The sequence below is a fragment of the Orcinus orca genome, chromosome 17 (assembly GCF_937001465.1).
Source record: "Orcinus orca chromosome 17, mOrcOrc1.1, whole genome shotgun sequence".
NCBI lineage: Eukaryota > Metazoa > Chordata > Mammalia > Artiodactyla > Delphinidae > Orcinus > Orcinus orca.
Window position 1 is genome coordinate 22762238 of NC_064575.1, and position 144179 is coordinate 22906416.

The 144179-nt window shown below is 40.5% G+C and overlaps 1 protein-coding gene across 1 annotated transcript; it reads left to right on the plus strand.

The window, feature by feature from the left end:
* Window positions 1-22864: 22864 nt before the first annotated feature.
* Window positions 22865-76480, plus strand: STMN2 (stathmin 2). Its single transcript, XM_004276185.4, has 5 exons — window positions 22865-23252; window positions 52029-52124; window positions 55881-56053; window positions 66670-66861; window positions 75121-76480. The coding sequence occupies exons 1-5, from the start codon at window positions 23234-23236 to the stop codon at window positions 75178-75180; spliced, it is 540 nt and encodes a 179-aa protein (XP_004276233.1). The 5' UTR covers window positions 22865-23233; the 3' UTR covers window positions 75181-76480.
* Window positions 76481-144179: the final 67699 nt, after the last annotated feature.

A 144179-nucleotide genomic window follows, 5' to 3' on the forward strand; every position in this document is an offset into this window, starting at 1 on the left:
GAATAACATCAATGCCACAGGAAATTGTGTGCTAAGTTCCTGATAACCAATTTACAGCATGCAACAATCCCATCAGTCAGTTAAGGAATCTCTATATATGTCAGTAACCGTGCATATATAAATATTAATTTCTCAGTCAAACACTTAATACCCCATTTATTCATTCATACACACATAGCTAAATAAGTATAGATGGTTAGAATTCACATACTATGCCATAGAAACTGGTGTTCAGACTCAAATCCTTGGTCATGATCTCGTCTCATTGTTCCGCAAGATAGTACATCAGATTTCTGACATATATTTTAAATCTAAAGTTCTAAACCCAAAATACTTTTTTAGGTTTCCATACAGATAAAGCATAGTTACTAAGGACATGTGCTCTGGAATCAGATAGATCTGAGTCTAAATCTTAGTAGTTTTGTTACTTTGCACAAATTATTAAACTCTCTTAGCCCTTAGATTCCACATCTCTAAAATGAGGATAATAGTATCTATCGTATAGGGTTGACATGAGGATTAAATCAAATTAAGTAATGTATAGATTAAGCCCATCATATCTAGTACAAGGTGAGTACTCAGAAACTTATTACTATGAAATGGTTATATTTTATCTATTTAACGAGCGAAACATCAAAAAGAATTAGTTGACCTGGAAGCCATTGAGAAACAATAGGTTTCTGTGTCCTCTTCTGTGGAGAGTATATTGGAAGGTGAAAGTACACAAGTCCTATTTTGTAGCTAGGTGGTCAATTTCATTTTTCTTTTCATCTCTAATTTTCATGATTTTATTATGTCCCATGGTATGTGTTCAAATATTCTCCTCTACCATGCTTTAAGGAAGCAAATGCAGTAATTCCATGAATACAAATACAACCTCAGCCTGGGAGGTCAACCAAACTGCAAAGGAGCAGTTGAAGGTGATATTTTAAAAATTAAATCTCTAAATCCATCTGAACAAACCTAGGGGACAGATATGGATCCACATGATATAAGAATTGCCAGATAACCACTCCCCATAAATAATCTCCTTGCAGGACTTGGAAATGACTTTGATTGAGAAATGGCATGCTATTTCTCACATAAGGCTATTAGCTAAGACACCTCTTTAACTCCTTTCATTCTCCTCTCTCCCCAGGGCAGCATTTCAATATACAATACTAGTCTGGAATTGACATTTGTTCTGAAAGGGAAATTCACTTATGTGCAGCTCTTCCTGAACAGGGTCTCGAGTGAGGAAGCAGGTACATATGCCTTTTACCCAGGAATCCATGCTTCAGTTAGCTTCCTCAGCATCTGAAAGATAAGGGAAAGTTTTTCCAATCACTCAAATGCCAAGCATGAAGGAATAAAATTGATCTTTAATTGACTTTCTTAGTGGAAAAGTAGAACTTCCTTTCCCGATAATGAAAGTCCTTCTTAAACTTTCAAAAAGGGAGGGGGGAGTCAATTAAAACTTTAAAAACCTCAGGCAGAAAGCAAGTCCAGGTGACCACATGGTTGCAAAGTATTCCATCTAATCCAGTGTTGCCGGCCCTGGGGATGGCAATTCACCAAACGGAAGAAACCTTTGCTTAAGTGGGGAAAACATTCAGATACGAAGAGAATTCAAAGTTTCCCTGTTTTCATAAAGTTCCCTGGCTTTAAATATAAAATGCAGAGTTTCTTCTTCACCAGAACCCAAAAAATGTATCAGCCCTGTGTTCTGCCTTTCACACCACTAATTTTTTCTCCTTATTTGCATATTATTCTTAATCTGCTCAGCTTGATTTGCTAGTCTTCTAGGGCTACTTTGAAAATAGGAATTAGAACAAACAAGGCCAATAATAATCAGGAAGTAGACATAAAATAAATACAACTGTTTTGCCTTCATCGTTTCTTTATATCTTGTTTTTGAACAATCAAAGTCCACATATATATCTTTGCAAATGCTTTATATTGAAAAATATACTGAAATAGTCTTTTTGCATATCCATCTCTCATTTAACTATAAGCTCCTACTTACAAAGTCTATGCCTTATACATCTTTGTATGGCATAGGATATTGTCTTGGAAATTTTGCTTCTGTTTTAAATCAATTTGCATTTAAATAAGACCTGGCATAAAATATCTATAGCCAAATTCAAGGATGAGTTTGAGTTGACATTATTTGAGATGATACCAGAAATATTTGCATAAACTTTTGACCCTTAAAATTATATTATTTGAGGGGCTTCCCTGGTGGCGCAGTGGTTAAGAATCCGCCTGCCAATGCAGGGGACACATGTTCGAGCCCTGATCTGGGAAGATCCTACATGCCGAGGAGCAACTAAGCCTGTGCACCACAGCTAATGAGCCTGCACTCTAGAGCCCGTGTGCCACAACTACTGAGCCCGCATGCCTAGAGCATTTAGTTGTTTTTCTGGGTTTTTATCTTGTTCCTTCATCTGGTACATATCCCTCTGCCTTTTCATCTTGTATATCTTTCTGTTAATGTGGTTTTTGTTCCACAGGCTGTGGGACTGTAGTTCTTCTTGCTTCTGCTGTCTGTCCTCTGGTGAATGAGGCTATCTAAGAGGCTTGTGCATGTTCCCTGATGGGAGGGACTGGTGGTTGGTAGAGCTGACTGTTGCTCTGGTGGGCAGAGCTCAGTAAAACTTAATCTGCTTGACTGCTGATGGGTGGGGCTGGGTTCCCTCCCTGTTGGTTGTTTGGCCTGAGGCGACCCAACACTGAAGCCTGCCTGGGCTCTTTGGTGGGGCTAATGGCAGACTCTGGGAGGGCTCCTGCCAAGGAGTACTTCCCAGAACCTCTGCTGCCAGTGTCCTTGTTCCCAGAGTGAGCCAGAGCCACCACCTGCCTCTGCAGGAGATCCTCCAACACTAGCAGGTAGGTCTGGTTCAGTCTCCCCTGAGGTCACTGCTCCTTCCCCTGGGTCCCGATGCGTACAATACTTTGTGTGTGCCCTCCAAGAGTGGAGTCTCTGTTTCCCCCAGTCCTGTCAAAGTCCTGCAATCAAATCCCACTAGCCTTCAAAGTTTGATTCTCTAGGAATTCCTCCACCCATTGCCGGACCCCCAGGTTGGGAACCTGATGTGTGGCTCAGAACCTTCACTCCAGTGGGTGGACTTCTGTGGTATAAGTGTTCTCCAGTCTGTGAGTCACCCACCCAGCAGTTATGGGATTTGATTTTACTGTGATTGCACCCCTCCTACCATCTCATTGTGGCTTCTCCTTTGTCTTTGGATGTGGGATATCATTTTTGGTGAGTTCCAGTGTCTTCCTGTCAATGACTGTCCAGCAGCTAGTTGTGAATCTGGTGTTCTTTCAAGATGGAGTGAGAGCACGTCCTTCTGCTCCGCCATCTTGGTTCCTAATCTGTATTGGCATTTTTCTTGATCATCGTGTTTAGATGTGGGCATGGCAGTGGCTTTATGAGTTAAAGTCACAACAAAGAGTGTTCTGGCCTGGCCTGTCCCACTATAAACTTTTAATAGATTGCAAGCCTCATTACTCCAAATTAATACCCAGCACTTCTCAACCAGCTTTATTACCACCTACAAAATTCTACCTTGTCTGATTCCCATAGAATAGTCAAATGCTGTTCCAGTCCAAATCCAGCTACCTTACTTTCCCTTCCTGGTAAAGATGAATTCCATGACTATTTAACCATTGTCCAATACTTTATTATATATTTGAAAGTTGCTAAGAGAGTAGATGTTAAATGTCCTCACCACTGTAGAACAAAACGAAAATGACAAACACTTGTGTCAAGGATGAAATGGAGACAGTCAACACAGGAACATAAAGGAATATTAACCGAACTTTACAGAAATTTATAGTTCTTCTCAGAAATCATCAGAGGACACCAACCAATCCCCAAACACCAAATCTGTTCACACCAATCTCAGAACTTCTTTGTTCCCATGACTCAGCAACGCTGATCCAAATAGGGAAGAAAATCAGCTGAAAAAGCCAAATAACTTTTACATTTACCTCACAAAAAACCCTGCGTCTGTGAGCAACTTGAAACTCATTGGTACCACAGCCTTGAGTTTCCTGGCTTGCAGGTCAAAAACCTTGCAATAAACTCATCTTTCTGAAACCAAAAGTGGGGTTCTGCTGCTCACCACTCAAAAGATAATGAAGAGGCAAGGTTGGTGGAAAGTTTCCTTTGTTTTGGATGCCAACAACAGTGGGGGAGGGGCAGGCTTCTGTCCAAATGCCAACTCCCCACACTGTCAATCAGTGGACAAGAGCTTTTATAGAAGGAGGTAGGGGGCTACATGCAGAAACGGCACAGTCAGCTCTGACAGTCATCTTGAAGTTGGTCATCGGGGGTCTAATCTGCAACATCTTGATTGTTTTAAGTACAGTTAATCTTCAGTTCCAGGGTCAGTTTGTTTCCATTTCCTTGAGGCCAATTCTTGGAATTGTGGCAGCTAACATCATGGCTATAATCTGGGCATCATGTGGTTAACTTCTTCCATGTGGTGGGGATTTCATTACCTATAAGACAGCTCACAGGATATGGCCCAGAATATTAGTCAAGGAGCTAAAGGTCCTTGACTTTGCTTAATGACTAAACTATTATTATTTAGTCTTGTTGGACTGCTTTCCTATGTTTCTGCATTTTCTAACTTATCTGATTAAACTTACTTTTGGCTAAAGTTTTTCCACAGACAAAAGGCAGGTGGAGGACATGGGGGGCAAGGACCATAGGGTCCTGCTCCATTTCATTTCCACTTTATTTTAGTCAGTATGCAGAGTTTGGTTTTTGACACCACAAAAAAGAAATGGTTATTAAATTTTGTGTTGTGATGGAAGTGTTCCCTAACACTATGGTGGTAATCATTTTGTAATATATAAGTGTATCAAATCAGCACATTGTACACTTTAAAATTACAGTTTTATACGTCAATTATATCTCAACAAAGCTGGGGAAAAATAAGAAATCAAAATTAGCAGTTGTCTATAATGCCCCATCCTGACTCAATTAATGTTCTCCTAGAAGCCCCAACATATTATTTTTTGATGACATATATCTTAAAAATAATCAATATATATTTTGTGCTGGACATTCTCTTTACAGAACCTATTTATTTAAAGTTTTAAGTGAACATCTTTGCTGATAATAGATATGACTTAGAAATTGGTTATGACTGCAGCTTTGTTGAGTTCCAAGAAACAACATCTAAGACTGAAATTTGTTTGTGTAGAGCATTTATTAGGGTGTATACTTGGGCTCAACACCTTTGAAGCAGAATTGGACAGAGAATAAGGTTGAGCTGTGGTACAATCTCAACCAAGGGCTCTGGTGACTCTATACAGACTCTAAAGCTGGAATGGCCCATCAGAATTGTCTTCCATTACATCAAGAAGGTAGGGCATTTTACTCTGAATCAATCAGTCATTGGATGTAGACCTCCCCTGAGGAGAGAGCATAAACTTGGGTGAAACAGTTGGAGAGAAAAATTTTCAAGAAGAACTGACAGCTGGGGGACCAAGTCCATCAGTCCTGAAGGGGATGCAGGCATCATGTCAATTTCCACTACAGGCATGGTATGAAAACAGAGAAGTTTTTTAACTTCCTGAGATGCCCCAACATGAGGAAGAAACAAATAATGTTTTAGAGGCAGTCCAACATACAAAGGGCATCCTAGTTATGCACTTCTGAAGTTAAAGGGGGTTACTCCATCCAGAAACCACTATGCACAAAAGTACCCTTTATTGATTTTGTTACTCTTGGTGTCAAAAGAAAGTTTCCCCTATGGTTTCATGAATCCATACTTAAATAAGAATTACTTATTCAATTATAATAATCTGTCCCTATAGGAAAGAAAAGGTATCTCAGCACTGTCTCAACACAGCAAGGGATCTGTACATTCCCAGGACGTTTACTCAGTGGCACCCAAGTGAATGTCCAGCACTTTAGTGCACATGCTACATAAATCACCCGTAGTAACAAAGGCAAACTGGTCCAAACTGTTCAAAAATATTAGCAGGGAAATTTCCCCTGAGAGACTTAATAGGTGACCAAATATTGCCTTTTCTATAATTATCATAACCCAGAAAAAAACTATAAAGGTAGGGCATGACTTACAACTACACCTCAAGGATAATTTGAGCATTTACGAATGGATTTCATTTAGTTGCCCAAATCACAAAGCTTTAAGTAAGTTTTAGTAATAATTTTAAGTTTTCTGGTTAGATTGAAGTTTTCCTTGATGAAAGTCTAACAATTTTAACTTTTGGCAGGGAGGAAGTTGTGTATTTTTTTATTCTCCTCTTCACAGGTGAACTGCTCAAGAAGCTATATAAGAGTCTTCCTTTAAAACAAAACTGTCACTTACCTATAAGCCTCAAAGCCCTGGAGATGTAAAATGAATTAATGATATTTTTAATTTTTTACATTTTTATTTTTTAAAAATCCTAATTTATAGCAAAGAACAGTTAAATTAACTCCTGTATACACTTTACCTACATTCACTAATTCTTAACATTTTACACATTTGCTTTATATCTCTCTCCTTCTTTCTTTCCCTCTCTTTATATATATTATATATTCATATAAATAATGAAATAATTATTATTACTAATGCTAAACTATTTGAAATTTAGCTGCAGATATCATGACCCTTTATTCCTAAATATTTCTGTTTATCCCCTAGGAATAGAAATATTCTCTTACGAAACCACAGTATAGTCACTGAATTCAGAAAACCCAATATTCTTATAATATCATAGTATAGTATATTAATTACCTCCTAATGTCCTTTATATACTTTTTTTCTTGATCCAGAATTCAATCCAGGATCACCCATTGCAATTAGTTGTAATGTCTCTTTAGTTTATCTAGAGCAGTTTCTCACCTGTCTTTGCCTTTGTGACATTGATATTTTTTTAAGAACACAGGCTAGTTGTTTTATGAACTCTCCATCAACACGGGCTTTTTTTTTTTTTTAACACGGGCTTTTTGATGTTCTGTCACAGTTAGTTTTTGCATGTTTGTCAGGAATACCAAGTAACCGATGTTGTATCCTTAGTGCAACACATCAAGAAGCACATGACATTAGTTTATCACAGTACTAGTGATGTTAGCTTCAATCACTTGGTTTAAATGGCTTCCACAAGTTTTCTCCATGTAAAATTATCAATATACCCTTTGTAATTAATAAGTAATCTCGGGGGGGGGAATAAGTAATGTGTGGGGAAATACTCTGAGACAGTTTAATTATCTGTCCCTCATCAAACTTTCACCTAATGGTGTTAGCATTTATTAATGATTCTTGCCTAAGTCACTTATCACTATGGTGGTTGCAGAATGGTGAATTTTTTTTTCCCAATTTTCTTTCCTTCTACATTTATTATATAACATTCTATGATAAAGAGGAGCTTTTTATTTAATGTGTTCTCATCCATTACTGCTATATTTGTGTTGATGATAACATTGTCCGATTGAGAGCCCTTCAAACTGGCTCCTGTGTCACTTTTACAACGTCATTTTTTTTTAGAACTTCCTTACTTTTTGACACAATGAAGTGCTTCAGACTCATCTTGAATTTTTTTCTGTCCCAGCTGTAGAATCAACCATATCTCCAAGCTCTTCAGAAACCACTACATGGTTTAAGTCTACCTAGAGTGTTTGTTCTCTACAATTATATCTATAAATTTATGTACCCTCAACATGTATGTTTAGGGGATCTTTCTTCCTATGTATCTATATTGTACTCCCATGCTGACTACATGAAAAGGGTACAACATGTACCCTTAGGGGATCTTTCTTCCTATGTATCTAGATCGTACTCCCATACTGACTACATCATCCTGCCCTAGTTCTTTTTAGTTCCTTTTATCTTTATGTCCTCTTGATATACACACAAGGGATTACTTTTCCTGTATAATTAGATGGGCATACTATGCTAATGACATCAAAAATGACCTACACTTTGAGAAAATCATACTGCCTTTCTTAGGATTCATAACAAATCCCTCTTCTCATAATTTTGATGGGGAGCTTTTCATGGTAACTTATCCGAAATGATTCAAGACACCAGAAATCATGAGGATTTCTTCCTCAGACTGAAATATGTGATCCATGGAAGTGGAATCATTAATTTTTTAAAGGGGGTGGAAATAGGCACATAGTTTTTAAGGTTGAGCAAACTGATCCATTGGACTTATACTCCTGGTTGATTCTAGGCCAATTAAGAACTAGGTACAAGAGATTAGTTCAATGGTGGACTAGAAGGACATGCTCTCACACCCTCTTTGAAAACACTGGAATGACAACTAACTGCTGAACAATCATTGACAGGAATATACTGGAACTCACCAAATAAGATATCCCACATCCAAAGACAAAGGAGAAGCCACAATGAGTGGTAGGAGGGGCACATTTGCAATAAGATCAAATCCCATAACTGCTGAGGGGGTGACTCACAAACTGGAGAACACTTATACCACAGAAGTCCACCCACTGGAGTGAAGGTTCTGAGTCCCACGTCAGGCTTCCCAATATGGGGGTCCAGCAACGGGAGGAGGAATTCCTAGAGAACCAGACTTTGAAGGCTAGCAGGATTTGATTGCAGGACTTCAACAGGACTAGGAGAAACAGAGACCCCATTCTTGGAGGGCACACACAAAGTAGTGTGTGCTTTGGGCTCAGGGGAAGGAGCAGTGACCACATAGGACTGAACCAGACCTACCTGCTGGTGTTGGAGGATCTCCTGCAGAGGCAGGGGGTGACTCTGTCTCACCAGGAGGACAAGGACACTGGCAGCAGAAGTTTTGGGAACTACTCCTTGGTGTCAGCCCTCCCGGAGTCCGCCATTAGCACCACCAAGGAGCCCGGGTATGTTCCAGTGTTGGGTCGCCTCAGGCCAAACAACCAAGAGGGAGGGAACCCAGCACCACCCATCAGCAGACAAGCAGAATAAACTTTAAGTGAGCTCTGCCCACTAGAGCAACAGCCAGCTCTACCCACCACCAGTCCCTTCCATTAAGAAACTTGCACAAGCCTCTTAGAGACCTCATCCACAAAAGGGCAGAGAGCAGAAGCAAGAAGAACTACAATCCTGCAGCCTGTAGAACAAAATCCACATTCACAGAAAGATATACAAGATGAAAAGGCAGAGAGCTATGTACCAGATGAAGGAACAAGATAAAACCCCAGAAAAACAACTAAATGAAGTGGAGATAGGCAACCATCTAGAAAAAAGAATTCAGAATAATGATAGTGAAGATGATCCAGGACCTTGGAAAAAGAATGGAGGCAAAAATCAAGAAGATGCAAGAAACGTTTAACAAAGACCTAGAAAAATTAAAGAACAAACAAACAGATATGAACAATACAATAACTGAAATGAAAAATACACTAGAAGGAATCAATAGCAGAATAACTGAGGCAGAAGAACGGATAAGTGACCTGGAAGACAGAATGATGGAATTCACTGCGATGGAACAGAATAAAGAAAAAACAATGAAAAGAAATGAAGACAGCCTAAGAAACCTCTGAGACAACATTAAAAGCAACAACATTCACACTATAGGGGTCCCAGAAGGAGAAGAGAGAGAGAAAGGACCCGAGAAAATATTTAAAGAGATTATAGTCAAAAAATTCCCTAACATGGGAAAGGAAATAGCCACCCAAGTCCAGGAAGTGCAGAGAGTCCCATACAGGATAAACCCAAGGAGAAACATGCCGAGATACATAGTAATCAAATTGGCAAAAGTTAAAGACAAAGAAAAATTTTTGAAAGCAGCAAGGTAAAACTGACAAATAACATACAAGGGAACTCCCATAAGGTTAACAGCTGATTTCTCAGCAGAAATTCTACAAGCCAAAAGGGAGTAGCATGATATACTTACAGTGATGAAAGAGAAGAACCTACAACCAAACTTACTCTATCCAGCAAGGATCTCATTCAGATTAGATGGAGAAATCAAAAGCTTTACAGACAAGCAAAAGCTAAGAGAATTCAGCACCACCAAACCATCTCTACAACAAATGCTAAAGGAACTTCTCTAAGTGGGAAACACAAGAGAAGAAAAGGACCTACAGAAACAAACACAAAACAATTAAGAAAATGATAATAGGAACATACATATCAATAATTACCTTAAACATGAATGGATTAAATGCTCCAACCAAAAGACATGGGCTCGCTGAATGGATACAAAAACAAGACACATCTATATGCTGTCTAAAAGAGACCCACTTCAGATACAGGGACACATACAGACTGAAAGTGAGGGGATGGAAAAAGATACTCCATGCAAATGGAAATCAAAAGAAAGCTGGAGTAGCAATACTCATATCAGAAAAAATAGACTTTAAAATAAAGGATGTTACAAGAGACAAGGAAGGACACTACATAACGATCAAGGGATCAATCCAAGAAGAAGATATAACAATTATAAATATATATGCACCCAACATAGGAGCACCTCAATACATAAGGCAACTCCTAACAGCTATAAAAGAGGAAATCAACAGTAACACAATAATAGTTGGGGACTTTAACACCTCATTTACACCAACGGACAGATCATCCAAACAGAAAATTAATAAGGAAACACAAGCTTTAAATGACACAATAGACCAGAGAGATTTAATAGATATTTATAGGACATTCCATCCAAAAACAGCAGATTACACTTTCTTCTCAAGTGCGCACAGAACATTCTCCCAGATAGATCACATCTTGGGTCACAAATCAAGCCTCAGTAAATTTAAGAAAATTGAAATTATAACAAGCATCTTTTCTGACCACAATGCTATCAGATTAGAAATGAATTACAGGGAACAAAATGTAAAAAACACAAACACATGGAGGCTAAACAATACGTTACTAAATAACGAAGAGATCACTGAAGAAATCAAAGATGAAATAGAAAAATACCTAGAGACAAATGACAATGAAAACATGATGAACCAAGACTTATGGGATGCAGCAAAAGCAGTTCTAAGAGGGAAGTTTATAGCTATACAAGCCTACCTCAAGAAAGAAGGAAAAATCTCAGATAAACAATTTAACCTTACACCTAAAGGAGCTAGAGAGAGAAGAACAAACAAAACCCAAAGTTAGCAGAAGGAAAGAAATCATAAAGATCAGAGCAGAAATAAATGAAATAGAAACAAAGAAACAATGGCAAATATCAATAAAATTAAAAGCTGGTTCTTTGAGAAGATAAACAAAATTGATAACCCATTAGCCATACTCATCAAGAAAAAGAGGGAGAGGACTCAAATCAATAAAATTAGAAATGAAAAAGGAGAAGTTACAACAGACACCACAGAAATACAAAGCATCCTAAGATACCACTACAAGCAACTCTATGCCAATAAAATGGACAACCTGGAAGAAATGGACAAATTCTTAGAAAGGTATAACCTTCCAAGACTGAACCAGGAAGAAATAGAAAATATGAACAGACCAATCACAAGTAATGAGATTGAAACTGTGGTTAAAAATCTTCCAACAAACAAAAGTCCAGGACCAGATGGCTTCACAGGTGAATTCTATCAAACATTTAGAGAACAGCTAACACCCATCTTTCTCAAACTTTTCCAAAAATGCAGAGGAAGGAACACTCCCAAATTCATTCTATCAGGCCACCATCACCCTGATACCAAAACCAGAAAAAGATACCACAAAAAAAGAAAATTACAGACCAATATCACTGATGAATATAGATGCAAAAATCCTCAACAACATACTAGCAAACAGAATCCGACAACACATTAAAAGGATCATACCCCATGATCAAGTGAGATTTATCCCAGGGATGCAAGGATTCTCCAATATACACAAATCAATCAACGTGATAAACCATATTAAAAAAATTGAAGAAGAAAAACATATGAACTTCACAATAGATGCAGAAAAAGCCTTTGAGAAAGCTCAACACCCATTTATGAAAAAAAACTCTTCAGAAAGTGGGCATAGAGGGAACCTACCTCAATATAATAAAGGCCATATCCAACAAACCCACAGCAAACATCACTCTCAATGGTGAAAAACTGAAACCATTTCCTCTAAGATCAGGAACAAGACAAGGATGTCCACTCTCACCATTATTATTCAACATAGTTTTGGAAGTTCTAGCCATGGCAATCAGAGAAGAAAAAGAAATAAAAGGAATACAAATCGGGAAAGAAGAAGGAAAATTGTCACTGTTTGCAGATGATATGATACCATACATAGAGAATCCTAAAGATGCCACCAGAAAACTACTAGAGCTATTTAATGAATTTGGTAAAGTTGCAGGATACAAAATTCATGCACAGAAATCTCTTGCATTCCTATAAACTAATGATGAAAAATCTGAAAGAGAAATTAAGGAAACACTCCCAATTACCATTGCAACAAAAAGAATAAAATACCTAGGAATAAATCTACCTAGGGAGACAAAAGACCTGTATGCAGAAAACTATAAGACACTGATGAAAGAAATTAAAGATGATACCAAGATGGAAAGATATACCATGTCCTTGAATTGGAAGAATCAATATTGTGAAAATGACTATACTACCCAAAGCAATCTACAGATTCAATGCAATCCCTATCAAATTACCAATGACATTTTTTACGAAACTAGAACAAAAATCTTAGAATTTGTATGGAGACACAAAAGACCCCAAATAGTCAAAGCAGTCTTCAGGGAAAACAACAGAGTGGAGGAATCAGCCTCCCTGATTTCAGACTATACTACAAAGCTACAGTAATCAAGACAATATGCTGGCACAAAAACAGAAATATAGATCAATGGAACAAGATAGAAAGCCCAGAGATAAACCCACACACCTATGGTCAACTGATCTATAACAAAGGAGGCAAGGATGTACAATGGAGAAAAGACAGTCTCTTCAAAAAATTGTGTTGGGAAAACTGGACAGCTACATGTAAAAGAATAAAATTAGAACACTCCCTAACACCATACACAAAAATAAACTCAAAATGGATTGAAGATCTAAATGTAAGACTGGATGCTTTAAAACTCTTAGAGGAAAACATAGGAAGAACACTCTTTGACATAAATCACAGCAAGATCTTTTTTGATCCAACTCCTAGAGTAATGGAAATAAAAACAAAAATAAACAAACGGGACCTAATGAAACTTCAAAGCTTTTGTACAGCAAAGGAAACCATAAACAAGATGAAAAGACAACCCACAGAATGGGAGAAAATATTTGCAAACAAATCAACAGACAAAGGATTAATCTCCAAAATATATAAACAGCTCATGCAGCTCAATATTAAAAAAACAAACAACCCTATCCAAAAACGGGCAGAAGACTTAAATAGACATTTCTCCAAAGAAGACGTACAGATGCCCAAGAGGCACATGAAAAGATGTTCAACATCACTAACTGTTAGAGAAATGCAAATCAAAACTACAACGAGGTATCACCTCACACCAGTCAGAATGGCCATCATCAAAAAATCTACAAACAATAAATGCTGGAGAGGGTGTGGAGAAAAGGGAACCCTCTTGCACTGCTGGTGGAAATGTAAATTGATACAGCCACTATGGAGAACAGTATGGAGGGTCCTTAATAAACTAAAAATAGAATTACCATATGACTCAGCAATCCCACTACTGGGCATATACCCAGAGAAAACCATAATTCTAAAAGACCCATGCACCCCAATGTTCACTGAAGCACTATTTACAATAGCCAGGTCATGGAAGCAACCTAAATGCCCATCAACAGACAAATGGATAAAGAAGATGTGGTACATATATACAATGGAATATTACTCAGCCATAAAAAGGAGTGAAATTGGGTCATTTGTAGAGACGTGGATGGATCTAGAGACTGTCATACAGAGTGAAGCAAGTCAGAAAGAGAAAACAAATATCATATATTAATGCATATATGTGGAACCTAGAAAATTGGTACAGATGAACCAGTTTGCAGGGCAGAAATTGAGACATAGATATAGAGAACAAATGTATGGACACTAAGCGGGGAAAGCGGCAGGGAGTGGGGTGGGGTGATGAATTGGGAGATTGGGATTGACATGTATACACTAATATGTATAAAATGGTTGACTAATAAGAACCTGCTGTATAAATAAATAAATAAATTTATATTAAGAAAAAACCTAGGTACAAATAGTGGGATTCCAAATATTTCTTTTGATATTTATGATTCATCTTGCCTTTTCTACTGAAAGATATGCAGGTGCTTAAAAATTACCACAGTGCCAATATGCCAGGCTGAAGCTCAGCTGATGTTACTACATCAAAAAGAATGGGCTTCCCTGGTGGCGCAGTGGTTGAGAGTCCGCCTGCCGATGCAAGGGACACGGGTTCGTGCCCCGGTCTGGGAGATCCCACATGCCGCGGAGCGGCTGGGCCCGTGAGCCATGGCCGCTGAGCCTGCGCGTCCGGAGCCTGTGCTCCGCACTGGGAGAGGCCACAACAGTGAGAGGCCCGCATACCACCAAAAAAAAAAAAGAAGACTGAAGCCATTATGGCTCACTCAGCTGACTTTGACCAAAATGAGAACAAAGTTATTCTAATAGAGAAATGTTACAGTCTTACCTTAATGAAGGAGCGGAGTTCAGCAGAAGTCCAGCCAAGAGTTCAGCAAAAGCCATACCCAGAAATAAGACAATCACTTTCAGTCACAGGATTTCTCAGAAAACTCATAAATAACTAAAGTTGCCTTCCCTGATAACTGTCAGTCCCTGATGAATGCCACCTTGCTTCAAGGAAAATGTTCCCCCTGATAAATTTTAACTAATAAATTTTAACTAACCACCTTGCCCATGGACTGAAAATAATATTTCACTGTTCCTCTGATGCTGTGGTTTTTGCTTTTATAAACCATTCCTTGCCTCAGTTCCATGACTGATCTTCATCACATGTGAATAAATATCAGCTATGCTTTTAATTAAACTGAATACATCTGAGTTATTCTTTGACAAGATGATCCTGTATCTAATCAAGACTTGAAATTTGACTTCCATTTACAGGAAACTCAGTAAAAAGTTAAGTGACCAACTTACCTGCAGAATGTGAAATAGTTCATAGGAAAATTGACCCAGTTTCTGCAATAACTCAATGGCAGGAATTTTTTAAATGAAGGGATGTCTGCTCCAGATTAAAAGAGATTTGAGAAACATAAAACTGAATAGAATGTGTGCACCATATTTAGGTACCATTTCAAAAAAATAAACTGTAAAAAGGCATTTTCAAAACCATCGTGAAAATGTGATTATGAGCCAGGTATTAGATGTTACCAATGAATTATTAAAATTGTTAAGTGTGACAATAGAATTGTATTTATGTAAGAAAAGGTGCATATGTTTTAGATATACCTACGTAAGTATGTAAGAGCAAATTTAAATAATGTCTATTTCCTCTTAAAGATTTCAACAAAGGTGGAAAAAATAAAAAATTTAAAAATAGAAGCAAGGAAATCTTGATAGTTTTTTAACTTGATTGATATGAGTTCATTAACTGTTCTCTCTTCCTTTGTGTCCATTTCAAATTGTTCATCACAAAAATATTCTTAGTAAATATTCTTAATTTTGATAATATAAGATGTGTGCACAAGTTTTTGAAACCGTTTTTCCAAAAGAGGACATTTCCTGCATATTCTAAATAAACCCAAAGAGGAAAACTGTAGGCACCATTTGCTACCTAAGCTGTACATTTCTCCCTTGTCGCTGACCTGAATTCCTGAAAAGTTAGCTGTAATTAGTCACCCTATGATTAAGGAAACAACTGAAGAAAAAAAGAGGAAGAAGGAAGAGTCCATGAAGGTGTGAAAAGATGGGCTTCCCTGGTGGCGCAGTGGTTGAGAGTCCGCCTGCCGATGCAGGGGATGCAGGTTCGTGCCCCGGTCCGGGAAGATCCCACATGCTGCGGAGCGGCTGGGCCCGTGAGCCATGGTTCTACTGTCTATAGCAGAGCTCAAGGCTAATGTTACTGTCAAACTGAATTTTTTATGAAATCACTTTTTAAAAATTCTACCTACTCTATTAATTCAATTCCATCTCATAATAAAGCAGGATGGGGTGGGGGAAGTTCAGAGGATTAGAGAATGTGTTAATAAATGATTAGTGGAAAAGTATCTTTGGAAGGCTGTACAATAAATTGCTTTTGCTTTTCTCTTTCCTAATTCCCCCTCCTCGTCCTTCCAGATGGGACTTAAATAAAACGAAGTTCTTAGGCAACTAATGTTAACTGTGTGTATAGTGCAATGCTTATGGTGGGGCTTCTGTTTAAAAAATAAAATAGAATAAGCCCTGTGGGATAAATGGAGTGAGTCATACTTCTAGGTTTCTCTTCCAAGCACTTCAATATTGTCTCTGTTGTGTTCTCACTCGAGTGTTGAAAGCTAAAATGATGAGTGGAATCCCAAGGGGAATCAACTTCCCAGCTTCAGTGGTGTCCACCTAATGTTCTCCTTGGACTGAAGTTGTAAGTCAACACACAGAAAGAAGGAAAACATTACAGTAGTTGCTGTCAAGATAGCAAATCATTTTTCAACATTACCAATTTAATGTAGGGATTCAACTTATTAAATGTACATTGTCTTTCTTATGATTAGGGCAAGTTCATTTCTAGAAAAGTTCAATTATAAAATCATCAATAACACTTATGAATTTCAATAAGTCATTTTGCTTCTGGGTAAATTATTCTTATTACTAATATGTGCAAGTCCCATTTGGACATAAAGAAAACCCCAGGGATAAGAAAGGAGATAATAATTAACTAAGCATTCTTCATTTTTAATAACTAACCTAAGAGGAAAATAATGATATGTTCATTCACCACTGCAGAATCAACCAGAACTTACTGAACAATGTAGATTTCATTGTTAATAGCGAACACTAACTCCCTCCTTGGAATGATTTTCCTTTTAAATAAACCATATTGGATGGTTCTATTAAAGAACATCACTACAAACAATAAATGCTGGAGAGGATGTGGAGAAAAGGGAGCCCTCCTACACTGTTGGTGGGAATGTAAATTGGTACAGCCACTATGGAGAACAATATGGAGATTCCTTAAAAAACTAAAAATAGAACTACCATATGACCCAGCAATCCCACTACTGGGCATACATCCTGAGAAAAACATGGTTCAAAAGGATACATGCACCCCAGAGTTCATTGCAGCACTATTTACAATAGCCAAAATATGGAAGCAACCTAAATGCCTATCGACAAATGAATGGATAAAGATGAGGTACATATATCCAATGGAATATTATTCAGCCATAAAAAAGAACAAAATAATGCCATTTGCAGCAACATGGATGTACCTGGAGATTATCATACTAAGTGAAGTAAGTCAGACAGAGAAAGACAAATATCATATGATATCGCTTATATGTGGAATCTAAGATAATCGATACAAATAAACTTATTTACAAAATAGAAACAAACTCACAGATGTAGAGAATGAATTTATGGTTACCAGGGGGGAAAGCTGGGGGGAGGGATAGATTGGGAGTTTGAGATTGACATATACACACTGCTATATTTTAAATAGATAACCAACAATGACCTACTGTATAGCACAGGGGAACTCTGCTCAATATTTTGTAATAACCTAAATGGGAAAAGAAATTCAAAAGAATAGATACATGTATATGTATAACTGAATCATTTTGCTGTACGCCTCAAACTAACACAACATTGTAAGTCAACTATACTCCAATATAAAATAAAAATTTTAAATAAAACAAAAACAAAAAATAAATACATGATAAAGAACATCAGGTCCTTTTATTTTTCATTAACCTATAAGGGTTTAAATGTGGCAAAATGATTAAAATGTTAATCAGTTAACTTTTTTCATGTGTTACTATTTTAGGTGCATCTCTAGATATTTTCAGCTTTTACTGCATTTCCAATCACCTAAAAAAATTCTATGGCTTTTTTTTCTTTTTCATAAACTTCTTTTGTAATCAACTGAGGTCAGATCAAAACAATTAATTGAATTCTAACAATATTTTTCATATCTCACTAACTTTTAATAATTACTTTAAGATTCCTTCCCAGACCCTTGATTAGTATTAGCAGAAAATCATATGACTGTATTAGATGACATCAGCTAATCCTCCAAAGCAACTGCTCCTCTACAGTTTGGAAAGAAACCAACACCTCATGCCTCCTTGCAGAGATAATACACAATACACCACCAAAAGCCACAGTAATTAAAATCTCTGTTAGCACGCCTTTGATTTCCACAACTTGCTCTTACTGCTGTTAAAGATTTTTAAAACTACCAAGGATCTTCTACTGACATGAGCTTTATCCCCTTAAGTCCTTTTGGGAATGGGGCAGGATATAAATAAAGAAACAATAGTAAACAGCTTAGTACCTGCTCCCAAGATGAGCTAAGCAAAGAAGGCTGTTAGAAGCATCGCTATGGTTTCACTGGGTTCAGTCATCTTGATTTATTTTCAACAGTGTTGAAAATTGTTGTTGTTGTTATTATTTCACACGCATTTATTGACTATCTACCATGTGAATCATGAAGCCAAGCACTAAAAGGGGTATAAAGATATACACTACCCAGTCCCTACCTGTAAAAATGTTAATTGTATTAAAAACCATAAACATCGTAGCCATAATTTATTAAACATTCATGGTGATTTAGGCAGTTTACACATGGTAACCCTTCAGCCTATCCCAAATTCTGTAATATAGGAATTGTTGTCCTTATTTACATTGTACAGATCTAGTACCTATTCTTTAATTTTGGCATCCACCCACCCTCATCAAAACCATTTGCTTCACGAGCAGCCGCATGGCACAGGGAGATCAGCTCGGTGCTTTGTAACCACCTAGAGGGGTGGGATAGGGAGGGTGGGAGGGAGGGAGACGCAAGAGGGAGGAGATATGGGAACATATGTATATGTATAACTGATTCACTTTGTTATAAAGCAGAAACTAACACACCATTGTAAAGCAATTATACTCCAATAAAGATGTTTAAAAAAAAACAAAAAAAACAAAAAAAAACATTTGATTCATGGAAAGCTGATTCTCATCTTCAGACCTCTGGGACCTGCTCAATCTCTATAGTTAGATGAGCTGACAAATCCCCTTCTATTATCAAAGCTAGTTTGCATTGTTTTTTCTATTCTTTGCAACCAAAAGCACTCTAACTGATACACAGGATAATATTCATCCTTCAAAATTAATAACATTTTTTTAAGAAGGTGGGGGTTATAGCTTCCTTTATTTTATAATTTTTTAGACACTAAGGAGAAGCTTAGCTGATTTCATAACATAAAAACCTGAAATGTCATTAAATAAATATTTGCTGGATGAATGAACTGAACAAATGAATGAATAATGATTAAACTATTGAATATGAGATAATTTCTCTGTCCTTATTTTGCCCCTACCCCATCAGGCTAAGATGCATGATTGACATTGTTATGTTAAAAGAACATAAATATATAACAATAATTGATGTAACTCAGCTCTTTGAATTTATTTAGTTTTTCTTAGGCAGTTGATGATAGCCCCAGCTTGACATTATTTGAAAATCATACATAACGGGGGTTTAGTAGCTAGCACCTAGAAAGTCAGAAATAGATAAGAGTCACCCATCTAACACTTGCCCCTGTGAATACTGACCTCCATCTCACATTCCTATACATCAGTAAGTAATGTTCCCAGAGAGTGAGAGATTAGACCGTAAAATGTGTGTTTTGTTTTGTTTTACTCACAGTGATCAAAAGTGCAATAGATCTTGTTCAACTGTTAGTGGTGGTTGTTAAAGACATTAATGCCATGACTTAGGGACCTTTTTCTCCAAGGAAGCTAAAGAACGGGTAGTAATGACACATAGCCTGGGGGGAAAGGGGGTGGTGGGGAGAAGAGGAATACTTTAAAGATATTAATCACACAGACATACTGAAGATCCCTCATCTCACGATTGGAAGCTACTCCACTGAGAGGGAATTAGCTCTCACATTTAAAGTGGGAAGTGACTATAGAGAGGGAGAAAAGGGCTGTTTATTTCCAGACGCTGCCAACTTCCATATTGCTCTCTTGCTGTGTCATAGTCACAGACCTGTACAATGACAGGAAAGATAATTTCTAATCTTCCTGTTCAAGAAATGATTTTATTGATCTCCACTTTACCTTTTATTTTTCCTATGATTCAGCAGGTTAGAACTGCTCCAGCTCCTGTAGCTTTCTATCATTCAGCAAGATGTCCATGGAGTTAAATGTCTTACAAGTTAATAGGAGGTGAAGAAATTTATTTCAGCACCAAGGAGAGTACCCTGTTATTTTTCAAATGGTTTTATACATTCAAAACTACATATTACTCATGAGGCTAGAAAGAAATTTTGAAAGGTGGTTTGACAGAAAGCTGCTAAGAACTTATTTCATTCATGAGAAAAATTCTAATCATTTCTATAAAATTAAAAACTTGCCAGTTTGGTACCTGTACATGATTTCAACAATGCACTATTCTTTTAGCTCAAAATGCAATGGAATTAGAGATTATTTGTCTATTTTTCAAATGTCAAAACCACAGATTCTGGATGGACTTAGATTGCAGGAAGTTTCAGCGAAGTCACAGAAGAGTTAAATTAACAGTGATGTTCCATGATGCAACTAGAGATTATCATACTAGATGAAGTAAGTCCAAAAGACAAATACAATATGACATCACATATATGGAATCTAAAATATGATACAAATGAACCTATCTATGAAACAGAAACAAAATCAGGGACAAAAAGAATAGACTCGTGGTTGCCAAGGCGGAGGGTCATGGGAGAGGGTAGGAGTGGGAATTTGGGATTAGAAGATGAAAACTGGTATATATAGAACAGATAAACAACAAGGTCCTATCGTATAGCACAGGGAACTATATTCGATATCCTGTGATACACCGGTCAGAATGGCCATCATCAAACAATCTACAAGCAATAAATGCTGGAGAGGGTGTGGAGAAAAGAGAACCTTCTTGCACTGTTGGTGGGAATGTAAATTGATACAGCCACTATGGAGAACAGTATGGAGGTTCCTTAAAAAACTAAAAATAGAACTACCATACAACCCAGCAATCCCACTACTGGGCATATACCCTGAGAAAACCATAATTCAAAAAGAGTCATATACCACAATGTTCATTGCAGCTCTATTTACAATAGCCAGGACATGGAAGCAACCTAAGTGTCCATCAACAGATGAATGGATAAAGAAGATGTGGCACATATATACAATGGAATATTACTCAGCCATAAAAAAAAAGAAATTGAGTTATTTGTAGTAAGGTGGATGGACCTAGAGTCTGTCATACAGAGTGAAGTAAGTCAGAAAGAGAAAAACAAATACTGTATGCTAACACATATATATGGAATCTTAAAAAAAAAAAAAAGTCATGAAGAACCTAAGGGCAAGACGGGAATAAAGATGCAAAACTACTAGAGAATGGACTTGAGGTTACAGGGAGGGGGAAGGGTAAGCTGGGACAAAGTGAGAGAGTGTCATGGACATATATACACTCCCAAACGTAAAACAGATAGCTAGTGAGAAGCAGCCGCATAGCACAGGGAGATCAGCTTGGTGCTCTGTGACCACCAGAGGGGTGGGATAGGGAGGGTGGGAGGGAGGGAGACGCAAGACGGAAGACATATCGGGATAGATGTATATGTATAACTGATTCACTTAATTATAAAGCAGAAACTAACACACCATTGTAAAGCAATTATACTTCAATAAAAATGTTTAAATATATATATATATATATATATATATCCTGTGATAAACCATAAAGGAAAAGAATATGAAAAAGAATGTGTGTGTGTGTGTGTATATATATATATATATATATATATATATATAAAACTGAGTCACTTTGAGGTGCAGCAGTGATTAACACATCGTAATTCAACTATACTTCAATAAAAAATAAATTAAAAAATAAAAAGCTCCATGAGAACAAGTCCTAAAATCTTTCTCACTGCTCTATCCTCAGAGCTTGGCACATGGTAAATGCTCAATGAATATTCATGTGAGTCAAGTGAGAAAGAATGAATTAATGAATGGCTTTCATTAAGTGAGTAGGAAGGAATTAAGGAATACCTTGTTTGTAATGAATCCCTTTCTGCAACTGGTCTCAGAGATCCTCACATTGCTCAGCCTGAAACACGGACACATCTTGCTTTGCCCTGTATCAATGGTGCTCTGGATCTCAGAAAAAATCATGCCCCAGGTCACGCCTCTCAGCTCCATTAAGCTTTCAGTGTAAAGGGTTCTCCTTAGAGCTCTGGAAGGGTCACTGAGGTTTCTATCCATGTAATCCTACATCTCCAGGGTAGCATGGCATCCACCCACCTGTGGCTCCTCCAATGCTCAAGCCAACCAGTCAAGCTGGTTCTGCCCTGTTACCAGTCGGACAGGACCCAGTCACAGGAGGCTAACTCTCATCCTCTTCCACAAGGTCCCCAGGTAGACCATAACTACTTGTCCTTATTCCCAAGCAACCCAGGCAGCCCCTTCCTTCTGTGCCAAAAGTAGAAAATATCAGGCCTTGCTCTACTGAGAGAGCCTCAAGAGTCCAGCGACATCTTAGTTCAGACGTGCTAGGAGACAAAGGACAATAGTGCACTTCTCCTCTGAGTTACCACCATAGCCAGACATGAGGTCACCCTGAGAGACTAGAATCTACCAGAGACATGGCCAAAGGTGAAAGAGGAAACATGAACGAGTAAAAACAGTGTTGAAACAAATGTTTCTGACAGTCAGCATGGCATGAAGACTTCTCAGGCCTCTGAATCCCTTTCCTTGTTTTATGTCTATTTGTTCAATGAAACACGTGCAAATCAAGTCAAGCCTCCTGGCTCCCAGGTGGGTACAGCCCAGTTCTTAGCTCCTAGAAGGATTCTGGGCTAAGGCTCCACTCTACTTGGACTGTACTATCAGGCCCCCAAAACGGGGGGAGCTGGCAGGGAAGGACTGATTTCCATTTCAAACTGCATTCTGGTACTTTGTACTCCAGCACCATTGGCCGATCAATATTTAATGCTTGGAGATTCTGACTCTGCGGGAGTCATGTCAGGGGACCTTGGGAGCCAATCTGCTTGAGCTTCTGAGTGATAATTATTCATGGGCTCCTGCCTCTTGCTCTTTCTCTCGCACGGTCCCACTCTGCAGACTCAGTGCCTTATTCAGTCTTCTCTCTCGCTCTCTCCGCTGCTGTAGCTGGACCCTCCGCCTTCGCCAACGCTCAGCATCTGCACATCCCTACAATGGCTAAAACAGCAATGGGTAAGGCATCGCGCCTCGTTCTTCCTCGGCTCGACCTGGAGCCCACCTCTCACCCTCTCTCTTACAGCTTGGAAGACATTCGGAGATATTTTATAGAGAAAAAGACATTACTGTTAACATAGCAATCGGGAAGGATGGAGGCCGCTCTGGGGTTTGAGGGAGGGCAAAAAGGGGATCCTTGAAATTCTAAAGCTAAGGATTTTTTTTTAAAGGTGGAAGAAGGTAAGTTGCCGTCCCATGGGTAGCGAATTTATTCTGTTTCCATATTTAGGGCTCAGTCGTGGGGGGGGGAGGGGTCTACTCGAACTGTATGCCTTAAATGGGGTTAAGGGACATTTTGGAAAGTGCTTTGTAACATCCTTTATTTCTTCTCTAGTTAAAAAAAGAAAAGAAAAGAAAGAAAAAAGAAAGAAAATAGGGGAGAGAAAAGGGGGCGGGAGAAAGGAAAAAGAAAAATGCAAAGTCAAAGCGGTCCCATCTAGGCTGTTTGAAAGATGGGTGGAGACGAGGGAGGCGGGAGAAGAACCGGGCAAATGTATCGCATTGTCTGGTCGGAAAAACTGATAGTCCTGGGGCGCGGTGCGGAGAGGTGAGGGCGCGGGGCGGGGTTGGCAGTGGGGGGCGGGGGGAGACCTACACTCTTTTGTTTTAGGGAAAGGGAGGGGAAGGAGACAGGAAGTCGGGAGGGCACGGAGGGCGCGGGTGGGCAGCTGCAGGGGCGGGGAAGCGCGCGGTTGGGGAGGGGTGGAGGGACAGCGGTTTCGCAGGCTCTGGGGTGGGGTTTCTTTGTGTGAGGACGAGCCGTCCCGGGGGGGAGGCACCTGCAGAGCTGGGCACACAATGCGGATGGCCCCACCCTTTGCGGAGCCGCGCGGGTGCCCTCCCCCTCCCCCCAACCTGGTGCCGCGGAAAGGGGGCCGGGTGCGGAGCGCAGCGCGACGCCCAGGAGCCCAGCCCTGGGGAGACAGCAGCGCCACGCCCGGAGCCTCGCGCTCCCGACTCCCAGCCTCGGCTTCCGAGTGAGACCTGACCATTGCCCCCGCCTTCCCCACCCTGGCCATATTGTTCCGTTTTACAGAGGGAAGGGGGGAAAAGTGGGTTAACATTTTTCTTTTCAAAACCGCATTGCATAGGGTTATTAGACATAAACGCGATAAAGCCTTCTTTGAACTCATTTGATCGTTTGGGGGAAAAGCTTCTGGAACCTAGATACGAGTATACATAATAATACAGACACAAAAGAGGTCAAGGTCTTAAACTGAGCCAAGTGAAACATGTTTTGTACGTCAGACAGGGCCAAATATCGGCAATTTTCATAGGCTCAGCCTGTATCGGAGAGACGGTCTAGACACAGAGACCAAACGAGGTTCCGGATCCAGGGCCGCCATCCCCAACGGGTCTTGCGCCTCCAGTACCCCTCGGTTCGGCGCTCGGTGGCCCCGGGAGAAACAGGCAGGGAGGGGCCGGAGGTCGGGTGGCGGCTGGAAGCACCCCTTCCGCGGGACCCGGTGCGGGATGCGGAGAAGGGGGAAAGAGGCCAAAAGGGCTTGCTCTGGTCAGCTCCGCCCTGCCCTACCCTCCCAGGCGGAGCCGGAAAGACCTCAGGCTCAGATACTGGGCAAGGAAAGGGGGCTGGGGAGGGGCCCTTGAGCGGTCTGCCGTCCTAGAGTCCTTTTTTCCAGCCCCGCAGTCCAGAACAGTCCGGGGGCCCCTCGATGTGCGCAGACAGCGGGCGTTGCTCGGAGTCGCAGCGCCGAGCCCCTCCCAGCCAAGTGCGTGGCTCTGCGGAAAGGCCGGATCGAGCCCCGCCCGGCCACACAAAGGCGGCGCCCCACCCCAGCCGGCCGCGGGACCGCAGAGGTGACCCTTTCCTAGGAGCGCGGGGAGGGTCTCTTCTCGCCCTCCCACAGCCCGTGGAGCATGGGGTTGTTTCCCGTAGCCGAAGCCCACGGCCCACGCCCTGTTCTCCATGCTTTCCTGGGTGGAGACCCCTTGGATGGTCTCGGCAGGAGAGACCCTCGCTCCTTGAGCGAGGGCCTCGGCCCCACCCTTCCCAGCTGGGGCCCAGGCCCGACAGCCGCTGGCCGGATGGGGGCGCACGTGGCGAGCCGGCGAGTGGAGCGCAGCCAGCCCTGCAGAGCCCCGCGCCGCGCCCTGCGCTCCCCCTCCCCAGGGCTGGGCGCTCGCCCGCGTGGGTGCAGCCGGGAGACGGGTTTCTGCGCAGTGTCCTGAACTACCCCGGCCTCCCGCGGTTCGCGGTTCGCCTGGCAGTCCGGCAAGGTTCTGAGAATGGGAGGTGGGGGCCCTCTCGCTCTGCACTCTGCACCCCCACCGAGAGGTTTCTGCTGCAGGAGGGCGTCTGCAAACTCAGCAGCAGCAGCATTATTGCTATTATTTTAAATTATTATTATTGTTTCCTGACTCACTGGCTATATTTGTTCAAAAGGTTTGAATGACTGCATTTGAATAAGGATTAACCCTTGTTGTGCTCACTTTTCTTTTCTTCCTCCTGTTCCCAACCCCCCCCAAAAAAGAATGCATTCCCCCTTTCATTTTACGTTATAAAACAAATACATGTTCGGTTCCTGTAGGGACTTTGTACGTTCATGTGGGTCAGATACAAGTGCAGGTGCTTGCTTAGGGCAGGGCTTGTGTGCCAAAGATTGCTGGAAAATTCTCCGCGGAGAATTGTTTGTGGCCACAATGGATGAAAATATCCGTATATAATTGAAATATTTTGATCTTCACCTTGTAGTCCATAGACCCTATCTATAAATATATAAATATAGGTTATGCACAAAATTTTAACTTTTTGTTTTTATTCCTAAACTCTTCTTCCAATTGCTGATTCTTGATACCGACTCGATTCTGCACAGAAGCATGGATGGTGAAATAGCCACCATCCCATTAATAAAAATCCCACCCCAAATATGACAAACGTAAAGGCCCTTTCTGCCATGAGTAAGCAAATCATGAAAAGAAGAACAACCTCTGCATTATTAAAATAATGGATTTTGAAGTCATTCCAGTTGCAAAGCATAATCAGTTAATCACCAGGGCGGGAGTTTTTTCCTGATTCATTAAACAATTATTGTATTCAGCAAGATTGTACTAGGTGCATATAATATTCCCTGTTATCTTCTCTAATGAAGTGGGCACCTTATAAATGGATATATAAATAACTAGAAGTGTCAAGAGGAGGATTTTGTCAAATTTTCAGGATAAAATTGAAAGAGAAATAGCAGTAGTTTATCACTTAATCTTATATGCATAGTTCGTACCAGGAGAGTAAGCTGAGCCTGCAGTAAGCATTACTGACCCAGTGTAGCTCAAGGCAGGTAACTGGTTTAATGATATAAATTAAGGTGGTGGTTGTCTACCTACACATGGTAAAATTCTCTGAAAGAAAATAAATTTTTCAATGATAATTATCAATGATTATTGGATTGGATGGTTTGTCATATTAAAATACACAACTTTAAAGTTAATTAAAATTAACCATGGTTTTGTGATGTGACTTACCGAATAATTGTACTAAATTATTCTAAGGGGGAAGGGAGTGTTTTTCTTGTCAGAGCAATTGTCTCTGCCCTTAATCATTAACAGTTTTAGTAGAATTGTATCTGTTGCATTAAAAATACTTCTACTTACTTTCATATTCTTTTAATTGTTAATGGATAGATCGTGGAATAAGCATTTAATCATTTGGCACAATATATTTACCTTCAAATAACTTGTTCTCACTGGTGAAATGCTGCAGGAGGCTACATTTTCCTCAGATTCAAGAAATGTCCTCTCAGAGTGTCATAAAGCCGGTTCACGCAATAAAATAGCTTTCCTCCCTGTAATTTAGAATCAAAATAGTTACTCAATTCTGTGAATATTTGGTAGTAGCCATTAAGCAGAGTTTTAAAGTTAAATCTGTACAATTAAAAATGAAATGGAGGATAAGTCAATTACATAATTAATTGAGGATTTTTGTCATTGATAAATCCAGACCATCTTTAGGAAAATTCCTGACTTATCTGTCACTCGTGCTTTTTATTCCAACCGACTATACACCCACCCCAATAGCTCACTGCTCACACAGGCTGGATGAAGCTGGCCTCAGAGCTAGTGGCTACTTGCTTTGGGTGTGGCCACCCCAAGCTGTTATATCTAACTCCAGCGCACACCAGTTTTCCTCCGCGGTCTTAGAAAAACACACATTATTCTGTTGTCACAGAACCTGTGACCTTATGTGAAGAATGCAAGAAATTTTCCGGACAAGAAAAAAAAAAAAGAAAAAAACGGAATTAGCCAGTGACCCAGATGTTTCCAGAACCAAGGCTTGGAGTCTGCATTAACTTTTCACCCCACTAGAGGGCACTCAGGTTCTCCAAAGAAGTAGATTGATTTAAACCCTGTTCCAAATACTTGCTATTTAAGAATGTCTTTTATCTGGAGCATTCAATTGCTTATTGGATAAGTTAATGCCACGCTTAGCCTAGTGAATGAAAAGAGTTTGTACACTTTTTCAAGGAGACGAGATTAAATGAGCCATGTTCATAATCTGGAAGTAGGTGTAGTCCTGGTTAAGTATTCTCTGATGATTTTACTTTCTAGTATCATTACATTGTTACTGTAACATCATTTATGTTATTAGGGGGTTTGTAGTGGATAAATAGTATACGGTGGTCAGTAGTAATATCAAGATTATATAGGAACAGAATGTTTCAATGTTTAAATAAAGGAATAATTAAACAAAAACATTGTTTAGTTATTCATTTATTTAAAATGTGCTCAGTGTTGAGGACACACCTGAATGTCACTCACCACTTCCAGAGAGATGTCAAGTTAGTAGATAAAGCAGGTAGATACAATGTGATACTGAGAGGGGGCCCCCCAAACTGTCTGTTACTCTTTTTCCCACTTCCTGTGTTTTTTTTTTCCATTTAAAGGATACCTTTTAAACCAAATCCAGTGTGATTTCAGCTTGAATATTTAAATCTAATGTTATGTCAGCTTTCAATAATTATTGAGTACCTCCTTGTAGTTTTATTATTTAGTAGAAAATTGATGTTAATTTTCATGAAATAAGAAATAGATAAGCATAAACTAATTTTTAGGATTATCAAAAGTGGATTTTTTAATGTTTGCAATGGTAGGAAATTCTTTTTCTCTTACATGTCATGTACTATAATCCAACCGTAAAATATTTAATAGGTTCATATTACTATGCTCCCCAGACTTTAATGTGCATGCGAATTACCCTGGATTTTCATTAAAATGCAAATTCTAATACAGTAGGTCTGGTTGAAGCCAGATATTCTGCATTCCTAACAAGCTTCCAGAAGATGCCAATTCTAGCCACCAAACACATCAGTTTAAGCAATATAAAATTGTGATATACACGTTCCTCCCACAGTAAGCTCTGGCATTATGTCTTAACATTCAAATCTATGGCAATCTTTACAAAATACTTCACCTCCAAACTCATATACTTAAGGATTTTATTCCTCTGGGAGTTATGTGTTCTGTGCCATCATTCTCTTTTAATTGGATTTTTAAAATATATTCATATTGCAGGATTCAGCAAAAGACCTTCAAGAGAAATGTGGAAATAAGAATTTGACTCTGTTTGGGTGGGGGGGGGGTGTGTGTGTGTAAGAAAAAAATGAATGTGGCTTGCAGCACAGTTGAGAAGGATGATAAATCAATACTGCTAGTTTACTGTCGTTTACAAAACAATGCGCAGAACAAAAAGTTCAATTCGGAAACTTTTAGTTATGGAATATAGTGCAAAAGTCTGTAACCCCATTTACCATATAGTTAATTCATTGCAAATACTCTACATACTAAGGAAATTAACACAGAGGATTGAGCAGCTCTAAAGTTGTCTCTCAGCATATCCCATACTTATTACTTACCAAGTTATCTAACAGAACATTTCTTCCTGGATACCACATGAGCAAATTATTAATAATTTATTGAGTATGGCTGTATATTTGAAAACATTACGTGTGTGTTTTCTGCTTGCTTAAGCCAATAAAGGAACTCCATTATTCTATACTAACTTTCTAAGAAAGTCAACCTAGAGGTAAAAAATGGGTCTTGAGGGAATATCATCAAAGATGTACTATGTCAGTCCTGGCATGCAGTGGGTGGCTGACCCTGCAAACATCACCACATCTCGGGAAATGCTCTCCTGCAAAAATGATCTATGCATGAAATATCTCAAATTAGAAATTTACCGTTTCCCAAATAGGGCACTAAAAACATGGTCCCAAATAAAACTGGCCATAGAGATAATAAGATGTTCTTTTTCCCCATGAAGTTGGATTAAGCCTAAAGCTTATCCATCCCTTTGTTCCTGTTGTTCTTAACTGTTCATTTCAGGGTCTCTCAAAAGCTAGGGAACTTTCAATTTTGCAACTCCTGGTACATTTAAAAAGGAAGAAGACATGCTAAGACAGCATTATAAAAGTAATGTGTGTTTTAAATGTTTAATCCTAGCAGTCTGCTGTAGCTGTATGTATACTTCATTGGGAGATAACAGAAATTTAAACTAGTGGACCCTGAAGAATGAGGCAAAAAATTTCCTGACTGGTCCTTCAATCAACAATTTTCCTGTGACATTGCTTGTTTTCAAGGATCATTTCTCTGGCATAGAAGTAAATTTCAGAGTGTCTATAAGAAGTTACTTTAATTTATTGCTTTCATCCTTATATAGTGTATATAACATGCTAGGCACTAAGCACTTTACACATATTAGCTATGTTCATTTATAACATGTTATAACATGTTCGTCATCCAATAACCCTAAAAAGTATGTACTATTACAGATGAGGAAACTGAGGTGCAGAAAAGAGGAATGACTTGCCCAAGGTCACACAGTTATTCAGATCCAAAATTTGAACCCAGGCCTTCTGGCTCCAGAATGTTTACCTTTAACCAGTATCCTTAGACTTCAGAGGTGTTCCCATCATGGGGTTTGAACCAGTGATACTGCTATTTTGTTTAACAAGCCAGATGGTCTTATCCTTTCTGAGCACAGATCCACCTTGAAGATGAAATACCTTCAAATTAATGACTTTTAATAGCTAACCTGGGGCTTATTAAAATAATTGCTATGATTTAGGCTTTTGGTGAAAGAGAGCTATAAGACCTTGGGGGCTCTAATGTATGGGATCACTTTGCTCTCTGAAGGCTCAACTAAGAACACAGCAGGGACTTCTCTTGTGGACACAGTGATTTTTTTTCTGGAAAAAAAGAATTCTGACTTAATCTAATCAGTATCTTCCGGTTGACACATTTCAAAATGGGCTCTTAGCTGGTTCCGTAGACCCTAGATGTTTAACCTTAATATTTTGTTTTATGAACTAAATCTAGAGCTAAAAGAGAGATACGGCCATGGCATCCACATTTAACATAATCATTAGATATTGCTTCAAGACTTTCTCCATCTTGTTACCTCAAGAGCAGACACTCAGGCAAGAGAGATCTGTGGGAAGGCTCTGACTCCCTTGCAAAACATTTCTAATTATCTTTTAATAAAGGAATCAGGTCCTGTCATTTGTCAAGGAGACATTTGCAGTAGTAAAACCTGTGTTTATGTAACCCATTTTTATTAGTCATGATTAAGATAACATTTTGTGTACATTTGTTCTCACAAAACACTTTTATGTGAATGTAAAGGTTAATTAATGCATTTCAGCAGTCATTTTGCTACTCATCTAGAAATATAGCTTCTCTAGGAATTGTACTTAAGAAAAGAAGCCACACGTTGTACTGTAAAACCATAATAAAATTTTAAGGCTTTTCCTCATTTGCAATTTTGTTGACCTCCAGATTAAAATATTTAATACTTTGAACAATTATAAGATTTAAAAAATTTGTTTTTGTGATCAAAAATAATTACAGTTCTTGTATACTCCATTAAATATAGTATTATCTGGAATTGTTTTTTTTTAATTGTAAAGCAATGACCATAAGTGTGCTTATTTAGCAGTTATTCTTCTGGAATAATTGTACTTTGGATGTCAGAATTTGTACATCATCCATTAGCACAAGTACTTAGTATCACAATAGATGATCAGTAATATGAATCTGTCAACCTTTTAGTTGTATGCCTTTATATCCGGAAAAGAAATGGATGAAATTCATCTAAACTTAGTTCCACAAATACTTGTACAAGAAAGTATTTTCAAGTTTAAAATTTCATTCTACTCCCTGTTTCGGAAGATTTTTTTTTCTATTAAGGACAGCCATAAAATTTAATTTCCATTCAACAAAACTGCTTACAGTAAACCTAGTAACAGTCTTTCAGTTTGGGCTTCCTAGTAAACAGAAACCTAACTCACATGATAAAGCTCAACGGTATAAAACATTTGACTGTTGCAAAACTGAGACCAGAAAATCACATCAAGATGTCACTTGTTACCACTTCCAGACTCTAATGGGGAGGGGCACCAACCATCTCAGGCAATTGAACAGCAGCTAGAGTTACTGCAGCCTGCCTTGGAACCCTGCTTCAGTACATAATTGTCTTTACTACTGCGTGGTTCTTTTTTGTTCCTGACACACTAATATCTACTGCTGTTTTTTAAGTCTTACAGCTTTATCTGAGCAGTGCCAGTTAGCATCTGTCTCATTGTTCAAACACGTGACAAATTACCAGAGTTGATTCTAGCCTTTTCTTGCACAGATTACATGATCCAAGACTCCTGTCACTTTTAAAATCATCTTTTCATTCTATTTCTGACCTAATATTTACTTTTAGAATAAAAAAAAAAAGGAGCAGGTAAACACAGAAGACTGAAAACATTCAAAAGAAAAATTGGATAGCGTGATCTATCAATGTGGGACCTTGTAGTTCTCGGAAAATACTCACCTGTGCCATACTTTGTAACCTTCCTATAATTCTTATGAGATGGGCATAGTATACACGTCACTCTGTTTAAAAATGAGCAAATTTAAGCTCAAAGAATTTAGTAACGTTCACATGTGGTAAGTTTTAGAGCTAGGGCCAGAACACAGGTCTAACAAAGATATATGTATCTATGTATACATACAATATATGTGTGTGTGTGTGTGTGTGTATATGTAATTTCACTGATATGTGGAATCTACAGAACAAATGAACAAACAAAGCAAAATAGAAACAGAGTCATAGATACAGAGGACAAACTGGTGGTTGCCAGGGGGCAGAAAGGGGGGGTTGGGCAAAATAGGTGAGGGAGACTAAAAGGTACAAACTTTCAGTTATAAAATAAATAAGTCACAGGGATGTAATGTATAGCATAGGGAATATAATAAATAATATTGTAATAACTTTGTATGATGACAGATGGTAATTAGACTTATTGTGGGAATCATTTTATAATGTATGAAAATATTGAATCAGGGCTTCCCTGGTGGCGCAGTGGTTGAGAGTCCGCCTGCCGATGCAGGGAACACGGGTTGGTGCCCTGGTCCGGGAAGATCCCACATGCCGCGGAGCGGCTGGGCCCGTGAGCCATGGCCGCTGAGCCTGCGCCTCCGGAGCCTGTGCTCCACAGCGGGAGAGGCCACAACAGAGAGAGGCCCGCGTACCTAAAAAATATATATATATATATATTGAATCAATATGCTGTGCACCTGACACTAATACAATATTGAAGTCAATTATACTTCAATAAAAAGATATAGATATCTAATATATATTAATATATATGTATTAGATAGGATTAGATTAGATATATATATGAATATATCTAATATATATTACATCTATATTAGATATGATAATATATAATAAAAACAAAACTAATAAAATGTAGCACTTTCTCCTGTCCAGTAACAATATGCACAAGTGAGGAAAGGCACACACTAAGTGGGTTTACCTTCAGTCTAAATTTATTAATAGTTAATGGCATTCGCATAGCACAGGGAGATCAGCTCGGTGCTCTGTGACCACCTAGAGGGGTGGGAGGGAGGGTGGGAGGGAGGGAGACGCAAGAGGGAAGAGATATGGGGACATATGTATATGTATAGCTGATTCACTTTGTTATAAAGCAGAAACTCACACACCATTGTAAAGCAATTATACTCCAATAAAGATGCTAAAAAAAATAGTTAATGGCATTAACTGCAGTAAAATAGATTCAAATACCAGCTTTGCTCTGAAGCCTATGCTAGGTATTGTAAAACTATAAATAATCATGGTCCTTACCCTTGGAGAATTTAGTCTTTTGAAGAAAACAGGACCTTGTACATACAAAAAAAATAATAATAACCAGTAATTGCAGCTTGTAACTATAAATAGAAGTCTCCACCATTTTAACAATCTTATTACACTACCCTACAATATTATGAGGCAGCATATAATGATATACTAAGACCATCAATTAGGAAGTACAGAGAGCCACTCAAGTGCTCTAAGAGACCTCTTGCAGATAAGAGGTGGGTATGGGAATTAGATGGATGTAATTTTTTTTATTTATTTATTTTTTTTTGCGGTACACGGGCCTCTCACTGCTGTGGCCTCTCCCGTTGTGGAGCACAGGCTCCAGACACGCAGGCTCAGCGGCCATGGCTCACGGGCCCGGCCGCTCCGCGGCATGTGGGATCTTCCCGGAGCGGGGCACGAACCCGCGTCCCCTGCATCGGCAGTCAGACTGTCAACCACTGCGCCACCAGGGAAGCCGGATGGATGTAATTTTAAATCTTGCTCCACCTGTTCACTAGTTGATAATCCTTGAGTGAATTATTATTTCTATACTACTGTTTTCTTGGTTATATCTCACAGTATATCTCAGGTATAGCTCAGTTATATCTCGGGGAAATAAGACCACCTAAATTACATGGTTGTTGTCAGAGAAAGAAATACTGTATAATATTACTTATATGTGGAATCTAAAAAGAATACAAATGAACGTATATGTGAAACAGAAACAGACTCACAGACATAGAAGATAAATCTGTGGTTACCAAAGGGAAAAGGGAAGGAGCAAATTAGGTGTATGGGATTAACAAATACAAACTACTATGTATAAAATAGATAAGCAATAAGGATATACTGTATAGCACAAGGAATTATAGCTTTTCTCCTAGTAACCTATGATGGAGTATAATCTGCAAAAATACTAAATCACTATGCTGCACACCTGAAACTATTATAATATTGTAAATCAACTATACTTCAGTTTTTTAAAACATCACATGGTTGTGGAGGGGATTAAGTAAGTAATTCAGTGTTAAGCACTTTGTAATCCAAAAGAGTAATCCCCTTCCCTGACACCCTAGATGGATGACGAAAACACTAAATAAAAATATTAATTTAAAGTAAATAACTAAATTCTTATACTTTGTAAATTTCTACATATAATAACAAATCTACTGGAATTACTTGGAATTCAGGAAATGAGCATCACTCAGTAATTCTTCGTGGTAGAGGGAGAACTGATGTGATACTTATGACACAGCGGCCAATATAGAACACCTCCAAGATAAATCCATTCCAGGTAATGCCAGAATTAAAAATACATTTCTTTTGCATTTATTTCTCACCTCATGTTTCCCCGTTATACTTCATATCTCATCCTCCTTCAAATACGTATATATCTTCAACAAAACCAACCCTTCTTGCCTACCCAGTAAGGCTCATCAACATAAAATGTCACATTCAGTAGAAATAAAAACTGATTCCAGAAACATTAAAATGTAAAAGTCTTCCCTGACGTTTCTTGGAGAGCAGGAAAGGGGAAATTATATCACATACCACACACACACGCACGCACGCACGCACGCACACAGAGTCTCTTGTTCCTAAAATCCTCTTAACCCATCAATTTCACCCAAATCTCACATCACTTGACCGTTTCATAATCTCTCATTTCTGTTTCTCCAGCCTCCTCCCTGCCTGGAACTCTCCTGCTCTCCTACTTCCATTTTCAACACCTATACTTCAGCTAGATCTTTTCTTTCAGGGATAACTTCAGGTATTTCTTACCTGGGTCCATTTAGCCTTGCTACTCTCCACCCATTAGTAGATAAGTACAACAAAAATACTAGAGCCAAACAGTACAAACAGAATATTCCTTAGATGACTGTAGTAAGAAAAAGGATATAGATACTTAGAGTTTAGTATTATTCTCCCAGTACTCATGAAAATAATATGTTTTCAATCAGTAGAGTTCCAGGTACCGATCAGTAAAACACTAAAATGTTACTGGAATGTCATTATTAAAATAATAAAGATATCCTGAGAAATCCAATTAGCATTCATCTGACATCTGACTTGACAAAGGCTTAAGGGAGCATAATTCTGCTATAAAAGAGCATTACAACTATTTTGTTTTGCCTTCAAAATATCATTTCATATAAACACATGGTACATAAAGTTGGAATTATATTTATGACATAATTACAGGCATATTAATAGAAATATGTTTACATTTACAAGTATAGTCCTTTTTCAAATTAGATACTGTTGATAATAACAATCTACAAATAAAAATACTCAATATTGTTCATATTTATAGGCCATAAAATGTAGAGGATAAGATATACTCCTACTTTCTCATAAACGTGAAATAATGACAAAGGAGGAGCTTTATATGAAAGCATCAATACAGTTTAAATCCTCACGAGATCATGAGATATTGCAGTGGGTAAAAGAGTTCAGCTTTAAAGAAAATGTAGACATTCTTTCATTTTAAAAAAACTGAACAAGCTTCCGAAATGCCTAACCAGAACGCAACGGTAGAAAGAAAAGAACTGTGTCTCTTCTATCAACCAAAAAGTTGGTTTAAAAAAAAAGCTTAGTAGTAGAACAAATAAAAGAAAATGAAATTCAGTATCTAGGATGAGAATGTTTTCTAAGTTCAGCATTAACGTTGAAGAAATATTGAATTATGCTGCTTTGAAAGAACTGGATTCCACGTGCTGAAATTTTTCTTAAAATGAATTTTTTTTGAGTGTGTACAGTAGCAGTCTGTATTTGTTATGAGTTGCAGGAACCTGTATTCCAACTTAGGCAAGAGAAGAATTGCAGAAAAATATAACTTGGGAGAGAATGATGAACTTTATGACCTGCTTGCATAGCTGAAGAGAATAAACGCCTACCCACTTTTGCAAAGGGACCATGCTGCTGGCAACAAATAGCCAACATTTTATCACTTTTGATAAATTTTAGACGTGAATGGTGAATACATAGGGTGAGGACGGTCAGCTAAAAAGTCAATTGCTTCTGAAAAAGCTTTGTTCTGCTTGAGAAAAAGAGTAGCAGGCTTTGCAAGGCAGCCTCAAATCTAGCTTTGCGTGATCTTTCTTCCTGTGAACGCTACAGGTTTACTGTTTAACAATGAGCTTGGGGATTAGCCACATACCTACTTGCAGCACCTTTTTGTGGTCATCATATTTCCCATCATTTATTGTCCCCTACTATGCATGAACCAGTCATATGTCACGTGTCCCTATGCCCTTTTTCCCATTTCTTTTTTTTTTTTTTTTTTTTTTTTTTGCGGTACGCGGGCCTCTCACTGTTGTGGCCTCTCCCGTTGCGGAGCACAGGCTCGGGATGCGCAGGCTCAGCGGCCATGGCTCACGGGCCCAGCCGCTCCGCGGCATGTGGGATCTTCCCGGACCGGGGCACGAACCCGTGTACTCTGCATTGGCAGGCGGACTCTCAACCACTGCACCACCAGGGAAGCCTTTCCCATTTCATTTTTATGGCAACTCTTAGGTTTCATTATTCCCACTGGACAAGGAAGGATAGGAGAAGCCAAGGGAAGTTAAGTGACTGTCGAAGTCACACACCTTGTTCACGGCAAAGGTGGGTTTCAGATCTCAAGCCCTCTCTCTTCATTCCAGCTGCCTCACTGGGAACAGTTGTTAACTGTGTTTTGCTACAGATATTTCTTTATCTTACATGCAACTATACTGAGGGCTTCTTTTAGGCCAGAACCACGTTTCATGTACTTTGTCGCCCTCACAGCATCGTGTGGCCGGCAGTAATGATACTGTTGGGTAACGTGTATTGAGTGTAGTGTGCCGAGTGCAGTGACAGCTGTCCCAAGCACCTTGAGAAGATTATCACCCCCATTTCCACAGCTGGGAAAGGAAGGCAGGGAAGGAAAGCCACATGCAGCCAGTAGGTGCTAAGGCCAGGATTTGAAACAAATCAGTCCCTGGAGCCCTCTTAGGCAACCACTATACCTACAGTCTCCCTTGGACATAAGTAGGGGCTCTGATTGTGTTCGGTAATTTGATGAGCTAAGGAGGAAGAGAAGCCACAGCATTACAAGAAGCAAGATGCCACAGCATTTCACTGTAGCCACGGCCTGTAGACTTCAAAAGTCACTCAAAGAATAAAGAGCAAATCAAGAAGATTAATCTTTGCTAACAAGATCTTACATGAGTTAGCACTTAAGTTTCGCAATACATGATTTAATTCAATCTTCACAATAATATACCCATTTTGTGGATAAATAAACTCATGTTTAGAAGGTTTAATAAATTGTTAAGTTTGGATAGATCCTGAGCTAGAGCCTAAGTAAGTCTTCAGCTCTTACTCATAGTTTTTTCCATTATCCCAAGGTAATATCTACTCATCTTAAGTCAGTATTGTGGCCAAAAAAGCAACAGAACATACAAATGAATGCAGAGGAAACATTCACCTGCCTCCTTTTTCTCCTTGCATAGAGAGAGGTGATTACCTGTTTTCATGAAGTTGACTTTATGAAGCATAGAGGTAGGTGGGGCTGGGAGCCAAGCAATTACAGTTGTGCCACTAACTAGTGCCATTTTGAAACTATCGCCGTAGCTACAGCTACGGGATAAGGGCTAAGTGAGATAAGTAGGCCACTTCAAAGCACCTGGAAATACCAGTCTGTAGCATAAAAGGAAGTTAGCAAATTTAGTGAAGATAATCGGTGAGCTCAATCTGGCTCCAACGTCTGGACTCTTAATCCCCACTCTTAAGCTAGTCTCAATGGGAAGCCAGCTGAGTCACTGACAGATCCAGGGGATATCATCTGGAGCTGGTGACAGCTCCTCCCTGCTCAGCCACCAGAAGATAAGCTTTTATAGAACACTAACTGCTACATATAACTACATGCATGCATTAAATGAGACACCTTCTCTCGCCCTCAAAAACCTTAAATATAGTTGGGAAGGAATGATTAGCAGCGAACCCAACAGTAGAGGAATAAGGGCTAAGCTTTGTGAAACAAGCCAGGAACATGACTGTGTCTTTGAAAGGAGAAGAGACTCAAAGCCCTTTGTGATGGAAACCATTAAGTTTGAGTTACTTCTATTTTTAGGGAGATGCGAACTCAGCCTTATGGAATTGCATGAGTCAACCATTGGAGACATTTCTGAATTGTCACCACATCCTCGTACACAGATCCTCTGTCCTGCTCTACACATTATTACTTGGCCAACTTTTTGAAATTGTGAGCAATATCCCAAACCACAAGTACACTTTTTTATGAATGTATTTAGGCTGAATGAATCTAGAGAAAACAGAATGTGAAGGAAAGCCCATATTGTGCCTTTAAGTATTATGTATTACCAAGTTATGATTTTTAAAATAATATCAGCAATTTATTATGCCAAATTCTGATTCATATTTATCTATGCAGATCCAACACTTGATACCATTTTACCTTCAGTTTTTTACTGGGAGTGTTTATGACCAAGTCTTGTAGTACTTGCTGCCACAAAGAAAATAAGCATAGGTTATTCTGATCTCACTCAACCAGGTATACCAACATGTAATCTTTCTCATATCTTAGGAATGAGTATCATGAATTCAAAAGGGGCTCCAGATGGCATCCAGAAAGCTCATATTTTATGAATCACCTATTCTGCCTAATCATAAAATATATTTTTTATATATATTTAAAATAGATCTTCCTTGTAGTATGGGAAAAAGCTAAGTTTGCTCAAATAGTTTGACAATTTGAAATTCAAATGATGAGTTGCTTTATGAATCACATTATATATAACATTTTGTGTCTATCATGTAAATATTTATTGTGAAATACCAAGATTTGGAAAGAGGAAACAATTTACAAAGCAGAAATATGAAGAGTAAGTTTTCCTTTTCTTTAAAAATGTAATGCCTTAAAATAATTTGTTTAAAAGAAGGTAGGTAAAGAAAGCCCTTAGTGCAGAAAACACAAAAAACTGAATCTGCATGTAATGAGGAAGTTAATTCATTTATTGACAATATTTGCTAAATTTGTAGAATCATAGAATTCCAGAGCTTGGAAATACCAACTCTCAATGAAAAAATGGTCCAGAAAAATTAAATGACTTGCTCAAGTTCTTAACAGAAAAATCTTAAGTTTTGAGAAGACCTCAAAGGTCATATAATCTAGTCACCATCTAATACTTATTTTCCCACCTGAAACATGGGGTTAATTAAGGCTTGAGCTACTATCCAAGAGCGTAGTTTAATCGCAACACATTACATAATTTTGTAAATTAAAAGAGAAATGCCATTCTTCATGAAAACTTTGTAAATGGAGGAATTCTACAAGTAATACATGGTACGTATATATTGCCTTGGTCAGCAGAAGCAGCAAGTACCACCATTCTGGGTGCATTCCAAGAATTTGGTATGTATACGTGAGGCACTGGTCTTCACATGCAGATGAATTTGCTTCCCAAGAAGGATGAAAGTGTGTGAAGCCCTCCGAAAGGCTGTTCCAAGTGCTCTGGAAGAGGAGATCAATGATCCTTAGGTTTTAGGAAAGGAAAAAAAAACCTGCCACAATGCAAATAAATTGCTTTGTATCACCCAACATCAAAAATGCACAACCAGATTTGGAAGCAGGAGAAAGAGTCAAATATCGAAGAAAGATGATTTTTTTAAAAGCCTTTCATCGCTTCCACTCGTTATACCTTTCTCCCATTGCTGTTTCCCCTCTGTCCCTGTCATCACCACCACCACACCATCTACCATCCCCAAAGTGGGGGAAGACCTTTAAAAAACTAAGGTTATTAAGTTTGATTTCTTCATGTATAAAATGAGACTATCATTAGATTATTTAGATTATTTCTGCTGTTCCTTCCAGTTCTACAGTGCTAAGGCTAGTGATTCCAATTACATTAGACAAAATGCAGACTTATTAATAATCTAAACATATTTATATTGATGACCTTAAAGTAACTCTTTGAGAAACTGCTCACCAATCCAGGTCAACCAGATTTCACTAAAGTACAGAAACAAAATGCATAACCAAAACAAACTAAAAACCTCATAATATATTTCCTCAAAGTATGAACAAACCCTCCTGATCACTCAGGTATTTTTATAGGTTAAGCGTATTATGAAATCCACCTGTAAGAGAACATACAGTTACTTTTTTAATCTTTCTGGGTTTTTTTGTGATGTGTATTGCTTATTTCAAATAAATCAAAACCCAAATTTCAATCTCTTTATCCTTTCTGTAGCCATTTACTTTATTACAAAAAAGGCAAAGTGATACTTTGGCATGCAAAGAACAATAAATTAACAAAACTACATTTATCATAGCATGAGCATACAAAACTTTTGCATCACTGAAAATTACCGTTTCTTAGAAGAGCTTTTATTTCCAGAAGAAACAAAATGCATGTGAAAGAAAGAAAATTTAGAAATACTTTTCTTGGACCAAGTTGTCTTTTATATTTTAATCTTGTTTGTAACAGTGATGACACAAAAGGGACTGTGGAATTCAGAAGCTCCCGACGTTTTTCTTACTTTCTTTTTACACTGCTTTTCATTCCTGGCAGAAAATTATACGAATTCAAGTTCTAGTATATGATGGGATGAATCCTATTTCAGAAAATGAGTCTTTACATGGCAAAGCTTGAAGAAGTAGCATTTGATTTCCAAAACAAAAGCAGTTTTCATGGCATATCTACATTAACCTGAGGATTTCTTCCACACTATTTACCTGCCTCAAGAATGGACGCTGAAGATAATTACACAGTGGAAGCCGTAATATTAAGAGGTTTCACATTCATCTCAAAGGCTCCAGTACTCTCACATACTTGCAGAGATACTCAATCAATGGTATCGCTCAATTTTTTAAATATCAGTGGCAATTCTAAACCTTGACAATATTTACATTTCCTATATTTTTAAATATATATTTGTTCATTCTATTCCCTTTGACACAAAGTGACTGTAGGACACATTACTTAAGTGTGACTAACAAGGTCACAAGACTTGTTTTCATTCAGGGGAAAAAAATTTACCTGACTGCTCAGTTTTTGTTCGCTAAGCCAGTTACCTAAGCTTTTAATACACAGGTTTTGAATGGATGACTAAAACCAAACTCTAATAAATATGATTTAAAAATCCAACTTTTAGAGCACTATTGAGTAAATGTTACATTCTGTTGCATTTTACAAAGTTTCATTTAAGACTCTAGAATTCTTAGGTTTTGGGAAGCAAGCAAAATGCTGGCTCCTACATGAGGCTTTTGTGGCCTTTTCCTGAAATATTGTCTATTAATCATTTATATGCCATTCATTTCCTAAGAAAGAATTTAGAAAAAGTGCTCTAAGGACAATTTGTATACTACCCAGATAAGGATTCTATTCAATGGAAACTTAATAAGTATTATTTGGCAATAACAGCAAGTTAAATACTTCTTTTATTTGCAGTTGATGCTAGTAACTATTACAAGTAGTAAGGGTTTTGTAAGACGCACTTAGAACTAAAACAACAGCATGGGACTCTTTAAATGTGTAGAAACTTTACACCGTTCCAAGGGAGTTGAGGTTTATGGGCAAACTTCAAGAACTATGCTTTCGACTTTTGGCAAATTTTCAGATTGGTAGAGGAATTAAATCAGGATATAACTGATAAGGCTTAATCACACAAATTACTGCAGAGTCCCCGCTTAATCGGACTGTGTTTCTTCTCAGTGTTCTGTATTAATTAGCATATTCCATTATCTGAATACAGGCAACCCCATCTTGTAATCATAGAGAGGCTTCTCTTTGAAATCATTGTTTGTATTCTCAGCATCTAAACCACTGGTTAATTCATGGGGAAATTCAACTGACCTATTAAGTGAGATAAAGTCATGTGAATCTTATATTACAGGTTTTTTGTTTTGCGCTTGTAATAAAAGTCTTGCATTTTTCATTTCTGGAAGTTCCTGCTTTCACTGAGAACATAATAAGGAATTCACCATATATGTAGTTTTATACTTCCTTATGCAACACAAAAACATGAATCATAGTCAGACTTAATTCTAAAATCCATGTGAAGGAGAAGCCAGGGCTTATTTTCTAGAGAAAGGCTACATGTTACAACAAAGTGAAAAAGGAAGCCAACATCCTCATCATCGATGACCAAAACATTTTTGATTCTAGAATTTATACCACAAATGCAATAGTCAGTCTGCATAAGAAGTATGTTTTGCTGAATTAAGAATGGATGCAAAATATTTTTTTACTCTTCAACCAAAAAATTAAAAAATAATGGGAAGAGATTTAAATCACTTGGGTGTCACATTCAGCCATTGTGGAGACACAATTCAGAGAACATCATGGCAGCCCTCAAATGGAGGTTGCCTCCCCATCAGGAGACTGAAGGGAAGGGGAGAAAAGAGTCATTCCTCTACGAGAACTCCACTCAGCCAGATGCATGGTCTCTCTGTTCTTTCACTCTGGCTTTGTCTCATTTAAGTCCCAACCAATTTAGCTATCATCCTAGGCTTGTGACTACTGGTGACTTAAGAAAAAGACATCCCTCGGTACCCAGAATTAGGCTTGCTGATAAAATCTTGAATTGCAGACAGAATAAAGTGCTCCCATTACCCCTGTAAACCACAGCGTAAACCAAACCACAGTTTGGTCTCCATGTAGAACTACAAGAATTTCTTTACCAGGGGAAAGATAAAAGAACAAGACCCTGCATGACACAGCGGAATTCTCATTAAACTCAACAGGTGCTTGGCCTGGAATCAAGAGTAAGGTGAGGTCCCAAATTGATACAATTTACTGCTTTTATTACAATTTTGATCACAAGGACTGATTCATGTCACCCAATTTCTTTTCCTTGTCACCATTGTTTTTCCAAGAATCAATGGAATTGAAATTTAAGAGCCTCATATGTTTCTGTAAAATCCAATGATGGGTTGTACAGCTTTGACCTTCTTAAATGTTCCTTTATTTGATTTGATATCTATTCCTACAGAAAAAGTATGCTGCTCTGGCTGATGAAAATATTAATCTTTCAGAACCTCCCTGGTTATTATAGCTTAGGAGATCATAATCCTTGTGGGGAGATGTGAGTGGAATAAATACAAACCGAATCCATATTTATTTGGATTAGCATTACATCATCATGTCAGAAATATCTAGAACATTACTTCATATCAGTGATCTTCTGGGATGTTAAAATAGATCTTGAAAAATTAGAGATTTCTTTTTCATGTAAATGTTGAATTCTCAATTACATATTCATCAAGCTAAGGTTTTTTTAGGGTCCAAATTGAAGCCAGTATAGTATGCAAATGTTTTAAATAGAATCATTTTAGTCTATTTCATCTTTCAAGAAGAAAATCACAGTGACGGAACTCCTGAAGTATTTCTAAACGGGATGATAGATTTGACTTTTAGAAGATAATCTGACCTCAGGCTCTAGGACCTCAAAGCAATCAGACTACCAAACACAATACACATACACACACACACACAATAACACAATACGGCCAAAAGCAAGTTAAGATGAGCTGCGGGAGCTTAATTTATGACATGGATAAAGAAGGCATCAAAAAAAGAGCTTATAGGTAACGGATTCCCATCTATTTAAAGACACATAATAGGAGGCACAGAGAGAAGTCAGATCTAGGAGATCAGTGGTAGAGTGTGAGTTCAGTGTTTAATGACTGTGGGTGTAAGTCTTGAGTCTTTTTAGAATCAATTAGCAGAGTACCCTGTTTCTCCCATTACCTATCATTTAAACCCTGGCAACAGCAACGAAGACTGCCAGGAATGTCCACAACTATCGCCCCCAGCTTGCCAGATCCTAAAGATGCCCCTACCTGGAAATGACAGCGTTTTTTCCCAAAGAAAGAGGTGCTGCTTTTTTTTTTTTTCTTTCTTTTTTCTTTTTGCGGTACGCGGGCCTCTCACTGTTGTGGCCCCTCCCGTTGCGGAGCACAGGCTCCGGACGCGCAGGCTCAGCGGCCATGGCTCACGGGGCCCAGCCGCTCTGCGGCATGTGGGATCTTCCCGGACCGGGGCACGAGCCCGTGTCCCCTGCATCGGCAGGCGGACTCTCAACCACTGCGCCACCAGGGAAGCCCAAAAGAGGTGCTTTTAATTCACTGCTTATATAAATTGGAAAGCTTCAAATAAAAAAATGTTGTCAATGAAATCTCTTAGAAACCAATGCAAATCTACTTGCTGTAAAATCATTGCAAGGAACTTATATCCTGCATTCTGTATATCATCTAACTTTGTCCTTTACTTTCTTGCCAGAGACCTTTCAAAAGAAGAAATTTAGGTTGACTCCAAACTGAGTAACTTAGGACTTGCCAAGAAACCCCACCCCCACCCGCTACTGGACTAAAATGATCAATGATTGCAGGTAAAACATGAGAAAGGAAAGGAGGAAAATCAATGTGCTAACAGACCCTGAGCATCCCTCATCAGAGCCCCCAAAACACAAATCCACGGTCAGGCAACGAGTGCCTTGGATGACTCTGTTCTTATGGTTAGCACTGCTATATGGGAACACAGACCAGTAGCGCATCCAGAGATTATGAGATATTTTCTTCCAAAGTAGTATATTAATGACATTTTCAGAGCATTCCTTAACTGTCTTTCACATGTTAACAGGAAGTCTAATGCATATTATTTCTTTTTTATACTCTGCATTAGCCAAAACTGAGTCAAATAAAATTTTGCCCAGAATGAATAAATGGAAGATATTTTTGTGATACTACTGATTATAAATCAAAAAACAACAAAGTAAGTATGAGAGCTCATATTGATGGTCGTTCCCACACAAGCCAGGTAAAAAAAAAAATTGAACATTTTTAAAACACTTAATTTTAATTATTCAAGCCTTTCAAAAGTAACGGAGTATATTGTCATAAATAATATAGATTATTGTCTTGTTGAAACACAAAGTGTATAAAATTAAGATGTATTTGAAATTTTGAGCAAAGGGCTTAGAGCTTGTGATATATATTTAGAAGAATGGGAGAAATAATTTTATATGTATATACATATATATGTGTGTGTGTCTATTTCATATTTTACTAAGTAAACAAAATCTCTGCTATTTTAATCTATGCCAAGATCTAATCTGATAATTAAGTCTCTAGTACGGATTGTATTGTTCTCCTCAACCACTCTTTGTTCCTCGAGGGAGAAGCACAATCTCCAGATTCACACACACACACACACACACACACACACACACACACACACACAAAAGCCAAAAAAAAAATTGAGAAAATTTAGGTGATTGCCTGCCAAAATATATCATCCTTAAAATAATAATCCAAATAACTGATGCAAAAGTATTTTTTTCCTAAAATACCTAGATAATTACCACTTTCTCTTTTTACCTCATTAGCTGGAATATGAGTGTGTAAGGATATATTTACTCATATAATAAAATATACATATACTTAAAGTTCCCTTTGAGAAACTGTTCCTGTGTTTTCTAGCCATCTCTGTACCAAGTAAAATCCACACGTAAAAGAAAAGTTACATTTTCTTTCTATAATCCCCTACACTTACCTATAGCCATGCAGTCAATAAAGTTAAACAACAAATGCCAAAGAAAAAATGGGAAAGAAAAATGTCTTGAACTTGTCATTTTAAAAATCAGTAATAATATGCATTATTTTCTAGTTAGAGACAATATGTAGATGGTGAAGTTAAGTGTAATACACCTGAGCAAATTCTTAGGGAAGTGAATAACATTAGCAGCAAAGCGTTTAGAGTCAGGCAGACCTACATTCAAACTAAACTCCACACTTTATCATCTACTGCACATCGGGCAAGCTACACCACCTCTCTGAGTCTTTTAATTTCATCTGTAAATCTGGACTAATTATAGTACCTCTCATCATATTGTTGAGATGATTAAATGAGAAAATACATGCAACCAGCTAGCACCATGCCTGGTACATTGTTTGTTCTCAACAAATCGCAGCTGTTGCCATTATTCATAGTTCATTGTAGCCATTTAGAAGAATGGAAAAAATATCAGCGTTCATACACCATTAGGTTAAGTGGATATTGCTATAAAATCATTACGCATCATGTGGGTTGAATTTTAAATGAATTTACTAGAGAAATACACTTACCTGTAAACATTAATAGTAAATAGCAAATGCAAGCAACAATGAAAAACATTATATGGAATTACCTATCTCTTCTCACATCCTTACAAACATGCACGCTCTGCTTGGTGTTGGGTGTAGTGAAAAGATTAATATATGCTGATTTCCAAAAACCAATGAAGAAAATGATTGTCAAAGTATGAAATTACAATACTGAAATCTTAATAACATGTTTCTAATAGCATTCACATTTGCTTGGGATTTGTTTTATTGTCAATAAAAAAGTTTATTCAAATTATATATATTTCTGTACCTCAACCCATGGTCTATTTTCTGCAAGGCCAGCTCATCCTAGATGTGCTGGACTGAGTTTTAGCAACCCTTTTTCTGGAAAGCTTCCCTTGGCTACCCAACCATTAGGATCTCTCACTCTCTTCCATCTACCCTTGACTCCAAATTTAGGTATTCTTTTCTAACAATTCATCTTTCATAAAGTCCCCTGCATCTTCCCTTTCCTTTTCCTCTGCACTACCCTTTCCCCAAACCACACTGCATTACCTGCTGAACTTTATTCAACTGTTTCTTAAGTGTGTCTCCTAGCGATGGACCTTTCCTGCATAAAACGGCCAAATAGGTCTAAGAAGAGCTTTTATCAGGTAATTCCACTTTCAAAACGTTCAATGGCTTCCTGTTGCTAGGATGACTCGTAATAGCCAAACGTTTCGAACGTGAATGGGGATGTTATTAATGTTACTAATGGGCTTAAACCAGAACGATGCAGGCAAGCCAGGACTTACAGTGAACCAACCCATTGCCAACTCTGTGCTTTTCAAACTTTCTCACCTAAATATTCCTCAGGGTGGACTCAAAACTAAACTCTCAAATTCAAATTTCTTTTAAGTTTACACATTTAAAATTCTTGAAATTCTAACATTCTTGTATATATCCATGTTTTAATGTACACATAATGTTTTTAAGTCCCAGCAACCCTTTTACATGAGCAAAATTTCAGAACATCTTACCCAAAATCTTGGAGCCAAATTGACCTCAAAGAAGACTTACACAACTTCTAAAAACCCTTTGTAGTGTAGTCTATGAAAAAGCTGTCTCCTGAAACACAGAGAAGGCCATTCGCAAAGACCTGGAATTGAATTATGCTCCCTGAAGTTGAGTTGAGTCATCCATCCTTATGTAAACTCACTGTTCCACTCACAAAAGTTTTCCATATGGTCTCTTTGTAAACCCATTTCCATGTCAGCAATAACAAATATACCTCCTCTCTTCTTTGCTTTCCTCAACCCTACTCAGTCTTATGACCCTGGTCCATTTGCTCTGGTTACCATATAAAATACAAGGTACCCAGTTAAATTTGAATTTCGCAAAAGCAAGGAATGGTTTTCAGTATGTCCCGTGCAATATTTGGATTAAAACTGAACTAGGTATTGGTATTTTTGTTTGCTAAATCTGGCAACTCTAACTGTAAAGCCATTGCTGACTACCCTCCCTACAGCCCCAGGGCTTTGAGGTTCTTCTGAATTTCTAGTACAAATCATCTACCTCTATTTGACACTTACCCTATTTTGCATGTGTTTCTATTGCTTTTTATATCCATATACTTCATTTCCCTGACTTGAAAGCTCCTTAAGAATGAGGACACATATATTGTATCTCTTTTTAATTTCATAATGCTTCACAGAAACTCTTGACCATAGGTGGTGATCATAAATATTGATACTTGTCAATTGAGAGATTGATTTAAAATCAGGGCTTCCCTGGTGGCGCAGTGGTTGAGAGTCCGCCTGCCGATGCAGGGGACACGGGTTCATGCCCCGGTCTGGGAAGATCCCACATGCCGCGGAGCGGCTGGGCCGGTGAGCCATGGTCACTGAGCCTGTGCGTGCGGATCCTGTGCTCCACAACGGGAGATCAGTGAGCAAAATAGCCAACAACTATTTATTAAGGAACTGCTTTCTGTTCCATTCAGAACTATGCTGTAAATTATTTAATAAATGAGTAAGATGCAACACTTGCCTTCAAAGAGTTTAGTTTAGTAAACAAAACTTACGCATCAGAAACCAGTAGTGAATGACCTGAAACAGTATATAATCAAGTATAACAGTGTATAATCATGATTATGTAGTATAGCCTACTAAGGACAACAGGGGATGAATGTGGGAGTACCCCCGAAGAGAGGGAAACGCTGAAGAGGGGTGATCTGAATTGGGATTCAGATCTTGGGAAGGATGGAGATGAGTGGAGACGATTAGGAAGGGTAATGCCGTCTGGGGAAAGTCTTGGGCAACTGCAGCAAGTGGAAAGGAGACCCATCTTCACAGTATGCCTTTGCTGCATGGAAACAATCAGAATTTGCTTGCGCTGTGGTTGCAACTGGTTTTACGGGGTTCCATAGGATTCAGAGCAACTATATCAGCGAAAATCTATGCAATGACTACTACTGGATAGAGTCGTGCCATGTAGAGTCACAGGCCCTGATGTTTTAAAAAAATAATCAAAGTAAGGATGCTGTTAAAGAAATCACCCATGGAGATGAGCTGGGGTTTGTCCCCAGACCACCTAAGAGAGGAAAGAACAAACATTTTTATCAGTCACAGTTATATATTACACATGGGCTCTAAATGTGTTGGTTCCTGACAACGTTTACACCTTTATCAATCTTAATTAGATCAGTGACCTTACTGAAAATTGGTGAACTTCATTTACAGGAAACTGAGGACAGATGTTGAGGAATGTTTTCTTCAGTAGGAATTCATTTGCTTTTACAGCTTTAATCTGCTACCTCTCTATAAAATGGAAAATCTTTTTTTATTGAAGTATAGTTGATTTACAATATTGTGTTAGTTTTAGTTTCAGGTGTACAGAAAAGTGATTCTGTTTTATATTTTTTTCGGATTATTTTCCATTATAGGTTATTACAAGATATTGAATATTGTTCCCTGTGCTATACAGTAAATCCTTGTTGCTTATCTATTTTATGCATAGTAGTTTTTAATCTGTTAATCCCATACTCCTAATTTATCCCTGCCCCCTCCCTTTCCCCTTTGGTAACCATAAGTTTGTTTTCTATGTCTGTGAGTCTGTTTCTGTTTTAGATTAGATAGTCTGTTTCTGTTTTAGATTAGATAGTCTGTTTCTGTTTTAGATTAGATTAGATTTCTGATATAGATTCTTTTGTATTATTCTTTAGATTCCACACATAAGAGACATCGTATAATATTTATCTTTGTCTGACTTACTTCATTTAGTATGATATTCTCTATGTCCATCCAGGTTGCTGCAAATGGCAGTATTTCTTTTTTATGGCTGAGTAATTTTCTATTATATATATATATACACTCCCTACATCTTCTTAAACCAGTCACTGGTTGATGGGAACTTGGGTTGTTTCCATGTCTTGGCTATTGTAAATAGTGCTGCTATGAACATTGGGGTGCATATATCTTTCCAAATTAGAGTTTTCATCTTTTCTGGATATCCAGGAATGGGATTCCTGAATCATACGGTATTTCTATTTCAGTTTTTTTAAGGCAACTCCATACTGTTTTCCATAGTGGCTGCACCAATTTACATCCCTACCAGCAGTATAGAAAGGTTCCCTTTTCTATGAGACAGAATATCTTTTATTTTGCTTTTGGATTGCCTTTCCCTAATAAAGTTGATGTCTTTAACATGTGCTTCTAATATGTGCTTAATTTTGCAAAATATTTTGGGTACCATTTGGTGTCCTCTTACCAGAAAAAGGTACAAGCCTACAAAGTCTTGCTGTTTTGGTTTTAATCAGTTCGTGGAATTAAATGCATTGAACCACAAAATGCTTTTATGTGACAGATATTGTGATTCACGCTGAACATCCATGTGAAGATAGGCTTGGACCTTTATAAGTGACATAATTTTATTTATAGACACATAGGACAAAGAAATATGGTTTCAGCCTTCTAGAATTCCAAAGGCATCCAGTAAAAATCTCTCAGAATGGGTGTTGGCAGGACTATTCTGGCACAAGGCAAATTGTGTTGCTTATTTTAAGGAAATAAGCTAAATAGGATGGAGATTCCTTTAGAGAGATGCTCTGGATGTATTAGGTTGAACCATATGCAGTATGACACTATTGGTCTTTGTGTATGGTTCAACGGTGTGCGAGCATGTCTAGCCCTCTTGGCACATTGAATCTCATTCTGAAAGTAGAGCTAGAAGAAAGCCTCTTGGCAATCTTAAGACAGATTGATTTACTACATTTTATCCAGAGATCCCAACTTTGTCACTGGCCATATATGACTTCAGCCTCTGTGAGCCATTTCATTTGCAAAATTGATGGTAAAATGGGTGGACAGTTGACTAAATGATCGCTTAGAATCTTCCCAACCTAAATTTCTGTAGCTCTAAAACATCCAGATACTGAATCTGTTTCCTACTGGCTAACCAAAGATGCACCTGGCAATAATGCCCAAACAATCTTCTGCAGATTCTCGCCTTGCCAAGGTACTCCTCTTCCATGGGTTACATAATGATCAGAAGATCCTGCCAAGAGGTACATGCTCCCTGTGAGGTTCAATATGTTAGGACATCACCATTTGTTTATACTTTCTCACAAGTCAGTGCACATTGTCTCTATTATTTTTCTTCCATTTTCCTTAATTTATTAATTTTGCTAATTATATAACCAACAAAGGTGAGAGGATCCCACCTCTTTATCCCCATCTGGTCGTCACTTGTCCCGGTGATGACCAACGTGATAAGAGGCCCTCTAAGGTTGCCTAGACAGGAGACCTCTTGAAGGACAAAGGGGAAAATGAAATGGGGGCGGTGGGGGGAGTGAAGGGGGAGGAAGGTCTGAACTCCAGCAGCTGCTTGGCATCCACACTGAGTGTGCAGAGAGGAGGAGACATCCTTATCAGATCTCAGGTCCGGGTTTTTGGTGTTTGTGGAAAGAGGGAGATAAAAAAAAAGTGCACTTGGGATGAAGAGAAATAAGCAATATTGGCCCCTGCAAGATATATCAATATTTGCTTAATAACTATCCTGGTGAGTTCTCTGACTCTCCAAATGGGTATGTGGCCATTCAGGGTCAACCAGCAAAGGACACCTCCTGAAGCTGATTTATATACAACAGACCTGCGTGCAAATGTACTGGAATGGACCTTTCTCTTTGCCCATTTTGTCTGTTTCTGCTTCCTCTGTATCTTCCTGTCTCTCCCTCCTACCCTGCTGGATCTCATTTCCTTCTACCTTCCTTTCTTTCTCTAGCTCCCTTTCTCTCACTTCTTATCTAACCTGCAACAATTTGTGTTTTATGTCCTCTGTAATAAGGAATATGTACCCCAGAGTCCGTTTCCATCTTTCGTTCATTTATATTTTGTGAAAGAGAGCAGTGTCCCTGGCAACATTCATTCTTCAGGAGGCTACAATTATTACTCAGGTTAAAAGAAACGTTCAGAGGAAATTCAGAAAATGATAGATACTAATCTTGAGCCTTTTGTTTCAGCCTACAAGGAAAAAATGAAGGAGCTGTCCATGCTGTCACTGATCTGCTCTTGCTTCTACCCGGAACCTCGCAACATCAACATCTATACTTACGATGGTAAGATGCCTACAATAGAAATGCCCCTGCTGGCTGGATCAGTTGGCAAAGCTTGGATATATTTGTTTCTGTCTCAAAGTTCCTGATATAATTAAATCAATATTTTGTGGATATTACTATTGACCTGCCGGGTCTAGCTAATGGGTCTTATTGATTGCCGTTTGCTCAAAACAGTATGAGTTTGATGCTAATAACAGCACGTTAATGTCTCTTAAGAAACATGGCTGAGTGCTTATTAGCCATCGCATCCAGCATGTCAACAACCACAATATGTCCGAGGCTTTTCTTTGCAAATAACATGGTATGCTAAGCTGTAATTAGAGATCACAATTTGCAAGAAAATGCTTTGTAGTTAGAAAACTCAGGAGAGAAAATCAACCACCATCACAGTTTTTTAGTGTAGTCTTTATAAAATCCCCGTATTTTGTGTGTGCTGTCAACAACCTAATAAGTTCCAGTAGTAAAACCGACCTATGAAGCCCCAGATAAAGAGGATTTTAAAAGAAAATCCTAAAGAACTGGCATAGCTATGAACCTTATTTTGCAGTAAAACCCTTTTGGTTTGATTTATCCTGATTCATACGACTTAATTTGATTACCTTCCTGGTTCTGCCAGTACCTGCATGACCTCGGGCAAGTAACTTAGATTCTTTGAGCCCGATTTAACTCTAATATCCTCCTCCCAGTGGTGTTGTGGGTTTAAATGGTTTCATGTTTAGCATAGAGCCTGGCCTCTTGTAAGCATTCAGAATGGTAGCTGACGTTATCAACAATACCATTTTTACGTAATTCAGTCCATTTAATCAAAATGTTTGGTGCAGTTATATATGTAGTCAATAAAGCTGAGGCATATCTGGCTACCTGTTTGGCTCACAATGATTTTCTTTTCCACATGTATAAGGAAATACATTAAAGGTAAGGTGAAAGGATCTATGGCAGTTAACCCCTTCTATACCTTTAAAATATTCCAGGACTCAAAGACGTTTTTCTTTCAAACTGATTCTGCCATGGCACAAGCATCATAAATATGAATTAACTGTTTCACAAGGAAATGTCTTCCATGCAAAAAGATTTTGGTTTCCAACCAAAACTGTCTTTAGAATGCAGGTCCCACGCCTACTTCGTATATGTTCATTCAGTCAACAAATACACTGGTCCTATCCTTAATCTGCTAAATGTGGCTGTGACTAGTAATCCAGCTATGTTTCTTCTGAGACTGTATCTCACCATGTGTTGTCACTGAGGCTCCAGTGATGAATACAGCTCAGGCCTCTTCTTCAAGGCACTCATGGCCTAGTAGAAGAGAATTACAGCATACGAATAACAAGTAAGTGGAACTCAGTGTGATTATTTGCTAAGGCAGCATTTACTGGTAGGACACAGAAGACAGGGATGGTTTCTGCCCTCTTAGGGACTGGAGAGAGGGAAACGAAAATCAAAGGTTATATATAAGCTGAGTCTTAGAAGTCAAATAGACAATTCAACATAGCTCATGAACTGCTTCCTAAAAGAACTGGTAGAGAATTTCAAATTCCCAATGTCTTTAACCTTGTCTTCTCTTTCTATATTAGGTAATAATGTGAAGTGTTTATTGTAGACAAATATTATCACAAGAATTAATAATTATTCTTATTTACGTTTATAAACACTAGGTGCTATGGCCCGTGCTTTACATTTAGTATCCTTTATATCTTTTTTTGGAACACCTTTACAATTTAGTTTTTTTAACAGCTGTATTGAGGTAACTTACAAATCACTGCACATATTTAATGTATATAATTTGATTAATTTGGACAAGTATCCTTCATCTTTTAATCTTCACAACAGTCTTATGAGAAAGGTGCCTTTTATCTCCATCTTTCAGATGAGGAAATGAAAGCTTAAAGAAGTGAATTAACCTTCCCAGTATCACACCCTAGTAAGCAGGGCTTACTATTTGGATGCAAATACAGGCAGTTCTGATTTCAGTGTCTCTAACTCTATCCATTTAAAATCCCATCACCTCATCAAATAAGTGATTTTTATTTGCCTCTGTTCTCTTGAAATCCTTTTCCATAAATTTACACACTTTTTATAGAATTGTACTTAAGATATAAGTACAAATTTGGATGCCTTCAGGAAGATTTAAAATATTTTTACCTTTGTGAAAAAAGCCACATCATTTTTAACATACTTACTGAATTGACTTTGTCTATATGATCTGTTAGCATTCACAGATCTAAGTAAGTAAGGTCAGTTCCTGTTCGCCTGGGGTCTTACCTGACCACAAACTGAAAGTGCACTAACCAGGCTGCTAAAAGAACGTTAATGGAAGCTAATTTATAATTCTTCTCTGCTCTGCTCTAGTCAGAACTAGCCTGGAGACCTGGCCAGCTTGGTTGCCACAATTTTCAAGGGACATTAATAAATTAGTGAGTCCTGTGAGGTTAGGGAGTGATGCAGTAGTAAAGATCTAGAAACCGTGTCACTTTAGGACACTGAGGATGCTTTAGACTGGGGAAAAAATTTGAAATGGAAAATCATAACTCTTTTCAAATACTATTGTGATGCACAACAGAGACTGGCCTGACTTTGGGTGGGTCTAGAGGACAAAACAAGGACTGGGGGGCCGAAATGAGAGGGGTGTAGTCTGGGGTTCAAAATAAAAAACAGTCATCTAAAAGTTAGAGCTGTCCAATGAGCTTTTAAAAATCAGTATATTTTACTAAGCTGTAGGTTGTGTAATTACACTAATATCCTAGCAGGTGCTAGCTATCACTCTATTTTATATTATAAATGATATTATTTTACATTATAAATTATTATTTTACATTATAATTTATTACATTATAAATTATATTATGCATTTTCAGGTTTCTGCCCATTTAATTACTATGCATGTTATGCAGCTATTGAGTTTAAATAGTTTTAAAATGTACAGAGTGTATAAATTAGATAAGCAGAAGTTGCCCCCTCCCTCCCCTACTACAGTGCCTCTTCCCCTGGTTCCTGTCTACAGCTGAGGGATGATGAAGAAGGACATTCTAAGTAGCAACAAAGTAGAAACAAAGAGATTACCATGGTACCCTGTCTTATTGTCTTCATTAGACTATAAGCACCTTGAAGACAGGGACCCCCATCACAGTGTCCTCCCCAGAGTGGACATTACACTGCTTGATGACTCAGATCAACAGACACACTGAAGGGCAAACCAGGAACCAGCAGGATGCCTTTGCACATGAGCCTTGACTGCTGCAGGTATTTCCAACCATTCAGAGAGCTACATCGGTTCCAACACAGCTCCTGTGATTTCTAACCACAGGATTAGGTGTGAGAACTGGAGGACTTGGTTATTTTCCTCATTATGTAATCTGAAAATGTTTCCAGCTATGCTAATTTCCAAAACAATAAATAAATCTAAATCTGTGCTCCTTGGTTTTCATATGAGGCTCATATTTATTCAAAAGGAAAATAAAGTTAGTTCAAAATCGATTCAGGCTCTTTTTTTCTGGGCACGTCTACCATGATTCAACTCCCTATGGACATTATTGAATTTCCCCACACTGTAAATATTTATCCAGTTAAAATATATCTATAATTATACGAAAGAAAGAGGTCTTATGTGTTCAAACAATGTAGAATAAATGATCCTATGCAGCATTTTACTCATCTTTGCCAGAATAACAAGGCTACTTTTAATTGCCAGAATTCAAAGTGTTTTAGTAAACCCATGCCTGTGTTCTGTGTGCCTAACCTTCTCAAATATTCATCTCTCAGATATGGAAGTGAAGCAAATCAACAAACGTGCCTCCGGCCAGGCTTTTGAGCTGATCTTAAAGCCACCATCTCCTATCTCAGAAGCCCCACGAACTTTAGCTTCTCCCAAGAAGAAAGATCTGTCCCTGGAGGAGATCCAGAAGAAACTGGAGGCTGCAGAGGAAAGAAGAAAGGTAACTTTTTCCATAGGTTTTTAAATTCTGCTCTCTCTTTTCCTTGCCTTCTCTCTCTCCTCTTCTCTCTCCCTTCTCCTCCCCAACCCCTCCACTTTCACACACACACACACACACACACACACACACACACACTTCCATCAGAAGTTCCAGGAGACAATGATGCCTGAACCTGCACATGTAGGTCTTCTAGACATAGATCCAGGCTACTTCAAGTAAAAACTGTTGCTTTGAGGCTAGTTAAAACCAAACATCTCAGACACTGAAAGAACTTCAGTGCCCTAGTGCCCTCCCCCCATCTTGGACCCATTTTGATAAAAGCCTCCCTGCCTTAGCCTATCCTTGCTGTCAAGAAAGCACAGCCTTAGGTACTGTAACTCCAGGGGTTGTGGTGGAGAGAGGTGCCCAAGTGGTGAGTCCTCCCTCTCAGACTCTGTGTCCTGCCCCAAAGCATAGTACATGGTTTTCCTCGGAACTAGAAAGCACCAGATACTCCCTCTGAGATATTTCCTGCCCAGAAACACTGTTCACCCCAGGGTAAGGGCCAGAAGCTTGCCCCTGTCCCCAAGGCCTCCCTCCCTGTCCTTGAAGTTGGTTCATCCAAGATCAGAACCCTCTCGGGAATATATGAGTATCTTCCTCTACCCATTTTTAAGCCTTGATAGCATTTTTTTCTTTTTTCCATTGGTCCTTGTTTGTAAAGAGCTTTTTCTTAAAGCTAAATCTTTAATTTTCCACAATCAGCTGAATAAGAAAAGCCAAGGGTATTAAAAATGGAGGGCATACAGAAATCCCTAAGACCGTATACATAGAGACAGAAGTTATGTCTGAATATGTGCGTATCAGCTGTGTGATTACGGGGGTTCATCCCATCGAGACGCTCTTGATTAACCCAAATGAATTACTGCAGGTAATTCATTCCTATGTTGTATTTTCCACTGACTTTATCATGATATATTTTTAGAATCATGTAGTCACTAAGAATATGCTCCATGCAAGGTCTCATGATTTAAATGGAAACTCTGCATTTATAATAATTTTTAAATTTTATTTAGATGTTTATAAAAAGTTAGCCAATACATTAAACACTTCTATGTTGGATACTTACAAAGAAAAGGAAAATAGTCCTTCTCCTAAAGACTGAATTCTCTAACAGGGAGTGCAGAACAAACCCAAATGTGTGTGTATGTATATGTGTTTATATATACCTACATGCACACACACACACAAACACACTCACACATATGTACATACATAACTATAGCATCAAATAACAAGGCTCAGAGATTATAAATCCTAGATTAAGTTTTCTGAACCAAAAATACTTTTTGTTTTCATCTTTGTGGTTGGAAAATCTTCTTATATTGTGTAACTTTCTGATCACAATTTCAGTTTTTACTCAGGTGAAGTTCTCTTTGCATCCAGTGAGTATTTCTTTACATATTATTTATTGTATTTGACCAATTACTGTTGTTATAAATTTGGATTTCAAAGGAAGGAAACTAAGCTACTAACCCAAGCAGACACACAGGAAGTTGCTTTAGAAATATTTATCATTTTTTTGTTGTCATTTATAGCTTTCTTCTCATAGTAAAACTGAATTAACGTATTCAGAGTTACAGTCCTTCGAGACTGTCGCCAACAAATATGAATAACTAACTACAATAGTAGAGAGCATGTTACAGTCAAGGTAATTTAAGTTCTCACCGAAGCATTGGCATCTTATAGCTAACAGTTGTAAGTAGAGGTCATAGGTTGACATATGGAGATGCCATGACTTGAACAGAAGTCAGTAACTGACCTGAAATTGAAAATTAAAGATGAAAATTCAACATCATAGTTAAGAATGTTGCTGGTATATTTAAGTTGAAGGAAATTATTAAAAGAAAAAGAAGACAGAGATGATCAAAATTAACTGGATGTTCTCATAAAATTCCCTGAGTTAACTAATTACTGATTCTGGTAAAATTCATGTACTCTGACAACAATAAATTATCAACAATTACACATTTAAACCATTGAATTTAACTAGAAATTGGCCAAGTGGCTAAAAGACATTTACAAATGTAATCATCCAGCATTGCGACACCCAGGAAAAATATTCTTTGGAGCCCTTTAAAATCAGTATTCCATCACATTTCTGCTCTTACTAAAATTTTCAAAAAAAATCATTATATAGATTATGTCCAGGTACTAGGGTTTTAATTAGAAGAAAATACAACTAATTAACAGAAAGTGACAGCTTAAGAAATCATTAATTGATTTTTTTCTATTGGGTTGTACTGACTTAATTAGCACTCATTTGAAGAACTGTTAATTCTCTTTAAAGAGAATTCTTTAAATTCTTTAATTCTCTTTAAAGAGCCTTTAGCAAGTGCATATATCTCAGTAACTATCTAAGTGAGGATATGCATATAACCAAAACCCAACTCAACTAAATGAAGCAAAAAGAGGGTATGGGACTAAAATCCTCAGAGTGGTTACAGCTTCAAAAACAGCTTGATCCAGGAGCTCAATATTTCTTTTTACATTTATCATTTATTTCTGCAACTAATTGGTCTCAATACCAAGGATTTTTTGTTTCAGTCAGTCCCAAATTATTTTTCTCACAAATTAGCAACTCCAGCAGAAAGAGAGCTTCTCTTTCCTAATAGTTCTAACAGAAGTCTTAGAATTGAGTCTCAGTGACCTGTGCCAGGTAACATGCTCAACCCAGTAAGATGGTACTAAATAAAGCAGGACAAAGAGAATTGGTAGTTCTGGGGTGAAAAGTGCTATTCATATGGGGTGGTCAGAAAAGGCCTCTTGAATATGAGAACATTTGAAAGAAGCATGAAGATAGTGAGGGAAAACATTTGAAAAGAAGGCAAGAAGGTAAGGAGTGAGCCATGGGCCTCTTCTCTGGGGGACAGAGTTTGAAGTAAAGAGAACAGCAAGTGCAAAGGCCCTGAGGTAGGAGTATGCTAGGACTATTCGAGAGAGAACACAGAGGACAGTATGGTGGGAGCAGAAGGAGCAAGGGGAGACTGAGGTAGGAACTGAGGTTAGAGGCTTTTTTTTTTTTTCTTTTTAGCGGTACACAGGCCTCTCACTGTTGTGGCCTCTCCCGTTGCGGAGCACAGGCTCCAGACACGCAGGCTCAGCGGCCATGGCTCACGGGCCCAGCCGCTCCGCAGCATGTGGGATCTTCCCAGACCGGGGCACGAACCTGTGTCCCCTGCATCGGCAGGCAGACTCTCAACCACTGTGCCACCAGGGAAGCCCTAGAGGTAGCATTTTTAAGGACTCTGAATTCAAATGAAAAAGAAGTTCATTGGGAAGATGAAACCATTTCACTCCTTGTGAATCACAGCCTCTGTTCAGAGAAATATCTACTTTAAAAAGCTGGGTGACTAGAAAAATAAATAGTGTTAGATAAATAGAGAAGACATGAAAGTGTGCTAGATGTAGAGAATGGTTCCAAAACTAAGGATACCCAGAGGTGAGAGTGCAGAAAGTGTGTTTTCAGGGCAGTGGGTAGACTAGTAGTTTGGGCTAGTGGCCTTGGGTAGGGAGTAGTGAGGTGAGATTGTGGAGGGCCTTCAATGCTAGGTTAGGTATTCAAACTCCATTTTATCTAAGAAATGAGGAGTCACTAAAGGCTTTCAGAAATACTCAGATGTCCAACCTAGCCGAGTGACCGGCAGCACTTATATTGCCCTGGTTCCATTTCCTTTCCTACAAGCTAAAAGTTTGTAAAGATTCCGCCTACCAAACATAATACATTTAAATAAGTATTAATCAATTCCTTTTGTCATGCTTATAATCAAAGCATCTATAACTGCCAATTAATATTTTTGATTATCATAAAATAAGCATTCTCTCACTAAATTAACATAATTCTAACTCAAAGTAAGGATTAAGATAGACACAGGTATTTCACAGAGGTGAAATATGACTCCTGATAGGGCTTTTAAAACAAAAAGGTTATGAGACCCCTCCCCGTCCATTAGTACCCTTGAAAGACTTGCTTCTGGGACCTGAGTTTAGAGATCATGTCTGGGAAGCAGTGACCTACCTCGGCCATGCTGCTGGAGCCTGCTGGATCTAGAGCTGGAGGGCTGCCACTAACTCATCTCCGTGTGGGCTCCAATTCACTTTGTGTTCGATGTTTTGGCAGTTTCCCCAATTCCTCACTCCATCTGTTGAAACTATTGCAGCACTGACCATCTGATCACTACGTTAAATGCTCCTCCCTTAGGCTCCTTTGAACCAGAATTAATGCTCCATTGATCAGTTGGTAGAAGATTATTATAAAAGGAATAAGTCCTTTTCCTGATTTTTTTCTTCCTTCTTTGATTATCTCCGAGAATCAGTATTCACCTCCATGAGACCACATTACCTCATGAGGTCAGATTTGAAGCTCATTATTTGAAATTAAAGTTTCCATACAGCAGCTTACCCATGTGGATGAAATGATATGAACTCTTCGGTTATCCATCCATCTATCCATCTATCCATTTATTCATTCAACAAACATTTATTTAGTGAGAGGCAGCAGAGCTAAGCCAACCATACATTCCAGTTGGCCCAGGACAACCCCAGCTTATTCCTACTGTTTGGTTATCATTATTATCTCAATCTCGTAAGTATCCCAGTTTGGACAATAAATTATGTGATATGGCAAGACAAACACAGTGTTTAAGAACATCTTTAAAAGCATAGTGGTTAAGAACACATGGTTAAGAGAATGCCTGTGATCAAAGTCTGGTTTCGCCACTTAATAGCTGTGTGACCTTGGGCAAGTCCCTAATCTCACTATGTCTTATTTTATCCATCTGTAAAATGAGACTAACAATAGGACATACATCCTGGAGTTATGGTGAGAATTAAAAGAGTTATTCCATATCACAAGCACTGTGAAAGTGTCAGCTATTATCATGTAAAAACACATCCAATTCCAACCTCACAGAGATGATGATCTAGCAAACTCATGATTTCATAAAGAAAGCTTCTCATTAACGCAGATGCTGAAATGTTACTGTATAATACATTTCATAAATAGTTTTAAACATTTTAAAATATTTGTTATCAAATTACAAAGGTGGTTTGATAGGTAACAGATATATAAATAGTTCACCCCAACTAAAAGTGGCTTGAAAAAATTAGTATTCTTAAAAAAAATGATGAAAACTTAAGGAATTGAATGATATTGATAAAATCTCATGCTAAAATCAATTAAATTAAAAAGAAAGTTATTCAAACCACTCCAGTAAACTATAATTGGCATACTGACAATACTGGCACAATCAACTCCAAAGTCATCGAACCTCCGAAAGAAATCTGTGTTGGTTATTTTTAATAATATGGCCTCGAAGTGGACCATTTGTCACCAAACATGATAGACTTACCTTTTCCATTTGTCGGCATCTCACATTGTAGATGGCAACTAAAGTCGAATCCAGTAAAAGAGGGGTGGTTTGTATAGCAATGATTATGAGCTAAAGTGCTGGATTATTCACAATTCAACATTCAGGAAGCGTTCTGCTCCTTAGAGAATGTGACATATGGTCCACAGACTCTCCCCGTGTGTGAAGAGCACCCCCGTGATTCTTTTCCTAGGAGTTAACCACAGTATATGCACTACAGACTCTGGCAGAAGGACTCATTCTAAAGGTGTTTAGATTTCACTCATTTTAAATTTCTTATTATACTTCTGACTCTTCAACACATAGTGAATTTTAAACCCTTTTGTTTTACCTAATTATACTCAATCATCATATTTAACAAGGCTTTATTTGTGACTTTAGCTGGGTTAATAATGTATTTTCATTGTTAACAGTAAAGCAGATAATTAGAGACACATCATCTAACCTACTACCGTAAAAGCACTTAACTAGGAGATCTAGCGTCTGATAAATGGTTCTAGAAGGCAAGAAATATATCCAAATGATGAAAAGGGACAAGAAATAGAGAGGTATGGGGACCTCCCGGCAGTCTAGTGGTTTAAGGCTTCACCTTCCAATGCAGGGTGAGGGTTCGACCCCTGGTCAGGGAGCTAAGATCCCACATGCCTCGCGGCCAAAAAACCAAAATGTAAAACAGAAGCAATATTGTAACAAATTCAATAAAGACTTTAAAAATGGTCCATATCAAAAAAAATACTTTAAAAGAAAATAGAGGTAGAAACGTGTATACTTCAGAACACATAGAAATAAAAACTAGCACTATCTAAAATATAGTCTTAAATCTCCTCTGTGTACACAAAGTAAAATGAGTTTTATTATACCACTTAACTCAAATTTATCTTCCATTTCATTATACAGTAATTAAATGCTTATACTCAGTAATATAAGAAATGGTAATGAACCTCTTTGGAAAATTATATAGTTAAAGTGTTCCTAAATGTACAATAATTCTTCTCACCATCTCATTATTTTTCCCTTCACGTATGTCTCTTGTAATTATTTCAGTGATACTGAGTTCAGTGTGAGGAAATTTATGCCCAGAATAGGTGTTCACCATCCTTGTGGCTCCGCTATTACAATAGCAAGATGGAGATCTTCATCTTCCAGAACATCATGCTGGATGTCTTAGCTCTATAAATACTTTGCCTTGACATTCGCATTATACCTGAATCATGCCCTCATTTTCTATTTCCGCATTTCAGTGACCTTCAACATTAGGTACATGCTATTCAGAAATGCTCCTCCGTGGTCAGATCCTTTTGCCTTAAACAATTTAGTTTTAACAACGTTTAGCAAATCCCACCTCTCCAGCCTCCCTATAAGTCGATCAAGATTCCTTTCTGCTAATCTGCCCAAACAAGGAATAAAGTAAGAATACCTATTCGACCACGTAGCAAAAACTTTACTCCGACCGAAATGAAGGAAAATGCTTCTACTTTTATATATCACATCCTCACACTCATTTTCTGTTTTAAGGCAGTTTTCTGGACAAAATACTTATTTGCTTAGTGATAGAAATATTAGAATCAGGACCAGTGAGGCTGTGACTGGGGGGATTAAAGCTGTATTCATAGAATCAATTTCTCCCCAGGAACAAAGTTAGAGGTTATAGGTGGTGATATCTGGAGGCCAGGCTATGTAAGAAGGAAGAAGAATTATGACTCTCTGCAGCAGTGGAGTTCCAGAGACCCTAGGAACTGAGGTCAAAGCCCTCGGGGCTGTTAGCTCCCTGGAAGAATTTAAGAGTTGAGTACGTATGAGGAAGAATCAAAACAGGGAGGCAGACATATTTTCTTGGTGAGGAATTCTTTCCATAATCAACTTCTCATCCTGTATTTTTTTTGCATGGACTTGAGCTTTAAATATTTGAAACATATATAATTATTAGATCCTACTAATGCATGAGCTGAGGCAATGGTGGTTATAACAATCCCTACCAGTGCGTAAGGAAAGGCTCCATGGAGTGGCCCTGAAGGGTGGCCTGGCCCAGTTAGGCAGGTCTTCATCATTGAGCAGCGGCCTCACGTGAGAACGTTCTGTACTGCCTTCTGTTTCTGTTTCACCCCATTAATTGTGCTAAAGGAATGCACTTGACACCTAGGCTGGGTAATCTCATTTAGCCCCAGTGGCTGCAAAAGTACTAACCCCATTCATTGAGGCATTTCGAACTGAGCCAAATGCCACACTCCACAAATGCAATAGGCCTCCCTCCTTTCGTGATTATGGGCCCCCGAGGGAGTCTGTGTTCACACAGACCAAATGTGTCCCACCAAGGCAAGAGATCTGAAAAGGAATGTATTGCTCTATTACCCTTTCAATGCCAAGGCCTTCCCTTCTCAATCCTATTCCCCTGCTGTCTCCCGACTGGTTTCGGCTCTTTCACAAAAGAAAATTAAGAGCACAAATATAAACATCAAGTTTCAACACGATTTCACAAAGTGCCAAAGTTAATTTGAGCATCTGAAAATTAAAAACGACGCAGTTGCTTCTGGATAACGATCCATGGTAACTCTGCGAGAAAGGGCCACAGAAAAATCCAGGTAGATCCTATCCAGGGCAGTGCTGGAAGCACTGATCTATGGGAGAAAGAGGAGGGGAAAGGAACTTACTAACATACCGAGCAGAAAGTTCACGTATCTACTGGCTTCAGCAGCCTTGGCTGATGGACCATGTCTTACAGAGGAATACAATCTAAAAGCACTGCTGTAGAGGATTTTGAAAAATTTTGTTTTGCTTTATTTTGATTGATTTGGTGTTCTTTGGTTTCCTGAAGCTGCCCCACCGTTTTCTGCCCATTACAAGAGACACCTAAGGCCCCAATCTTATCCATAATTCTTGGACACATTGCACCCTTGTTTTGTGATAACCCAGACTTCTCTCCCTCAAAAAGTTTTCTGGACTTAGGTTACGTAAATTGAATTGAACTTTCTGAAATGAAAGATCAAAGTCATTTCCTCTTACTTCTTTGTGGTGCTTCCTTAACTGTGAAAATTCTTAGCAGTACAGCCCCATTCAGTGTACGTGTGCTGGTGGAGAGGACGGAGTTAAGGAAGGGCTGACTGTCACCAACCACGAGGACACCTGAATCTACTCACCGTCCATAACTAAAGGAATGTGAACAGATATCCTGCACACGTGAGATAACCAAGATTCTGCATCTGAGCTTAGCTGTAGCAGGAGGTTCAATTGCCGTCCTCTCCTGTCACAAGTGTTTTGAGTTTTCCTTTCAATAATAATGGCTGCCGTTTGCTCAGTACTAACTTCTTCCATATTAGACACTGTGCTGAATCCCTAGCAAATATTATTTCATTTGATGCTGACAGGTAGTCCTATGAGATAGCTACTATCTTTATGCATATGCCAAAAAAATAATTTCATGAACACTTTTCTCATAGAGAAACTTTAAACACACACACACCTTTTGTCAGTCTCTCTTTCCCTGTGTCACAATTCAGTAGTCCCGGTAGCAGTAGATAAGCAAAATCCATGTAGGATGTTTTACCAATAGCCCCACCTAGAGGCAGGAGGATGAATAAACTAGAAAATATTTTTTCATGTTTTTTCCAGAAAGGCTCCATTTGATCTTGAACTTACTTTGTGTTAACATTTTATCATTTTTCATAGTAGATTTTTTGCAAGCTACAACAAAGCAAGAATGAAATGGGTCCACTAAAGATGTCAGTGAAACGATTACGGGGTTAAAACAAGAAGTGGGGCTGGTTCCCTGAACTGTCTCTTTAATCTCCAGTGAGTCACTAGACATATTCCTGATAAACTTCAGAATAACCACATCAACAAAGACTCTTAAGGCTGTCTGATTTTACCATTCCTGTACAATTTTACCTAAAGAAAAGTTTCTTTCCCTGTCAGACTTCGTATTGTTTATACATCACAATCTCTCCAGTAAGGGCCCACGACCACTGCCATCAACTGAAATATCTTCCTATTAATGTTTTTAGTGGTAACCAATATTTAGCCCATGAAATGTTTGTTTGATCTACCATTGTTTAGATATTCACATTTACAATGAATCCTCTGAAGCTTCACCTCAGAGGACCAGCTGATCCCAAGGAATTACCCAGGAACTATGGATGTGTAATAATTTAGTCTTAAACCTGGATAGTTCAGTATTGGGTAAGACTGCTCTTAGCTGCATAATTGGAGGAGAAGGTGAATGTGGAAAGATGTTAATATATCCAGGGTCATTGACCCAGTTAGCACTTAAACACAGACCTGATGCCAAAGCGCATGCCAGTGTATTTTTCAAAAAGTAGGCTGTGAACTGCCTGCATTACAATCACTAGGGCTGCTTATCAAAAATATAGCTTCCTGGGTCTTACCAAAGAACTGCAGAGTCAGAATCTCGTGGGTGGATACCGGGCCTCGGCATAATTATCAAGCACCCCTCTGACTGTTAACATAAAGAACCGTATAGCCTCCTGATGCTGCAGGAGAATTACGGTGTGCAAAAATGTGTGGGACGTGCAGGAGTGGGGTACACAGGTTTCTGATGTTTCTGCAATCACAGGGTTTCACAGGTGACCTGGGTGGCCTTGGCATATTCAAGATGGGGCCGGAAAAGGACTTTCTGTTGTCTGTGGCCATATGGAGATGGAGTTTGCACTGTTCCCAAAGTCTCCTAAGAGAATTTGGTGCATGGAAAAAAAAAAAGAGCAGAGGTGGGCATGGAATAAAATGAGAAAGTGGATTTAACAATTTGGGGAAAGTTGAAAGGCTCATTGCAGGGCCCAGCCTACAACTGATCAAAAACAATGAGGCAGGAAAAAGATGGGAACGTGCCCCAATCCTCACCTATTTTCCTCAGGCTTCCAAGGATGTTGCCATCAGGTGATTAATTACAGCATTCCCTGTTGCATAAATGCTTAGCAGCAACTTATGAAAACAAAAACTCTACCAGGAGGGTAAAATGCTTCTTCTAAAACCATCTGTCCGAAAAACTCACAGCTGAAAATTCAGCTCACTACATTTCCCCACTCAGCACATTCTATAGAGAATTCTAAGGCATGCAGATGAGCAGGGAATTGACAACAGTGCTCAAGGCTAGAAGTACTATTCATTTGAAAAGAATGCTGTCTTGAATCAGTGGACCATTATGCCACCAGGTTTGTGTCTGGGTGATTCTAAGATGGATATGTTTTTCTTCCCCAGTCTCAGGAGGCTCAGGTGCTGAAACAATTGGCAGAGAAGCGGGAACACGAGCGAGAGGTCCTCCAGAAGGCTTTGGAGGAGAACAACAACTTCAGCAAAATGGCAGAGGAGAAGCTGATCCTGAAGATGGAACAAATTAAGGAAAACCGTGAGGCTAATCTAGCTGCTATTATTGAACGTCTGCAGGAAAAGGTAATCATAACAGAGTCCTGAGCAGATGCACACATTCGTATGCAACACGGCCAGATGAACTCTCAAATGCCCAGGCACCAGAGACTTAATCAATCTCTGCTGCGGGTGCATAAGGCACCTAACCCCATGGGCAGGGTTTCCCGGGGTAGCATGGCCTTAGTGGGCACTGCAACATGGTTGAAGAATGAGAGTAGGACTTAAAGCTGGAATTCTGTCAGATTTTTCCAATGGTGAATAGTTTGAGGGAAGCTGATTCCTGCTTTTCAAATGTATAACAGACTTCGGTACAAATCTTAGGAACCCATCTACTGGAAAAATATTAAATTGGAAATATTAAATATTTCATACAATCAGTAATAAAAGACAATAATATATAGTAAAATAATAAATTTAATATTTAGTCTAATAATCAATATATAATAAATATGTAAAGGTTTTGTCAAAATATATTTGGACATATTTCCATACATTTAGAAAAACATTTGTCAGAAAAGGACAGAATATTTATGAACAGCGGAAAACCCATTCTCTCCATGTAGGGAAATCTACACTAAAAGCTAGTAGGGGAACTTCATTTACTCAATTTTCTGGTGCCTTCAATTTCCTGGTGCCTTTCTTCTCACCAACCTGAACATATAACTATTCCCATCAGTCAGAATGAACAGCCCCGGGAATCCTCTAGAAATTGTTCTCTCAGAACCACTGTATCTTTTACTCAGGATAATTGTGAATCAACCTTCATCTCTCATCCTAGGCCCTAAAAAAATAAAAGCAAATGGCATTGCTAGGAATGGGGCATGCTGATTTTATTCCAGGATTGGCAATTAGACCTTTAATATCCAGTGCAAGATTTATATCAATCCAAGTGGTGGGATGAATTGGGAGATTGGGATTGACATATGTACACTGATATGTATAAAATAGATAACTAATAAGAACCTGCTTATACAAAAATAAATAAAATAAAATTTTTTAAAAATAAAATTAAATTAAAAAAAGACATATCAATCCAAGGCTATCCAGGAGCATTACTGTTTTTTAAAATTACACATAGTCAAACACACAGCAGATCCTTCTTGATTTCAGTTGTAAAATAGTTCATAAAATTTGCATATTTAACTATCATTTCCAGAAGTGCTGGATTTTAATGGGCAATTTATTTCTCTCTGTGTATTTTTCTTCACCCACCCTTCTGGCCAGCTCCTTTTTTTCTCTCTTCTCACTCTCACCCAGAATTGGTCTCCTCCCTCCATGCATACATACTTGCATACACACTTGCATGTCTACATACATGCATACATACATACATACATGCATACATACAGTTTGTCCTGGAAATAATCAACCTGTGGAATGCTTAATATTCCTGGCATCAAGCTGCAGACTCTCCAGGGGTGGGACCCAGGCATCCATATATTTTTTTTAACTCTCCAGATGATTCCAGTATGCAGTCAGGTTTGAGAACTAGCGGTTTGTAGCTTTTTCTGATGTAAATCTCAGCTGACAGCATTTTATCCTGCGCTGAGTGATGCAGCCCACATCATTTTTAGGGCCACATTTTCCCTGGTATTCCATAGCTAAAGAGACACTTTTCAAATCTAATAGAATCTTTGACCAGTGACAGCCAAGATCTGTTATCTTCTCAGTAAAGTGGAGATACTCCTTAGAGCATACTAACTTTACTTCCATTTGATGTATTTTGAGAACATTGTAGATTTTTTGTTGACATATGGTATATGTGTTTGTATGTACTAAAACTACTATGCTTCTTCCTAAAATAAGACAAAGTTAGTTTTTTATTGTGACTTTTTCTGAATGAAATTACTGCAATGAAGTTAGAAATTAAAAAGAGGATCGATAATAATAATTACGCTGAAAGTGCATGAAACTGCCAATATAACATAAGCTTTTCTGGAATCTCCCACGTCAAAAGGTGATTATTACTGAAATGACGTCTATTAGTGAGATAGTCATCAGGCGACCACACTAAGTGCCCACCATTTTGACAGCCCTCACTGGCCCTACCGGTTAGCCAACAGATGTGATACAATTCCACGTGAGCTTCTGCAGCAATCTGCCTGCCACCCAGCCCTCAGTCCCCCTCCTTCTCAATTAATCGAATTGAGCATTTGAGCAGAGCATGTCCCTCGATGGTGGCTACGATGGTATCCTCAGTGTCATTCACTGATGAATTCCCACAGACCTGTCAGAGTCCCAGCCACGTTAGCACAAAGCCTTTAGATAAGACTGAAAGCCTAAAGCAAAATCAATCCCAGTTGCACTTTAGAACTTACTGAAGAGCTCTTTAAAATGAGAGCTTCTGATGTAGCTGTCTGGGGCGGAACCCAGAGATCAGCATTTTTAAAGCTTACCCATAAGCACTCATATTTAGCCAGGGTTGAAAAGCACTGAGCTAAAGCCTTCTTAAATATGTTCTGTTATGTTGTCATAAATGATATTTAAATCTTTTTGATTTTTTGTTCCGTAAACATGTTCTTTCTTCCTTCAACAATAATGTTACACTCTTTTTTTTAACATATATTACTATTCATTTCTTGAATAAATGAGCACCTATAAAAATATAAAAAAACTAACATGTGAGTAGTATGTGGGCAGGTACTGTGTCTATATTGTTCACCACTGAACACACAGTGCCTAGAATGTGGGAGAACTCAACAAATATTTTTGAATACATACATACATACATACATACGTACATACATAATTCAGCTCATGATCTCTCTTTTCTCCCTATTCTATTCCCAGGATTCCTCATGCCTCTCACAATTTCTACTATCTCCTATATGAGAACATATCCTATGATTATTAGTTTATTAATCATTCGGTTAATAATTATTAATGATAATAAATGTAGTTGTGATGATGATGATACATTTACTGAACACATGACACATATTAGCTTTGTGCTCAGTACAATTTTGAATGTTACACTGTTTTTAAATTTCCGTTTCTGTTTCCTTAGCACTTCATCTCAACACTCCAACTTATCATATAGAAAAGAATCAAATGAAGAGGGTGTGAGCAAAAAGATGCCTGTGCCACAAAGACCTGCATTAGTCTGACCTGTTTCAGTCACTCAAATTGAGTGACATGAATAGTCATGCTCAGGGCTCAAAATTGTAGTCTATGACTACACTGCGGATTATGACTGACCCTGCAGTAAAATTAAAAATGTTCTTATTCTTGGAGTTTCTATTTCTAAAAAATAGAAAGAGACAGACAGAGAGAGAGGCAACACCTATTCTCGCCATACAGAAAGGATAAGAGACACGTTCTCCTTCCCCCACGTGTGCTTCTTCCCCTAACCCACTAGACAGTATCCCACAGAAAATCCACCACCTGACCCATTTGGAACCCTGGGTCGTAGCAGCTCTCTTGTCAAACCCAACCAGGAACTGTAGTGAATAGCTAGTTTTGAAAAATCAGTTAAAGCATGTATAATCATTTTGACCATAGATACATTCATTAAACATATAACTTTAACATCAAACATTTAAATGTACTTCTAATTACACCCTTTGAATGTGGACCAGGACCTGTCTGAGAAATGAATCAGTAAATTGGAGTTCCATGTCCTTCTTTTTCCTTGTGTTAGCCACACCTATATCACATTAGCTATGATTTACAGTTTCCTTTTTTTTTAATTGCATGAGGGCTAAAGACATAGGCAAAATAATCTGGATATAGAAAGGACAAAAAATGTTTTTTCTTCAGGGAGTAACATTCTGTGATTCTTTTTCTAAGAGATGATTTTGATGATATATAACTCTTTAGATAGAGATTTCAACCATTATCAATTTCCGTCTGTTGTAACCTTTCATGCTTCTCACCTGACTTTTTTTCTTTATCATTCTGATTCACGAATGCTATTCGTGTTAACTATTTCCTATGGAATATGTCTGATAAATGAAAAATGAAAGGGAAAAGAGGATTAAACTAGCTTTCACTGATTTCTCACTGTAGGCCAGGCATTTGACACATGCTATGGAATTTAATCCAAGCTACAGCCCTAGAAGGAAATACTGTTATCATCCCCATTTTGCATCTAAGGAACCTGGTCCTTAGAGAGGTTAAGCCATTTGGCCAAGATCACAAAGCTAAGCAGATCGCAGAGTCTCGGTGTGAACCCATGTCTTTTTGACTCCAAACTTTTATTCGAAGCTAAAGCTGTAACTTTGGCCATCCTAAAACACTGCACAGTAAGCAGACTTGGCAGCGGCATTGGATGTTGATATGCTCCCATGCCCAACGTCATCTTCATGTATGAAAACGTGCTTTGCGGCACTCCTGACTCACTCCTGACCCCTCTTTTGCATTGCAAGCTCATAGCTATTAGTAAAAAGAAGGATTCTGATGATGTTGAATCTCATCTTGCATTTAAATACTCATATAATAGGATTTCATGGATTGGAATTGATACCCTAAGTCATCTAGTTCAAGTCTTTTGTTTAGATTTGATACCTAGTGAGGTGAAGGGGATATTAAAAGGTAAAGTAAAAGAAAGACCTCATATTTCTTCGCTTCCAGTACAGAAATCTCTCTAATCACATTTTCTCCAAGAATCAGAATTTTTTCCTAAAACCATCTCTTACACATTTTTGCATATCAAAAGAATAGTTGCATACAAGCGCTTAAGCACTATTATATTGATGGGAGCAAGGGGGTAAGTTGTAGAGAACATTGTAAATTTAGATCTGCTTCGCTCTGTCTAACCCAGCGTGTCTGACAGTGCCTGGCAAATATTAGAAGCTCAATAATGAAATGAATATTATCAAAGAATAGACTTGACCTCTTGATGCACTTTCTCAGAGCATCACAACTTCCTCAGTAACCTCTTACTCAAGGTCTGACAATTGCCAACATTTTGCTGATTAAAAAAAAAACAGACTCTGTTGAAAATTACACGCCCCCTGCCTATCTGCCTTTGATTCTCCCACATTTTTATACGAAATCACATTACAATTTTGAGTATATATTTGATGATTTGAATGTAAGGTTTTCAAATAATAGATTTACTAGAATGCCTGAAAATAAACAATATTTTTCCCAGAAGCTCAGCATTTATTTAAATTTCCTTTTTTTTTTCATGTTATCTCAAGCTCACAGATTATATTTCTTCTTTCCTGTGGCAAAATCCATTTTTTGCAACTAATTTTGAGCTGAATAAGAAGTGTGCTCCAAAGTAGCTTAATAGTACTGATTATAATCTTTCCTGTTATATTATAAATTTGAGTTTATATGAATCTTTAGACTTGAGGCTGGTTTTTTTTCCTAACATAGTGATGGTCTGGGCTTTCTCTCAATTTTTGTCAGAGCTCAGGTCTTACTAATTAGTTTCTGCGTGAGAAAAAGATTTTATGGCATCTTTTTCCGCACCATAGCAGAACAAAAAGAAAGAAGAGTCAGCTGCATTCATGCTAGTTCCCCTGTGACATTTCCAGACAGGACATGATTTCTCTATACATGTTTTTTCCCTCTTCTCTTCATGGCTTTTGAATACAGACAAAAAGCTCATTTAAACCAATTAAATAAAATTGCTTTTAAACTCTTTCTCTAGAATCAACTTCCTGTTTACTCTAACTCTGTATCTTTGAAGGAAACGTAGGGCTGTACATGCCTTCCTCTCCCAGAACCTACATTTGAAAAGACACATTTTTCCATACAACTATAAAATTTTCTCCTCACGTTCACATTGAGGCTACATAGCAGTGGTTGAATGGGGGCTGTATAGCCAGGCTCCCTGGGTTGGAGTCTCAGCTCTGCTGCTTCTTACTTTTGTGATCTTGGGCAAGTGACTTAGCCTTTCTGTGCCTCAGTTTCTTCATCTGTAAAATGGGCACCAGAATAGAGCCTCCATCACAGGATTGTTTCGAGGATCAAGGGAATGAATACAGGTAAAATCTGTACCTATGCAGAACTGGTACATATTAAGTGCCTAATAAATGCTTAGTATTATAAGGAACCTATAAGCAGAGACTACTTGAGATTAATAGAGCTTCATGATAAGATTTACTTTATAGCTGGTCAAGATCATTGCCTCTGAACTAAAGGAATCTATAGAGCAGCAGTCCCCAACATTTTGTCACCAGGGACGGGTTTCGTGGAAGACAATTTTTCCACAGACCCAGGGCGGGGGCTGGAGAATGGTTTGGGGATGATTCGAGTGCATTACATTTATTGTGCACTTTATTTCTATCATGATTACATTGTAATATATAATGAAATCATTATACAACTCACCATAATGCAGAATCAGTGGGAGCCCTGAACTTGTTTTCCTACAACTAGATGGTTCCATCTGGGGATGATGGGAGACAGAGACACCCGAAGTGTGTTGCTTATGTCCAGTCTACTCTGTAAGATGCAGCTTAATCGTCACTTGCCACTCACTCATAGGGTTTTGATATGAGTCTGCAAGCAGTTGATTTATTATGGTCTCTGCAGTCAAACCTCTCTGCTAATGATAATCTGTATTTGCAGTAGCTGCCGAGCGCTAGCATCACTGCCTCAGCTCCACCTCAGATCATCAGGCGTTAGATTCTCATACGGAGCGCACAACCTAGATCCCTCGCATGCGCAGTTCACAGTAGGGTTCGTGCTCCTCTGAGAATCTAATGCCGCCGCTGATACGACAGAAGGCAGAGCTCAGGCGGTAACTCAAGCCATGGGGAGGGGCTGTAAATAGAGATGAAGCTTCGCTCGCTCGCTCACCGCTCACTTCCTGCTGTGCAGCCCGGTTCCTAACAGGACGGACCAGTACTTGTCTGTGGCCTGGGGGTTGGGGACCCCTGCTATAGAGCCACAAGAAATTTCTGGAGCTTCAGGGGAGTAAAATAGCAATATAAATAATATTCTAAATAGAAAAATAAATAATACTAATAACAATTAATATTTTAAAAATTCAGTTTCAATTTAACACCCACGTATTTATCACCTATGATAGGCAAGACAATGTGCTTATACTCATCCAAGGCAGAACTATGTACTAAAAATAGAATTCCACCTTCCTATCAGCTCCCTTCTCAGAGAGTTTAGTTCCCAAATCAAGTTTAGTGCCCCAGATCCTCACGTAAATAAACATCTATTGATCATGCACTATGTGCAAGAGAACCTGCTGGGCCCTGCAAGTGCAACAAAAGTGAGAAAATGCAGCCCTGGCCCTCAGCGAGCTTCTAAGTAAGCATCTGCCTAAGAGAGCTGATGAGATAAGAACAGAAATGACCAAAGCACAAGTTAGAATAAAACGGCTGCCACATAAAAGGGAAGATTAATGCAGGTTTTCAAATGGAAAGTGAGATAGTTTTCAGTCTCATGAAAGTCTTCACGGAGAAAGAGACAACCGCTACAGGGATTAAAGAGTCTGTTTACTATCCTGGTGGTTGGAACTGGAAGACTTGGAATCTCCAGCATTGAAATGTGCATGAAAAGATAATTCCGGGGCTTCCCTGGTGGCACAGTGGTTAAGAGTCCGCCTGCCGATGCAGGGGACACGGGTTCGTGCCCCGGTCCAGGAAGATCCCACATGCCGCGGAGCGGCTGTGCCCGTGAGCCATGGCCACTGAGCCTGTGCGTCCGGAGCCTGTGCTCCGCAACGGGAGAGGCCACAACAGTGAGAGGCCCACGTACCGCAAAAAAAAAAAAAAAAAAAAGACAATTCCGTTAAACCGAGAAATCAAGCAGGCGTAGGAGAAGGGTGGAGACTAAGACTGGAGAGGTCATTTGGACTCAAGTTTTGAAAGCCCTTGACTAAGGGGTTAAGAATTTAGGAAGTATACAAGTCTTGTTCCTGCATCTCATCCTCCCAAAATGTCCACTGGCAATTATAAAGCCCTTAAAATGTTAAGGAAAAGGAAAAACACCGTTCAAAATGATAGAGAAGACAGGATGATATTGTATTGCTATTCTCTGGATTTATACAGTAGTCCTAATAGTCAAAATTCTCTTAATCAAAAAATTTTTAAATTCTCTTAATCATATGATCTTTTGTTCATCGTTTTAATCAAATACAGTGATACAATTTTTTTAGACACTATTAGTCTTCTATGATCTTCTGTAATGTGACCCTTATTGGGTTCCACGTTTTCCTTTCTTTGAAATGAGAACATTTCCTAAAGGTAGACGCTAAAGGGGGTTACTTCCAGTCAAGCGCATAGTAGCCACATTAGTGGGCGGGGCCTCCTAATTCTCTGTGGACCAGGCGAGGCTCCTGATGTCTCGTCTCCCATCGGTGTTTTTCAGGAGAGGCATGCTGCGGAGGTGCGCAGGAACAAGGAACTCCAGGTCGAACTGTCTGGCTGAAGCGACGGAGGGTATGGCACGCCCCACCATTAGTAAATCCCCCTGCCTATATTATAATGGATCATGCGATATCAGTATGGGAAATGTATGACATGGTTTAAAAAGAACTCATTATAAAAAACAAAAAACAGAATCAAAAATTAAAAAAAAAAATCAATGCGGTCTCTTTGCAGAATGTTTTGCTTGATGTTTAAAAAATACCTTGGATCTTATTTTGTAAATACTTACATTTTTGTTAAAAAATACAAGTATTGCATTATGCAAGTTATTTCATAATCTTACATGTCCTGTAACAGGCTTTTGATGTTGTGTCTTTCCACTCAAATGAATTTGCTAGGTCTGTTCTTTTTGAAGCTCCCCATGTCTGACTCCATTCCCTGCCCTTTTCATTCCAACAGAAAAATGAGGTCAATAGACAGTCTTTGGTGCTAGAAACCCACCATTGCCTACTGACCTAGACAGCTTGGTAATCTCTGAACTTGACTGAGACCATACCTAGATCACAGGTATTACAACTCCACACAAATCACCACATTTGTCCGCTCATAATCTACTGACTGCCTAAGAACTACAAAACCAGGCTAAGAAAAACCACTACTCGTAGCATTTACTTCTGCTTCTACTGGATTATGTGCTACAAATGTGCTTTGGCTTTAGAAAGGGATGGACGAAAAAGACAGATCTGAGATCAATCTGGGTAGAAGCAAAAAGCTGAACCTTTTAAAGTGCTGAACACAGATCCTAACCCAGATGGTTCAAGCAGCCGTGAAATTGCTTTTCATGAAGTGGCTTATTCTCTAGTTTACGTTCTTTTGATGGAATGAATTAATGTGTCAGGTGGCTTATTTGTGGATGCCATGATTGATGATGTTCATTTTAAGCTCTTACCTATAGTACAAGTACATGATGCTACTGAATATTTTTCCACTTGGAAACTGTGAGCTGATTGTTGCATTCAAACACACACACAAACAAAATCAAAAACACTGCGGACTTTCACTTAAGCTGGTCTTTCTTCCCCAGTGTGAGGCAATCCTGCCTATTTAAAAAAATATTTATATATATTACTCCATCTATGAGGGCTGACGCAGTCAAGGGGGCTAAGCAGGGCGTTTGTGCCAACTGAGAGAATCAACAGATACCCACCATAAGTACCTATCGCAGTTTTGAAGTCGTTTCTCCCCCAACTCCCAACTCCCGAAGGTTGCTGCCTGCATATTTACTCTTCATTAGTGCTATTTTCCTGTATGTCATTGTGAGCAAGCTGTGATTAATAAAGAATTGGAGTTCTGTGAACTAATACAGGTTTGGTCTGTTCTCTTGCCCCTCCGTGTGTCAGACCCTGGAGTTCAGATTTTAAAAGGGTGGCCGTTGCCTTAGGCAATCTCAGAAGCAAAGACAGTAATTAGAGTTTGAAGGAAACCAGGGCCCTGCTGATTCACTTCCCTTCTGGAGCAGCAGGAAGCATCACTTTTCTCTCTCCCTCTGACAGTCCCAACACAGCAGGAGAGGGCTTCAATCTGTTCCCCTTAAAAAACATTCAAAATTGAAGGAGATACCACAGGTTTAGACTGATGATTCTGCAGGAGAGAGCCCTTCTCAAAGAGCTTGGAAGCTTCCTGGCACCGCCTCACGTTCTCCCACGCGGCCACAGGACACCTTCCCCAGCCTGTTAAAATGTGATTTCCCTGCCATACTGCCGAATTTTGCACTGCCAATAAACACACTGCACACACGGACACAGCGGGGGCGTGTCAATGACCCAGATGGATACTGCAGGACCAAAGGAACCACATCCAGTTTTAGCAGAAAATCATAAATAATTGAAACCACACAGACTTACGAATAAACAAACTGAGCTATTGTCCATAGGAGTGCTAACACGCCAAGTTTAAGGTGGAGGCCACCTGGTCCCTATCTTGAATATCCTTTATTTGTGGGCATCTAACACTGCAACCATTGATACACATCCTTAAAAACATGAATTCCATGATCTTCCTTTCAGAAGTCAATCAGAGCTTCTGATTAGCATAAAATAAACCATACTTCCGCACTGATTTTTATGTTGCTTAATTCAGTAAACATTACTTGAAGGGCTTCCACTGGGCCAGAACCTGTGATTAAGCCCTGGATTTCCTCAGGATTACGTTTAAATTGCGTATATGACTTTGAAATGTTCTTTAAAGAAAACTCACATAATCCCATGGATTTGAAGATTCACCCTCCTCTCATCTCTTCTACTCTCAAAAATGTGTGAAACAGTGGAAGACTGATAAATGTTATTCTCCTCCCTGAATCAAGCACCAGACTTTACAACACTTGCACTGATAGCCGTACTCTAACTCTCCCATCAGCCCTCCCACTGAGGGAGAGAATGAGAAGGGAAACACGGTACCCTTGACTTTAGCACGCAGTCACCTCTTGCATTCCCAGGCTGGACAGGACAACGGTCCTTGACTTCTAATCAGGCAATTTGCTGAAAACTGCTAAGGCAAACACAGAGCCTAAAGCAAAACTAACATCCTCAAGCTCCCCCAAATTATCCAGGTCATCTTAGATTCCCCTCTGTCCCCACTGCCCACCTCCGAGTGACCATCAGGCAGCACTGATTTGACTTCCAAGTTGCCCCTCATTCCTTGCTTTTCTGCTTTCATAACCACTGCCCTAATTTGGATGCTATCAGACTCTCACAGGAGCCAACTGAGAAGTCTCTTCCGTGCCAGTCTACAGTCTCCTCTACACACTGATCGGGTCCCTCCCACATTCTACTACTATCTCCCCTTTACCAGCAGAATAAAATCTGCACGTCTTTACATGACATTAAATTGTCCCCAACACACCTCTCTTTTCTCAAGAACGTCATTTTCCTTAGACACCAAACCATGCCTCCTGACATACCAATGACATGAAATGTCTGGCCTCCATGCGTATGCTGTACTCTCTGTCTAGAATTACCTTCACTACAATGTCAGTCACAAGAGCCTAGCTTGCTCTGTAATAAAACCCCCCAAATCTCTGTGAAATGAAACCAGAAAAGTTTATTTCCTTCTCCTGCTGTACATGTCCAACATGAGTCACAGTGGACGCTGCTCTGTTTCACTGCTCACTCTGGAGCCAAAGGCCTACAAGGACTGCCTCTACCTGGAACATCGCTGGCCACCGTAGAAGAGGAAAAGTGTAAACATGGCCAATCACGTGCTGGCTCTCTTAAAGCTTCCTCCCAGAAATAGCACAAGTTATATTGGTCAAAGTAAGTGATACAACCACATTTGATTCTAAACGATCAGGAAAGATTCCAGCCCATCATAAGCCCAGAAGGAGGAAAGCCAGAAGTAAGCAGCACTGATGACTACCACCCTACTGGTCACCAAATAGCAGGTTGACTCTCCTTCCCACACGTAAAGTACACTCACACTGTTCCTAAGATATAAAATCCCCAAGTGCCACTTGTCCATGACATCAAGCTCAATGTCCAGGATCTCGGTGGTACACAGTACTCTTTCCGACAGATGTGGATGTGACTCCTCCTGACAAGAGACAAATCAATTTAAAATGCAAGTTATCTTCCCTAACATATTCAATTTACGGTGGTGAGATGAGGACAGATAAATCACAATAAACAAGCTTGTTCTAAAGGGGAACAATAGGGAATACATGGCATTCACTGAAGATAGAAATTCTGGTGACCCATTGGCCAGTCATTATGAGGGTCCTCCTTTGGGATAGGGAACGTTCCTTGCTTCTGTCTCTATTCTACTCCCAGAGAGGGGCTCCCCACTCCATGGCTCTTGGCTCTGTTACCTAAGCAGATCTTCCTGTCCCTTTATTCCCCTTGGCGCATTGGAGAATACGCCCTCCATGGAACCTTAGCAGCTCCTTGCCATCTTGCTGCCCACCAAACTTGCAGATCCAAGACTCATTACGTTTTTACTATCACACCCTCACATACTAGTCCTCAACCTGGCAAGAAATAGATGGCATACTATGAAGGGGTAAATGAAGTATATTTAATGAAGATTCTTTTATGAGGATGTGGACAGATTAAAAGAAACCAACAAAGGATGGTGAAGGACCTAGCGTGTACCACCAGAGAGAAGCCATTTCCACCTGTGGCCGATAGATCCAAGAGAAAGTTGTAGCTGTAGAAGAAGGCTGTCTGATCAGGGGCTATGACCTTAAAGAGAGGAATTCAGCCTCTAACAAATGGAGCCCGGCAAGGAGGGATCCACAGAATAGAGCCGCCTTCTTCTCTTACTCTTCCCTCTGTAGCCAAGGACTCGCAGTGGCCAAATCCAACAAGAAACCAGACGGCAAGGGAGCCCAGGGGAGGCAGTGTGTAGAAGTCAGCCTCTGGGGCTGAGTAGGATGAAGAAAGGCAGAAAGAGAATCTGGAAGGACAAACAGAGGATATGGCGACCTGTAGTACAGACCGCCGACAGAATTAGAGAACAGTGCTCATGACAACTAGGATACCTTCCATTTGTTTGTCATTCGTGCTATTCACTAAATAGTTCTGGCTTCTTTTTTTCTGGGATTGATTTGTTCCCTGACACTTCTAGTTAGGCGTGGTTGTGTAATTCCCTTTGCTCAGTGCACGTTGTGCGGGAGTAACCTGTGCCCCTTCCAGGTGGAAAACTTGAGAGGAAGTTCACAATTCATCAGGCCCAATTTCCCCCTGCTCCCACGACCTGGAAGAAGAAAACAGAGCTCAGCCCCCATCTGTGAGAGACATGTATCAGGAATGGGGTAAACTCTTTTTGTTTTATGCCCGTGAGCTCTGAGGTTGTTATTCACTAATAACTATTAATGAATTGAAATTCTTTTTACCATCACACACTGTGACTTTTAGCCAACCACATCATCCCCAGTCTGAAATTGAACGTTTCAACAGCTTTCAAGTGGCTTACGTATTTTCAGTTCATTTGAGTCCTAAATGGCAAAGAAACCATTTAACACTATGATATTGGGAAGGGGGCCTGACCTAACCAGCTGAACTATTTATCTCAAATATGAACAGGCAAATTGAATTTTTTCATTGGTTTATTTTGAACTATAGTCACCTGCATTGTTTTAAAAGATAAGAGAGCAAAACGTTTAAAACCTTATACAAATTCTAGCATACAAAAATCTTCACATACATACTTGTGCCAACTACCTCTAAAATTATTTTCCTAAGACACATATTCCCGTGACTGAGGCTTCAGTAGACCCTTTTGTGTATGAAAGGAAGTAATACGTTTGACTAACCTGACACAGCATGGAATATTGTGAAGGATTCTATTTCAATTAATGGGGACTTCCAGAAAGTCTTTTAAAACCTGCTTGTGATGTTTCCTAAATACTAGTTAAATAAATGTATCAATTCAATTCTGTAGGCTACATGACAGACACTGAGCTAGACTACATGTTATATGCAATGGTACATACAATCATTGAAATGATCCTCTCTCTCTCTCTCTCTCTCTTTTTTTTTTTTGGCCACACTTCACGGCATGTGGGATTTTAGTTCCCCAACCCGGGATCAAACCCGTGCCCCCTGCAATGTAAGAGTGGAGTCCTAACCACTGTACCACCAGGGAAGTCCCCCCTCCCTCTTTTTTGAGTCACATTCATCTCTTCTCTGTCCCTCACCTCCCACCAGCAGGGACATCTCGTATGGAGGGGCAAAGATGTGTTGGAAGCCAAACTTCAGTCCAACGGGGCCTCTCTACTAACTCTCAGGTTAGCATTAAGCACTCAGGTCTCTGAAGAAAAAAAAAAAATGCTATCTTGTATCCTATTCCAATCCTATTGTCATATTTTTTTCTACCCATCTTAGTCAAGCTTCTAGAACCTGTTTCTCTTCCTTCACCTCCCAAGCACATTTCAACCTACCACCATCTGCCTTCTGCTCTCACCTCTCCAGTGAAACTGCTTTCACCACTACCGATGGCCCCTTTGCTACTAAACTCCCAGTCTGGCCAAATACTACTCAGGATCAGCTCCAGTCCCTTCCTTCCCTACTGACGCCCCAATAGGCTGGTGAGCCGCATCGCCTATGTGCTCCCAAAGCACCCTGTGCAAAATAGTGTAGCGGTCAAGGGCATGGGCTTTGGAGATTAAGGTCCCTAGCTCTCTGACCCTGAGCAAGTTGTTTATCTTCTTTAAATATCCTTACCGGGAAGCTAGGGATGATCTCATAGTCAACGCCTACATTTGACTGAATCATTGTCTCAGCTCTTCACTCGACTGCAGGACCTCTCACTGGCGAAGACAGAGTACATTTCCCCACCCACTGATGTTGGGCTTGACTACGCATCAGACCTTGGCCAATGGAATAATACTGGATTTGCTATGAGTCAAGGCTTTAACCAAGCAGGGGCTTGCCAGCTTATACTCCTATGATCTGTCATGGAAACATGTCCTGGAGGAGCTGTTGTAAACAAGGAGAATGTGGAGGCACGTGAGCAGACCCGAACCCAGTCAAAAGCCTGGAGCCAAGCCCAGCTGACCAACACTCTGAAACAGAAAAAATATATGTACATGCAAGAAAAGTAAATATTTATGGTCATGAGCCACCGAGGTTTGAAATGGTTTGTAACACAGCATTGTTATGAGATGATTAATGTAGTGTCTGAGAAGCCTGCTGACAAGATTAAATGAGCTAACGTAAAGGATCTTTACAGAGCACCTGGTACATGGTAAATGTTCCATAATTATTATTAACATATATCCCACTATATTATAATTTCTGTTTGCTTAGCTGTTTCTCTCATTTAACCATAAGCTCCTCCAAAGCAGAGAGTCCTCTTCTAATTTATTGTTGAATCCCTAGTATTTAGCAAGGGTTCAATACACACACACACACGTGCACACACACAGACATACTTTTGGTGAGTTAATGAATGAATGAACAAAATGAATTGATGAATTCGAATGAGAAGAATACTTACCGCAGTGCTTGGCATATTCAACGCTTAATATGAGTTCCCATCTTCTTTCCTTCCGCTATAGTCTAATAGTGTCTTCTTGGTTTCAAATTATTTGAGCTTGAAATTAAGCTTTAGGTATACAACACCATTTTAGATGATCAGAAAAATAAACCTCCGCAAAAGGAAAACTTCTTAACATCTAACCATAGAGAAAAACAGAATAAAATCACTTGGAGGCAACTGTTTAATTAGGAATTTAATGGTAACACTTTCAGCAACATACCATGAAACCAACACTGGTCCCAGCAGGTCACACCACATGGGCTGCTGATTCTGCCCGCAAGTCATGCCACTTAAAGCAGCAGCTGGTCCAGGGCTCTGAAGCCTGAAGTTCCCATTTGTTCCTGAGGAAATGGAGTCTAACTAAACTGAACTCTCTTCCAAAATGGGAAAGTACAGCAAGGGCACAGTTCTCAGGGTCTGGTGACAAAAAAATTCCTGGCATTTATGTGCTGAATACTGTACGTGCATTGTCTCCTTTAAGCCTTAAATTCCCCAGGTAAACAATGTCTTTCCCAATGGAAATTCCCAATGGAAACAATGTCTTTCCCTCTCTCCCCTGGGGATTCTGCTTCCCCTGTAGGCTTCTCAAGAAGTGTGTTCTTGTTTTCCACATTCAGATCATTCTAACTCCTCCCTAAAATACCCACTCTTGCATCTCATGTCACCAGACTATTCAACCTCTTTTCTTCATTGTTGGGGTTCACTACAAACCCCCAGGTCACGGTCCCACATTTCTCTATGATTTTTAGTTCTTGGATCACTGTTACTCTCTTCAACTCTATTTCTGTGTTAATGATAATATCCACATAGATGAAGCTCCCACATTCTTTTGTTTGTTTGTTTGTTTGTTTTTGGTACGCGGGCTTCTCACTGTTGTGGCCTCTCCCGTTGCGGAGCACAGGCTCCGGACGCACAGGCTCAGCGACCATGGCTCATGGGCCCAGCCGCTCTGCGGCATGTGGGATCTTCCCGGACCGGGGCACGAACCCGCGTCCCCTGCATCGGCAGGCAGACTCTCAACTACTTCGTCACCAGGGAAGCCCCCTGTGTAGTCACCTTTGATCCCCTTCTTTCTCTCATACTCCATAGGCAAACATCAGAAAATTTTGTTGACTCTATTCTCAGAATCAGTAGATAGATAGATGATTGATGGTAGGTAGATAGATACTTTATCACCTTCGTCTAATCTATCTTCATCATTTGCTGGGATTACTGAGATAGCCTTCTAACAATGTAGAAACATGGTATGCTGGCCAATAACATGGGGCCAAAGTGTGTGGGTTCAAATCCCACCTTGGTTACTTATCAGTCAGGTGTCAGTAAACAAATAACTTAACGCCTCTGCCTCTGTTTCTTCAGATATAATGGAGGATGATAATAGTACCGACATCATAAAGTTATAGTGAAAATTAAATGAATTAGCAACTTTAAGCACTAAAAAAAAAAGCCTAATCCCTAGGAAGGAGTACTTACTATTTATAAAGTATTAGTTACTTTGGTTATTTTTTATCTAGAAGGAACTGAAATGCAAACTTTTCTGTCCTGAACTTTATATTAAACTCATCACAAACAGCTATTTGGAAGACATTTTATAATTATACCCAGGCCACTTTGATTTTCATACAAGTTTTATTACAGATTTTTAGCTTTCAAACACTTCTCTGCCTGCAATGAGGGCTTATATTTACACATATAAATATCTCAGATGATTTTTGTAACAGAGTAGGGCATTAAATAAATATATTTCCATTCTCAGTTATTGTAGCCACAAAGCCCAAACATATTAGTAAAATATACTTATTCTGCTGAAGGAACACAACATTTAACACAACAATAAGAATCACTTATAAATTTAAGAAGTTGTCAGCAACCTTCTATATGTAATTTATTTGTTTACTCATTAACAAGCACTTGTGTAACCACAATATTTTGCCTATATGTCTTTTTCATTACTATTGGGAGATGGACAGTTAATTACCAAATTACATACTGAAAAGAAATAATGAGAAGCAACAGCGTACGTCAAAGTTTCCCCTAGAGATTAACATTTTGAGTAATACCTCTTTGGGAAACTTTTAATGTTTCATACATTCAATATGAAATTGACAGTTACAGAAAAAAGACACATCATTTCTAGTCCAGAGCTATAAACTAAGCCTAGTTATATATTATCACAAAAAGGATGGGAAAATCTATTAAACTTTAGCAATTATAGAATGTCCATTATAGAAGATCGATTACAGAATCACATACAACCTTCTTATTAAACTGGTTTGTATTCTCTTGGCTAGGTTTTCATTTTTGTAAAATGAATCTAACAGCAAATGGAAGAGAAGAGCAAGAAAAACGTGTAAGAACAGGATACTCTTTTGCAAAGAAAAAATCTTACCCACTTCTAGTCTGTTCTACATACTACAGCCAAGGTGGGAGTCCATAAAATTGATATCTGATTGGGTCACTTCTCCACTTAAAATATTTTTGTGGCTTCTCATTGCCCTGAAGTTATTCTAAATTCCTTAGTGTAATTTACAAACTTGTGGTCTCACTGCTTTCATCTCTTATCATCATAGCCCTATAATCTATGTAACAACCTTACTTTCTTTAGTTTCTGGAAAATACCATGATTATCTCCTCCCAACATTTAACAGAGTGCCTGAAAACATTTGTGGAGTGTAAAAAATAATAATAATAATTGAAAACAAATGAATGAAACAAAGGGAACATCTCCATTTTTTTAATGATTTGATTCATTTCCTCCTTTCATGGCTCAGCCCACAAACATGGCTGATGACAACATTTTAAAAGTACGGAGAGTAAAAAAAACAAAACAAAAATTCAGAATCAAAAGTAATCTCAAAGGATTAACAAATTGATTTCTCTGTCATTGAGTAGGTCTGCACAAAATGTATCAGAACAGATAGAACAAAAACTTTTTAGTTGTGTTGTAAATGTGGGATAATAATTTTGAATAGATATTTTGAAAATCAATTTTTTAATTAAAATTCTGAAAGCAAAGGGTGATTTCCTCTTATTTGAGCAACACCATAAATGGTTTAAGGAACTATTTCTTTAGGAAAACGTAATTGAGAAGTCACCAGTTAGATCAAGATGGAGAGTTAGATATATTCATTTCTCATTTTTTGCCCCAAATCTGTGAAATAGCATAAAATATATTTAAGATAGAGTAATTCCATTGCAATAATAGAAAATAGAAGTGCTGTAAATAGGCCAGAAGTTTTGAGCAAACTTTGAAAAATGGAGACCAGTTGGACTCAGATCTGTAGAGAAATCCAGCTCGAGGAAGGCATGTATTTCAGAGGTAGATGCAGTTGGGGGCAGTTCTAAGTCCAGAGTCAAGAGGTAACAGGTGTGGGGCAGCAACCAGGTATGAGAGTGTTTAACTGAGAGTGTATATCTTGAGTATGTAGGCCAGCTGACTCCTTTCCACTTTCCAGGCTTTAGTGAGAGTTAGACAACACTATCTTTGTATTCAAACTAAAACAATGAGTGTGAGCCCTAAGGACATAGAGGCAAAAAAAAAAAAAAAAATAGAGTAAATGAAAGTGGAAACACAACATATCAAAACTTATCAGATGACAGGAGTATTTCTAAGAGAGAAGTTTACAGAACTGAGAAACCTTTATCTAAACTTACCAAGAAAAAAAGAGGGAGGATTCAACGAAATAAAATTATAAATGAAAGAGAAAACATTACAACTGATAGCCAGTAAATACAAAGGATCATAAGAGACTACTATGAACAATTTATATACTAACAAATTGGAAAACCTAGAAAAAATGGATAAATTTTGAGAAACATACAACCTACCAAGTCTGAATTGTGAAGAAAAAGAAAATCTGAGCAGATCAATAACAAGTAAGGATTGACTCAATAATCAAAACCTCCCTACAAAGAAAAGCCCAGAACCAGATGGCTTCACTGATGAATTCTACCAAACATCTAAAGAAGAATTAATGAAAATTCTATTCAATCTCTTCCCCCAAAAAAATTGAAGAAGAGGGAACACACTCAAACTCATTTTACTCTCTAAAGCAATTTACAGATTCAATGCAATTCCTATCAATATTCCAATGAAATTTTTCCAGAAATAGAGCAAATAGTTTTAAAATTTGTATAGAACCACAAAAGACCCTGACCAGCCAAAGTAATCTTGAAATAAAAGAACAAAGCTGAAGGCATCATGCTTCCTGATTTCAAATTATATTGCAAAGCTATAGTAATCAAAACAGTATGCTATTGGCATAAAAACAAATCAAAGGAATCAAATAAAGAGTCCAGAAACAAACCCATGTATTATATACTCAATTAATTTATGGAAAAGGTGTCAATAATATAAATGAGGAAAGCATAGTCTCGTCAATAAAAGGTATTGGGAAAACTGGACAACTACATGCAACAGAATGAAACTGGACCCCTAACTTACACCATACACAAAAATCAACTCAAAATAGATTAAAGACTTGAACATAAAACTACTAGAAAAAAATATCAAAGGTAAGCTCCTTGACATCAATCTTGGCAATGATTATTTTGGATTTGACACCAAAAGAAAGAACAGAAGAAAGATGGATTGAGGGTTCCAACATTCATATCAGAGCTCTTCTAGATTACCTGGGTGAGAGGGGGAGCAGTTGGTGTAGGAAATAAAGACATAACAGAAGAAAATTTCCTAGCACTACAGAGCAACATGAATCAGCAGATAGAAATAACCAACTAAGTGCTAAACAGAGCAAATGCAAAGACTGCACCCACACAAATGCTGAAATTTGGAAACATCCAATCCTTTAAATTGCCAACAGAGTTAAAAATAATTTACCTACAGAGGAGTGAAAATCAGATCGATTCTGAGTCCCTATTGGCAACTCTGAATGCTAAAAGATAAAGGAGAAATATCTTTAAAGTCTTGAGGAAATAAGGTAGGGCTCTACATCCATCAAATGATCAATCAAATGCAAAGGCAAAATAAAGATATTTTCATATATATAAGAGCTCATAAAAGGTACTGCCCAATTTCTGAGAAAATTACTCAAGGATATACTCTGTCAGTATAAGGAGCCAGTAAGATTTATAGGTCTTCTAATTATTGTTGATGAATATGTTTGATATTGTCTAATATCATTCAGTATCGTTCTCATCCCTCTATACTCTCCTCAAGGACTACAAGCCTGTGAACTACACTTCCTGTCTTCTTTGCCAGCAGAGTTCCTGGTACTCTATAGATTCTGCCAATGATATGTGCTTGCATTAGATTTGGAAGGTGGAAGGGAAATAAAAGTCATTCTTTCCCCCCTGGAATTGGGGGGGAAAGCAAAGATGATCTTTTGTAGCAGTCACATTTCTCTGACAATGCCTTACTTCAGGACAACTGTGACCATGGACACTGGCCTTTCCTGCTGTCTCCAGACTCCTACATTGCAACAACCACTTCCTGATTTTCTGGACCACACAGCTATGGTGCCTCTGACTTTCAATCTCGCAGCACTTACAAAGTTCTGGAAAACACCAAATTCCCTTAAATCTCTTTCAGTTTGACATAATTAAAATAGTTTCTGATTGACTTTTTACCAGTCATGGTCTTTTCAAAAATAATAATTTGGAAATTTTCAGAAAATGTTATCCAAAAAAAGTGTTATTTATAAAGAGAAACTCTCTGCAGTTCAAATCGAGCTTCTTTTCAAGACTCTTATCAGACTCCTTCCACACTATCTTATCACTAAAGAATTCAGTAAATTTAAGAATACAGGAAGCCTCAGTAAAAACAGATGATTCCTTAAACTTTCACAAAATCCAGAACACTTGTAAATTGTTGTGCTTGATTCTTAAATTTTCAGATTCTCCAGAAACTGCAATAAATTCTAGAAAGGGCTTGCCATGCAGTGGAATTCACTCTCAAGTAATATATTTATTAAGAGACCCATGAATTTCAGCTAGGTTCCACAAAGAGAAAAACATGTAAGAAAAACTACTTCAAAGTGGATTTTTTTCTATGTATAAGTTTAAGGTAAGATCCTACTCTATGAACAAGCCAAAACATAGTTTTCATGGCAGCACACTCAGAACAAAGCTTCTAAACTTTTAAGTAGGGATCAATTTCCAGAAGTGAAACCCAGATTTCAGGGGGCTTTCCTCACTCACTTCACAGTTGAAACCTTATGAAAAGTAAGTTACATCTAAGCAAATCAATGGTCTTGCTCTTTAAATGGCATATACAACCAAGGCACCACGGAATGAGCAGTACAGCACCAAACTAAGAACAAAGGTAGAACTTGATTAATTCAATTGGCCCAATGCCTGGCACATGGTAAACGGGGATTGAAACTGCACAATCTGTAGAATTGTGTTGCAACACATTCAGCTCACTATTTCTCTGGTAACAAGCCCTCCAGTTCACTGAGTCATTCAGCAAACATTCACTGAGGATCCAGCATGGAGTTTACACAATCTGAGAAAACTATCACATGCATTCGCCATCTTTTGCTCTTTCTTCTACACACAGACCTGTGCCCATTCTCTTCACTTATTTTCTACTTGCATCGACCATCCTCATGATTGCCCTTCTCTTACTCCTGTTCTTACTGATTCACATTTGCATTCAACATTTAGAGAGTGATTCATGCACACCAAGCCCTGCATATATAAATGAATAGAACCCGATCCTCAGGTGTGAGGCCATTCAAATGGTGAGCTGCCTAAAAAACAAAGGTAGCTATCTCACATTATTACAATAGTTGCCCGTTGCCCACTGGTTGGTCTTAAGCATGTGCCCTCCAACAGGACTGAACTGATGAGCACTGTTCATACACGCCATGCTCATTTTCAGGCTCATGCTTTTGCTCGTGCTGTCCTATCTACTTGCTTACCTGCCTTCTTCTACAGCTCACACATCCACTGGTTCCTTTAGGAACCTATCTTGAACACATATCCATCCCTTCCCACTTCCCCCCATGGGCTGACTCTTCCCTCTGCTTCTGTGGCTCCCTGTGTTTGCTTGTGTCAACAATTATCACATTGCAATTGAAATAATTTCTTCCAGTTTTACCCATTCACTCCACAAACACTATTGATGGACTATTAAGTGCCAAATATTTGACTAGCTGTTAACTATACAATACTGAGTAAAACAGATGTGATTCTTGCTCTCATGGATCTTACGTGGTTGTGAGGGGAGATGGACAACAAATAAGTCATATAGATACATTCATACAACTTGGGGGAAATTGCCATGAAAATGATGAGATTCATACTCTGTTAGATTAAAGGGATACAGAAGATAAAGTTGTCCAAAGATTCTTATCTGAGGTGGAGGCAAAGGCCTGGCACATAGGAGGTGCTCAGTAAATGTTTCCTTAACTTTCAAAACTGTGCTCAGCAAGCCTACATTGGAATTAGACTTAGATTTTTATACATAAACTTTTATGTATAAAAATAATAACATGGGGATTTCCCTGGTGGCGCAGTGGGTAAGAATTCGCCTGCCAATGCAGGAGACACGTGTTCGATCCCTGGTCCGGGGACGATCCCACATGCCACTGAGCAACTAAGCCCACGCGCCACAACTATTGAGCCCTCAAGCCACAACTACTGAAGCCCACGCGCCTAAAGCCCGTGCTCTGCAACAAGAGAAGCCACCGCAGTGAGAAGCCCGCGCACCGCAACGAAGAGTAGCCCCCGCTCTCCGCAACTAAAAACCCAGGCGCAGCAACCAAGCCGACGCAGCCCCAAATAAATACAGAAATAAATAATTTTCTTAAAAATAAAATTATAACATGGCAGCTATGATGGTGTAAATAACATGGTGGAGTAGGGAGAACAGTAGGGAAAGAAGTTTTATGTGTGTGAGGAGGAGAGAGAGAGAGAGAGAGAGAGAGAGAGAGAGAGAGAGAGAGAGAGAGAGACCCTCAGACCCCCTAAGGATGTGTTGCCTTTGGATTGCGGGTTTTCCCTCCTGGAGGAAATGTGAGATCATTTTGGACCACCAGGGGGCAGTGTCTGACCACGTGTGACAACAACTTTTCTGACCCTGGCAATCATTTTGTAGGGGAGCCACCCCTGCCTGCCCCATCTGTTAAAAATGGGCGTAAAACGCTATTCATTCCTTTTACATGACTAATAAAATACATAATCCTCACAGATGACAAATATAGTAATTGGATTAAAATGTATTAAAAAGGAAGAAAAAAAGAGGCGTTTCCATATTCATCATTCTATAATTATCCTTATCTGATGGAACAAATCTCTACTTCCTAATCATTTATAATTTTCATCACTCAGCTATAGGTCACAGCAGGTATTAATATCGGGTGAGAAGGAATCTTCCGGTTTCTACTCAGCATTGATGCTGTTCAAGCACTTCCAACGGGTGCTTCCTTCACATTGAATAGTCTGGTTTAGCCTCATCATAACTCATTGAGATAGATGAGAGGCAATTATCATTTTTGCTTGGCAGATAAGGAAATGCAGAGGAGCGCTCTGCTGGTGCGGGCAGAATTGAAAATGGCCACCCACGTTTGACAGGCTGCCCAGAATTCACTCAACTCACTGCCAGCCAGAATGAACAGGCCCTGGCACTGCCATTTCCTGACGAAAGTCAATGACCAGGTGCTTTCAAGAGTGTGTTATCTGAGACACCTAGAGACATTATTCCTGTCAGAGCACATCAGAACACTCATAAAGAGCTTAGAGCCCCTGCTTGGCCCAACGAAGTTGGTCCCCAGAGGCCTCAGCAACTTCTTCACTAGGAACCGTTAATGGGAGAGACCAAATACTGTTCCAGGAAACAAAAAGCCATAAGAGTTGGAAAGAAATAATCTAGGCTCTGCTACCTGGTTATTCAATTAATGGACATTCATTAAACAGCACTGTATGAATCACTGCGGGGAAAGCAGTGTGTAAAATATTGTCCTTACCCTAAAGGAACTTTAATTATGAGAGCATGGCATATATGCATAAAAATATTTGTTAATAATAATATAAAACAGATTCTACTTCTGTGTGGCAGAGTTCAACTGAGATGGTCAATACATATTTGTTGATCGCCTACTAAGTTCCAAACATGAATGAGCTGCAAGAGTGTATGTAAAAGGCACTGTGCTCTCCCTTGCAGACTTTAAACTCTCGCTGTAAAGAGTATGATTTATTCTGTTTATTAATTTGTTCAATGAAGATTAATGGACCACCTGTAACATATGAAGCATCTTGCTAAACAAGAGGGATATGAATAACCCACAATCCCACCCACAAGGAACTCAGGCTGGTAGGTGAGACAGACTGTAAACAAATTGTTTACTTTTAGTGTAGTGTGTGTGTGTATGTGTGCATGTGTGCATGCGTGTAGTAATATATATTTTTTATTACTTTGAAGATTGAACTATTTGTAGATAGATTCCTACAAATACTTATAATTATCTATCTATAGATAGAAAATTTACATAGATGATAGATAGATAATGCTTAAGATGAGCATGAGAACTAGAAGAAACATCACCAAAAAAGTGGCATCTGAGGAGAGTCTTGAAGGTGTTTTCTAAGTAGACTCGTGAGTGAAGGATCTTCCAGGTAGAAAGAACTGAGTGTGCAAAGGCACTGAGTCAGGAAACGGCATGGTGGCTCATTAATGGGCTGAAGTCAGAGTAAAAATTGAGCATTGGGGCTTCCCTGGTGGCGCAGTGGTTGAGAGTCCGCCTGCCGATGCAGGGGACACGGGTTCGTGCCCCGGTCCGGGAAGATCCCACATGCCGCGGAGCGGCTAGACCCGTGAGCCATGGCCGCTGAGCCTGCGCGTCCGGAGCCTGTGCTCCTCAACGGGAGAGGCCACAACAGTGAGAGGCCCGCGTACGGTAAAAAAAAAAAAAAAAAAAAAAAAAAAATTGAGCAATGATGGAATATGAGAATGGTAGAGAGGCAGAAACCAAGTGGCAATAGGGATGGAGATTTTAACTTTACACAATAGAAAGCCTTTAAAATATCAGAAGAGGAGACTAGGGCAATTGTATTGTGTATTAGAAAGATTATCTTAATTGCTGCGTGGAAGATGGTTTGGACTAAGACAAGATTAGAGGCAAGGAAATAATTAGGAGTCTATCTCAGTAGTTAAGACAAAAGCTAATGAGAGGTATGGAATAAAGAATTACGTAGGATGTAGGACCAAGACAACATGGTAGCCAGTTGATACTGAGGATAAAATATGATCAGGATCAATGATGATGCATTTTTATTGGATGTTTTAAATTTCTACTGTGTCATAATCTGGTGTCCTCAACTCACACACCCTGGCTGGCAGCAATAAAAGAAAAACTATAAGAAAATAAATGGGAAGAGTGGAGGATAAAGAACTCAGGTCTAAATATGTTGAGTTCAAAGTACATGCGAACCATCTAATGGAGATGACCTATAAGTAGTTGAAAGCTAAGGTGGCCATAGAATACTTCCTGGAAAAAGTTTGGACTAATTTAGATCTAAAAGAATAGGTAGAGTTTGTGGAGGGGAGGTAGGGAAGGGGGAAAGAATTGGGAATGAAGGACATCCCAGGTAAAGAAATATTCTGAATGAGAACAAAAAGGTAGGAACAAGGACAGTATATGAGACCACCCTGAACAAAGCAAACGGGAAGAAAAAAAAGGTGGTGCTCCACAGACAGAATGAATCCAAGGTTATGGTGAAAATGGGCTCCAAGGAAGAGTATCCTGGTGATAAGATGCAATACATGGTTTAGAGACTAGAAAATCTGGATCGGAGTGGCAAATGGGAGGTTAGTAAATTTTTCAAGTCATGAAGCGTGTAGGATAATGTCATTTCCCTTAAGAAAGTAAAATGCGGAACCTCCAAAATTTAGTACCCAAAGTAGAGTTTCCTGGTGAAAAGAAAGGTTGATGTAATATGTATTATACGCTAGGCACTGTTCTAAGCACATTACAAACATCAATATATTAACTCTTCCCAGCAACCTGCTGAGTATATGTTGTCATTTTATGGATGAGGAAACAGACAAGGAAGAGTCCAGTAACTTGATGAAGTTCTTACGGCCAGCTGGTGGTGGGACAGGAGTCTGACTATGCAGTCACACCTTCAGTCACTTCACGACATTGCCTCCCAAGTACTGTGGCTGCTCTGACTTGGTACCTTCCCTTTGAGCTCACCCACAGCCACCGTGCTGATTCTAGGAGAGGTCGGCTCTGTCCCTTTGCAGTGCCGACACAAGCCAACCCCTGTAAGAGTCTTTACTAAATCATACAGGAGAACAAAGTGGAAACACAGGAAGAGTACTCAGAAAAGAAATCTGACTTGTGAAGCACAAGCCTTTAATCCTTTTCTAGCTAGCTTGCCCTGTTCTACATGATTTCCTCTGAATACTATACTCACCCCAAGGGCTGATATCTCTGCATGCCTCTTGCCTGAAATCCTTACCTTTTAGCTTGTTCCATGTGGTAAAACTATCTTTAAATCATGGATACCAAGGGGGAAAGGGTGGGTAGGGTGGGATGAAGTGGGAGATTGGGATTGACATATATACACTTCTATGTATAAAATAGATAACTAATGAGAACCTACTGTGTAGCACAGGGAACTCTACTCAGTGCTCTGTGGTGACCTAAATGGGAAGGAAACCCAAAAAAGAGGGGATATATATATACATATAGCTGATTCACTTTGCTGTACAGCAGAAACTAACAGAATATTGTAAGGCAACTATACTCCAATAAAAATTAATTTAAAAAAAAACAAAACTTGTGATACAGAGCAACTACCTAGACATCTAACTCAGAGAAGATCTCCTTCCTCATTTCCACAGATTTATATGAGTGTCCACCTGTTCCCCAGGTGTTGACATCACACATGATTTCATTCTACCAGTGAGATTTCCTGTCCAGAATCCCTGTGCCCCTAACCTTCACCCTGAAGTGTGTCTTCACTCTTCCAAGTACAAGAGCATTTCCTGATACACTATACCAAACACTGTTTCCAGATGGGAGGAATTACCTGCCTGTAAAACTGAGAGTATTTACTCACAAGGTGACAGGGAGGGGGCATTGGACACAGAAAGAAAAAGATTGGCCTTAACACAACTGGAATAAGTGTTTTTCTATAAGAGTTGAAGGTGGGACTTCCCTGGTGGTCCAGTGGTTAAGAATCCATCTTGCAATGCAGGGGATGCCAGTTCCATCACTGGTCAGAGAACTAAGATCCCACATGCCACGGGGCAGCTAAGCCCAAGCCACAGCTAGAGAGCCCATGTGCCCCAACTACAGAGCCCACGTGCTCTGGAGCCCAGGCACCACAACTAGAGAGCCCGCATGACACAACTAACGAGCCCACGCGTTCTGGAGCCTGTGAGCCACAACTAGAGAGAAGCCCATGCACCGCAACGAAGAGTCCGCCACAATGAAAGATCCCATGTGCCACAACTAAGACCCAATGCAGCCAAAAAATAAATAAATATTTAATAAATAAATAAATAACAATTGATTTAAAAAAAAAAAGAGTTGAAGGTGAACCCAAAGTTTCAAGTCCAGGTGACAGAGAACTAGTTGTATTGAGACATTCAAGGAAGTTGGTGTGAAGAACTGGTTTAGGGGGTTAAAACAAAGAATTTGTTCTTACCCAAGCTGATCTTTCTGAGGGAGAAAAATCCAAGTGCAGGTATCTGATGGGCAACTGAACACCTAAGGCTAGAGATATAGACAAGGATGTCATCAGTATAAAGGTGAGACATAACAAAGAATTGATAGATATTCCTAAATTTGAGGGAGGAAAAAAAAAAAAAGACCAAGTGGGAAGAATTCATAGCTATGGGAGAAATGAAGAAAAAGAAGAGGAAACAAGGAGATAAATGGAAAAGGAATCATTCCGGGAAAAAGGGAGAAACCAGAGATACTGCAGCACCACAGGACCACAGAAGATAAGCGAAAGGTTTCTGAAAACAGAGCGAATTACTTAAAAATTCTCATGTGGCAAGAGATGCCATAAATAAGAGCAGAAAGCAAACAATATACTACAAGAAAACATCTGAATTACATATGGCAGATGAGTTGATATTGACATGAAAAGAATCTTCCATAGAAAAAGGATGAATAGTAATTTCACAGAGATGGAACTGAAAATGGCCGGCTTATGTATGAAAAACTACTCATATTCATCAATAGCCAAGGAAATGCAAAAGAAAACCCATCAGAAATGTTGATGGCATCCGTGCTGGTCAGGAGTCCAACATGAAGAAAGGCTTTTTCATTTATTGCCGGTGGAGGTGTAATTTGGTACTAACTTTTTGATAATCATCTGACAGCATTAATAAATTTTCAAATGCACATACCTTTGACCCGATGACACCTCTTTTGAAAATCTATCTCATAGAAGTAAAAGCACCGATATATTTAAAGATCCTTGTATTAGATTGTTTTTTGCATCATTTTTTGGTAGTTGGGGGGACTTGAAAAATTGGATCCAGGTAAATCAGAAAATAATTGAATAAATTATGGCATATTCATACCATGAAATATTGTGTATCCATGAAAATGAATATATCCATTTAAATGATAGAGTTTAAAGCAAAATACAAGTTGCAAAGCCATATTTATTGTATGATTCCCTTTCTGTATTAAATGCCTGTTTATGCATATACAGTTAAATGCATTTGTATAAGTACAGATATCAGAGGGGAAGCATAAACATCAAATTGTTAATTTTGGTTACTGGAGTGGGATGAGAGCAAAGGGAGGGAAATTAACTTTTTCTTTATATACTTCTGGGCATAGGTTGATCTGTTACGACATGCATATATTTGAAGGGATTTTTTTTTGGTAAAATACAAATAAATAATTGTAACCAAGAAGACCTGCGAAGTGTCAGAAGCTACATTATTCTAGAAGACTTAACGTGGAGACACAAACCACTAGACAAGTTCTTTGGGAAAGACCTCAGGAGAGTGAGGGTCGGTGGGTGACACAGAAGAAAAGAATCCTGATTTCAAGAAATGCCAAAGACAGTAAGTGGTAAATAAATAGATTCCTACAGGATGTTCATGCTCCCAAAGGGGCGAATATTTAATATGTGCATATTTCTGTTGGTATAAAGTTTTCCATTTTAAAAATAAACACACACAGGGCTTCCCTGGTGGCACAGTGGTTGAGAGTCCGCCTGCCGATGCAGGGGACACGGGTTCGTGCCCCAGTCCGGGAAGATCCCACATGCCGCGGAGCGGCTGGGCCCGTGAGCCATGGCCGCTGAGCCTGCGCTTCCAGAGCCTGTGCTCCGCAACGGGAGAGGCCACAACAGTGAGAGGCCCGCGTACCGCAAAAAAAGTAAATAAATAAAAATAAAAAAAATAAACACAAAAAGTATATTTTTTTTTAATGAAAGCACTTTCTGGTGCATTATCTCATTTGGCCCTCACAGAAATTCTGTCCTGTCATCAATATTGCATCCCCATTTGACACATAAAATGCTGAATCTCAGAGAGTAAAGTGACTTTCCCAAGACCACACCGCTATTAAGAGGTCCCACTAGCTGGGCAATCAGATCTCCTGTATCAAACCCCTGTATTTTGATCGGCCAAAGCCCCGAAGTGCAAAAGTTCTTCCTGGACTTCAAGGGAAGTGGCTGGCTAAGGAGAGATCACTCCCATTTTTGGTTTTGTCTTTTTTGTTTGTTTTGTTGGGTTTTTGTTTTTTTTTTAACCTCACTGCGTGGCATGTGGGATCTTAGTTCCCCAGCCAGGGATGAACCCACCACACCCCCTGCAGTGGAAGCATGGAGTCTTAACCACTGGACCGCCAGGGAAGTCCCCTCACTCCCATTTTTGTATGGAGAATCAGTGAAGGGAACCCACTCTGAATCAAAATCAGTCTTGCCGGACCCAAGCTTACGGCAGGAGGCTGGAAACAAGAAGGGACGCTGCTGGAGGCATCTGTTCCTGTCACAAGCTCTCCACAGCCTCAAGAAAGTAACTTCACCCCTGTGTCTCAGCTTCCCTCCCTTTAAATAGGATACCCCACCTTCCTCTGAAGAAAAGGTGTGCTGAGATCAATGGGGCTTTCTCTACAATCGCTTTGAACTTGATGGTAGAAAATACTCCACCCGTTGCCCTTACCCTCTTCCTTAGAAGTGGTTCCCTGAGAACACGCTCAGGAAGGAGATTTATAGTATAGTCCTCCCACGTCGTTTGCCTCAAGGTGAGAATGATCCTGCTTAGAGTATCTAAGAGACTAAATATAAATTGAAACCACACCTGCTGAGAGCTGAGGGGCTGCCAGGAGCTGTGAGGAAAACCTGATATCTTTAGTAGTCACTGTGTGTGTGAAAGAATGTGACAAACCTCAGACAAGGCCAAAAGGGACCCACCCTAACGAAAGAAAACCACAAGTGTGTGTGCATGTGTAAAATTCCTAAAGAAAACCACGTGTGTGCGCATGTGTAAAATTCCTAAAGAAAACCACAAGTGTGTGCGCATGTGTAAAATTCCTAAAGAAAACCACAAGTGTGTGTGCATCTGTAAAATTCAGCCACACAGTCAGAACCTGCAGAAACCAATTCCATCTGGAAAAATTGAGTTTGTCTCTCATTGCTTCAAGAAACCACATTCAAACAGCCTCAAAACAGCTTCTTTGTGGGTTTTTTTTTTTTTTTTGCGGTACTCGGACCTCTCACTGTTGTGGCCTCTCCTGTTGCAGAGCACAGACTCCGGACGCGCAGGCTCAGCGGTCATGGCTCACGGGCCCAGCTGCTCCGCGGCATGTGGGATCTTCCCGGACCGGGGCACGAACCCATGTCCCCTGCATCAGCAGGCGGAGGGACTCTCAACCACTGCGCCACCAAGGAAGCCCTTCTTTGTGGTTACTGATGAGGTTAGTCAACAGCCATATGTGCATGGGCAGGTGGTGAGCAGTGATGGGTTTTCCTGTGTCTTCTATTCACCCAGCAAGGTGGTAATTTCCAGAAGCCAAAGAGCTGTCTTGTGACGGTCTATCTGGTGTCTGCTCTTCCTCCTGCCCTGCTCACCCTTCATACACGGCATCCGTGCAGGGCTCTGCACACACAGCTCACGCATTGCTGAAGCTCTCATGCTAGTTATTCACAGCTGGAGATTTCTGGGGGATTCTACAGGGAAAAGCCAATAAGCAACCGTCACTGAATTCTAAAACATGGGATTAGAACTAAAATAATACCCAAGCTGGTCGTGCACATTTAGATTGTTACAGCCCAAGCTATAACTATCTTGGTGTCCTTTTATCCCTTTTCTAAAATCATAGCAGAATAAACATTACCTAATACTGTGTGTGTATGTGTGTGTGTGTGTGTGTATTCTCAAAAGCAATTTTTAGGTGTATAAGCAATCCAGGAGTTGCTTATACACCTAAAAATCAACTCTCTCATAACTTATCAGGCACAAATCATGTACTATAGTTTAATTATTGTGCTACATAATATCTAGTGGGGGGGACCTAAAGTTTTGGTTTCTTTTTCTTTTTTTCTTTGAAGGCACAGTTCCTTCCTTCCAGAAAGTCACAGTAGAGTGAGGGAGACAGCCAGTTCAGACTAATATCCTCCATTTCTACAAAGTTGAATGAATGTCACTCTGTGTAAGATGCTAGGCTGGATTCTCCAGAGCACCAGAGTATATAAGGCAAGGCCTCTGCTGTCAGGGACAGGCTTAGAGTCCCCTTGAGTGGCTACATTGAGTTTTCAATTAATTAATTTATTTATTTTGGGCTGAGTTGGGTCTTTGTTGCTGCGTGCGGGCTTTCTCTAGTTGCGGCAAGCGGTGTGGTGCACGGGCTTCTTATTGCGGTGGCTTCTCTTGTTGCAGAGCACAGGCTCTAGGTGTGCAGGCTTCAGTACTTGTGGCCCACAGGCTCAGTAGTTGTAGCTCATGGGCTCTAGAGTAGTTGTGGTGCACGGGCTTAGTTGCTCCGCGGTATGTGGGATCTTCCAGGCCCAGGGTTCGAACCTGTGTCCCCTGCATTGGCAGGCAGATTCCTAACCACTGTGCCACCAGGGAAGCCCTACATTGAGTTTTAAATGCCTGGTATGCCATATCTTTCCAGGTTCTATTTCTTGCCTATTATATGTGGAAGTCAAGGCAGTAGGTGGAGGAACTATGAAATGAATAAACGTAAAAGGCAATTTTTCCTAATGCCTGTACCCACAATCCTTGGTAGGCATCATAATATAGCAATGTGGTTTAACTAGAGCACCCAGGGCATCGTAAAATATAATGGATAATTTGTGCAGATCCTTTACTTTTTTTTTGCGGTACACGGGCCTCTCACTGTTGTGGCCTCTCCCGTTGCGGAGCACAGGCTCCGGACGCACAGGCTCAGTGGCCACGGCTCACAGGCCCAGCTGCTCCGCGGCATGTGGGATCCTCCCGGACCGGGGCACGAACCCGCATCCCCTGCATCGGCAGGCGGACTCTCAACCACTGCACCACCAGGGAAGCCCAGATCCTCTACTTTTCAATGAAGAAATAACTTTCTTTGGATTCTTCACATTAGGAAACATTGGCACAAGAGAAAAAAAAAAGAAAGAAGGAAGGGAGGAAAGGAGAGAGGAAGATGAAAGAAAAAAGAAAAGAAACAAACAGAAGGAAATCTTTCCATTGTTTTGAAATTTTAATAAATTCTTTAAGAAAAATTCTATTGACTCCCAGCAGAAATGAAGTCACTGATCACCCCTCTGATTTGGAAGGGGAGGGAATCAATGGTTTATTTTCGAGAATCCCAAGCTCCTTCCTCACCTTAGAGGAGTCTCCAGGTGTCAAACTCATTATTCTTCTTCTCAGCCTCTGAATTCTTGCCACAGAAGCTGCTTCCCACCCCTAACAATTGCCTCTTGGTTACCTGTATCATAGAATCAGTGTCAGGTTTCAACTTGGAAACCTGGTTAAATTTAGAGGCTGCAGGAGACATTAATCTAGTTTGAAACTTACCCACTTAACAACTAAAAATAGGATAAGAAACTAGATTCTTATCTGGGGGAAATAGGGAGACATTGGTTAAAGGGCACAGATTTTCATCTCTAAGATGAATAAGGTCTGAGGATCTCATGTAAAACATGCTGGCTATAATAAAGAAAGAAAGAGAGGGAGGGAAGGAAGGAAGGAAGGAAGGAAGGTAGGAAGGAGGGAGGGAGGGGGGAGGAGGGGGGAGGGGGAGGGAGGGGAAGGGAGGGGGAGGGAGGCGGGAGGGAGGGAGGGAGGGAAAGAAGGAAGGAAGGAAGGAAGGAAGGAAGGGGGGAAGGGGGGAAAGGGAGAAGGGAGGAAGGGTGGAAGGGAGGGGAGAAAGAAGAAAAACAAAAAATCTAGATATCTGGTTGAATGGGGGCTGTGGGGACTCTCTCGTGCCAGAGAAAAGACAGAGGCTGTCTTACCCCTAGGTTCTTCATGACATTTTTTTTTTCCTTAGGGGTAAGACAGGAATAAAGACACAGACCTACTAGAGCATGGACTTGAGGATATGGGGAGGGGTAAGGGTGAGCTGTGACAAAGCGAGAGAGAGGCATGGACATATATACACTACCAAACGTAAGGTAGATAGCTAGTGGGAAGCAGCTGCATAGCACAGGGAGATCAGCTTGGTGCTTTGTGACCGCCTGGAGGGGTGGGTTAGGGAGGGTGGGAGGGAGGGAGACACAAGAGGGAAGAGATATGGGAACATATGTATATGTATAACTGATTCACTTTGTTATAAAGCAGAAACTAACACACCATTGTAAAGCAATTATACCCGAATAAAGATGTTAAAAAAATTTAAAAAATAAAAAAAACAGAGGCTGGGGGAAATGCGGAACTGCCCCGGCACACTGAGTTTAGACTTTGAAGAACCATAGCTAGGCCTAACGAACAATCTGCAAGTGAGTACAGCAAGCTCTTCAAACAGCTTCTGTTAAAATGCAACTGTTGCAGGGCCAGTCCTGCAGCAGACGGGCATGCAGTGTCAGGGCTTCTGGGGGCGATCAATGAGCACTTAGCTCTGCCCCCAGAAGCCCTGACACTGTGCACACCCACCCCGCCCTGGTATAGACAGGCTCCGTTTTCCTAAAATGAAAATGTCCAAGTCACGTTCAGCCCACAGATAAAGGAAAGAAAAAGCAGAAGGGCTCAGGCATAGGACTGAGATCACTGGGGAAAACACTGCAGACCTCAAGAAGATCTGATTTTATTCCTAATGTTTAAGTCATTAGAGTGCTCCTAAAATGTACAAGAACTCCAGAGGAAAGACTCCAAGAATGGAAGCATTTTATTTTATTACATTTTTATTTTATTGCATTTTTATTTTGTTGCCAAAACTGAGTCCCTTAACTATTCTGACTCTTCATACAGAAATCTCTCCTTCAGAGCAGGAATGTTTGCAGTTGGCACCTGAGAATAGGAAGACATCAAAGCCTTGACAAATAGCCCAAGGTCACACCTTAGTCTCTCCACCAGCAGTCAGAGAGTGAGTCCTAAAAGTCAATCAACATTTTAAAAAATTTCTTTGGAGGTATTGATCTCAAATGATTAGAGGTCCAAATGGCAGAAGGGAAGAGATCCCAAAATGTGCTTGGTGGCTGGTAAGTTGTTTCCAAAATAATTTCTTTGCCAGTTGTCTTCGTACTGGATTCCTTATTTCACATCACTTGGCAGGAGGCAACTCTCTGCTTCCACTTCCATCCCCTCTGTGTTACTCAGTTCCTGTTAGTGTCAAGTCTATCCCTTTAGTCATTTAGGAGTCTCATACATTTGTTCAATCACTCTCATTTTACAGCAATTTTAGTTCAAAAACCTCTGAACGTGTGGAACAGATACCACCTTATGTTCATTTCTCTTATAACTTCACGAGAGAATATCACGAGTTCTAATCATGAGAGGGAACCACAGCCCTTATTTGGTCAGTTAATTGGCAGATGCTGGGACACTGGAGAGAAACTGTCCAAGGATGACAGCAGGATTTAAATTCTTAGCCCACGTTCCACCTCCTAGGTGTTAAGTGACTTCCTCTACTCCTGACCACGTGTACCCTCTTTTCTTCCGTCACTGAAATCACTCTTCAGAGTCTCCTCCACAAGCTAATAGCTCATGGACAGCATCGAGTTAGACATTCTCTAAAGACTTTCAGACACTGGCCCGGAGTAACCCAGAGCTTCCCTGAGGAAGGGAGCTGGGCTTCAAGCGCCATCCTTGCCTTTAAACCAGATGACACAGAAGACAATGAGAGATAGAAGAAGAAATGGAAACGTTTATTTAAATAAAATAGAATTGGAGATATTCTAACGTATAACTTCTAAGGGTTAGAAAGATCATAGAATATCACCTCAAAGAAACCTCTCTGTACCTACGTCTCTTCTACCATTTTTCTGACAGAGGGCTGGGAGGAGGGGCATATCCTACGTGTGATGCTACCGAAGGGAAACTCAACACCTTCAGATGCTGCCCATTCCATCCGTGCTAATAGAGTCCAGCATCTCATCTCAAAAGGGCACGACCCTGAGGACCAATCTGGACCATCCTACTGCCGTTATAATGCCATCTACAGTATGCAGCCTGAGTTCCTTTTCTGAAGCACATCTCTTCTCCATGTTCTACGTCAAATACGTGTGACCCTCGTTTGGTCTTAAATAATTGCAGTGAATTCCTGAGTCAACAACTCTGACTTCTTTCTTGATCCTTCTCAACTGAGCTGTGCATGATGCTCTCCTTATATTTCTACTCATAAATCAATCCCTAGTTCCTTAAAGTATTAGTAGCCACCTCATGGGCTTTTTATGAGAACTAAATTAAACATAAATATATCACTAGAGTATGGCCCAGTACATAGAAAGAGCTCGATCAATATTGGCTTTTATGAACCATTATTATTCATGTACATTTCTCTTTTTATTCGCCTCATATGAGCCTCTTTAAAGATGGGACACATGGATGTAAAAACCAGACGTGGCATTCTAAATGCACTGGTACCTAAAAGATGCTGAGAAGGGGGACTGGCCCTTTCTCCTCCATAAGGCATTGCATCCAAAGACCCCTGCTCTCTCCCACTAGATCATGTTACACACATGGATCTCACTGGCTTCCCATTGTCACCGTGACCACTTCAACAGTTGTGTCCTTGTCATTGCTCCTAGAGCTTAATATATACTTTGAATTATTTTCCTTGAAACTAAAAAAAAAAAAATCTTCACATAGGTTTTTTTTTAATTTATTCAAGTCCTTCACTGATAGTTGCTACTCCTTCAATTTAGCATTACCTCCAAGTTGTGAGGTGCTGGTTATATTTTTTAGGTTCAAAAGATGATCGTTTGGATAAATACACATGAAGGCATATGTAGAAATATTTAATTCAAACACATCAGTCAGTGGCGGTTGATTGATTGCACACTGAGCGCATGTCACTGTTGTGGAAAAACGTAACTGATACTTAACAAATATCGATTGATTCCTGCCACGGGCAAGTTTCTGGGGCAGGATTTCTTATGTGGAAAAACTGTCATTTTATAGGAAAAGATGGTTTTTCATTGAAAATAAGTATGCATAATATGTGTAAGATGCATAATAACAGACACTTGCTATAAAGAATCATCTGAGGTATTTCTCCATCAATCACCAGCAACAGCAAATATCCCCATCCTAAGCTCACAGCAGATATCGGTAATATCTGCTGCTCAGCAAAGACAAAGCCCTGGAATCCTCCACACAGCTCCTTAGGCAATCTATATCAATATGTCAGAACTCAACTCGTCATTCATTTATTCAACAAGTATTTATTGAGCACCTACTATGTGCCAGGCATTGTAACATGTGCTAGTCTATCACAGTGAACAATATAGGATATGGTCCCTGCCCTCTTGCAAGGGCAGTATGATGAGGCTGGCATTTAATTCAAAAGATATTTCCATCCTTGACTTAGACTATCCACAAGCTGTTACATCTTCTCCCTTAAAAAGATGTAAGATGAATGAGGGAAACAGACACAACTACTCTTTCTCTATGTTGATTCGAGGTCCCCAGGACTTGAACTTCTGGCCAAAGAGACTGGTGAAAGAAGAGTATTTTAGATTATACGCTAGAAATAGGGTGTATTCGTCAAGATTGCTTTGGCTACAAGTTAACAGAAAATCCAGTATAAACTCATTTTAAATGGTGAAGTTTATTGCCTCACTGTGTCAGAGACTGAATTGTCCCGCAATATCCCATAGCCATATAATTCCCACGATTACTTGAGCATAAGCCCACCCAGAATAAAAACTACTTTCTCAGCCTCCCTCACGCTAAGTTTTAGCCAGCAAGATAGAAGCCAAAGTCTACTTGGCAGCTTCTAAGAATCTTCCCCAAGAGGCAGATGGTACATACACTTCGACCTCTTCTTCCTTATGCCTTCCTCATTCTAGCCTCCTAGAAAACGGATGCCATTATCTTAGACCTTAAGGATAAGGTCCATATCCTAGAGATAGTGGAGTGATGATCTGGAAGAATCCTGAGCCTCGGAGGACTTCAAAGAATGGTGGTTGCCACACCAGCCCTGATCTACTTTCCTACACTTTTCCATGAAAAAGGATTAAGCATCCATCCTGTTTAAGTCATTGTTATTTCAGGTCTGCATGATGCACAGTAAAACCTGACCCAAATGATATACTCCTATAACGGGAAGTCCTGCAGTAGGGTGAGCTTCAGGAGCGGTGTGATCTAGTGGTTCTGGCTTTATTCCTCTGTGATACCCTTGGCCTCTGCTCTCCTCCATAATGGAGACTCATCTTGAGCTGGGGATGATATAGGTGTAGTGGTTCTGAAGCTCACATCTGCACATGACAAAAATCTACAGAGGGAGGGAGAAGGTAGCTTCCAGAAGTTTTCCCAAAAGAGAGAAAAAGAACATAACAAGAAGTCCCCAACAAACGTCTCCTCTTGTATTTGGGTCTGAATTGAATCCTGAAACAATCACTGGCAAGTGGACCTGCTCCTATGCTCTTAGACCAAATAGAACCATCCCCTAGAACTGAGGATGTGCCAAGCTTTCTCTAGGCTGGGTGCAAGAGCTGGTGGGAGCGAGCTGAACAAAACTGAAACTGAGAGGAAGTAAGAAAAGTAACGTCCTGGTTATGTATGAGCAGAGCAAACCACCCAAGACTTGTGACTAAAAACAATCTTACTTAGCTTACAGATCTGCAATTTGGGCAGGACTCAGTGGGGACAGCTCTTCTCTGGGCCATGTGGCAACATCTGGGGGAGGGGGCTGCTTGAAGATCACTAGGGGCCCCTCAGGATCTCTCTCTATCTCCATGTAGCCACTGCATCGTTTCCCCGGCACGGTAGTTTCCAAGTCACTGGATTTCTTCAGAGCAGCTCAGGGCTCTGAAGACACCTATCCCAAGATAAGAGAGAGTCAGGGAGATGCTGTGCAGCCTTTTCTAACTTAGCCTCACTTTCATCTCATTCTATTTGTACAAGAAGTCACAAAAGCCCACCCAGATTCAAGGGGAAGGAACATAAATTCCACATCTTGCTGGTTCCACGGCAAGATTCTGGAAAAACATATGAGACCGGAATGATTGTTGCAACTTATTTTGGAAAACGCAGTCTGTCACAAAGTAAATGGGAGGTTGATAGGCCACCAATAACATCCACGACCAGGAGATCAGACATATCTTCAGACATCCACCTGCTTGCTGTGCAAAGCGATCAGTGCGTTAAGACACAGCGGGCAAGTGCTACAGCAGTTCAAAAATGCAAAAGATTACATTTCTGATGGCAGGGGTGCGCCGAGAAGGCAACATTGCTAGTGGGCCATGAAGCATGGTATGTAAACTGGGAAATGTGGATAAGGGGGTTCCAGTGAGAGACCAGTAAGTAAGTCCTGAGTCACAAGAAAGCGCACAGGTCAACAAGGACCTACTGTATAGCACAGGGAATTCTACTCAACGTTTTGTAATAACCTCAATATTTTGTAATTCTACTCAGTATTTTATATATATAAAAAACTGAATCACTTTGCTGTATACCCGAAACCAACACATTTTAAATCAACTATACTTCAATTTAAAAAATTAAAATTAAAAAAAATTTTTTTATAAAGAAAGTGCACAGGTAAGGGAATTCCAGAATAAGGGATCAGGTGAGTGGATCCAGCAGGACAGGACCCTAAGCAACCAGCTGTTCATGTCTTCTACTTATAAAGATGTATAACCAGATTTTCCTAGGGCTCCCTTTTAAAACTGTTGGAAAAATAATTTAAATAAGTAGATTGAATGACAGGTAAGCAGGCAGACAGAGGCACAGACAGATGAGTGAAAGAGAAACGGAGCACAGACATGACAGGTGCCCTCTGTTGGGAGCTGCCAGCTTGCAGCATTGAGCCAAATGGCTGAGGACATCCACTCCCGTGGCGTGATGACATTCATGCCAACTTCCTGTAAATAAGAGGATTGATTTTAAACCACCAGGTGCTCTCAACCTGTTTCACATAAAAAAATGATCCTATTTCTCAGCAACCTAGGTGGGGAGGTTTGAGGCCAGAGGTGGCCTGGCCCTGACCAGGGGCCCTGGTACACTGAGTACTGAGAAGATCAGTATCCCATCACACCCACAACCTGGTTGAGATGTAGACGTTGGCCTTAGCATGATTTGTCCTACAGCAGTGGGTCTCAGCCTTGGCTGCCCACGTGGATCCACTAGAGAACTTTTATAAAATTACAGAGGCCAAGGTCTCCCCTGAGACTCCATTTAATTGATCTTGGTGCCATCTGCCCAAGGGGATCTTTTTAATTCTCCCCAAGTGATTCAAAATCATGGCTCGGGCTTCCCTGGTGGCGCAGTGGTTGAGAGTCCGCCTACCGATGCAGGGGACGCGGGTTCGTGCCCTGGTCCGGGAGGATCCCACATGCCGCGGAGCGGCTGGGCCCATGAGCTATGGCCGCTGGGCCTGCGCGTCCGGAGCCTGTGCTCTGCAGTGGGAGAGGCCACAACAGTGAGAGGCCCGCGTACCGAAAAAAAAAAAAAATCATTGCTCTACCTCCCAAACTCCCCAGCATTGACTCTTAGAGAACAAAGTCTTAAAGGCTTAGGAGCTCAGAGTTCATCTTCACCAGTGGAGTCTCTACCTTGTAGTAGTGTTTAGTAATTTTTCTACAGGTGAGTCAGGAAGAGCTCTGTGTCGGGAGGAAAAAACCAGGCCCTTATATCTGCATTATGCTAACCCTCCAACTATGTAGAAGTAACTGATGATTTTTTTTTAAATTTCCAATCCAGATGTGTGAGATTCCCAGGGGAAAACTCTTTGTGGTCTGGCATTCCTAATGGGAAGAGACATCTTTTGTTATTAGACATTGAAGAATTTGAGCCTAAAAAACCCCAGATTGGGAATTTGTGCATCAGATTTGCTTTTCTTCAAATTGGTCTCTGCCTGTGACATATGATTTCCGCTGAGTCCACAGTGTACTTTCTGATTGTTAATTGAGGAGTTGGCAGGTTAATTAAGTAATTTTAGTAGCAGAAGCACATGGGAACATTCCTACCATGGATTCGACTCTAGTTCATCAGTATAATCCACCATGAGCTGAGAAATGCTTCTTAGGGCCACGTTGGCCACCAGTCAATCATGAATTTTCCACAGTTACTTCAACGGTGTCCAAATCAGCATTGAGGGAATCAGAGACAATGTCTCAGAGCCGTGGGTCAGAGCTTCTACTTGGGTGATTCGGAGACTGATGGAAACAAGGTATGTAAGAGCATGAGCTTAAATCGCAGCTGAGGAATCACAGCTGAGGGATGAAGATCGCTGTTTCCTGAATGTACCATGATCCTTGAGCCTGGCGGGACCTGGTTCCTAAGGGGATGTTGTCAATTCTTGGCTCACCAGGGCCAGGTATCAGTCGGCACCAGATGTTTTCTACTGCAGGCTGTCAGCTCTGCTGTTCCGGGGCAACAAGCGTGTGGAGAACCAGACTCAAGCATCACCTAGTTGGTGCCCACCTCTTGCAGACTTCGATTCTGACTGTCTGACCCCACAGTTTCACCTTCCCCATCACAGGTAAGAGTTGGACTCCATGAACACTTCTACTTGGAGACCTCTTTCTCTTCCAAGCAGCCATGCACCCTTCTCCTCCACTTCGGGGCTGCCCGTGTCTAGAAGGTGCTGCTCCCCAAGGAGACTGCTACGGCTCCCCTCTGCTGCACTCATCTGTCCTGGGTCACGCCTCTGGATGTGCCCCAGAGGAGATATTATTCCATCTCTCACCTGAGCTCCAGGTCTTGCCTTTTGTTTTTGCTTTTGTTTTCGTTTTTGCTTATGTTTTTGTTTCTTTGCTCTATTGTCATGATTGCCTTCCCAGCTTTACTTTGTTTCAAATCATTTTGTGCCTGGATCACATGAGCTACAAAAACTTGGGGGATTTTCACTCTCTGAAGTGTCCATGCCCCAGGCAGGAACTGCCCCCACGCCCACTTGTCCCAGTGAGGAGGCTGTGAACCCCACTGCAACAGCCAGACTCTCAGACTCACTGATGCAAAGCCAGCACTCAAAGGACTGAAGGGATGTGGAGCCAGGTCACGTCAATAGATTTAACATGAAAAGCTCCCACGGTGGGGGAAACGGACTAACCACTGAATCACACCCCCTCCTGGCTGCACATCCTGCACAGAATCGCAAGACCCACTTCATTATTCAAGCCCACCGTGAACACTTGACCGCAGTCATACCTGCCGGCCTCACATCTGCATCCTGGTCCCTGGCATTGCTGCAGAACATACCGTTCAAACCTCATGCAATGGCTAGATTATAGATGAGGGCTGGCACAGTGGGTGATTTTCCCACAACTAGTTCATAAGTCCCTGATTATTTGTTTTATATAAAATTAGATTAACAAACAACAAATTCTCAACATTGTAAATCAATTATACACCAATAAAAAAATTTTTAAAAAAAGACCTGACAACTAAATGTATGCTGTGATTCTAAGCTGGATCCTTTTGTCATAAAGGTCATTATTAGGACAACTGGTGAAATTTAAATGGGGCCTGAGGATTAAATGTTAGTGATGCTTTGGCGGTAATTTCTTGATTTCAGTGGTTGTATTATAGTTGCGTAGGAAAATGTCCTTGTTGGTAAGGAATATGCGTCATAGTATTCTGGGGTAATGGGATATCAGGTTGGGAACTTGTCCTAAATGATCCAGGAAAATAAAAAGTTTCTTGTACTGTTACCTCAAAAAAACAAACAAAACACAAAAAATTCAAAAAGCCATCAATTTTGGCTCTGATATTAAACCAGTCTAAAGGCAACATGTCACAGGGCAAAGAGTATGGCCTTCTGAGTCCCAAGACCAGGAATCGAATTCTGGCCTTAAAGTGTGAGCTTATCACTGAACCCCTCTGAACCTCCATTCTCTACTCTGTAATGCCCAGTTAGGAAGTTAATGGTGAGATGGGTGTTGGGATATGGAGAAAACAACTGGGGCGTTATAGTCAGGTGGCCTTGCATTCAAAAGCTGGAACTCCCCTGACTCCAGACGGGCAATCTGTCTCTAACTGATACAAGTCCCTTCAAAAACCAGCCTTAGCCCATCTCCAGTGTTCCAAGCAGGCATCTCTTAAAATATTCCCCAAAGCCCTGGCTTCACCTTCCCCTTGGCAAGTAACAGGCAGATTGGTGAGCCAAGGAGCTCCCACAGGGACACAGCCTCACAGCTACACCTCTCAAAACAGCACTCACATGAGCTGAAGACAATTTCAGAGCCAGTGCAAGTGTATCAGCCTCTAACCAGAACCTATAAGCACAGAGAGCTCGTGGCTTCTCCTTCCTGGATTCCAGGCAGCTCGGTTGTGTGTGACTCAGATCTCCCCACTCCCTGGAAGGCTCCACATTTCCCCAGGGAACCTCAGCCAGCTGGGCACTGCTGGCATTCTAGTCAGAGCCAAGTATATCTCTGCTCTTATCACCAGAAGTTCAAAAGGGATCACATCATTGGGGTTGGTGATGTGGGCTGCCAGCCGTTGTCCGAGGTACCAGCTCTGGAGGGACACACTAGGGAGGCTCGGGGGAAACGGACCTGCTGCATTAGTAATTAACAATTATTAATGGTACAGTCCAGAACTTGGACTTCAAGCTATTGATAATGCTTTTGAAGTCAGAATCCCTGGGTTGAGGTTCCTGCTTAGCCATTCACTAGTCATTGACAGTCTCAGCTCCAGTCTCCTCACCTGTACGATGTAGTTTTACCATCAATAAGTTTTGTCACAGTTGAAATGACAGCGGTTGGAGCACTCTGATTCCAATATTAAGCTAATCTAAGGGCCAATATGCTGTAGAGCAAAACATAGGAGCTTTTGAGCCACTAGATAAAAATAAGGTTCTTAGCCATTCTGTTTCCTCATCTGTAAAATGGGCAATGGTAGGCTTAGGGGTTGTGAGTTGGGCAGTCCTGAGCTCAGAGCCGTCACTTGTACTTGGTGATGTGGCCTTGAGCAAATCACTCATTGTCATTGAGTCTCAGTTTTCTTCACTGTTTAGTGGAACTAATATTACCTATTTTTGCATGTAATTGCAATTTCTAAATGGAAAAATGAATGCATGTAAAGAGTCTTCTAGAAGGATGCCTAGCATATAAGAGGCACTTAATAAAAAGAATAAAATGGAAACGATTATTATTAGATGTGAATATGCCTTTTATTTGTGTGCAAGGTTATACACATATAACTTATTATTAATTTATCTTTTTTTCCTCAGAATGTCTAAAATACACAGTGTAATGCCTAAATTATTACCTTAGAAAAGTAAATAAATTTAGCTATGGTCACAGAGGGCTAACAAACACAGGAAAAGATGCTCAACATCACTAATTATTAGAGAAATGCAAACCCAAACTACAATGAGGTATCATCTCACACTGGTCAGAATGGCCATCATCAAAAAATCTATAAACTATAAATGCTGGAGAGGGTGTGGAGAAAAGGGAACGCTCTTACACTGTTGGTGAGAATGTAAATTGATGCAGCCCCTATGGAGAACAGTATGGAGATTCCTTAAAGAATTAAAAATAGAACTACCATATGACCCCACAATCCCACTCCTGGGCATATACCCAGAGAAAACCATAATTCAGAAAGATACATGCACCCCAGTGTTCATTGCAGCTCTATTTACAATAGCCAGGACATGAAAGCAACCTAAATGTCCATCAACAGAGAAATGGGTAAAGAAGATGTGGTACATATATACAATGGAATATTACTCAGCCATAAAAAGGAATGAAATTGGGTCATTTGTAGAGACATGGATAGACCTAGAGACTGTCATACAGAGTGAAGTAAGTCAGAAAGAGAAAAATAAATATCATATATTAACACATATGTGGAATCTAGAAAAATGGTACCATTATTGACAATATGATTCAAAAATGTAGATGGAAAAATCCTAAACCAAATATTACTAAATCAAATACAATAGTATACTAAATATAAAAAAAATAAATTTCTTATACATTAGGTTAAATATACTAATAATAAAATAATAATTGCTTGTATTTGCTTTTTAACATAATGTATACCATGCTAAATTTTCTTTTCTCAATTTTGTTCAATGACTCATATTCCAATAAACTTAAATAACTATTAACATAAAAAAAATTTAGCTATGGTCAGAACACAATAATTCAAATAACTATTTGGATGGTCAAGAGCTTGAGCTAGGAGTCAGGCTGCAGAGCTAAATCCCAGCTGTGTGACATCAGACAAGTTAGTTAACCTCCCTGTGCTTCAGTTTTGTCGTCTCTAAAACAGGGCGATAATTACAGCTGTCTCATAAGGTCATTGTGAGAATTAAATAACCTTAATAAATTGAAACATGAGAAGTCTTTAGAAAGTGTGTAACTCATAGTAAATGTTCAGTAGATGTTGACAATTTTATTACTATGTGCCAATGGCTATGCTAACAGTTTGGTAAATCATAGATCACTAGGCCCTATATAATTCATCCCCTGAATGACTCATAATCTAAGGAGAAAATAGGCCTTATATAACCAGGCTTTGGGTTTCCCCAATGGTGCACTGTGCAATTTTGAAGAAGCTGTCTTTCTTGACACTTTCTTGTCATCTGCCAGAAATTTTTCCAAATAAATATGCTACAATAATTATGCATGTAAGTGATGCCCCCAGGTAAGTGCGGTATACAGCCTTAACAACCGTATATGGGGACCCTGTATAGCTGGACATTAAAAATACGTGTGGGGCTTCCCTGGTGGCGCAGTGGTTGAGAGTTCGCCTGCCGATGCAGGGGACACGGGTTCGTGCCCCGGTCCGGGAAGATCCCACATGCCGCGGAGTGGCTGGGCCCATGCGCCATGGCCACTGAGCCTGTGCGTCTGGAGCCTGTGCTCCACAACGGGAGAGGCCGCAACAGTGAGAGGTCCGCGTACCACCAAAAAAAAAAAGTGTGTGTATGTATATGCATGTACCTGTGTGTGCATGCACAAGCACACATTTTATTAGTAACAGAATAAAGGACGAAGTGCAAGAGGATGGGTTAGAGAGAGTGAAGGAAGATTTTGTGGAGAAAGCAACGCTTAAATTGGGCTTTGAGCGATGAGTAGAAATTTGCCAGGTGGAATCAAGGGCTAGAAGGGGACAGTGAAAAGGGAAATCTAAGCAGAGGAAACAAAATAAGAAAAGTTCAGAAGCATAAGCACGTTTGTAGACTAGAGAAAGGAGTCTGATGTGTGAACAGAAGCGGGTGAGAGGTTGAACCTGGTAAGGGAGGGTGGGAAAATGCCAAGAAATGCGTGATTAGGTCATTGCTCAAAATGTTGGTGCCTCTCCCAGTAGAATCACCTGAAGTATGTGTTGAAATGCAGGTTCCTGGGCCTCAGCCCAGAATTCCTGAAGCAGGCTCTCTGGAGGTAAATTCTGGGAATCTTCGTTTTTAATAAGCACCTCAGACAATCTTTATATTCAATAAAAGTTTGAGAACCACTGCTGCAGGTAGCGGGGAGCAATCCCAAATTCTGAAATGGAGAAGGACCCCAGAATAAGTTAGTTTTAGCGGGTACTTTCCTCCCAGCAGATGGAAGGGAAATTTTACATGACAGGAGGTGACCCAGTAGGTTTAGGGTGTCCTTCTCTGCGTCCTGGAAACAACATGTAGACCCTGGGAACCCAAGAATTAGAAGGAATCAGCCAACTCCAGGAGGTAGGAAAGTAAAAGGAAACTGGAAACAACATACCTGTTCATCAAAGACAAAAGGGCTGAGTCAACTCTTGTTTGTATACCACACCAAAGAATATACACAGCAGTTAACAAGAACAGTCTATATAAAAGATCTCCAGGAAATATTGTGGATTGAAAATTGCAACTGACTGAACAAAACCCGTAGTCTGATCTTCCTTTTGGTAAAGTAAACACACATACCACACATACGTCCACACAAAGCAATGTCCCATAACCTCACACGTGCATATACATGTATGTAAATACGTAACCAATGTTCTTGGATGGATCCTCAATGCACTGATAATAACAGTGATCTCTGGGAACAGGGTAGGCTTGGGAAGAGTGGTTAAGGGAAACTCAGACTCATCATACCATGTTATTTTTATAAGAAGAATGTATTCATATATTACCATGTAATTCATGTTGAGAAGAGATTACAGATTGAAACAGAGCTGACTTTGAAGACAAAATTGTCCCTCTTCCCAATTTTGCTACCAAGGTAATATCAACAAAGCACCCCCATGTGTGTCTCCACCCAACCAGACCCGAGATGGAGACCAGGCAGGACTAAGCCCAGGCTTTCTGCCTCCCAATAAATTAGGGAGGACTGGAGCTGCTAATTTGAATAACACATGACATAGAGGATTCTTAATAGTACCGTCTCATTCTACACAAGATTGTCTCTGTAACCAGCGTGAAATCGTCCTCATTTACTAAGGCTCAGCTGTTGCTGGGCAGCCTGGCAGGAAGGATTTCATTGCATCAAAAGCTTTCTGGCTTTGCAAAAAAGTGTGTGCCCACTCCACCAAGGTAATAAAGAACGAAAGGCCCAAGTGTACATTTTCTTCCCTCATATGTTCAATGTTCTCTCTCTAGTATCATGGAACTGGAAGGCTGTCCTTCAGCAGAACAATTCCTGCTAGGAATTGCTCATGATGTAGGTCTTCCATTGGGATTTGCATAGAGAGATATAGCAGCATAAACAGCAAGGTAACACTTCATTTTCCATGCACAACTGTCGTTAATTCATGTGCTACTCCTTACAAATTCCAGGAGTCAACCCAGAAAAACCTGTTGACGTCACACATGAGAAACTGCCTAGACGCCAAACCTTATTGCTAAATTAAATGAAGTGTTTCATGTGTCACTTTTTGAAAAATAAACTGCATGACACATTTACCAGAACAGAAACTGCAGAAATACTTAATGTTGGCTCTTCCGCCATTAAGACGAGTATACATCTTGATTCTATAGCGGTAGGTTTTCCACTGAGGGATTACAGAATGCAATATTTAAGGTAAATCTGGGTGATTATAAAATAGGTCAGCTAATGCTGTCCAGCCAGCTTTTCTGTGATACCCCAGGCCCAGTGGTTACGTCCAATAAGCTCCTAGAGGTGACTCCAGTGTCACCTCTATTCTCTGGAGTGACTCAGCATGTCACTCATGGCTCTTAGAATTGCCAGCATTGCTGTGTCCCCTTGTTTCTCCTCTGCACATTACTTACAACAGAACAGGACAAAATAACCCTTTAAACAAGAAGGTATCTTGTGTTTTTCATTTTAAGTGCCCTCAGTCCATAGTTATTATGGATTTTATAAATAAATATCAAGTTGCCCAGTACTCAAGAAATACAGTACAATGCATTTAAACACACAAACACATTTTGCCAGATGGTACGCTACTAATCGAAAAAGGTACAGTGGAAATTGAATTATGCAGGGTTTGTTTTTTTTTTTTAAAGCAAGATCCACTTAGCTGAAGAGATTGTGGACTTACACTCAGTAAAAGCTTTGAACCAACAGTTAAATAATATCTGAAAAAATTCCAGGTTGATTTAGGTCACTGAGTACAAAAATGTTTGCAAATAGGGCTCTTGAGAGGTAAGGTGGGCTTCTCCATTCAAGGTCCATGGAAGTTGCAATCTTCCTTTCAAAAGGTAGTTCTTTAGTAAATTAGCCATTAAGGACAGAGAGTGTGGTTAGAGAGATGGCAGATAGAGAGATGTCCTCTACTCTTACTTTGAAGCCCTTTCCTTTAGGGAATACGTTGATTAAAAAAAAATTATCAATTTGTATAATAACTAACATAGGGCATCCACTCTGTAAGTGCTAAGGACACTGAATATTAAATACAACTCCTACTGTCAAGGATTTTATGGTCTAATGAGACAAAAAGAGGTAAGTTGAGTGCTAAGGTAGGAGGAGGCCCTGCTTACTATAATAGGGTCCTCGGAAGGGAGAACCCTAAATGCATCTTTGAGGATGTGGGAAAACATCTAAGAGGAAATGCCATCTAAGCAGACAACTGAAGAACAATCCAGCCGTTAGTAACATCCGTCGGCAGCAAGCAACAGAAAAATCTAATTTATGGTGATTTTAACACATAGCAGGAAGACTGGAGGTAGGCAGCCCTTTACGGTTCCACCTCACTCCATGCTTTTCCCTAAATTACCCCACCTGATCACAGCTGGTGAAACCAGGTCTGAGAACCAGTAGCCTATTAAGTGGCCTGCTGTAGAACTCTGCCCAAAGAGGCACGTCTACGGGATTAGAGCTGGCCAACCCAATGAGTCCCACTACATTGGGGATTTTTTTTTTTTTTTTTTTTTTTTTGCGGTACGCAGGCCTCTCACTGTTGTGGCCTCTCCCGCTGCGGAGCACAGGCTCCGGACGCACAGGCTCAGCGTCCATGGTTCACGGGCCCAACCGCTCTGCGGCATGTGGGATCTTCCCAGCCCTGGCCACGAACCCGTGTCCCCTGCATCGGCAGGCGGACTCTCAACCACTGCACCACCTGGGAAGCCCGCGGATTTTTAACGTAACCCATACAAAGGGAATCAGCAGAGCATAGAGTGGTGAAGCTCTAGGAGGAAAAGCACTGATGTAAAATTTTTGATTGGTATAGAAGAACCTACCTGTACATTCTTTTCTTAAATAGGTCACGATTCCATTGGATTTAGTACACGAGTGATGAACAGCTTTTATTTTTGTGCCAATATTTATAAAATGCTTCGAACTAGATCCTTGACAACCATTTAAAATGATGATGAAAAATATCAGATGCCTATTTCTAAATGTTCAAAATTCATTTAGGGGATATGGAAGCAAAATCTTAAAGACTGGTGCTCCAGTTGAAAAACTATGACCCAAGAAACATAAAGGGAATCTGCCACAATGTAGGGAAGCTGATGTGCAGAACATCCATCAACAGCACGCTAACGATAGAAACCAAAGCACCCTTTATTCAGTGCAAGAAGGTCACATGTAGCAAAGTTTCGAGAGGTGAAGAAGGGCAGAAAGGCATCAGGGCTTTCCAAGTGCATAACAATCTCAATTACTGCAAGGTATCCAGGTATCCACCAGCTGGCCTCCTTCATCCCATATTTCTCCATGAATGACTGTTCTCACTGAAGCTTTCCAAGTTATTGTCTTATCACCTTAATAAGTTTTTCCCTGCGTGCTGCCACCAGGACAATTATTTACTTATTATTGCCTCCAAAATCAACTCATTTTTAAAATTTTAGATTGATACTAAGGAATCATTATATGCCTAAAATAACAGATGTGATGTGTTCATTCTACTTTTCCTAATTCATAATAAAAATTTAAAAATAAAAAGTCCCCTATTGTGCCAATTAAACACATTCTGTACACCTACTGGTGAGACTAACAGGAAGCATCATTCTGACTTAAACTGCCAGTGAGCTAAGCCTTTGATTTTCCAAAAACGGGTGGAAATAACTGTCCTACTTAGGAAGAAGTTGGGGCTATTTCATCAACCTAAGGATTTAACCTGTCTCTAAGCTCAGAGAATGTGTTTGGTTAAAGGAATGCCCAACAGTGACCAGGATGGTCATTTTTTTCTCTGTCTCTCAACAAAGGGATAAAACTATATTGTTCATTAGCTTTGTATAAAGCATTTCATTTGCTACTTTACCTGGGCAAATGACCCATTATAAAACAGTTGGAACTCTCATAACTAAAATCAGCTGAACTTCAATGACACCAGAATAAAGAATGGGAAAAGCTCCCAAACATTTTTTTAGCAATATTTAAGATTGAGTCAATCCATTAAAAAAGAAAAATAATTTGGGACTCCCCTGGTGGCGCAGTGGTTAAGAATCCGCCTGCCAATGCAGGGGACACAGGATTGTGCCCTGGTCTGGGAAGATCCTACATGCCACGGAGCAACTAAGCCCTGTGCACCCCAACTACTGAGCCTGCACTCTAGAGCCCGCGACCCACAACTACTGAGCCCGAGTGCCACAACTACTGAAGCCCATGCGCCTAGAGCCCATGCTCCGCAACAAGAGAAGCCACCGCAATAAGAAGCCCACGCACTGCAACGAAGAGTAGCCCCCACTTGCCACAACTAGAGAGAGCCCACACGCACCAGCGAAGACCCAACACAGCCAAAGTTAATAAATAAAATAAATAAACTTTTTTTAAAAGAAAGAAAAATTATTTGCCTGTAGCCAAAAGTCTGGCAGTAGGTTTAGGCTTTTACAACTCAAAAAGGGGGTAAGGGAAGAGGGAGACAGGGAGAGGGGAAGGGAGAGAGACAGAGAGAAGGAAGGCAGTAAAGAAATGAGAGATAGGCTAGATTTTATGACTAAGAAAAATTATTAACAATTATTGAGTCTAGATAGTATTTATTTACATAGGTATTTCCTTCCCAGTTGCTATTACATCCCTTAAATATCTTGCCAAAAAAACATTTTAAACAGCTTACTATATATATATATATATATATATATATCTCATATATATATCATATATATAATACAAATAAGTAAGTAAATACATCTTGGAAATGGGGAAATAAGGGTAGAGAAAATAAAAGAAAGACAGAATTCAATTCAATACACTTAATACCTCTCATCAGATTCTGTACACTTGCTAGATATAGGTGATGAATCTGTCTTCAGCAAGCTAGCAGCTAATACAGAAGAAGAAACCTGATCTAGGAAGCCTTATCAATGCCATGGAGGGCCTTGCAGTCAGAGAAACCTACATTTGAATCCCAGCTCCAACCAGCTCTGTGGTCTTGAGTCCCAGTCATTGAAACTTTTAAGTCTGTTTCCCCCTCCAGAAAATGGGAGTGATAATAATCAGCTCTTAGAATTATGAGCTACACAAGTCAGGTATCTAGTAGAACACCCGGCATTCAGCAAATGTTTAATATAAGTAATCCAACAGCTCATACAATCCGTAGGATAAAAAATAAGCTAGTTGCTGGGGCCCAGAGAGCAAATAGCTAACCCAGCAGAACGTGAATGAAACTCAAGTAAAGAGGGCATGATGATCCTTCCCAATTTCTTTAGCGACACTTGAGTTTTGAATCAATCACGGTGAAAAGTAAAATAACTTACACGCGGCCAGAAGTTTGACAGTGGTTTCAGGCTTCGGCATAAGGCATTTGGGTTTGTTGCATGTGTGTGTTTGTATGTGTGTGCATGTGTGTGTGTGTGTGTCATGTTATTGTTTTAACCTCGTAATCCCTTGACTAAAAGTAATGCATCCCTTCACAGATTTGCACAGGTGGCTTCAACATCAACCTTCCTTTCTCTATTTTCTTCAGAAATAAACTGAACTTCCTGGCTCTGCTTTCCTCTCCCTCCCTCCCTGGAGGCTGTGACAAGCTTCCTCCGGCTGAGAAGGCAGGAGAGTCCGTTGAACCAGATTAACATTGTTTTCATGGATCCACCACTGCCAAGAGCTAGACTCACGAACTAACGAGATGGCAGGTGTCCCTACCCGATCTTTGGGGGGTGGGCATGAGAGTGGTTAGACTTCACACACCCCCAGCCCTCTTTGGCTCTCCACAGCTTTCAGCTCCAGATCTTCTGGGATTCCGGTCAGCGGGCTCCTGTGTCTCATTCTACCTCTGAAACCCCCAATGGCTGAGCCGTGATGATTTTTCCATGCCTCCCCCTGGGGTGTGTCAGTACACAAAGCCCAAGTATTCGAAATCTTTTGGATTCATTCAAACAGATGTGCATATATACAATGGAATATTACTCAGCCATAAAAAGAAACAGAATTGAGTTATTTGTAGTGAGGTGGATGGATCTAGAGTCTGTCATACAGAGCTAAGTAAGTCAGAAAGAGAAAAACAAATACCATATGTTAACACATATATATGGAATCTAAAAAAAAAAAAAAAATGGTCAAGAAGAACCTAGGGGCAGGATGGGAATAAAGACGCAGACCTACTAGAGAAGGGACTTGAGGACACGGGGAGGGGGAAGGGTAAGCTGGGACGAAGTGAGAGAGTGGCATGGACATATATACACTACCAAACGTAAAATAGATAGCTAGTGGGAAGCAGCCGCATAGCACAGGGAGATCAGCTCGGTGCTTTGTGACCACCTAGAGGGGTGGGATAGGGAGGGTGGGAGGGAGACGCAGGAGGGAGGAGATATGGGAACATATGTATATGTATAACTGATTCACTTTGTTATAAAGCAGAAACTAACACACCATCGTAAAGCAATTATACTCCAATAAAGATGTTAAAAAAACAAACAGATGTGCAATCGGGGTCTGTTAACTCTGGTCCCCAGTATCCAGTACTCTGGGTCCTCACACCCCACTGTCCCCAGAACTCACAACCCCAATATATCCCATGAATAAAGACATGCCTACCTGTCTGTGGCTGTCTGGAAACAGTAGGGTCGTACTTCCTTCCCGCTTGTGCCTGGTTTCATCTTCAGTGGACCCGTCGCCTTGCTACCTCCCACGTTAGTATTGCTCTGAGGCCAGAAAAAATGTGACTGGGGCCCAAAGTCATGTTTTCCCACAGGAGCCGGAATTGCCATATTTCTCAGAAGGTTGTGTGTTTTTCTCCAGGACCAATTTGAAATGCTCCAAAAAAGAAGTTTTTTAAAGTAGGATCAGAGAAGTCAGAACAACAAAATATCCTTTACTTGGTAACTTAGTACTTCTTAGGAAAGGAAAAAAAGAAAACTCCCTGGGCCACAGAAGACAGCATCATGAAAGGAATACATTTTTATTATCAGAGACGTTAGGAGACAGTTGGTGAAAGCCTTCTAGCCGACCTTCTGACAAAGAAGCACAGCACATCAGTCAACCACAAGATCTGGAGGCCTGCCAAGCTGCTTGTGATCAGACAAGGAAAACAGCATCAGGCTTAACAGCTTGAGTTTTGGACTCAAGTCGATTTGGGGATCATTTTGTGCATTCTCATTTTGGGTGGTCGACCTGCCTCTCCCACATACTAACTGCATGACTTGGGGTAAATAACTTAATATCTTAAACCTCGGTCTCTTCCTTTGTAAAGTGAGGCTGATTACATCTCTTCCATAGGCCTGCAGTGAGTTTAAAAGACAACTTACTATTGTATGTAGAATAGGGTAGGGCCACAAACATTTATAAGTGCCTCCTTACATGGCACTACATGGATGAATAAGTACCATATGAGGAGGAACTTACAAATGGATGGATGGTTGAAAAGGAAATGGTCACTGCCCTCAAAGAGCACACAATCTAGTGAAGAAGAGAAGGGCAAACATCTGATTACGATATGATGCAATACCTGCCCTAACTGAGGTTGGGCAGACTGCTCTAAGGGGCAGAGAATGGGGACATTGTCCTGGTGGAACCAGGACACAGACAGTGGCAGTCTGATCCCAGGGCTTCTGCCCTTCATCATCACGTCCAATGGCAGCAAAATGCCATGATCATCAGTCTAGCTCCCAGCCTTGTGACGTGAGAAGATTCCAAATTCAGTTGGCCACTTTCTGTGACCCTGTTGGACCCACTGAAACTAGCCCCACATGTGCCCTTTTTAAAATCTAGAAAACTATCAGAAAATAGATGCTCTTGGGCTTCCCTAGTGGCGCAGTGGTTGCGAGTCCGCCTGCCGATGCAGGGGACACGGGTTCGTGCCCCGGTCTGGGAAGATCCCACATGCTGCGGAGCGGCTGGGCCTGTGAACCATGGCTGCTGAGCCTGAGCGTCCGGAGCCTGTGCTCCACAACAGGAGAGGCCACAGCAGTGAGAGGCCTGCGTACCACCAAAAAAAAAAAAAAAAAGTAAAAGAAAATAGATTCTCCCTCAAAGGACTTTGGCCACTTCATTTATTTACTTGAGGACCTTTGAGTCCATCCCACATCACACAGTCGTTCAGCTGTGCTCAGAGTCTTCCATCAGAATCTTCCCATAAGGATGGAAATGTCAAAATCAATTTCCTGGAGAAGAAACAAAAATGGCTTTTTTTCCTAAAATGATCCTGATAGCAAAATTTATGAGAGTAGAAACATGTCCTGAGGGATCGGATGGAAGGCTCATTGAAAGAGTCATTTTCATCTGGACCAGAGAAAGTCCTGGAGAAGAAACTCCACTGGTCCCCAGAGGACAGACTACTATATGTTGGAATTTGTCCTTGATTCTAACAGCCACAGTGGTAGGTTTGTTTTGTTTGTTTGTTTGTTTGTTTTTGGCTTTTGGGTTTTTGGGGGGGTTTTTTTGGTTTTTGAGTTTTTTGCAAAGTGCTGGTTGTATCTCAAGGGTAGTGGGTTGGAAAAGCATTTTACGCGGGAAAACTGAACAAGCTGGAGTCACGGACAGAGGCTGGCATGTCACACTGCAGACAGCTCAGCGAAAGGTGAGGCATGTCCAGGTGCCAAGGATATTTGGAGAGGCCCAGAGCCCTGTTACGCTTTCTGGCGCTTCCATCTACAAGGACAGCTAAAATCTTACGGGAATATACCCGAAAGCGTGGCCCACTGTACCTCAGAACCCCACACCCAGACTCATTACAGAATGGTCAAAAAGTAAACTGGTTTCTCTGCCACAGAAGGAGACAAGGTTCTGAAGTAAAAATTAGAAACAGTTCTTCCCCATACTGTCCCTGCCCCCTCTAAATGTGTCGAGCAGAATTTAAAGTTTGTCAGCCTAGGGACTCCCCTGATGGCGCAGTGGTTAAGAATCCGCCTGCCAATGCAGGGGACACGGGTTCAAGCCCTGGTCCAGGAAGATCCCACATGCCATGGAGCAACGAAGCCCGTGCGTCACAACTACTGAGCCTGCACTCTAGCGCCTGAGATCCACAACTACTGAGCCCGTGAGCCACAACTACTGAAGTCCGCGCGTCTAGAGCCCGTGCTCCGCAACAAGAGAAGCCACCGCAATGAGAAGCCCGCGCACCGCAACAAAGAGTAGCTCCCGCTCGCCACAACTAGAGAAAGCCCGTGCACAGCAACGAAGACCCAACGCAGCCAAAAATAAATAAATAAATAAATAAATTTATAAAATAAATAAGTAAAGATTGTCAGCCTGAAGGATGCCATCTCTATCCTGCACCATCCCCCTCCCCCCATCCACTTGGTCCAGAAGTACAAACAACTTCCCCCGAGTCTCAGGATAAAGAGACTGAGTGTGCCATGGAGACAGTTCAGGGGAACCATCAGGTCTTTTAAACAGGAGTGATCACCACGGTGGTCAGGACACCAGGGCCCACAGACAGCCGGAGCCCTGGCAGCTGGGCCGCTGCATGTGGGACGACAGCCATGGCTCCAGCTGAGGGACAGCTACGAGGACGCGGCAAGGCGTGTCCAGGCAGAAGGCAAGAGGGCAGTGGCGGCTCCAGGAGTTCACTTTCGGGAAGGACTCCGGGACAGCTGTTTGGTTGGAAGAGGACTAGAAAAGCTGAGTGTGTAGGCACTGGACACAGGACTGAGAAAACAGCAATCATTCATATCCAAAGATGTAAGTGCTGCAGAGATTTGGGAGGATAGCGAGAGCCTCCCAAATCATACACTGCAAGCCACCCAGACACGACAGAATCGAGAAGCTTCCTGCACCAGAATTCCCTAAGGTCACGGCTCTAAGGTCCCAGGCGGAATGGCAGATTTAGAAAGCAGGTCTCACAGTGGGTGGGGGACAGGCTCAGGCTGCCAAAGCCAGCTGCAAGGTGTCCTGTCCAGCAGACAGGAGGCAGGGGGCTGGGAGGGCACGCGGTAACCCCTGAACAATGCAGCTACCCGGCGGTCAGCAGAGGGTCGCGCATCCTGGGTGAGCAGAACGGTGAGGATATCTGGGTGGCAGGGCCTGACCCTGTGGAGAGGCAGCGCTGGGTTCTGCTTGATTGTTTCCTGCCTCCGGCCCACATTGGTCTGGGAAGGAGGCAGGGCGGGCTGCAGGTGGGAGGTCTGTGTGGCCAGCTGTGACCGAGCTGGAAGAGGCTGAGTCAGGGGAAACACCATGGAAGGTCAGGCTGGGGTTGGGGAGGACCTGCTGAAAAGAATCCTTGAACGTTCTAGGGAAGGAGACGAGTCTCACTTCACGCGGGGCAGGAACTTCCTTCCCTCTTTCTTTCTTTTCCTTCCTCTCTCTTCCCTCACAGGCAAGCAACTAGAAGCAGGATGAGCTGTCTCAAGGAAGAAGAAATAAAAACAGCTTTTAAATGACTGGAGGTCATGTCCTGCTTGAAACAGCAGCAAGAAAAGAGAGCAGGGCGTTACCTCTCCCGCAGAGACCAGGCTGCCGTGATCTCTGGCCAATGGGATGGCGAGAGGACTTGAGGACCGTCTTCATAGGCTTGGGCTGAAGCATGAACCCACAAATCTTCCTCTATCACTCCTTTAAAGACACTGCTAACCACTTCCACATCGGCCCCAGCAGCACTTGATCCTTTCACTGTGGACGTTTCTGCAAGGTCTTCCTCCCCTGAGAGTTGAGTACAGAAGCCATAATCCAAGAGGCCGTGTCTGGGGCTCTTTTATCCTTGACTCGTGTTCCTGTGCATTTGGCCTAGAGCCTAGAGAGGAGACCCCCAGTCACAATCAAACAGCTAGGCGGTGAGTAATGCTATCAGAGCTCCCCTTTTCAACTCAGTTGAAGATTGACTAATAACCTAAGAAATAGTCATCCCTTTTTAATTTTCCGATGAAACGTAACCGTCTTCAAGGTGCCAGTCTTCCGTAGCCTGCCTTTCATCCATCCAGTCTTCAAATATTTGCCAATATTTGAAGTTGCAAATATTTGTTAAACGCTCCGTGGTTTCCACGGGGAAGCAGGAGAGGCCACAGAGCTGTCAGTACTTCGATGCAGCAGTAACTTAAAGCAAAGAGATAAGGTAGACCTCAGAAAGATAAAATGTAAAATCGGTATCTGGAAAGATAGGCCCAGTCACCTTAAAGCATCAGGACAGCTCCCTGTACATGTCAGACATTCACAGCGTTGGGTAGAAAAGCAGCGGAGCTGGCCCACCAGCCAAAGGACCATGGTAAGGCCCGGCCGGCACATCCAGGGATCCAGGGACCTGAGCTGTGCACTGGCTCATATGGGCAATGGAGAGCAGAGCCCCATGGGGAGAGAGGAGCATCAGGCTAGCTGTAGCTCAGGGCATGAAACAGGAAGTTTTTTAACTCACCAAGTAATCTCTGAGGAAAATCGGGATCCTTCTACCAGCCCACAGAGAGAGAGTGCACCAGCTGAAGTTCAAGAGCATCCTTTTAGTCTCCTCAGTACCTCTGGTTCTTATAAATTACCTTGCTTACTTACTTTACAAGTAATCTTGGTTACTGTAAGTCTGCCCTTGAGAGATTGGGTAAGCTGGAAATTTCAGTGCTTGTGGTAAATTCAATCAACATCTACTGAGTGAAAAAATGAATGAAATTAGGCTTCTGTCTGCAAGTTTGAAGTTTCGACTCTGAGCCACAGGCAATTCCTAGAGGCCACACCTTCCTGTGAGCATCTTGGGAGATACCCTGCCGGTCTTTCCCGGGCTCTGAACCACCACCACTTATTGCTCCTTAGTCAGATGTGCAACTAACATGTTGCTAACACAGACAAAAACAAATAAAACCACGTCTTTGACCAGGAGGGAAAACACTGATACATCAGAGAATAATATAAAGCAACAGATAGCTGCTAAATCACATGGTTCATGGGCAGGAAACTAGGGACGGCTAAGAAGGGCCTTATGGAAAAGATGGGCATGAATTGGCTCTGTAGGTTGATATGGCTGAGGCATTGGGCCATGGTGCCCTGGATAGGGATGGAAATGTGTGGGACCGACAAAGAAGGTGGGAACACTTGAAGGAACACAGAAGGTTTCCGTTCTGAAGTGCTGGTTATGATGTCAGAGACCTTAGACTGACCAGATCCTGCAGTGTCTTAAATGTCAGGTTGCTGCAGGTTTATGCAGTGGAAGCAGACCTAAGAAGACAGAGCTGGTAAGAGGACACAGTCTGGGTCACAGAGGAGAAAGAGCAGAAGTAAGGGAACGGCTAGAATATGAATGCAGGAATACACAGACAAGAGCTATGGAGTCTACGTTTAGGACTTTGTCCCTCCCTTCAACTGTCTAAATTTTTTCTCCTATGTTCTACTATGTCAACTCAGCCCACTTTATTTTGCTGACTTCTGCCGTCCATACATTATCTGGTTTAATTCTCCCAACAAATGTGAAGTACATATTCTTTTCCCCATTGTGTAGGTGAAGAACAAAGAAGCTACTTGCAAGTTGAGTAACTTGCCTAAGGTCATGCAGCTGACTAGCAAATAGCTGGCCAGAGGCAGAGCCCTGAATTCAAACACAGGTCTGCCTGAGCTAAAGGCCAATAATACTTTGTGTGTGTTGGGGGGGGGCGGGGCGGGTGAACAGTTTTCCAGCTATTTAGAGAAGTTAGAAAATATGATTTCTTAGCACAGGCTTTAAAAGTCAAGTTCTATATTTGGCACCTAGGTTTTCTGTATGCTTTTATAACCACATCACATTTAATCCAGGAAGAATTTGCTCTCAAGAAGCATTAATTAAGCATTAGGTAAATGAAATTCTCACAGATACTCAGTTCTTAATAATATAAGAACAGGATCAGCATTAATTAACACAGTATATCAAATAGGATTCAAGGCTTAAACCAGAAAATGTTTATTATTTCCTTACAGTAATGAAGTCCCAGAATAAACAGTCCTGCAGCAGTGACAGCGGCACCACAGGACCATCAAAGACCCACACTCCCATCTCCCTACTCCAGCATCCTTAACACAGGAGCTTCCATCTTCAAGGTCACCTCAAAATCCATTATGGTGCTGAAGGTCCAGCCATTAAGTCCATGATCCTGGTCGGCACTGAGGAAGTGAGGATGAGCTAGGAAAAATGCCCTGCCTCCATCTGACCCTGTCATAAAGCGCACTTTCTAGAAGTCCCTCCCAAAAGATTCCACTTGGAACTAATTGGCCATTCCAAGGCAGAATGGGGGCTGCAAACGTGTCTTGTTCTAGGCTGTAATGTGCTCAGCTAAAAAAATCTGTCACTCAGGAAGAAGGCAAGAATAGATACTGAGTAGGCAACTAACAGCCTATACCACTCAGATCACCTGAATCAGCAAGGAAGCCAAAAATTAATTGAAATTCAGACAGTATGCTAGGATTCCATTTGCATGTGAATCATGGAAATCTGAGGCTCTTACAGCACTTTTCTGCAGGCCAAAGAATGCAGAGATTTGAAAACATATTTGAGGATCTTTAGGAGGTTTTTTTTTTAATGACCTTTGGGTATTTTAATGAAAGAAGTTTGCTCCTGTCAAGTAAGCTTAGTTTCCTGAGACCTGTCAAAATGTTCTCTTATTATATTTCTAATATAAGCTCTTAGCATAATGAGGGCAATATATGAAGGGTGAGAAATATAGCTATAGGGGCTGGGAAGGTTGATGCTGGGTCTGGAGAGTATTAAGCAGTGAAAAGATGGCCCTTTTTACACAAATGAACACCAGAGTGAGGCGCCTTCCCCGAGAGCTCAGCTTGTCCACAGAACTAAGTTGTATCATGAGAATTGCAGGGTGAAAATTGTCTACTATTTTTAAAGCCAACCCCAAAGAGGATTAATCTTGCTTCCCCAGGACCACCAGAATTGGTCTCTTATTGGTAAAGTAGATTCCTCTGCACCCTTTGTTTTATTCCTAAATGGGCCAGTATGTTTTAGGATTAAGGCAGCCTTGGAAACTTTTCAACAAAGTCAGAGTTCAGCCATCAGCCAAGCAATTCTGATTTTGAGAACTCATGAGAAAAGGACCAGCTATCTCCGTGATTTTCCAGACTTAGCTAATTTCGAGTAAATACGTGAAAACAGTCTCTTAACCCTGATTCCAAATCTTCTGATTATGCCAGAAATAAAATCTGCAGAATTTCCAAGACTTACCATTTTTGACACTTTAAAAATAATGTCAGACCATTTTCAACTTACACTAACTTGGGAAAACCATTTTAAGACAGTGCTGGGCTGAGGTAAACAGCTCTAGTTCACCTTTAAATAAAATAGTGACCTATTTTTAGAGACCAGGGGTTTCAGTGTTTTACCATTCTGGAAGTAAACATCATCATCGTTCCTTCTATTTCAATGAGCACAGCTGTCTGGGTGGGGATGTAAACATCCCCTGGCGGTGTTGTGAATCCAAACACAACAATGTCAGGCTGCTGTGTGAGAACCAGGAAACGAAGCTGACTACAAACTGCACAAGAACTGATCTATTTTCATTGTCTAATCGAAATGAAATAGGACCTACAAGATAGATAATAGGCTTGGGCCTCTTTTAGAAATTAGCCCTTTCGTCAATCCGTGCTTCTCCTAGAAGTACAAAGGTCCGGATGGAACTCTATATTAATCTTATTTCTTATTTTCTTATTTTTCTTGTTTCAAGCCACCAGGTCATGGCAGAGAAGTCAATAGGTATGTGTTAGAATGATTTATTTTATTTATTCAGGCTCTCTAAAGAACAGGTGAGGGAATTCCCTGGCAGTCCAGTGGTTAGGACTCAGTGCTTTCACTACCAAGGGCCCAGGTTCGATCCCTGGTTGGGGAATTAAGATCCCGCAAGCCACGCAGCAAGGCCAAAAAATAAAATAAAATAAAATAGGAGATACCTTAACACGAATCGAGCCACTGTAGAGATAAGGCCTGGGGTAGTGGATGGGAGTCTCTAAATCACCAGACACTCAGGTGGGTTCTCAAGGGCACAGGCAAGTATACTTAATTCAGCTCTAGGTGTGAATACTGATCAAGCATCTTTACCACACTGAGTCCCATTGTAGCCCCAGGGATTCAGTGATGATGTGGCCCTGTCTTCAGGGAGCTCACTCTCTAGTGAAGTGGGGTGGACATGCACAGAAAGGCCTCGCAACACTGCAGCATGACCACAGCTTAAAATAAGGATGCCTAGACTACCTTAGGAGCAGAATGAAGATGATCTGGGAGAGAATATTTGATATTTAAATATTTTTTACAAATCACTATCTTTTTTTTTTTTTGCTATTGTTTCTTTGGGTACAAAGGAAATCTTAACAGAATTTTTTAAAATACAGACTTTTACAGGCTATGCTCTGATCATAATCAAATGATGTTAAAACAAATAATAAAAAGATATTCAGAATGGAAATGTTCTGGGTCTTGAGTGTGGCAGTGTTTACCCCAGTGGACACATTTGTCAGAACTCACTGAGCTGGACACTTAAAATGGGTGCATTTTAGGGCTTCCCTGGTGGCGCAGTGGTTGAGAGTCCACCTGCCAATGCAGGGGACACGGGTTCGTGACTCGATCCGGGAAGATCCCACATGCCGCGGAGCGGCTGGGCCCGTGAGCCATGGCCGCTGAGCCTGCGTGTCCGGAGCCTGTGCTCCACAACGGGAGAGGCCACAACAGTGAGAGGCCCGCGTACAGCAAAAAAAAAAAAAAAAAAAAAAATGGGTGCATTTTATTAGAAGGCATTCACTCCCAAATACCTCCTGGATCAAAGCAGAAATCAAAACTAACACCTGTAGGAAACGATGAAAAAGAGAAGAGTTCACACCCAGGCCTGAGGACATGGCTAAGTTGGACTTAGAAGAAAATTCATGTTCTTAAATACTTGCATTATTCCAGAGAAAAGAGCAGTGGTAAAGGCACTTAACTCTTAAAAATCCTCATGGGACTCTATATTAATCTTATTTTTTACTTTCTGTATTTTATGATGTTTTGACTTCTTGGGGGCCCTGGCTGGCCAGGGAGAGACTGCCCACCCAGGGCTAATTCCTAAGATAATAACTTGCCCGTTAACACACTTTTCATATGAAAACCAACCAATCCTGAGTCCATACCTTAGCCACCTTCTATACCTAACTTTTACACACCAAGTCAGTATTTTCCCTGCCCTCAATCAACCCAGCACCAGCTATCAGACAACTAGGGATGGCCCCTATGCCCCAACTGCCAGAATCATTCAAACTAGCAATCCTAAAATGTTTCCCTGCTCTGCCTTGCCTTCCCACAGGAAACACCGTGTTTTCCCCTCATTCCTTTCTGCCTCCGGACTGACTGGTGCTTCCCCATGTGGCCCTGCAGAGTACGGCATGACCCCTCATTTGGGGAAATGTAAGTAATAAAAATCTTCTTTCAGTGGCAGTAGCTATGCTGTCATACAGTCATCTCTATAAATTAAAATCGCATGGGTGCCAATATTGACACAAATCCCCACTCACTAGTGCTTCAGAACATGGTACTAAATGTAGAAGTGAAAGTCTCAGTTCTCTCTATGTCCATCGTCCAGTTAGCTGGCCCAGTCTATGCACAGTTGGGTACATATGACATCTGACAGGGGAAAAGTATTCTCTCAAGTGTGTAAGCATGTCAGAAGAATCTCATCTCACAAGACTCTAATACATTTGTGCCCTGGCTTTCCTCCCATGCCGAGAACAAAAGAGAGGTTCCTTCCATACAGCAAAACTCTCCTAACCAAGATGCAGGATGCAGACTCAGACCCTCTGAACCCCCTGCCTGGACCACTGTGGCCTCCCAGACTTGTAACCAACAGTGGCCTGTGGGCCAGGTCTGACCCACAGATGGGTCTTATTTGGACATCATAATATGCTTAAATACACTTAAGCCAACATTTAAAAATCACAAAATTTCACACAAAAATCTAGATTTCCAGCTGCTTTTAAAATTTGAAAACTTTTGTGGTGCTGGCCTGTTCTCCCCCATGGCACCCACCAGCTGGAGCTGGCGAGAGTGTGCCGCTTCGCTGGAGTTTATCCCTTTCAGCCCCCAATGCTCCATTGGTTCAAGACACTGAGAGCGAGTGTCAGTGGCCTTTTAACACTGTGCTTGCTCCATTGACTATCTCATACTAGAGGTGTTTTTCTGTATCTCCAAGGGCATCAAGTAAGGGGCCCTGGAACCAGACATTGCCTGGGTCCAAACCCTGGGCCTCCCACTTTTGTCATGAGTTTGATCTGGGCCAGAGTTGCTCAGCAGCTTGTACCTTAATAACCTCATCATTAAAAAGAAGGATAATAATAATACCTACCTGTTGTAAGGATAAAGGATTTAAAAGCACTTAAAACAACGTCAAAGTGGGCTTCCCTGGTGGTGCAGTGGTTGAGAGTCTGCCTGCTGATGCAGGGGACACGGGTTCATGCCCCGGTCCGGGAGGATCCCACATGCCACGGAGCGGCTGGGCCCATGAGCCACAACTACTGAGCCTGTGCGTCCGGAGCCTGTGCTCCGCAACGGGAGAGGCCACAACAGTGAGAGGCCTGCGTACCGCAAAAAAAAAAACAAAAAAAAAACAATGTCAAAGTGACGTCAAGTAAGAGTACAAGGTATTAGCTTTCAAAATCCACGTCTTCATTCAAAATTGAGTCAGGGGGAGGGGAGGGACTGAGAAGACCATGTATTTAAAAAAACTAAGGAAATGTTTCTTGGTAGAATGAATAAAACTCACTCCCAGATGTTGAACAGGGAAACCACGAGCCAGCTTCATTCAGTCACTGACTGTCCTGCCTGTCTGGACTCTATAGGCAGTGTCATATGACAGAGCCCAGCTCGAGGCTCTCTGGTCCCTGGTCTAACTCTTGCCAGAGTATTCTTCCCAGAGCAAAGCTCTACTCACTTCCCTCAACCTTTAGAGGAGCCAGCCTCCCTAGCCTGACAGCAGGGTCCCCTATGATGGGTGCCTCATTACTCCCTTTATACAGGTTGCATTCCAGCCAAATGACCTACTGACCATCTCCCCAGATAAACACCAAACATCTCCCAGGTAAACTATGGAACACTTCCCACACCTGCAGTGCTCAAGGCCACCTCTGAGCCTGGTCCCTGCTGTTGGTGGTCCCTGCCATGTTCTTTCTGCCCTGCACACAGCTTGGTCAGATCCAACCCACCCTCCAGGTTTAATACGAAGGGCTACTTCTTCATGAAAATGTACTGATCTCTCCACTTGAAAACAAGCTCGCCCTCTAAACTCCCCCTAGCTTTTTCTCTTACAGCATTTCACACTTTCTTCATTGAACTGCTGTTAAATGTATACGTCTCTTCTTTTTCCCACTAAACTGTAAAATTCTTGAGAACATACTTTTTTTTTCTCAAAGCACCAATCACAGAAAAATGCATTTAACCCGAGATTAACTAAGAGACTAGAGGACAACATGTTTCCCCTTTTTAAAATATCTTCTAAAATATAGTCTGGGTTTTGGTACAACACAGAATTTGGCCAACAGACACAGCCTCTCTCAACTTCCCAGAAAAGCGGTGGAAGGTGAGTCATGGGAGGTAGGGATGGGGAAGCAGGTAGGAAAGGAAAGTAAACACACTGAAGATTCAAGTGAGTGCCAGAATTAGGAGGAATTTTCAGGGACTTCAAGACCAGTGGGACTGGATGCAGAAACATGAATCCTGGTGCACAAATGCAAGGCTACTTGAAACAGAGTAAACCTGCCCACCAGGAAGAAGGTGGGAGGCTTTTTCTCCCTCCTACTCTCTAACACACTGTCCTAAATGTAAGTTTGCAAGTTATGAGAAAATAGAACTATCCTTAAAAGTAAGAACATAAAAGAATGGAGCAACATTCAGGCAAGAAATTAAGGAAGCTGTCAATAAAATAACACTCCCCTCAAAAAAAAAAAGTGCAGATACGAATACATCAAAAAGATGAGATTGTTGGGATTATGTATTTTTCCCCTCTTGCTGATTTGTATTTTCTAGTTTTTCTAGGACTGCTTCTGTAATAATAAAAAAGTAACTACCATTACTTTTTTTTAAAGTTGTTTAAAATACCAAATAAAATGACATGAGATATCATATTGCCCATTAGGATAGACCTTTTAACTATCAATTTTATTCATAGCTAGCATTTATTAAGCACTTACTATGTATTGAGTAATATGCTGTGATTTACTATCACCTCAGTTTGTCATTATGTCATACCATTTACTTTTGAGAAACTGAGGTTCAGCAAAATTAAAGAACTTGCTTCAGGTCCCACAGGTAGGAAATAGTAGAGGCCAGGTCCACCCAGGCACCTCGGATTCATTCCATGGTGTCAGCTCAAACCACCAGGTATAGGCACAGTCCTGCAGGGGGCGCTGGGAGACACTGTCACGTGCTGTTGCTGGAAGAATAAATGGTACGATCTTTCTAGAAAGCAATTGTGCAATAAATGTCAAGGGGTTTTCAAATGTTCACATTCTTTGCAAGTAATAACTTTAGGAATATATGCTGAGGAAATAAGTTGAGATTCTGCAAAATTTATGAACAGGGTGTTCACAGCATCATTATTTATTACAGTGAGAAAATGCAAACAACTGTATGTCAAAGAAGGGAAACAGTTAAATAAATTATAGTGTTTCAATTTAAAATTATTTTCAAAGACTTCAATAACATGGCAAAATCTTAAATAAAATAGGTGAAATATGAAAGCTAATTTTATATAATTCTGTTTTGTAAATATATAAAAATCTATTTACATACACATGCATAGAAAAAGAACTAGGAGGAAAATCACCCAGCTGGCATTTACTGTGATGAGATTATAGATTTTTTAAAAATTTCTGTGCTTTCCATATTTATTATGATGAATACATTATTTTCATATGCATAAAAATAAATTTTCTTATACAAGATTCATTCTTCAAAAGCCTGATTTATACTCAACTTTCTGGATTGCACCAGTTGCCTCAAAAACACCTTTATTTAAAAGAAATGTTTTCAGATTTTAGTTTAATTCCTACAATATATAAGTAAATTGTAAGCATTCCATATGAGCACTGTTAATAATGTAACATAACACATTTAATTCACATGGAGCCCCAAAATTAAAATGTGATCACTATTAGACAAAAAATTAGAAACTGTTTTATTTGCAGCAAAGATCTGTTTGTCTTGAATCCAAACTACTGGAAAACTAAGATAAACATAATTATCCCACGCTGTACAGTTGAAGGGTAATTACTGTTCATAATGATGACTCCAAGACATTGCAAGACCCAGAAATGTCTTCTAAGCCACCAAAAAAAGATTGCATTGCATTACATTACATAGCTTCATTGTTAAGACTGTTTTATTGTTCTGAATTCTCAGAAAATTGGCCAACCTACATTTGGCAGGTACAGTTATTTTCAGTAAGCTAAACTTGTCTATCAATCAGAATGCCCTATTCCCCCATGCTTTTGAATAAACTAGAGTGCACTATATATTATCAGAATTTGTTCAGAAAACATGAGGAGTATGAAATGCCTCTCAGCTCTTTAAGTTTACGGGGGCCAGGAGTTACAAAAACAGAGAGTATGTGGGATTGGTAAAAAGAGAAAGAAATCCTGCAGGTGGTTAGAGAGTAGCTGGGAAGGGCCCTGTTTAAAGATAATGCGATGTTGGGACTGTCAAGTTCCATTAGCAAAAGCGAGTGAAGAGAAACTTCCGCACAACTGCTAAAAAGAGGTCAGAAGCCAGAAGAAGTTTGGCAAGCGCTGAGCCTGGAGCGAGTCCTGTGTGGGAACTGCAGGATGCTCCGGGCAAAGGACAATGGCAGGAGGAACCATTCTCAGTGTTCCCTGGTGGAAACGCACCTCACTGCCATTCTGAGAAACAGAAAACACGGCTGCAGGGGCTTCGGGTTTGGGGTCAGCACTCTGAGCAGGGATCACCCACGCTGTCCTTCTGAAGAGCTTCTTTGGGCTTCCTGAAATCACGTGGTTGCTGCTTGGGACCCCCCCAGGGAAGATAGAGCTGTGCTGACCAAGACACAAGAGAAGCTGTAGGCTGGTAAGCAGTGCTGGACAGTGGTGGTGTTTACCGAGAGCCACAGAGAGAATAGCAGGTTAGCCAGCATCACAGCTGCCTCGTCGATTTTAAATCCACCCACAGACAGACCATGGTTGAGCATTAGGCAGTACCTGTCCCCAGTAATAATTGCTGTTATATCAGGAAATCCATGAAGCAGTTGGCTAAACATAATGCGTCCATCTAGAGCTGTGCTATCCAATATGGCAGCCACAGTGTCACATGTGGATATTTAAATTAATTTAAATTAAATATAATTAAAAATTAATTTCCTCCATCACTCTAGCCACATCTTATGTGCTCAGTAGCCACATGTGACTAGTGGCTACTGTACTGTACAGTGCAAATATAGAACACTTCCTTCAGCATTACAGAAAGTTTTGTGGAGCTTGTTGAAGCCAACGTTGATATATTAATAGAGCCAAATACAAGAGGCTTATGCGTTTTTAAGACAACATACAAGAGCTCAATGAATGTTTGTGCTTGCACCTGGCTGTTTTGAGCTAAGCCTCCTGGGCCTCCAGGTGTACCAATTTATACTCCTTTGCCAGGAAGGTTTGAGAAGCATCACATAGTGGTCAGTCGGCTCCTAGAACACTGCATCTGACAGCCCTTACGTACTGCTTATCAGGTCTGTGAACCAGAGGAGAAGCCAGATTTTGAGATAAAGACTGTTCTCTTGGGCTTCCCACGTGGCGCAGTGGTTGAGAGTCCGCCTGCCGATGCAAGTTCGAGCCCCGGTCTGGGAAGATCCCACATGCCGTGGAGCGTCTGGGCCCGTGAGCCATGGCCGCTGAGCCTGCGCGTCCGGAGCCTGTGCTCCACAATGGGAGAGGCCACAACAGTGAGAGGCCCGCGTGCCGCAAAAAAAAAAAAGACTGTTCTCTTGGGCTCCTTCTGCTTGTAAGCAGCTTCTTGCCCATAGGTAATAATTAGCTACTCCCAGAAGCAGAAAAGTAAATTTAAAAAAATATTTTCCACCCCAGGTCTTCAAGACCCAGTAGTCATCTCTCTCTTTCCATCCTTTGTCTGAGCCAGATCAACTGGTGGAGAGTCACAGGCAGGATTACCCAGTTCCCCCCAACTTGAAGATAGGCAAAAAGGGGCAAATGTTTGTAACTCAAGTTTTCTTTCCAGAGTAATTTTAGCATTTATTAGTCATTGTGTGCTCTAGAATACATGGGTGTCTCTAAGGACCTCCTGCTTCCTGTGGCTGATGTTTTAACCTCCACCCCACCTTGGTGAGGTTCATGCAGCTTGAGAAGAATGCTCTCTAGCTCAACAATTGACTATATCTTAAGCACAATAAGTCGATCTTTTAAAAAAAATGGGGCTGAAAGTCAAACCTTGTAAAATAATTCAGACATTTTATAGTGTTGTTCTGATTACATACAATTCCCACAAGAAGGGAAGTACCTTTAAAATAAGGACTATTCAATACTAGTACAGGATTTCCTCTTGTTGTTGATAATTTCCTCCTAACAGAAGACATGACACAGTCCAAACCAAATTCAAAGGAGGTGTCCAGAGACAACGCGGCATCTACGTTCCTCGGGGAACATTGTTCAATCTAATTGATGTTTTCCTTGCAAAGCAATAGTGAGTGCAACTATTTTTATCCAGAACAGAATAAGTTCCCCCTTAATCTTATGATGCCCCCACCCCCAACTTGTTTTATATGTAGTCAGAATCACAGCGTGTACCTTTCCAAAGTCAACGTTTCCATGAAATGTTATAAACAATAGGCAAATTTAAATGCCAAACTATGTTCTCACTCAGCAGGCAAACCTTTACCAGCCATAGAGTCTTGAATTGTGGAAATTCTGGTTCAACCGTTGCATTTCCAGCGGATTCTATCTTCTCAGCAGGAGTGATGCCCAGAAAAGGGTCCTCAACTTCTGTGAAGTTAAATACCTTCTTCTTTGCTGGAATAATGACACGTGTTATGTACAAATCAGTTTAAGTCACCTGTGGAAGCTGACGCCTTTAGTTACATACGGTCGAGTTCTCTAAACAGACAATAAACCTTGATTCTTGTATATACAACGGCAGTAAATCAGTAAGCACATTTTGGCAGAACATTCTTCCAATTTCCTCCCTCCAGCCAAAGGCACAATTCGACCTTCACGATTTGGCCAGACTTTCTAGAAATAAACGAAGGTTTGTCTTTTGTCCAATTACATAAACATACCTAATGCAGAAGATGGTTCCTACATGAGGATGAATTAGATAAAAGCTATGATTATGAAAAATAAAACTGCCTAGAAGGGGGGAAATATCTCAAAACAGTAATAGGAAACCTATAAGAGCCCCTCATCACACGGACTTTTGGAATTTTAGCGTGAGAACTTCATACAATGTGAGGGCACCGGTCAGCATAGCCCAGTGCTCAGCTACAGGCATTCAAGAAATGAATACATGAAGAATGAACATATAATCTAATTAATTGTCATGGTAATATTCAATATTATATGTTTTCCAGGTCACACCAGCAATCTGATGGCTGAAATAAATTCACAGTAAGAGTGACCAAAACACTATTTCTTTAGCTTCATTTGTTCTCACTACCATGTATGTAAAAGTTAAGAGTGGGCTTGTAATCCAGACAGATCAGGTTAGAATTCCTACTCCAGTACTCGCAAGCTGTGTGCTATTCTTGGGCACGTTGCTTACTTTCTCTGGAGACGGTTTCCTCATCCGTAGAGCAGCTATAATCATAGAACATACTTTACTGTGATGTGAACTTTAAAAGAGAGACAGGGTGTAGATACCTGGCCCATGGTAATCATACACTACTATAAATGATAACAGTATTATAAATATTTATTATTAAACTATTGCCATATCATCATAATTATTATTATTCTGTCGTTGTCATCTTGTGCTAATTGTGGTTGTTACTCTCAAGCCCAATTCCCCGTGGCTAGTTTCTTTTAGTGGCCCAGGGATAGCTCACAATTTCTTCTGCCCTCAAGATGACATTTTCCTCTTCTCTTACTAAACAGCTGCTACCAAAGTTGTCTGCACTGCCTCAAAGCTGCCAAGACCACAGAAGCATCATGTCTTTCCTGCATCCTTTCCAGATGCTTTGTGCTCAGAAGGCTTCCTTGGGGGCGGGGGGGGGGGGGAGGCATGGGGGCAGGGAGGGCTAGCTCTATTCTCCATCGGGCTTTGACAGTGACCTGTGGAGAAAATACCCTTCATCACCAATCACACTGGGCTGTAGCTCAGCCTGGGGTTCTCAGTGCCACTGCAGGCATTTGAGCGAAACGTCTTTTTAATTTTCAGGACCCTCTTTATTGCAGGTCCTGGCACGGGTCCTTGGGGACTGGCCTGGAAAAGAAAATCTAGATGACAGACACCACTCTGTGATCAAAGCAAACCCCATGCCCCCACTGCCGTGTTCCAAGGCTGGTTGTCCTTGTTTCTGTCAGTTCCATCTTCCCTTGAGTTCTTCCCAGAAGTCACCTGAGTCCTTTCTGTAACTACGTTTCCCCAGATAAGCACAGACCTGACTGCATTTTGGGGCACAGCCAGTCGGGGGACCCAGACTGAGGCCTGTCCCCCCATCCCAGCCCCGCCGCAGAAGTGAAGAGCAAGGCTTCAAGCCTTGAATTATTTGCCCAAAGCGTCATTAAATACCACATGGTAAAATACCAAAGAGCTAGCCCAGATCCCTGCACAGACTGTGGAGGGTTTCAACGAGTGCCGGGGGTCATGAAGTCCCAGCATCCACCTCTGATTTTTCCTCTGGTCCTCTCTGCCAAGTGCCTGCATGTGTTGCATGCTTGTGGCAAGCCCAGTGTAAACAAACAGAAACACGGGGCCGTTCAGGTGACTGTCCTAAAGCTGCAGACAGCTCTGTAAGGAGCTGCAGGCATGTACCCCTACACTTCATCCACTCTAATGGCGACACGGGAGGCTGACCACAAACACACCAAAAGATAACATTTTTCTGTGCCGTTTTAACTTGATTTGGCCCAATGCTCCTCATTGTTTGGTAGTCTGGGTCTTTTCTTTCTGTTTGTTAGTTTTGAATTTTGTTTCTTTGCTGTTAAATATGCTGAGAAACAATCTTCTTTATCTTATTGCCCTGAGCATCCTTGGAGGTCACCCCGCCACCCCAGAGGGGAGGAGAGGAGTATTGTTTTGTTTTGTTTTGTTCCTAAACTCTACAAATAATAGAAGAAATGATATTGTTTGTATTGGGTGCACCTGCTTCCCTAAACCAGGGTGAGGTGTTTTGTTTTTTTTTCCTCTCCACCCCCTCTCTCCTTTTATCTTGACTGGGCGTCCTTTGTTGTTTGGTGGGAATTTGAGTGGCTCCTGCTTTCTTAGGGAACTTCCTATCCCAGGGAATTCAGAGATTCTCCCCAGGGGCCCCCAGAGACTGTATTGTTTTATTCCCCCACCCCATACCCTCCCATTTCACATAAACACGCACCCAAACACACAAGATGTTTTTATAAAGGAGCAAAAGAAACACAATCCTGAAAAGGTTTCCTGCATGTGTGCTGTGTGTGTCTGTGAATGTGTTTTTACACAAGTTTGTGCATGTTACAAAAAAGGAGAATGGAAATATGTATGGTTTCCTATGTGCATTCTCTTTAAATTTGACTACAACAGAAGTTAAATACAGGAATTTCTTCTCTTGCTTCCTTTGCTTTTCTCCAAGTTACAGGACAGCCCCAGCTGATCAGCAGCTCGACACCCCCTCCTCTTTGTCCCATGACCTTCTTTCCCCAGGACCAGCCTCAGCCCCTAGTTGCAGGGGGGTCACTGGACAGCACCTACCAAAAAACCCACAGTGCAGGGAGAAATGCACTCAGCCCAGCCGGTTCCATTTTGTAAGTCTCTGGATAACGAGAATCATGCCCTTTTTCATCTTTGGCCCTCCAGCTCCTGGCAAAGAGCCTCACGCATAGAACATGCTCAGTAAATATTTGTAGAATGAATGTGGCATGACATGACTTTGGGCAAGCCACTTCGCAGCTCTAGCTCTGATTTTCTCTTCAATAAATAGGAGTCGATTTCTCTAATTTTTTCTAACGCTATTATGATTCTCTTTGTCTGAAATGGATTTGGAGTTATCTCTTTACAATGGTTAGGATTAGACACATGTAATAGAAAACAAAAGTTAAGTAGTATCTTAGATAAGTTGAAATTCTCCTCTCATGTAAAAGAATTCCAAAGGTGGGCAGTTCAGGACTCCAAGATGTCATCGGGGACCCAGGCTGCCATCTTCTGCCTTGTCAATCCTCAGTCCAAGAGAGATGCTACCATGTCCTCCTTTCAGATGAGTGGGAGGAGAAAGTGTGGGAAGACAAAGGGCCTCTTTCACAGCTGAGCCCAAACGAAGTACTGTCCTCGAAATCCCACTCACCATTTTGCTTATATCTCATTAGCCAGGATTTAGTCACATGCCCAACCCGACCTGCAAGGAGGTATATACATTCGCTTAGCTGGACACAATATTGCCCCAAATAAACACCAGGATTGTATTACTAAGGAAGAAAAGGAGAATGGATATTGGTGTCAAGTAGCAATCTTGCTACGTTATTCAACATTGTTTGGCCTGATTTCATCCTGAAGTAGCTGTTCCCCTTTTTTTAACTACCTACCCCTTCTTTGAGATCTTAAAGGTTTCCCAAATCCTGATGACATTTTCACTAGTCCTTGAAAAATGAGCAAGAGAATTGGTAATTTTCAAATGCTAAATTTATAATTAAATGCATTTGGCTTAAAGGACTGCCCTTTATTTGTGATTATTTTCATTCTTTCTCTCACATGAAAATTTGCTTTTTTCATGAAATGTTGTTTATGGAAGACGATAGTTTGTTTTTATTAATGCCTTTACTTTGAAAAATAAAAATTTTGAACTCTATGTCAGTCATCCGATTGTTTTGTAAACTGTTTTTTTATATTGAAGTATAGTTGATTTAGAATGTTGTGTTAATTTCTGCTATATAGCAAAGTGATTCAGTTATACATATATATACATTTTTATATTCTCTTCCATTATGGTTTATCTCAGGATATTGAATATAGTTCCCTGGGACATACAATAGGACCTTGTTGTTTATCCATTCTCTATGTAATAGTTTGCATCTGATAACCCTAAACTCCCCGTCCATCCCTCCCTCACCCCCTCTCCTCCTTGGCAACCACAAGTCTGTTCTCTATGTGCGTGAGCCTGTTTCTGTTTCATAAATAGGTTCATTTGTGTCATATTTTAGGTTCCACATGTAAGTGATATCATATGGTATTTGTCTTTCTCTTTCCGACTTACTTCACTTAGTATGAAAATCTCTAGGTCCATCCATGTTGCTGCAAATGGCATTATTTCACTCTTATTTATGGCTGAGTGTATAAACTGGTTTTGTAAATTCAGAAGTCTAAGAGCATTGCCTTAGATCATTTCCTTAGTTCTCTCCCCAACCTCCATCTTCTGAGGACAGGGGGTTGAGTATATTAAACTAGAAAAACTTCAGGCACGGGAGTCTGTACCCCATCAACGATAGTAGAGAAGTAGAGAACAGAGGTGTAGTTCATTCAAGAGGAACATCAGCCTTCTGAATTCTTTTTTTTTCTTTTTTTTTAATTGAAGTATAGTTGATTTACAATGTCGAGTTAGTTTCAGGTGTACAGTACAGTGATTCAGTTATACATTCATAGATATATATATATATATATATATTCTTTTTCAGATTAACATTTTCACACTACTATATATAAAATAGATAACAAATAAGGGCCTACTGAATAGCCCGGGGAACTCTATTTTGTAATAACCTATAAGGGAAAAGAATCTGAAGAAGAATCTAAACCTTCTCAGCTCTTGATATCAAGGGAACCTCGGAAGAGTGCTGTCCTCAGTATACACAAGCGAGGGCCTGACTCCTGGACTCTGCCAGCTGGAGTTCAAACACCGCCTCCAGAAAGTACCAGCTGAGTAATATTAAACTTAACCTCTTTATGACTAATTTTTAAAATCTATAAAATGAGGATAATAATAGAATCACTTGAATGATTTTTCTGAGGATTAAATTAGAAAATATACGGCAAGAGCTTATCATGGTGCCTGATACATAGGATATAGTCCATACATGTCACTTATTTTCATAGGATTTGATTGAGCTATGAATAACTTAAAAGCCAAAATTATTAATGGCTTAAACACAGAAATGTTTGGTTTTCTCTCATGCAATCAAAGTCCAGAGGTAGTCAATCCAGAGCATAACTGGAGTAGCAGTTCCTCAAACATCAAGGACCAGATCCTTCTCTCTTTTTGCTTCACCACCCCTAGCTTGTCACCTTGCCTGAAGATCCAGGATGGTGCTGGAGCTCCAGCCATCACATCCACAAGCAAAAAGCAGAAGAGGCATAGAAGACTGCAACTCTACCTTTACTTTCAAAAATCCTGCACAGTACTTCTGGTTCCAGCACCTTGAATAGAGTTGAGTCCCATGATGACGCCTAGCTAAAGTGGAAGCTTAAGACGGGGCGCATTGCTGTCCTGCATAAAAATTGAGGTCCCATTAATAAAGAAGGAGAGAATGAATGGTGTGGTTGGCGTGCAGTCATCTTTGCCTCAGATATAATGGTCATTGATGTTGTTGTTGTTATTACAGAAGACAGGACTCTGGGAAAGGGGAGGGGGTGGGAGCCAGAGACCCTGAGGGTCACCACCATCACAGGGGATGAGTGCAATTACAGGAACAAGAAGAATCCTGAAGGAGTGACAGGAACAGACGTCCCAGAATCCTCTAGTACTAGTTACCTCCATGGACCTCCAGGTTTTCAACAAGCCCTCTCCCCCCACCCAAATCTAATTCAGTAGATTGGGATCGGCCCAGATAATCTCTGTTTTTACCAAGCACCGCAGATGACCGATGCAGCTGGCCCGTGTACCAGTCTGTTTCATGGGTGGATTATGTCTCCATTGGACGTACTTGTAGGATTTCTGCTTCTATAGAGGTACAATGTGATGGCTGACCCTGGGCCATGGGAAGGGGAAGGGGAGTGGCTATAGAAGATTCTGACATTTCTACCCCCCTCAACATTCACTTAGAGATCCAATGTTTCAACTGAATTAGAATATACATATGCACCATGTTATTCAATTTCAAAATAGCTTGATCTAATTAAATTGCTCAGTGTCCAACATAAACCAGCAAGAACATATAAATACCTTAATTAATGTAAAGATGTGTTTCCTTCACAGCCATTGACTGTGTCATGTCTAGAAACCACGTGGTTAGAGATGGGGCAGAAGAGCGGTTTCACAGCTGCAGATCAGCAGGCAGAGTTCATTGTCTTTGGAAGAGAGCCAAGTTCCATATCGACAGAAAAATGAAAGTTAGTTCAACCCCCAGGAAATATCATTAAAAAAATTTAAAAAACAACAACAGCAAAAAAAAAAAAACTTATTCTGTCCTCTCCCTTAGGAAATTCTTCCTGGCTGGAGAGAGATTAACACCAGCTACAAATTAACTTCATCTCCGCAGGTCCCTCTCCTCCCTTTCAAGTCTCTTTCCTCCCCACCCTAGCACCCTGCATCCAGTTCTGGCATTTCTGTATACACAGTATAAGTGGTGCTCCCAAAACCATATGCACGAGTTCGTGTGAGGTTAATAAAATGTCCCAGATCAGCCTCCACAGCTGGCCAGCTGGGGATCTAGGAACCAGGCTATGCCATCCAACACATTCCACCTGGTAGTGATTTAATGCTCCAGCTAGAATACAGAGAGGGATCATTCTGGACGTTCTGGCCAACTAGAACTTTCAGGACTACAGCTGGGATTACAGGCTCTCCAGGTGGCTGGCCACCCTTCTTCCACCAGATCTGGAGAGATTGGACAGGACCACCCAGGAAACCCTCTGACTCCCAACATTCCAAGATGAGGTGCTCGCCATTCCCTGATCGGTCGGCCCAGCTCCAGTGTCCTCCCACAACCCCACTGCAGGAGCTAAGAACTTCAGGTGGCCCAGGTGAAAATGAGAGATGAGCAGACAGAAGAGGGGAATTGGATGCTATGCTCTGTTAGGAAGAGATCGTCTAGACCAGCGTTCCTCACCTTTCATGGCCAAACAAACCCACTACTGTGTTCCATACACCAAAAGAAAACCTCTCCTATGTGGAATTTGCTGTTCCTTGAAGGCCACCCAGATCAGACTGCAAATAACTTGTTAAATAAGTTTGTTTGTTTCTTGTTTCTTCCTGACACCCCTATGATATGCCAGACACTGCACTAGGTGCTTTACACACATGTTAAAATATATATGCTTCAGTTGAGGCATAATTCAAGTTTTTAAGTGTTTATCTCAGCAAAATTTGATTCAAATGGGGCAGCACCAAACCAGGAGTGGCTAGGGGCACTCCACCCACAGGAGCTCAGGAGACACTTGTATAGAGAAAGTAAGGAAATTAATGATTGGCTATAGTTTAAACCTTGTTGGTATTTGTGATGGTCCTTAAGTTTCGATTTCTTTACCTTGAGGCAGTTACAGGCTTAGGCTTTGGTTGGCTTGTAGACCACCAAAGCATGAGAGCTACTTCAGTCTAATGGCTTCCTTGTTTAATTAATTTAATATACAGTATCCCTATTCATCCTCGTAGCAACCTCATGAAGAAGGTTCTGTTATCATCCCATTTCTCAGGTAAAGACTGAGGTTCAAAAAGTCTAAGTAACTTGCCCAGTGTTGCAGCTGGTAATCTGGAATTGAACCAGATTTAATTCCAGATACTTCTCTATATAATAAAAGGATTTCAGGCTTAAGGCCAT

Bases quoted from the DNA above. Each gene is read 5' to 3' on its own strand.
- STMN2 (XM_004276185.4), top strand. The intron at 52,125-55,880 runs GTAAGATGCCTA...TTCATCTCTCAG, and splicing joins CAACATCTATACTTACGATG to ATATGGAAGTGAAGCAAATC. The intron at 56,054-66,669 runs GTAACTTTTTCC...TTTCTTCCCCAG, and splicing joins CTGCAGAGGAAAGAAGAAAG to TCTCAGGAGGCTCAGGTGCT.